This window comes from Phascolarctos cinereus, unplaced genomic scaffold (genome assembly GCF_003287225.1).
Source record: "Phascolarctos cinereus isolate Bilbo 61053 unplaced genomic scaffold, phaCin_HiC Scaffold_7;HRSCAF=346, whole genome shotgun sequence".
Classification (NCBI taxonomy): Eukaryota; Metazoa; Chordata; class Mammalia; order Diprotodontia; family Phascolarctidae; genus Phascolarctos; species Phascolarctos cinereus.
The window spans coordinates 12,513,726-12,657,904 of record NW_027556180.1 but is presented as its reverse complement, the minus strand read 5'-3'; the positions used below and the strand labels follow the sequence as shown (position 1 = coordinate 12,657,904).

At 41.9% G+C, this 144,179-nt stretch overlaps 3 protein-coding genes across 6 annotated transcripts; all 3 read right to left on the bottom strand.

Annotated features, from left to right (window-relative positions):
- Positions 1–30,949: 30,949 nt before the first annotated feature.
- Positions 30,950–59,044, bottom strand: LOC110210136 (arylacetamide deacetylase-like). Of its 2 annotated transcripts, none has more exons than XM_020988954.2 (5): positions 58,352–59,044; positions 49,815–50,022; positions 41,861–41,930; positions 39,957–40,128; positions 30,950–31,959 (listed from the first exon to the last, which is right to left on the bottom strand). In XM_020988954.2, the coding sequence occupies exons 1-5, from the start codon at positions 58,487–58,489 to the stop codon at positions 31,360–31,362; spliced, it is 1,188 nt and encodes a 395-aa protein (XP_020844613.1). In that variant the 5' UTR covers positions 58,490–59,044; the 3' UTR covers positions 30,950–31,359. The 2 variants fall into 2 exon arrangements, with proteins under 2 accessions (XP_020844613.1, XP_020844614.1); XM_020988955.2 differs by lacking the exon at positions 30,950–31,959 and adding an exon at positions 37,319–38,328 and having other exon boundaries at positions 58,352–58,649.
- A 21,354-nt stretch (positions 59,045–80,398) lies between these two features.
- KNG1 (kininogen 1) lies at positions 80,399–114,936 on the bottom strand. Of its 3 annotated transcripts, none has more exons than XM_020988952.2 (11): positions 114,887–114,936; positions 112,350–112,578; positions 104,972–105,082; positions 103,603–103,687; positions 94,656–94,828; positions 91,419–91,526; positions 89,686–89,764; positions 88,488–88,639; positions 86,870–86,974; positions 85,988–86,071; positions 80,399–82,318 (listed from the first exon to the last, which is right to left on the bottom strand). In XM_020988952.2, the coding sequence occupies exons 1-11, from the start codon at positions 114,901–114,903 to the stop codon at positions 81,554–81,556; spliced, it is 1,908 nt and encodes a 635-aa protein (XP_020844611.1). In that variant the 5' UTR covers positions 114,904–114,936; the 3' UTR covers positions 80,399–81,553. The 3 variants fall into 3 exon arrangements, with proteins under 3 accessions (XP_020844611.1, XP_020844609.2, XP_020844610.2); XM_020988950.2 differs by lacking the exon at positions 114,887–114,936 and adding an exon at positions 113,119–113,140; XM_020988951.2 differs by lacking the exon at positions 114,887–114,936 and adding an exon at positions 113,119–113,140 and having other exon boundaries at positions 103,603–103,684.
- A 10,490-nt stretch (positions 114,937–125,426) lies between these two features.
- On the bottom strand, positions 125,427–141,739 carry HRG (histidine rich glycoprotein). The gene is made up of 7 exons (XM_020988956.2): positions 141,444–141,739; positions 138,050–138,166; positions 136,144–136,243; positions 133,443–133,609; positions 132,115–132,261; positions 128,121–128,219; positions 125,427–126,189 (listed from the first exon to the last, which is right to left on the bottom strand). The coding sequence occupies exons 1-7, from the start codon at positions 141,633–141,635 to the stop codon at positions 125,515–125,517; spliced, it is 1,497 nt and encodes a 498-aa protein (XP_020844615.1). The 5' UTR covers positions 141,636–141,739; the 3' UTR covers positions 125,427–125,514.
- Positions 141,740–144,179: the final 2,440 nt, after the last annotated feature.

Below are 144,179 nucleotides of genomic sequence, written 5' to 3'. Positions count from 1 at the left end.
GTTCAGGGTCACACAACTAGTTAAGTGTTTCCATTACTTACTAATTATTCAGCAACTCTCGCATCATTCATACCATCTTGAAACTGCTGAGTCATTGATACTTTGCAGACTAATAAATTCTAGACAACAGGCCATATCTTCTTCCACTTCCCCCACTCCCCACCATGCATTTAACCATAACTTTCAAAATCATTGCTTGACTTGCTAAGTTCTTTTTGGGAGAGGCAACTAGGACTGCAACTGCCCTTTAAGTTATAGCCATAGGCAAGTCACAGAGGAGTGGGAAATTTCATACTCAATGAATAAGAGGTCTGTCTCTTCATGAATGCCATTTCTTGTTTAATCCTATCTGACTCTTAGAGAGCCCATTTAGGGTTTTCATGGCCAAGATACTAGATTGGCTTGCCATTTCCTTTTCTAACTCACTTTACAAATGAAGAAACTGAGGTAAACAGGGCTAAGTGACTTACCCAGGCTCATATAGCTAGTAAGTGCCTGAGGCCACATTTGAACTCAGGTCCTCCTGACTCCAGGCTCAGGGTTCTATACCCTGTGCCACCAGCTGCATTTATCCAAAAGTTCCCCTATTCAAAAATAAATGTAATATAAAAATAAAAGAAGCTTAATATAAGGGTGTCCTGGTAAATATTTAACAACCAGGTCTCCAAAAACCCATGCCCTTTTCAGTTAGTCTGCATCATTAACATTTTCTCCATCACTTTTTAAAGTCTAGTCAAGCCCTGACTGTGGCATCTGCCAATTTCTGAGGTTTAAATAGCCCACTATGAATTTTATAATCAGTTCTCAAAAGTTTGTGCGAGCTGGTCCTAGCACGCCTCTGGGTCAATGGCCCTTATTAAAGAAAATGATGAAGGGTTGGAACTAGGTCTTCATGGTCCCATAGGGACGAAAGTTCTATGAGCTTCTCTCCCCAAGTGAGAATCTTTTGCAGGTGTTTTTCAAATTTACTTTAGAACAATAATTTATTTTGTACTTGGGACACCTAAGGGGCACCATAGTGCACAGAGCACTGGCCCTGGAGTCAGGAAGACTCATCTTCCTGAGTTCAAATCTGGCTTCAGACACTTACTAGCTGTGTGACCCTGAACAAGTCATTCTACCCTGTTTGCCTCAGTTTCCTCATCTGTCAAATGAGCTGGAAGAGGAAATGGCAAACCTCTCTCAGTCAAGAAAACCCCAAATGGATTGTGAAGAGTCAGATACAACTGAAAAACAATAAGGTGCTGAGGAAGACACAGGTACACACACACACACATACGTATATGTATATGATGTATATGTGTGTATATATAATGTGTGTATAAGTATATACATGTGCATATATATATATATATATATATATATATATATATATATATATATATATAATTTTAAGGTTTGTAAAAATTTATTTAAAAAATTACATAATTACCCCAGTGGATCCTAACAACCACACATCAGGGGAGGTATTATTATGATCTCCAATTTATAAATGAGACACTGAGCCTGAGAAATATTTGGTGGCTCACACACTAAGTGTCTGAGACAGGATTTGAACTGAAGTCCTGCTGTCCCAGGGCCTGGTGCTGTGTCTACTCTACTACTCGGTCTTCCATTTTTATGCTTTGATGGATTCATAGTTTTGTTGGCATGAATCTTGATAACTAACATTTATTTATCGTGCTTTAATATTTGTATATCATTTTAAATATATAACATAGTATCCAGGATCTGAGCTTACATAGAGCAGGCCCAACAGTAGGGACAACCTCCCCCAAATACTCTGTCTTGGACTCAGTTTGTGCCTAACTAGAGTTGCTTCTAGAAACTATCCTTGCCTCCCTGTTTTCCTCCTCACCAGCCTTCATTGTATTTAAATTAAAAACCAACCCCCTGAAGACTTAACCTTTTCATTCCCACATCATACACCCTAGTCCTGACTGTCCTAATTGGTGGTGGCCTTAGTTGACCACCCACCACATCTAGGCTGCCATTTATGATTCATTTCATTCCCAACATGACCATCTTTTTTTTTTTGGCTAGGCAATGGGGTTAAGTGACTTGCCCAGGGTCACACAGCTAGTAAGTTTTATGTGTCTGAAGCTGGACTTGAACTCAGGTCCTCCTGAATCCAGGGCCTGTGCTCTATCCACTGTGCCACCTAGCTGCCCCATGACCATCTTCTTGACAGCTGCCATGCGGCTCTGTGTGTGTGCCCTCATTTGAACTCCCACTCCCTCCATATCTGGAACTATAATCAAATTAAGTCCATTATTATTTTGGGAAAAGGTGTGTCAATCTACTCCCGTATGGTCACACTCAACATCTTGGTAACTTTCCAAACCAAAATATCCTTCCCTGGTCATCGATTGCCTAGCTCTGATGCATATCAGGTCTTTGGGCCCAAGCAGATCATCTGCCTTGGAAGCAGCATGTGCATGATCTTGTCTCCAATGAGGCCAGTATCACCCAGGAAGTCCCTTTTCCTTGTAGTAGATTTAATACCTGAACTTTGAGATTGAGGCTTGCCAGAAAGGCCAGTACTGCCTTGGAACTCTTCCTCTCTCTCTAGAGCAGAACTTTTTCATCATGGTTGCATGTAGCCATCTGGTAAAGTCTATAGATCCTTCCTTAGAATGTTTTTAAATACATAAAATATATAGGGAGTACAAAGAAAACCAATTTTATTGAAACAGTTCTCAAAATATTTTTCTGATTTAAGTTTGTACCCTGCTTGACATCTCTAGAAAGACACCTGGCTGATTTGTGTACCCCAGGTTAAGAATTTCTACCCTAGAGGGTAGTACCGCAGAATTCTACATCTTGGGGATCCCCAGAGAGGCAATCTCAAGGCTAGTACCATCTATGAACTATTCTTTTCTGAATCCTACTTTGTGGCCACAAGTTCCCTTTTTCTGGGGCCCCATGGTTGAGAGCACAAGTAGCTATCAACTTCTCTGCCCCTTCTATTCTAGAAGTGAGAGTCCAGGGACTCAGGGTCCATGAGAAAGCCTCCTCTTGGACCTAGTGACTGAGAGAAGTATATGTGAGTCCCATGGGCCTCTGCTACAAGATAGCCATTGCTGGCTGTCCAAGCTCTGCTTCCCTGAACTCTGTTCTCTGAAAAGAGGGAAAGCACAAAGAGTCCAGCACATTTGTCTTGGCATGACAGGCATCATTATCCTCATTTTTCGGATGAGGAAACTGAAGTTTATAGAAATTAAATGATTTGTCCATCATCACATGGCCAAGAAGTATCAGAGTTGGGTTTTGGAACCAGGTATATGTATGGCACTCAAAGCCCAGCATGCTATCCACTATGCAATACTGTACTAGTCAAACTCTTAGCACAAGAGAAGACCAGAACCACAGAGATATTCAAATCCCACATGGCAAGATTCAGTGAACAAACATGCCTCATCTTGTGGCCAGCCCTGAAATCACAATCTGTACTTTAATAAAGCCAGCCAACAGAAGCTGCCTCTTTTCCTTAACAGAAACATAGCAGTTTTTGAGGGAATATCCACCCCTTTCTTTGCCTCTAAGCTAGAGTTCTATCAAACTCATTTACTGGCCATCTTTTCCCTCAGTCGTTTCTTTTCATCTAGTATGAAGGGAAGACTTTACTGTCATTCTTGAAAAGAACTTGGTCAGTTTCCAAAGTAAAACCTTTATTAAGCTTAGCTATTTCTCAGTTCTGAGAATGGTAGAGATTCTTATCATAGAAATCTAGATGTAACAAAGGCTTTGGTAATCATCATGTCCAATTGCTTCATTTTACAGATGTGGAAACAAGGGAACAGAGAGATAAATTAGTGAGCTAATCAGTTTCCATTGGTTCAGTTACCATTTTTATGCTGACTCCTAGATCTACATAAGTCTCCTAAGCTCTAGTCCATATCATCACCTACCTATAGGACAATTGGAAGAGGATGGATATAAGCATCTCAAACTTAATATGTTCAAAACATAACTCATTATTTTTGTCTTCCAAACTCTCCCCTCTTCCAAACTTCCCTATTACTATAAAAGGCACCATGAAACTTCTAGTTACCTAGGTCCACAATTTCACTTTCATTTCCCTTGCATATCCAATCAGTCACCAAATCATGTTTGTGTTCTATTACCATAATGTGTCTCACACACATCTCCTCTCCCCTAACACAGTCACCACCCTAGTTCAGGTCCTCATCACCTCTTACAAGGATCATCACAATAGCTTCCTATTGGTTGTCCCTTGTCTCAAGCTTCTGCCTACTCCAATCCATTCTCCAAATAGCAGCCCAAGTGATTTTCCTAAGACATACATAGGACCATGTCATTCTTGCCACCCTGATCAATGTACTCCAGGGGCTTTCTATTGACTCTAGAATCACATAGAAATTTCTGTTTGGCTTTTAAATCTCTTCACAATCTAGCCCCTTCCTATATTTCCAGTCTTCTTACACATTACTCCCATCTCACACCTATGATCCAGCCATGTTTTGCTACTCACTAATCTTCACACAAAATATTCCATGTCTCATCTCCATTCTTTTTGTTACATTTGATGTAACAATGGCTCAGCATGATCAGTTTATTAGTTAGGCCTTTAGAGAGGCCTGTTGCCCCAATTTTCTGGTTACTTATCAAAAACCAACAAATTGGATCTACGGCCTCTCACAATGACCAAAATTCTGAATGAGGGCTGACAGGGTATTTTAAACTTAAGGGTGTCTTCCTTCTTATTGGCATGACAATACATCATTTGGACCTCCCTTGTGAAGGCAAGACAATCCCAACTGGTAAACATTTTAATGAGGGGGTAAGTTGAGTCACCTCAGCTCTTCTCCATTGCTTCCTCAAGTACTCTACAAGGGATAGGATTAGTCTGCTGATATGGGTATAGTTTACAATGGCTTTGATTGAATCAACCTGAATTTGAGTTAAATGGGTGGTAGGTGATGTTACATGGGTGGGCAATGGAGGTGATTATAAGACAGAAGATTTACCTTTAAGTATGTTTCTGAAGTTACAAGGGTAAAGAGTTTAGACTCACAAGGCATGGAGAGTATTAAACTATGCCAACTTGACTATGTCTTTAAAATAGAATTGATATCAATTTTCAATTTTATACTTTGTATTGAATGTTCAATCAATCAATACACATCTATTAAGTGCCTACTATTTGCCAGGTACTGGACTGAGTACTAGGGATACAAAAGAAGCAAAAGACAGTCCCCACCCTCAAGGAACTTAGATCTAATGGCTGTTCCCCATGCCTAGAATGCACTCCCTCTCACCTCTATCTGGAAAGCTTTCTTTCCAGATTCATCTCCTGTCATTGTCAGCATAAAGCCTTTCCTGACCCTCTCAGCTATTACTACACCCATTCCCCAGACTAGTTTAATTTCATTCAGCATACATCGGTACTCATTCATACTGTTCCCTCAATTAGAAGGCAAACTCCCTAAGAGAAGATAGTTCTGAGGATTGCTTCCTTTTTGCCTCTATATCCCCAGTGCCTAGCACAGCTATTAGCACACGTCAAGTACTTAACAAATACTTGGTATTGTTGCTGTCCAAGGTCACAGAAATACCAGAGGTAGGCTTTGAACCCAGGTCCTCCCCCTCCAGAGCTAATGCTCTTAACAGGCCTCTTTTCTGCTAGTTTAAACACCGAGTAGCACTTAGACTTGGTGTGAACCTCCATTTTCCTTAGCTCACATTGTGCAGTATGACATCAAAGCAGTATTAACAAGCATTTAATGATGATGATGATGACAATGAGCATTTGATAGAACTTTAAGGTCTGTACAGCATTTTACATGTTTATTTTCTTGGATCCTCACCACAACTCTGTGGGTAGGCATGCATATTGCCCCCATAAACAGTCCTTTTTTAGGCATATGTTTGTATGTTTGACATTTGAACATCATGGCCAGCTTATTATACTCTCTGCAGTAGGGTTTGAATGCTTGGCAGTTCAGCTCAAGAAAAGACTTCAGCACTTTATCTTGCTAGGTAATCTTCAGAACCTTCCTAAGACAATTCAGATGGAAGTAATTCAATTCAATTTCCTGGTATGGCACCGATTGAAGGTCAGGTTTCACAGGCATACAGCAATGAGGTTGCACAATGGCTAGGCAAGTATTCACATGGAAGCCAGAAGAAGTGACTGATGCAAGGACACTCTCAAAGTCTCTCTGAAGAACTTTGGAATCAATTGTGAGACGCTGTGGGAGACACTGGCAAAGGACAGCCTAGCATGGCATGTCCACATCAAAAAAGGGACCAGGCTGTATGAGCAAAGCAGAATTGCAATAGCTCAAAAGGAATGTGAGATGCATAAATTTAAAGACATCTTCATTCCTAACATTCGTAGGGCTATTTGTGCCTGAGCTGTGGTAGAGCCTTGTGCGCTTGTGTTACCCTGATCAGTCACGGTCACTGTACATTGGCCCCAACATCGTGATGTCATTAAGTTCTCTTAAATTAGGCCAATCCACTAATTATTGCCCACATTTTACATTTGAGGAAACTGAGGGTGAGAGAGGTACAATGACTTGCCTAGGGTCATTCAGCCAGCATGTATCTAAGGCATCATTCAGACTCATCTTCTTGACTCAGTACTGTGCTACCTAGACACCTACTAGGAAGCTCTATTTCTAAGACCTAATAAACTATGAAAACCCTTCAACACAAAGAATACTAGATTGATTCAACAATTCCCTCCCATGAAAAAAGAATTATTCAATCAAACTTGAGCAGTCAGAAAAATACTGCTTGATTAGCTATGAAAATCCCCACTGCAGGTATCATGCAAGCATCAGGTCATTGCCCAAGAATACACTTAACTTGTTGTTATATGTCCTTCATTCTCAAAGAGGACCATGACATGAGGAGGTTGACGTCATGACTTAAACTTACAGCAAATACCAAATTGTTACATGACTCAGAGGAAACCATCTGGATTTATAATAAGATAGGAATGGGTCCCTAAGTCTACAGTTATATATAGCTGAAGGAAGATTTCCCAAGCAAAGCTCAAGACAATGGCAATGGAATTTTTATGGGGTGTGGTGGAAAGCCCCACTCACCATGATATGGGGCTGACCGTTGGTTCTCAAAAATGGCTAGATCTGCAAAGAGTAAACTCTGAAAAGTCTACCAGGCTGGAAAAAACTTTGAACATGGGCCCGATGACAAGTGCTTTGCAATCTGAGGACCAGCTTGGCTAAATTCTATGAGGCCACAACAAGAGGGATCACTGGGCCCCAGGACCTCTCAAACAATACCCTGTAATGAGTATTGGCTCTGGAGTGACAGTGCCTAGGCTCAAATCCCATCTCAGCTGCTTACTACCTTTGTGATCTTGGGCAAGTCATTTATTTTCTCTCTGCCTCAGTTTCCCTGATAGCTCACATTACTGGCCTCATAGACATGTGCTGAGGAAAGTTCTCTGTCAATTCTAAAGTATAATACCACATCAATAAAAGCAGCATCTGTAAAAGTAGACTATATTAATAAACAGCCATCCAGATCACTGTTCTCCTCAAGCAAGAAAAATGGCCTTAAACATAGCAGCTGGCCAACAGACATTTGAAATATTTGCTCATTCAACAAAGCCCTGTGATGGTTGTGACTGTGTGTGTCCATAGAGGCAATTTTTCAGCTATTACATGTAGTCTATACCAGTTTCATCGCAAGTAGTTTCCAGCATGTCAAGCACCAATTGAAAACTAAAGAAAAATCTTCATTTATCTCAGCTGTAGCCCAGCACCAGTAACTAAGGACAGCAAAGATGAAGGTACCATGTTGTTACATGGGGAGAGCAAATGCATGACTACCACGTGTTGTGCATAGAGAACTAGGAACGTGAAGAGGTGAACTGTGCAATTTAAGATGACAAAATAAAAAGGACTAGACTTGGAATCTTGGACCCTGTCCCTAGATCTTTGGGTTCAGAGAGGTGAACTTTCACCTAATCTGACTGGGACCACATCGTGTCTTCACCATGCATGTCCCTCCCCCTCCCCCAACTCCAGTATTCTTTTTATGTTCTGTCTTCCTCCATTGAATTTTAAACTCCCTGAGGGCAGTGACTGTTCACTCATATTTGTGCTCCTAGAGCTCAGTATAGTGCCTGGCACACATTAAATGCTTAGTAAATGTGTTATCTATCATCTGTCTTTTTATCATCTCTGTATGCATGTCTCTGTCTCTGTCTTTCTGTCTCTTTCTCTCTGTCTCTATCTCTGTCTGTCTCTCTGTCTCTGTCTGTCTGTCTGTCTCTCTCTCTCACTCAAATTGTTCGTACCTCGTTACTCAGTGTGATCACGGTTGAAGTATACATCCCAAGGATGGTCAAGAACACAGAGTTCCCAGGTGATGGATTCAGCAGAACATTTCTAGAGCACTACTAGAAGGGCTGAGTACTGAGGAAGGGTATGGAAAGGCGGAGCAGATGGTGCTCCCCCTCAAGGAGGCAAGACATTTGTTGTTGTTCAGTTGTTTTTGCCCTGTCTGACTCTTCACGGCCCATTTGGGGTTTTCTGGGCAAAGATCCTGGAGCAGTTCGCCATTTTCTTCTCCAGCTCATTTTACAGATGAGGAAATTGAGGCAAAAAGGATGCAGTGCCTTGCCCAAGGTCACACAGCTAGTAAGTGTCTGAGAAAGATGAGTCTTCCTGACTCCAGGGTTGGCATTCTATCCACTGGACCCCTTAGCCACCCCAAGAAAAATCAGTCAGCCTAAAAATATTTATTAAATTCTTAAGTCCCAATCATTGAGCTAAGCTCTGGGAAGACAAAGAGGTAAAAACATGGTGTGAAAGTTTAATCGAGCAAGATTGGTAATGTCAGAGATGTCAAAAATTAATTGACACTAACTGGCATGCCATAATTAATTGACAAATGAGGAACAGGGAACATGCTAAGAGTCAAGACAAAGGAAAGAGCACTTCTCACTGAACAGTTTGAGAAGACATTCTGGAAGGGGCTTTCTGTAATTGAGAGTCTGCCATCTTCTTCTGACCTTCAAGGCATATGGAAACACATTTAATTTGGTATTAAGTCCAGAATTTAAAAAAAGAGTGAAAAATGTTGAAATTTTTAAAAAGGCTTCATGAATGGGGAGGAACTTTAGCAGAGTTCTGAAAGACAGAGAAAACCCAGATGAGGTAAAGAGGCATAAAGAAGTCATTAGAGATCAGAAGAAAAGTGCAAGCAGTGTTTGGGGAACCATGAAAAAAGACATAATTTGGAGGAGAGTATGTTGGAGAGTTTGTTTAGGGGCTATTGGAAGACGAGGTTGGAGAAGAAAATTAGGACCAGATCATGTAGAGTTCAAATGCCAGGGTAAAGACTCTGGATTTTTATCCTGTATAAAACCGAGCCATTAATTTTTTTTTCCCTGAAGGAATGACACCAATAGGGAAAGCAGAATTTTAAGAAAACAAGAGCTACTGAAGCATACAGAGGAAGAGCCTGGAGGAAATGAAGTCTGTTAGGAAGCCATTGCAATGAAGTGATAAAGGCCTAGACCAAGGTGGTGGTGGGGACAAAAGGAAGGGACAGGTCTGATAGAGACACTGGAAAAATAGACAAACATTTCTGAATGTGGGGAATGAAGGGCAGGGAAGAGTCAGAAATGTCCGTGTAATTCTAAACTTGAATGTCTGCTAGGTTTGTGATACCATGAATAGAAATAGGGAAATCAGAAGAAGGAACTGGTTTGAGAGGGAAAATGCCAAATGCAATTTTAGTCATGTTGAGTTTGAAGTCACAGTGAGGCAACAACCGGCCAGAGATTCCTTAGAAGAGGCACTCTGGTTCAAGAGGAAGGCCAGAGTGTGGGGAGCAATGGACACAGAGCAGTTAAAGAGCTGACCTCAGAGTTAGGGAGATCTGGGTCCAAGGTCCACCCCGACATGTACTGCTCTGTGAGCCAGGACAGGCCCTACTCAAGGCTCCAAGCTGCCCAAAAGCCACTGACCTGAATCAGTAGCAATAGCCAGAGTTCATCCTTGAGCGTTCACAGGTCAGCCCCTATTTTGCATAAAGGTGCAGTATAAACTTGTTCAAGCGAAAAGACTGATGAGGGAGGGAATGTAGAGAGAGCAAAGAAAAGAAATGCCAGTGTAAATGTGGGAAACCTGCATATTGGGGGGGGGGCAGTGAGGAAGCCACAAAAGAGAGAAAGATGTGGTGAGAAATGTGGAGGAGAACCAGGGATTGGTGATGTCATGAAACCAAGGAAGGTGAGGGTTTCAAGAAGGAGTTGGTGTTCAGCTCTTTGAAAAGCTACTGATGGAGGGTAGTGATAATATCACTGCTTCCTAACTACTGGGGCCAAGGGGAACATGAGACGTGAATGGCTATGTTGCTACTCAGTTCTCCAGGGGAAGGACTGCGATGGGCTCAGAGAGAGAATGAGGAAACAAGAAAAAGTCTTCCATCTTGGTTGAATTCAGGATGTACCTCTTTACAAAGCCCCACAGTGGAGGTAGGCACAGGGAGGGCACAATCAAAACTGCTGAAAGGATACTGCTCTTGAACCAGGGTGGTGGCAGTGTAGTGATATTAAAATTAGGAGAAAACAAAATGGAGGCAGATGATGGGCAGAGTCTAGTCTAAGGCCAATTCAATAAAGTCAACTCAAAACCATGTCAGTCACATGAAACCAGCCAGAATAAAGAGGATGGATTGAGGGAAGAGAGCAGCTTGTTACACCCAGGGCTCTCAACATATCAAGGTTATAGAATGAGATAGGCATATCAGCTGGCACAAATAGCCTGGAGCCCAAATGGCAAATTCTTAAGTAGACCACAGGGAGAGGATTCCTTTTTATCCAGGGAGCTAGTAACCTGATGATATGCCCCTTCCCCATCTCCCCCAGAGAAGTCTTGAGGATACTGGAAGGAGAATCCTACAAGGGCAGGGCTTCCTAAACCAGAGATAAGGGTTGGGGAAGTGGTTTCTAGAAGGTCTAAGTAAAAAAAAAAAAAGTTTTGCCAAACTGAATCAACTGATGAGATCGAGAACTGATATACTGTAGACTGACTTTAAGGGATGTTTTTTAATGGGGTCAGCCAGAGAGAAGGAAGCAAAACTAAGAATGCTCTAGACAGCTTCCTACCTTGCACATGGGAGACTCTAGACACCTTGTAAGTTCTCTCTATTCCCTCTACGTTTCTCTATAGTGTTTTGTGCTGAGCCCTTGAAAGAACCTAAGAAGAATGAGATGCATCTGTAAAGGAAAAGAGAAAGAGCCCTTTCGCTCTTCTGTGGCTGCACTGAAATTTAGGAGACTCAAAACTGTGAAGGGTGGTGGTGGCAGCTGGTACGTGGCTGGAGAGGGAGCAGTAGTTTAAACAATCCCAAGGTGTTGACACAAGAAAAAGTCCCGTTGCCAGTGCAGGCTGATGGGTGGCATTAATCAGTCCATAAGTGCCAGGGCTACAGATATCCAGAAGAGTAGGGGTTTTAGAAGATCTACGAGAGTAGATAACCTTCAAGGAAACAGCTTGGCAGTGTAACGAATACAGCACATGACCTGGAGTCAGGAAAACTTGGTTCAAATCTGACCTGAGACACTGACTAGCTGGGTGACCCTGGGCAAGTCACTCAGCCTCTGTCTGCCTCAGTTTCCTCAACTGTCAAATGGTGATAATAATGGCACCTTCCTCCTAGGTTATTGAGAAGATAAAAGTAAGATGATATCCATAATGTACTTTGCAAACCTCAAAGCACTGTATAAGAGATAGGTCTTATTATTTTTAGTTTCAGAAAAATGTTAGGGGTAGCAGATTATAAGTGATTAAGAAGATAGTACACAAAGAGTTAGTGGCTATAAATATTTACTGCCAAGGGCTTTGGGCAGATTAGATTTTGCTGTCATAAAGAGTTATGGAAAAGTGTTTTTCTGTGGAGCATTTTCTGCCTTCTGGCAAACAATGAAGATCCTCACCACTTGTTTGTGATCAATTATCCATGAATATTTTACTCTCTTTTCAGAATATCCTAAGCCTCCCCGCCTCCACTGAGTCTCGGAGCTTCACTTACTTCGTTGTGCGTTTGTTGGTTTTGGTCAGGATTTCAGTCACGTCTGACTCTTCGTGAGCCCATTTGAGGTTTCCTTGGCAGAGATGCTGGAGTGGTTTGCCATTTCTTTCTCTAGGACATTTTGAAGATGAGGAAACTGAGGGAAACAGGGTTGAGTGACTTGCCCAACATCACCCAGCTAGAAAGTGTCTGAGGCCAGATTTGACCTCAGAAAGATGAGCCTTCCTCACTCCAGGCCCAGGACTCTACCCACCGTGTCATTTAGCTGCCCCTTGCTTTGCATATTTTCCTTAATCTCCCAACTTGGTACACCTTCATTCATTTCCTAACTCGGTATCACCCTCAGTTGAATGTGTGTCTTCTCCAAAGATCATGAAGACTTCCGTCTTGCTGTAACTAAGTGGAGAAAGTCTTCCCTGCATTAAGACTCTGAGTCTGTAGCCTAATGTCTCTTCCCTTATGAATGTAAGAAATAGGGAATGTACTTGCTTAAGCTAGTATTAGGTTCCATCCTCAACAAATATAAAGGGAAAGTATTAATTGAGGCAGCCAACTGGCATAGTGGACGGAGTCAGGAAGACCTGAGTTCAAATCTTGCCTCAGACATGTTTGTTAGCTGTGTAATCCTGAGCAAATCACCTAAGTTCTATTTGCTTCTGTTTCCTCAATTATAAAATGGCAGTCACAATAGCACCCCCCTCCCAGGGTTGTTGTGAAGCTCAAATGTGATAATAATTGTCAAGCACTTAGCCCAATGCCTGGCACGTAGTAAGTGCAGAAATAATATAGGAGACTGTCAGCTACTATTGAGTACCGGCTGTGTGTAGACAGCCCCTGCCCTCAAGGACCTTACATTCCAATAGAGGGAAAACAGACTTACAGGAGAGTGGTGGCCAGAGAAGGGATTTGTTCTGGGGATTCCTATAGATTATGAGTGAAGCCACAAGGCCTCCAATTATCATGCCCTTTCCAGAAGTAAGAGTTGTATTGATCAGATTATAGTTGCCAGAAATGGATTGAGGAGTGTGAGGGACACACATGAAGACTCCGGTCTCCTGGTCCATGGCTGGATGGGTTAGGAGCATGGTCTGTGGTCTTCTAGATATAGAGGTTCAGATGAGTCTTTGCTCACTTGCTTATTCATTTGACAATCATTACCACTCAACTTAAGGATAAATTAACTCTGCTTGGGATGGGGGACAGGTGGAATATGTTCTCTGAAGGAGAGGAGAGGGAGTCAAAGGAACAGCAAATAGTAAGATGTTCTACAAGCCCTGGTTTCATGTGGCTGGATTGGATGTGAAGCATGGTATGGGGCCAGCCATACATAATGAGTCTTTAGCAGTATCTGCAGATAGAGATTTGTTCTGCTTGCTACCAGAAAGAATAACTAGGAGTAATGAGTGAAATACACAAAAAGGTAAGTTTAGGCTTGGTATAAGATAAGCCTCTTCCCAACGAGTGCTAGCCATAAGTGCAATGGGCTGCTTCAGCAGAAAATGGGCTGCCCTTTGGGAGAAGACTTCAAAAAAAATGCTAGATGGACTCTTTGTGGATAGATCACAGAGAAGGTCTTCCCAACCCAGGCTCTGTTCATAGCAGCAGCAGCCACCACTGATATATTGAAGCCCAAGAAGAACTGAACTGTCATTTACAAATGTCTTTTTAAAGAGGAAGTAATGATAACACCCTGAGTTGGTAGACCAGAATGTGCTCAGCCTCCATGCTATGAAGGTCATGCAGACTTAGAAGTCTCAGGGCTATACTAAGGGTCGGTTGCCATGGAGACTCTTCTGCTGGTCCCTTAACAAAGAGGGCATTGAGTACTTCTGGAATTACCTTCACCCACAGCCTTAAGATTGTACCCAGAAGCCGTTCTGAGACAAGCAGATCAAGGCCTGAAGGGCTGCAAGGTGAATGGCCTGGACCACTTACTCAGGGATACACTGACAGAGACACATATGAACTAAGGGATGCTGGCCCCTTCCCCCTTTTCTAACAAGGCTGAGGCTGGTGCTGGGTCAGCAATAGCATTTCAGTATAAAGGTGGACTTGGTCACAGATGGGGCAGCTAGGTGGTACAATGGATAGAATGTTGGGCCCAGAGTCAGTAGAACCTGAGTTCAAAACCAGCATCAGACACTTAATAGCTGTGTGACCTTGGGAAAGTCACTCAACCCTGCTTGCCTCAGTTTCCTCTCCTGTAAAATGAGCTGGAGAAGGAAATGGCAAACCACTCCAGTATCTCTGTCAAGAAAAACTCAAATGGGGTCACAAAGAGTCAGACATGACTGAGCAGCATTTGAATTTAGTCACAGATGAGGCCAATCTTGCCCCAAAAAAACTGTGTGAAAATTTATTCATATTGAATAAAATTTGGGGGGAAAAACCTAACACATAGAGAAGTTCTTATTCAGCTACTAGTTGAATCAGCTAGCCTCTGATGTTCCTTTTTTGCCAAAGAATTCAGTGATTTGCTGCTCTCCAGTATCATCAGGGGAGTGCTGGTAAATGTTTAACAACCGGCTCTCTGGAACAAAAACTACATGCATTATTAACATTTTCTCCATCACTTCATTAAGTCTAGACAATCAACAGAACAATAAATCAAGCCCTGATTTGTAGCATTTGCCCCCCCGTGAGGTGTGAATGCTTACTCTGAAAATTTAACCATTGGCTCTGGCGATCTGATTCTCATTGGCTCCAGCACACCTCAACCAAAAATAGTCACAAAGGGTGATCAGTATGCATCATTATGATAGGCAATCCATTGACAATACATAGGACCTTTGTATTTTCCTGTATGGTGAGTTACCAAAGCAAATAAAGATAAAGACAATAGTACAGGAAGGGATGGACATTTGTGAACATATCACATGCAGTCACGCCCAGTGGGAAGTGGCTTCTGTCTGAGCAAACACAGTTTAATTGGTTTGGGCCTCCCTACCTGGGCCCACAGTTTGAAACAAAATGAAAGAAGGCATTTTCCTGACACATAGGCAAGAAAGGCTGGGAAAGCAAAGACTGCCAAGGAAAGATAGCAGGGAGAAGAGGGGGTGAGCAGCATCTGGTCTCTGGTAACATTACCGAAAACATTTATTCCCTATAACTAGTCACAAACAGCTATTTATTTCACCATAATAACCAACACAAACATTTTTTTCTGGAAACGTTTTTCCATGATAACTAAGGCTCCCCAAAGAAATCTGTTTTGACAGGATTAAAAAGATGAGAATAAACTGGACTGAGTTGGGGGAGGGGAGTCTTGGAAGAGCCCCTCGTCCCACCCTTTCATTGTACAGATGAAGAACCTGGGGCCCAGAGAAGTTAACGGACTTCTCCTGGGTTAAAAAGTGAATAAGTTGTAGAACTGGGATGAAAATTTAACTCTCTAAATCGAAACCTTGGGTGCTTTTCCCTGTTTCCACCATATTGCCTCATCTTAATTCACCTTAGTGTTTCTTGTGAGAATGAATAGCGTGGATGGCTTCTGTCCTCTGCCAGATTGTGTATAATATTTATGTCACATATCCATTTGCGTATTACATTTATGTTATGCATATGTGTGTATATATGCGTTCCTTGTGAGGAAATTGTCCTTTTGCCCCAATTTTAAAGTGCTCAAATCTGCATCCCGTGAGTCAGAAGGTGAGCTCATATATTCCTTCATTCACACAGTCCTTCATTCATTCCATAAATATTTATTGAGTACCTATTATAGGTAAGACACTGTCTTAGGTACTGAGAAATGCCCGAAGATAACATAGTCACTCTCTAGGAATTTACAATCTGGCAGAGGACAGAAAATATCTATGCTATTCATTCTCAAAAGAAACACTAAGGTGAATTAGAATTATTGAAAAATGTGAAATGTTATGAAACTTTAGTGGAGGGAGAAATGATTCCAAATGGCGAAGATCAAGTGGGACTTCACCAAGAAAAGAACATTTGAATAGATCTTTGAAAAGCTTTCTTCACCCTGTGAAGATGAGGGAGAGAGTTTTCCAGGTCGAGTGAATGTTGTGACAAAGGCAAAAAAATGAAAGAGCAAAATGCATGTTCTCAGAACATTGGTCAAGTTAGTTTGGCTGGAAATGAAGGAATAGCGTAAAGTCATGCTGGAAAGATAGGTTGGTAGACCTTGCTTATAAAGCTAGGGAAACACGGATGGTATTTGAACAGGGGGAATGACTCAATCACCTCTTAGTATTAGGAAGATTAATCTGTCAGTAATGTGGGTTAGAATAAAGAAGAATTAGAAGGAAAAGATGATGGGAGACTTTTTAAAAAGTCGTAGGATGGATTGGTCAGGATGTTGGAGAGGAGGTGGGATTGAAACAAAGCATGACTGGGGCTTTCCTGAAATAGTATTCTAAGTGAGGCAATAACCTTGCTGAGGGACCATAATGAGGGTTCTTCAATACTCAGTTGATTACCTCTAGCAGTCTTGAAAAATCATTAGATTTCAGGAGATTCGGGTTCTCGTTCTGACATGAACTCACCATCAGGGGACAGTAATTCCACTGATGCCCGAAAGGAGAGGAATTTTAAAGAGGGTGACTCCATTTGAGTAGTGAAGACTCTCAGCTGGAAGAGATCATCTCATTTGTTAGAGTGTGAGCTCCTTGAGGACAGGAGCTGTCTTTTGCCACCTTTTGCAAGCCTAGCACTTAGCAAAGTGACTGGCTCATGGTAGGTGCTTAATAAATGGCTATTGATTGGTAGGTTAATCCAAATCATACGTGAACAAGAATTCCTTTTGCCGCATTTCCAATGAGTCCCCATCAAGAGACATCTGGCCAGGATAGCTGCCTAAAGAGGAGAAAGACCACCCAGCTCCCACATACCTACTCCAGCAAAATCCTGAATTTCCCACCAGATGAAAAACCAATGAGAAACTACAATGTGTAATTTTTCCCTCTAAATAACTAAACAGAAAGTCTTGCAGAAGTCCACTAGAAATAGAAAAGGGGCCCCCCACCAACAAAGATAGTACCAGCTTCTCTTGGTACAACCAGAAACAGGACATGTGTTGCCTACAGGCCACAAAACAAAAGGAGTGAAGGGTCCCAACTGAACAAGCCTCAGGGTGAAAACCTTGGAAGTGCCAAAGCAGAGAGAAAGCAAGCACCTGCAGCACTAATACCAGGGCAGTCCCAGGTTAGCTCCCTAACCATCTGTCCTGAGACACCATAGAAGACACTGATCCAGTACTCTGAACCTCCAGGGTCACCTAACACTGGAAAATGGAGATCAATGCAAGAATACTCCACCAATCACTCCATCCAAAAGTCCATGGGGGAAACAACCTCTCTCTAGCCTCAATTCAGGAGCTGAAGCACAAAAATTCGGTAAATCAAAGAAAACATAGGCTGGTATCCAACACATTATTGCCAATATAGAGGTCCCCTAAAAGGACATGTGAATAACTCTACAAACTAAAACCAGAAGTTTTGAAGAGGAAATGAGTTTTACACATGGATTACATGAACACCTATGAAAAATGAAGCAAGATTTTTTTTAAAAAATTGGGAAAGGGGGACTGGAGGAAAGAATTGGAAAGGGAAGAAGTAGCTGAGAATAAAAAGTGGTAAAACTTGTTCAAGAAATGGACTCTAAAAACTAAAATAGACCAACTAGAATAGAATAAATGACACCATTAGAGAGAAAGAATCATTAGAACAAATGAAAGGTTTGAAAAAAATCAACAAAAATGCAAGGTACCTGATAAGAAAATTGGTCAAGGAGAAATAATTTAAAAATCATTGGGCTCCTTAAAAACCTTGTTGTTGTTGTTTTAAAGGCTGGATATTACATTAAAAAAGACATAATTAAAAACTGCTCAGATTTATTAGAACCATAGGTCAAGATAAAGATAGAAAGAATCCACAAATAACTTCTTGAAGATCCCCAAAAGGAAGTCTCAGGAATGTTGTAGCCAAAATCCAGAGATTCTACATCAAAAGATAAATACTGTGATCCAGAGAAATGCAGGTCAAGTGCCAAGGCTCTATAGTCAGGCTCACACAAGACCTGGTCAATTCTGCTATAAATGAGAGATCGTGTAATACAATATTCCAGTAGGTTTTTTTTTTCAGCCAAAGACAAGGTTTATTAAAGATCTGCCATATTATCTAGACTCAAGGAATCTGAGCACCTGTGAGCTATTGGCTAGGTTGTAAAAATCTGAGCAGAGGCTAGATTTTAAGAATCTAAGCCAGAATACAATATTCCAAGAGGGAAAAGATAGATTTGCAACCAACTTACCCCAAAAGTCTGAGTATTACCCAACAAGAAGAGAGAGAGAGAGAGAGAGAGAGAGAGAGAGAGAGAGAGAGAGAGAGAGAGAGAGAGTGAGAGTGTGTGTGTGTGTGTGTGTAGGGGGATCAAAGTGGGGACAGAACATATATGTAATGGAATATAAGACTTTCAAGTATCTTTAATGACAATATCAGACATGAGTAGAAGCCATTAAATACAAACACAAGTCCAAAGAAACCTAGACAGGAAATGATGAAAGAGAACCCTTAGTATGAACTGATGCATGTTGGTGTAAGCAGAACCAGAAGAATAATTTACACCAGTAACAAAGTAAAACAACTTTGAGAGCCTTGCAAACTCTGAACATTGCAATAAACAGCCATGTCTCCAAAAGACCTTTGATTAAGGACTTTCCACCAAGAAATTATAATATATAGCTTTGAATACATTAAACTGAAAAGTATTTAAACAGACAAAATCAATGGCTTTAGCGTGAAAAAGGAAACAGCCAATAGAGTGGGAGAGGCAGTCTTTGTAGCAAATTTATCTGATAAAGATCCAATAGCTAAGATACATAAGAGGTTAATAAAAATATATAAGAAAAAAAGACTCATTCCCTAAAGACAAATGCCTAACGAAGATGAATAGACATTTTCCGAAAGAATAAGTGTTAGCTAGGCATGAAGTAAGAAGAGCATGATCCATGATGGTGATGGATGGATTTGGAATTCATTTCCCAATACTTTTTTTCAACTCATCTTAAGAAGGAATAGCCCACTCATTCCAGTAAACATAAAACTACATGAAGTCCACTTTTCTGACTTTCACAAATGATTCTTTTTCAGCCTCAGTATATCTAAGATAAAATAGAATATTTAGAAGGGAAGTATTCCCCAAGATCATAAGGAAATCCAAACAAATTAAGAATGCATTCTAAATACAGAAAATGTCTTCAGAATCTTAGTGTTTGGACAGGATGTTGGCAACCAGACATCTTGGTTACTTTATTTTCTGATAGACAGATGTTTATCTATGTTCGATATAAACTAAGAAACTGTTTCTTCTTGGTAAGGAAATTAAGGACAAAACCTGTGGTTTCAGTTAGACCACAAGACACCTGGGGCCTCTGGTTAAAAGGACTAGAGACATTTTACTTCCCTTCTTTCAGAAACCCAAACTGGATCATATGTTTTTATGTATGTAAAGCTTAATATAAGGAAAAACTATGGAGGTGTCCAAAAGGGGAAATAGTTGCCATGAGAGCTGGTTAGTTTCCTTTCACCAGACATATTCAAGTGAGGACTAAATGATCACATGTCAGGCTTGTTATTCATGTGTGGCCTAGACAAGATAACCATGGAAGTTCCTTACTACTATGTAATTCATTTTAAAATTATGAAACATGTTCTAAGTAATCAAACCATTGAGAATTTGGTCCATGGTTGTTTCCTCTAATTATTTTGGGGGGGGTCTAGAAGAGGATGGGTCTAGATGATTTCTAGGATCTCTTTAAACATTCTACATTTCTACAATTGGCATTCTACAGTTCCATGAATGGGGTAAAAACTAAGTGAGCAGGGATTGGAAAGCAGATAGTGCTATCTATGTGGGAAGGTGTTTAGCAAGGGCATGACAGCAGCTGCTCAAACTGAGACTGGGGGTGGGAGGTGTGGTCTTCTGGAATGCTGGAAGGGAAGGTCAACACTGAGCCGTGGTGCTGGAGGTACCAAGGAGAGCAAAGAGGAGATGACTCAGACCTCGCAACAGGACAAATCCTAGATCTCGGTTAGTAGGTCCATCAAGTTGGGGTCGGGACAAACAGTTAGTCTCTAGGAAGAGCCACCTTTATTCCTGTGCATGGGATACCTATGCTAATTCTTCCTTCTAGAAATGTTGCTGGGCTAATAAGTATTTCAAACAATAATTGTCAGAGACTAATAGTAATGACATAATATTTACACTGAGCTTTAATCTTTTAAAATATTGATGTGCCTTACCTCATTTGATCCTCACAACAATCACCTGAGGGTAGTATTATGCTCATTTTGCAAATGGGAAAACTGAGGCTCAGGGAGCTACTTGCCAGTGTCACACAGCTAGTAATGTCAGAGACAGGATTCAGACTCACGTCATCCTGCCACCAAGTTTAGCATTCTTTCCACTGCAGTATTCTCATGATCTCAAAGAAGAAAGGCATCATGGTTTGGTAGTGGATAGACGACCAGCCTTCAGATTAGAAGAACCGGGCTTCAAGCCCTGCTTCTGACACATGCCAACTGTGTGACCATGGGCATCCATTTAACCTCTACACATCTCAAGCAACTTCCTGCTGACTCTAAGTTATAAAGGGAATTTCCACAAAGGAGCTCCCCACTTCAGAGAAATTAGAAGTCTAAACCAAAATATCTCCATATCTTCTTGCATTTAGCAGAATCTTTTCTGTACCCTAGGAGAATAAGCTTCCCTTATTTTTATGGAAGCTCTAAATCTATGTTAATACATACGTATTTTCATGCAATGCATATGTATGTGTGTATGAGTTTTAATAACTTAAAACTACCTGAAGACTTTTGGTACTCGTATGTGGGTACACACATATACATCTACATGTATTGTATATATAGACAAACACACATAAAAAATTTATATGTGCATAAGCACAATTTAGAGCAAGAAGGGACCTTAAAGTTTCCAACTTCCTTATTGGAAAGATGAGAAAACTGTGTCCAAAAGAGGTGAGATACCAAGGTAAGTGACAGAGGCAAAATTCAAAACTTAATCTCATGACACTAAAACCAGCCCTCTTTCCACTGTACCATATGCCCTTTCTATTCTGTATATACATATCCATGAGGCCCATCGTCTTCCCTGATAGAATGTAAGCTTCTTGAGGGTAGGGATCATTTTTGTCTTTGCACACCCAGTATCTAGTACAATAACTGACAATTGTTTGAGATAGGCATGTCATATACATACAAAATGAATATATGCATGCATATATTGATGTGTATATTTCTAGATCTCATAGCACCTATTCAAACAATCACACCACATTCACTTTTCCTTTGGGGTTGCCATTTAAAAATTTCCTCATGGTTATGCTTCCCAGAGGGCAGCCACAGCACCATTGTAATTATAAAGAGACTTATAGGAAAGAATGCATTCTATAGCCTGATCTTTACAGATTTACATTTTACAGACTTTACACCGAGGTTATCAGTGTTATCAGAGTTAATCAGACATTATCGACTCCATTAGTGATTTCTTTGCTGGTGAGCCACATTTACTTGGAAACCTATTCATTTCCTGTGTCTGTGTTACTGACTGCCTGCCCACCATGCCCATGTTACACTGTCTCCCAACTTCACAAACCACCCTTGTTTCCCCCAGAAAGGTTCTGTGGCTCATTCCATGTGAGCTGTCAAGAAAAATGTCCTCCAGGCTACCTCTTTTCTTTCACATTATTATTTCAACTCAGTTTTAGAGGCCAGATGTTCTACAACCTCAGATGTTGCTGTGAGCTATTGGATTGTTTATAGGAGCTGGCCAGGCTCTGCACAATGTCTGAACACCCAATAAAGACTAAACAAAATCAGTCATTCCTTCATTTTGCAGTTAATCACTGTCCTCTGCTGGCAGCTCTGTGTAAGATTGTAGAAAATCATATACTCAGGTTGTTAGGACCAGAAGACACCCTAGAATGTCTCTTGTCAGCTTCCTCATTTTACGAATGTCATTGTTGTTCAGTTATGTCTGACTCTTTGTGATCTCATTTGGGGTTTTCTTGGCAAAGATACTAGAGTGGTTTGCCATTTCCTTCTCCAGTTCATTTGAAGATGAGGAAACTTAAGCAAATAAGATTAAGTGACTTGCCTAGGGTCACACATGTAGTAAGTGTCTTAGGCCAGATTTGAGCTCAAGTCCGCCTGACTGCAGCCCAGCATTCTCTCCTTCTACCATCTATCTGCCCCATTTTATGAATAAGAAAAACTAAGCCCAAGAGAGGCTCAAGGACTTGCCCAAGGTCACACAGCTAGTTAGGGGGCAGAGCCAACCCTAGAAGGTCAGTCCTTCTACTAGACCTGGCTGTCTCCCTTTTGGCTTTTCATGTACTTTGTGCACATTTTGGGTAGAGAGTTATTTGGATTTTTCTGAATTTTCCTTTTTCTTGTGAGAAGGAATCCAAAATGAATTCAATCAGAAAGGTGCCTAGAGATTCATCTCTATGGAATTGTGTGGAGCAAGTGAGTCCTATATCATCATGGATCACAGGGTCATAGATTTAGAGCTGGGAGGGACCTTGGAGAGCATTCTTCCAAATCCCTCATTTTACGCACGAGGAAATTAAAGTTAGGCAGGTAAAAGGGCTTGTAATCAGCAGCCCCATGCACAGGCACAAACCATTGAATTCTAATGAGAAAAGTCTGTTACCTCAGGGCACAAAAAAGACATTGTTGCAATAATCAAGACATAGATTGTAGCACGTGCATTTATATGCACCGACAACCACATGTTTTTTAGATAATACATACGTGCACGTACATGTGTATAATGTACATAATACACACAAGTCCCAATTAACACACTTACTCAAATGCACTTGCATGCACATAGATATACACATATGTCCCCCCATATACAGAGACAAGTACATTCTTGGATGAACCTATTACATAGTGATACACATTCACAACATTGCATCAAGGGGATTTAAAGAACTTTTCAAACCTTACCATACTATGTACCTATCTGGCATTAGTATGCGCTTGTCATATGGACATGTGCACAAGGTATGTGCACACATACATGAAGCAGTAGAGCAGCAGCCAGCCAAGCTTTGGTGAGGAATGCTAGGAAGCCCAGATGTAGGAGGAAGATTCTTGCAGTGGACATGCTCAGTACCTATTTGTTGTGACCCTTTAATCCTGATGGAGCCAGCCTTTGCTTTTAGCCAGCATTTCTAGCTCTGGAAGCCAGCAGCGGCTTTTTTCAAGGGAGGTCACAGGTTTCCTAGTGGTTCTCCATTAAGTAGCCATGATTTCCTTCGAGACTCAGCTGGAGTCCCACCTTCTGAAGGAAATCTGCCCCAGTCTCCCATGCTGCTGATGCCTTTCCCTCTCAGATTGCCTCCCAGCTACTCTGTCTATATCTTGTATATACCTAGGAGGAAGAGGAGAAAAGCCTTTCCATCATGCACATCTCCTGCCTTTGGGGAAAAGGAAGAAAACATCTTTCCATGGTTCCAGAGCTCTTGTCTCACATGGAAAGAGGAGGAAGTCCATTTCATCACACACAAGTTCTCTGCCTCTGGAATAAAAGAAGAAAACATCATTCTGCTGCCAAGTCTCTTACTTCCCTCGGAAGAAGGAAAAAGACCTTCTATCAAGTGTCCAAGTCTCCCACCTAGTATCTTGTCTTGGGGAAAGGAGAACAACACCATTTCTTCAGCTCCCGTCGATCTCCACTTCCCATCCGCATCTCTGCTTGGTTTGAACTGTGGAATACGATGCCCCTCCCAAGACAAGCAGATCTCTTGAAATGTCATCATCATGCTGTTCCCTCAGTCTTGGATACTCCACACTCTCCCCATCCCTCAGCCTCCTTTCCTCTATGATTGCAGGAACACTCAACTCCTCCCAAAGCTTTCCTTTAGAGAGGGCAAGATCTGGACCTTGTAGCTCACTGTCACTTTCTATCTGCAGCTTTGCTTGAAACTCCATGAAGGAAGATGCCACCCCCTCAGTAGAGTACCCCCTCATGTCCGCTTCCCCCCTTTCCATATGTATTTTCTATGTTGTCTCCCTCAAGAGATTATAAGTTTCTTGGGTACAGGGACTGTTTCTTTTTCTTTTTTGTATCCCCAATGCTTCATACAATGCCTAGTACATAGTAGGCGCTTAACAAATGTTTATATAGCTGAATTTAATTGAATTGTCCCCTCACCTGAAACACCTGAGGTCCTAAGGGGATTCTACGCTGAGGCCAAACCTCTATGAACAATGAAAACCTGCTGAATTCATTCCTTAATGAGGAATGACAAATCCCCCCTAAGTCATACCCTCCCCATCTCAATGATTCTGTAACCCTGGTTGTATCATTTAAACACCATTGTCTGTCCCTCAAGGCAGGATCCCTTATTCTCATTCCCTTGAATCCAACCCTTCCCCCAGTGTTCAGTTAAAAGCCATCCACCCTTTCCAATGGAATACCTGCTCAAACACATATGCTGCTGAACAAAGCTGGAGAAAATCACTAAACTATGCTGGCTGGGTCCACTATGAGTTTATGTTATATTACTTCAACTGAGCCCTCACCATGACAAGGTACTTCTTTTATACCTCCCTAGTTAACTCATTATCCTACCCTCCACAGCAGCTCTTCCAAACCTCCTATGGTTCCCTCTTGCCCTCTAGCAGAGAATCTTGCCTTTTATTTTCCTGCAAAAGCACTACTGCTTTGTTTCCTTGACTCAAGCTACTCTACTCCAGTCCATCCTCCACTTAGCTGTCAGCCATCTTCCAAAAGCAAAGATCTAACAGTGTCATTCTTTCCACATTCAGTAAAATTCAGTGGCTTCCTATCACCTCTAGGATCAAATATAAAGCATTCTCTTTGACTTTCAAAGTCCTTCACAATCTGACACACACCTACTGTTCCCATCTCCTCATACCTTACTCCTCCTTGTAACTTACTACTTCTACTTATATCTTACTTACTCCTTTTGATTCAGGAATATTGGGATTCTTACTGTTCCTTGAACAAGACACTCCATGTCCAGACCCTGGGTATTTTTATTGTCCATTCTCCATGCCCAGAATATTCTCCCTCTTCATCTCTGCCTCCTGAATTTCCTGACTTCCTTCAAGTCACAGCTAAAATGCTCTTTCTTCAAGAAGCTTTTCCTGATACTGATGGGGTGCTTGGGTGCTTGTGTTTGGGTGATTGTATTTGGACCCCAATTTCTCCCTAGCCTCAGAAACACTATCCCTGACAGTTTCTCCCCAGCCCAAGGATACTGTGCCTAGCAATTACTCATGAGTGGGGCCCAGCAAGACCCTTATCTCTCTCCTTGGTGCAGTAACAAACAGCACCTGAAGGAATTACTAGTTCGAACTGGCTTTGCACTGGGTCATAAAGACATTCTTACCCACTATCTATACTACAGCCCTACCTCATTGTTTGTGTCTTGGGCTCCTCATTAACTGTATTCTAGACTTAAGACATATGTATACTCCCTACATCTCTCTTGTCAAACAAGACATTGATCGGTGGCAGACTGGACAACTCTCAGTTACCCTGAACTCTAGTTAACTTAGTGATGTAGCAGGCCTAAAACCACACCTCCGTGTGGCCCCCCTTGTGGGCTTTTCCTAGTGAACTCTGAGTAAAATGCTTGTGCAGTAGGTACAACAAGTACACGTTCCTTTAGGAACTGACCACTCCTTAACCACTCCCTAATCCCACCCCGAATCACCTAGTTAGCATATTTGGCACGTGTTCTATTGTATTTTATTGTATATAAATTTTAACTGTACCACTTAAAGATTGCAGGATCCTTAAGAATCCTTGCCTGCTGCAAAGTGTAACAATAAACTTTTTTGCCAACTTGACTCAAAGAATGCTTCGAGTCTGTGAATTCATTCCAGATGACCCTGTTGTGTACTTCAGTCTTTGAGGGGTCACAACCTCTCAACCTCTTAGCCCTCATCAATACTGCTTAAGGCTAGAGCTGTCCTTCTGCTGATTTTCTCTAATGTCTTCTGTCTGTAGCTTATTTATACACAGTTGTTTGTGTGTTGTCTCTCCCATTAGACTGTGAGCTCTTTCTGCCTTTCTTTGTACCCCAAGTATCAAGGCAGGGCCTAACACATAGCAGATTATTAATAAATGCTTGTTACTGAAGGCATTTGTTAAGGTTCTATAACAGTCAATCAGTCAGTTGATTGCATATATCTAGATTGACTGATTGGCTGTGGTACCCACCTCACAAGGATGCTGGGAGAATCAAATAAGAAAATAGATAGTATGTACGATGTAAAGTGTAAAATGTAAAGTATTTTGAAAGCAATAAAATCCTACATAAATGTCAGCCATTGTTGGTACTGTAAGAAGACAGTGTGGTAGAGTAGGGAGAAAACCTTGGCTCTACAGTCAGGAACCTGAGTTCAAATCCTCCCTTTGAGGGACACTTTGTGACTTTCACAAATCATTTCACCTACTTGGTCCTCAGTTTCCTCATCTGTAAGGTGAGTGGATTATACCAGAGGGTATAACCTTCCTGATGTGCCTTCTAGCTCCCTAAAGTTTTAGGCTCCTGTGATCAAGGATTTCTGTCTCACCCGAGAAGCAACACCAGAGGGTGCTGTCCAACTTCTGAAAACCACACACAAGCTAGGAGCAAAGACCAAAAAGTTCTAGCTCAGGCAACCTCTCCTGATTCCCTAAACATGACCACAGTGTCAAAACCATCAAGATGTACAATTTATAGTCTAGCAACCTTAAATATAGATGAAGTGAGGAGTTTCCATAGCAGTGGAGCATAAGCCAGGTTTGGAGTGCTGTGGATGAAATTCTGAGAGACGGAGTTCCAGGTATGATAAATCAATTTATTAGTAAGGCTAGCAAATCACCATAAATTGAGGTCAGTGGTCTCTCTCAGCGACCAAACATTCCTATTGAGTGTCCCAGGCTCCCCTTAAATCCAGGTGTCTTCCTTCCAATGATACGTCATTTAGACCTCCCCTGACAAGTGAAAGGCAACCCTGATCGGTGAACACTTAATGAGTAAGTGGGCCAAGAGTTCTCAACCCTTTCTGATTACTCCATTGTTGGGGAGAGGAGAATAGCTGGGGAATATGGTCTGGTCATAGGATTCAAGCCACCTCTAGCAATCTGGGCTAGGAAAATCACCCAACTATGCATCTCCCTGACTTAGTTTCCCCCTTTGAAGATCAGGTTGCCCCAACTTTGATTAGAAAGCAAGGACACAAGGGTCACTTCTTGGTAGCAGAGATGAGTTTAAAGTTGGCTTCTGTTCTCAGGGATCAGAAGGGCCCAGCCCATGCCTTGGGAGGGTCTGGAAAATGATCACAGTCCTTAGCTAGTTCCTGGGAACAGTTTCTCTATTTAAGCTCTGCTGAAATGTGGGGGTTCCAATAGAAAAGAGAATGTTACATATTAATACTAATAATCATATGATACATCAATACAGTTAATTTTCCTCAGAAGGCACTGTGTAGGGGTTGTCTGGTACATGATTCTCATTAGATATTCAAGGTCACAAAACAAGAGCCAGCATTCAATCCAAGGTCCTCTGACTCTCATAGCATTCTGTGCCATCTCTGAATAAGGAGATGATTTATTATTAGGGCACCGGGGTTTGAATTCTGGATCTGTTGTTTATTATCTGTGTGACCCTGAACAAATTACTCCCAATTCTGGACCTTGGCTTCCACAACCAAGAGAAAATAATCTCCTTAAAGCCCTACCTGGCATATAGTAGGTGCTTCATAAATCCTTATCAATTGACTGATCTATAAATTGATGACATTGGACTAGAGCTCCCACAAGCACCATCCAAGTTTAAATTTCCCTGATCTCAAGATTACATCAAAGCAGGCAATTTCTAGGCTAATCATCATTGCCTCCTAACATTCCACTTTTTTCCAACTTCTGGATGACAAAAAGCAGCAGGTGCTGGCATTTTCTGAACCATTTGGAAAAAAAAATATTAAAGCATACTGTATTTTTTTCCTTTAGAGTAGAAAGGACAGCTGTGACTGAAGCAAGTCATGGAGATTCCTTTGAATCATATGTGCAAGTAGCATAGAGGCCACTTGGGGGCAGAGAGCAGGCCAATTATTGGGACCTTCCCAGAGCCTCCTTCAGCTGGTAGTTTCTATTCCAAGTAAATGTGACTGGCCTTTTAACCTTCCCTATTGCTGAGCTTAAATACTTTTCTTTCCACAACTGTGGCAAATTTTGTCATTTCTTTGCCCAACTATGGTGGTATCAACTTAATGCTGCATTTAAAGTTCAGTGGGGCATTCTGCTGTTTTAAATTTCCATCTCATTTCCATTCATAAAAGGTGGTTAATAGTTTAATTTTTTTGGATGCAAAAATTATAAGTTAATTAAAAATAAAACTTTTTAAAATAATCAACAGGCCTTAAAATCCCTTGAGCTAATAGCTTCATATCTCTGTGCCTCAGTTTCTTCATTTGTAAAATGAGGGTGTTGAAATAAATGACTTCTGAGGTCCCTCCCAGCTCAAACACTCTGGGATTTACCAGTTTATGATTTAGTCAGTAGATATCATAATCATCCCCTGGATTTTTAGGAGAATCATGCACAGAAACATTAGTCTCACTTTGCACAAAACTATGGAGAGAAAACAATGACATCTTCCACCCCTTTCAAGGGAAGACTTTATTGGTCATTAGCCAATTCTCTTCAGTTTTAAAATGATAACTATCTTGTAATAATAACCCAGATGAGATTGTGCACAGTGCTCTATTCAAGTATGGCACACGAGGGAGAGTCACTTTGTGTTGATATCGTCACTTCATTCTGTTGTCATCTTAGTATTTAGTATTTAGAGGAATCTTCAAGAGCTTCATTGCTAACAAGAGGGTTCCTTGATTTCATATAAATTAAATTAATCCATTTGTTGCTCTACACCAACTTTCAATCAATAATGGAAGTCACTGTCCAGGTTTCACAGGCATACATCAATGAGGTCAGCACAGTGGCTCTGTAGACCTTCAGTGTGGTATTCAGTCTGATACCTCATCTCTTCCACACTTTGCTTCAGAGTCTTCTAAACACTGAGCTTGCTTAAGCAATGCACATGTCAATCTCATTAAGAATGTGTACACCCTGGAGTTGGATTTGAACTCAGGACTTCCCAACTCCAGATCCAGCTCTCTATCTACTATGCCACCTAGCTTCAATGGTTAAACAAATGTTAGGAATATTGCCTGGCATACCATTAAGCACTTAATAAATGTTTATTAACTCATTATTGAAGACTATTGTTAATTTGGAGGAGATCAAATAGATGTTCCCATAGCTAATACTGCATTAATTTCTAGGAATCAGGCTTATATTGTGAAGTTCTTGTGATGTCAAAATATAGATGTTTACAATACTAATCTTTGTAATTGTACTTCATATTTTGCTATTATCAAGGTTCATTCTTCCAATGCTTCCAGTATTTGGCCATTGCTGTTGGGGGGGGGGGAGGTGTGATATGTGGAACATAAGGGTCTCCAAAGAATTAAAGTGAATATCCCACAGAAAGCCATGGAGAGGTTGGTGGTGGTCATGAGCAGGCTGCAGCATGACCACGATAAGGAATTTTGAAGAACAGGAGTAAAAGACGTCATTAGAGAAATGTATGCAAAGAAGGGCGCATGGCCCGGCCACTTGACAACGGTGAGGCATGACAACTAATGGTCCCATTGATCCATTTGTGGCCTCTGGATTTCAGGAGAAAACAAGGATGGCTTCCAGCAATGGGGTCAACCCCATGGCAAACTAGGGAGGGAGCACACCCAAGAGTTGGACAGGACTGGCAAACGTGTGGAATTTTTGACCTGCTTTGTTGGAGGCAACAAGCAGATCAATGAATTCCACTTCCTTTTAACATGACTTTGGCACTATACTAAGTTCTGGAAAGACAAATACAAAATAAAATAATCTTGGCCATTGGATAGCTTTTGTCTTATTGATAGAAACAACACATGCACATATACGTATAATAAAATATTTATATCTGTAGTCCTTTCTTGACTCTAACCTGGGCAGATTTTTGCTGAGGGACAGCCTTGGTAACCTCTGCTGCATACATGCAAAGGGAACATGACCCTTAACTGGTTAAGAGAATGCTGAGCCATGCACTATATGTGAAGAAGTGACTTCCACTTTGCTGGATTCAACTCAAAGGAGCACCTTGAGAGAGATGGCCAAGAGACAGGTGAGGCATGAATTTTGGAATAGCTAACAAAAGCCTTTAAAGCCAAAGACAAGTGGGAAACCAGCCTTCATCATGTCCCTTGACTTCTAGCACTTATAACACTAAAGAGTTAAGGCTCTCCTTGCAAACTCCCTTGTTGACTGTTCCTGCCTCCTCGACTGACAGGAGGTTCTATCCCACCCCTAGCTGAAGATTCCATTCATTCTTCTGCATTCTAATCTGAATTCTATTTATTTCTACAAATGGGTCTAGTTGCAATTTGCTATTGTAAATAATCTTTTGCATAACCAGTTTTTGGTGGGAAGGGAATAAGCTTGGTAGATATGAGATACCTTCAACCCTGCCCCTTGAGAGCCAGGATTATAGCCCTACATTAAAGATATTTGAAAGTTGCAGATAGATATCATTCTAGTCCAATAACATCTTGGAGACTAGAGAAGACATTTCTCCACCTCAGTGTCCCTGGTTCCTGCTTGCTTCTCACCCCAGCTTGGCTGTTGGCAATGCCATTCTAATTCTCCTCCTACTCTTTACCAAAGTGTCCACACCTCAGATTCTATCTAGTCATGTTAGAGAACTTATGTAGAGAAGAGGACAATGATTCCACTTTGGGACCTGTTGGGTTGGAGGTGCCGGTAATAATAAAAATCACCACTGCAACAATAATCACTGACACTCATACAATGTTTTAAGCTTGGCAGGATCTGTTTACATTTTCTTCTTTGGGCATCCAAGTTGTCATGTGCAGTAGGCAGTTGGGAGCATAGGCTGGGTGCTCAGGGCAGAGAGAGGAGCTTCACTGATCATCCTCTGGACCCCCATCTCACCTGGTTTGACTTCTCCTAAACACTTAGGACATTTGACTTGGTAATACGTCAATGCATGTTCTCTCCCCTTCACTTCAGCTTGTATTGCAGCTATTTGTGCATAAATCTTATGTCCAGGCAGTCAGAACCATGTCTTCGTTCAGTTACTAACCCCTACTCCCACCCCAGTCCATCCCTGCCAGCAGCCAATACTATGACTTGCACACACAAAGAACTGGCTCTTGGTGGAATGGAACAGCTGAATTACCACTAGAGATTCTCCTCTAGCCATTTCAGATACTTGTTAAGTTCTCTTTGGCCTGCTTTAAAACTCATACTGAATAACAGGATTCCATGGAACCCATCTTCCACATGTTCATGGACTACCTGGACCCCTGCAGCCCTAAGGCGGGAGACGTACATGAGCCCATCATCTCTTAAGACATCATACTGACAGGTGAGGATATGGGTCAAGGGTAAACCCTGTAACTTAGAATCATCAGCTAATAGGGGGGATGCTCTGACATCTAGAAATCCAGGGAACTTTTTTGCAAGGTCAGCGGGTCCATGCATTGGGCTGGTATAAAGATGTCCTTTTTGAAACCTCTCAGGAAGTAGGGTACTCCAGTTCACAAACTTGAAGAGATGGTTTGATTCCACAGGTGTATGTTGGTTAGCAAGCATGGCTTCCCTTAGCACCTTGTCTGAGGTGAAATACAGGCTCCAAAACAAAACCATGTCATATTTTAGCAGGATGGGCATATGTGCATTTTCTCGATATGATGGTAAATCCATATCAAGAGCCTGAAGAGCAGGATAAATTAAAGACTGAATCTTGACTTTTATCTTGACTTCTGGGTCATCTAGAAGCTGAAAAACAAAGAGACAATACCTTGCTTAATTAGAATTCATAGCAGACAGGACCTTAGTGGTCATTACACCCCTATCAATTAACAGAGACACTAAGACTCAGGAAGGAAAAGCAACTTGGTCATGATTATAATATTCCATCCCTTACCACCAAGCCTTGGCATGGATGGTCCCCAACATCCCATAAGGGATGTCTGCAAGACACTCTTCCTCACCTCTACTTCTTGGGAATTTTAGCTTCCTTCAAGATACTACTAGAGACCCTCCTCCCCAATAAGTATTTTCTCCTTCTTGCAATTCTTTTGAATCATTTTTCATACACTTTGTATTTGCCTATCTGTGTAGCTCTCATTTGTTTCTCTGAGTGTTAAATGCAAACTCTTTGAGGCCAGAGACTTTTAACATGTTTGTCTCTGTAGCCCCAGCAAGTCTAGTACAATGCCCTGCAAGAACTCAGTAAATGACTGTTGAATTGACGTGGAATGAAGTGAGTTACCTTTCTGGCAAGGTGGCCCAGCTGGCCCATGAACTATTCACTGCTCCATGATTGTAAGGCCCTATTTTGGAGACTATGTAAATTAATTTTATAATATCAAAATATGTTTTCAAAAGAAAAGATTCATGAAATCAAAGTTTATTTTAAGACAAACCACATCTAGTTAGAGGCATAAAGAATCTAGGGGACCAATGGAATAAATTAAAGCTTCAGGGCTTTGTTACACCTTTTGCTTTGCTTGGTAGGAAATGTGGCAGTCCTCAAGAATTAATTACTGGCTGTTGGAATGAAGGAATGAAAGAACGATACAGAAGTTATTAAGCACGTATTTGCTATGTGCCAAGCACTATGGTTTGTTGGGGGCATAGATACAGAAATAAAGACAGACAGTCCATTGGATCAGTTACCTTGGTAGAAATTATTTGTCAGTTTGTCCAACAAGGTCTCATTTCCAAGATATAAAAGGACCTTACAGGACTAAGAGACATCCTCCAATAAACAATTGGTCAAAGGATATAGACAGGGCGTTTCCAAAGGAAGAAAGCCAACATACAAATAACCATATAAAAATTTTGTTCCAAAACACTGATAGAGAAATGTGAATTAAATCATCCTGAGGTTCTACCTCACACCCTTCAGACTAACAAAGTTGACAAAGAAGGAACATGAGAAATGTTAACAAGACTGCATGGAAACAAGCCTGTTGATATCCTGCTGGTGTAGCTGTGGATTTGTCTTGCTACGGTGGAAAGCAATTTGGAACTATTCCCTAAAAATCAGGAGCTCTGTTTGCCCAGAGACATTACTGTTAGGCCTATATCCTAAGAAGATCAAAGTAACAGACCCATAAGTACAAAATTTTTAAATGGAAAAAATAAAATCTTTTTTAAAAGGCCAATCCTGAAGTCAAGAAGTTTACATTCTAATGGGGTAGGTGACACAGACAGACATATGGTGCATTTGGAGGGGTACATTTTATTTGGAAAGTGACAGTGAAAGCAGAGCCAAGATAATGGAGTAGAGTAAGCTCTGCTCCACAAACTTCTTCAAATAGGTCTAGAAAATGCACCAGCTTAAATCCTAATGGTGAAAACCAGAAAAAGTCACGATAAGTCCGCCAAAGGAGACAGGAAGAGAGGTCTGTTGACACTGAGGTGGGGTCAGCCCAGGATCATGCCTGGCTCTAAGCACTCCAGTGCCCAGGGAGAGGCTGTGTGCCAGGGCAAAAGGAGGTTCTGGATCCAGAGCAGACCACCCCCAGACCCATAACGGGGCCTTGCAACTAGGACAGATAGGAAGCTTTGTTGCCCACTACCCAGTCCCAGGGCAATGGAAGGCAGCCCAGATGTTCCCTCCAGAAGTGCTATAGAGGAACAGCTAGGTGGCACAGTGGATAGAGCACAGGCCCTGGATTCAGGAGGACCTGAGTTCAAATCCACACTTACTAGCTGTGTGACCTTGGGCAAGTCACTTAACCCCATTGCCTAGCCAAAACAAAACAAAACAAAACAAAGCAATAAATAAATAAATAAGCAGAAGTGATGTAGAGCAAAGCCTTGACATCAAGTCCAGTGTCAGGAGATAAGCTGAAAGGATGAACAAAGAAAGACCCCCACCATAAGGAGCTTGGAGCCAATGGTGGCAGGGACACTCAAGACACAAATGGAGAACAAAAGCCTCAGATGAAAATACAGCTAGAATTCCTAGAAGAGATGAAGCAAAAGTTTTGGGATTTTTTTATAATGGAATAAAATAGCTTGATGAAAATTGGAAAAGAAATGAGAGCTATGAAGACAATTGGGAGAGAAGTTAACAGCTTGGCACAAGAGATACAAAACCTTGCCCAAGGAACAAACTCCCTGAAAATTCAAATGGACCAAATAGAAGCCAATGAATTTTGAGGCAAAAAAAAGTCAAAAGGCAGAAATAAATAGAAGAAAACACAAGGTATCTCATAACAAGAATAACTGATGAAGGAGAAAAAAATTAAAGAATCATTAGACTATTTGAATGCCACAGCCAAAAATACAGCCTAGACATCATATTCCAAGAAATCTTAAAAAGAAAACTGTCCAGATATTTTAGAACCATAGGACAAAGTGGAAATTGAAAGAATCTACAGGTTATCTCCTGAAAGAAACCCCAAAATGAAAACTCCCAGCAATATCACAATCAAAAGCCGGAGTTTAGAGGTTAAAGAAAAAATACAGCAAGCTACCCAAAAGAAAGAATACAAGTGCTGAAGAGCCACAGTCAGGATCATACAAGATTTAACGACCACCGGTACAAAGGAGCAGAGAATTTGGAATATGTATATTCCAGAAGGCAAAGGTTATGGGCTTACAGCCAACAACAACTGACCTACAAAGCCGAGTGTGATGCTATCAGGGGTGGAGGAAATGGATCTTTAATGAGTGCATTTGTTCTAAGGAACTTCTAAGTGTTCCTAATGAGAACTGCAGAGAAACTTTGAAGTTCAAACACATGAAGAAAAACATAAAAAGATAGACATGAATGAATAATGAAGAGGGATTACATAAGGATCAACTGCTTACATTTACATATGGGGAAATGATACGTGTGCCCCTCTTTGATCCCTAGCATCATCAGAGTTAATAGAAGGAGTCCTATTAGATAAAGCCTAGGGGTGGTTCTGCTATGTCTTGATCACCTTAAGAAAAGAATAGAAAGAAGAAGAAAAGGAGGGTGGGATGGAGGAGGGAAAGGAAGGCTAGGGAAAATTATCTCATATGATGGGAAGCTAGATGGTGCAGTGAATAGAGTGCCAGGCCTGGAGTCAGGAAGACTCATCTTCCTGAGTTCAAATCTGGTCTCAGACATTTACTACCTATGTGACCCTGGGCAAGTCACTTAACCTTGTGTGCCTCAGTTTCCTCATCTGTAAAATTAGCTGGGGAAGGAAGTGGCAAACCACTCCAGTATCTTTGCCAAGAAAATGTTCAGTATTGGTGAACTGTGGTCTATGGGGTCACAAAGAGGCAGACAGGACTGCACAACAAGATGTAGAGAGCAATTAGTCCTAAGCAAAACAAAATCTAAGAACGTAAAAAAATATCTGTAGCTCTTTTAAAGAAGCAAAAGATAAGAACCTGAGAGGATGCCCATAAATTGGTAATGGATAAACAAGTTATGTCATATAAATACAATGGAATATTATCATGCTAAACTTATAGGCATAAAGATCAACTAAGATTTTGGTGATGAAGAATGAAACATACTATTTGCCTCCTGATAGAGTTGAAGGACTCAGAGTGCAGAATGAGACAATTTTTTTGGACGTGGCCAATGTGAAAATGACAGAAAGCATTAAAGATCAGGCTGAGGCAGTTTGTCCTGAAGGTACTAGGGAACCAATGAAGGATTTTGAGCAGAAGTGAGCCATTCAGAAGCAAATTCAGCATATAAGGAAAAGAGAGGACCAAAAAATTGATGTGCTTTTTCAGAATATAATTTTGTCAGCTCTATACAATTTTGTCAGCATGTGTTTGAGAGGGGGAGAAACTGAAAGGAGAGTAACCAATTAGGAGGCTGTGACAGTAGCTCAGGTGAGAAGTGATAAGTGCCTAAGCTATTGGGCGGTGGCTATGGGAGTGGAGAAAAGAGGACAAATGTGAGACATGCTGTGGGACATATGTGAGACAGTATTACTTGTGAGAGGTCAACATGGACAAAGCATCAGAGGTGACGCAGTTATAGAATGGGACAGTTTCAGAGAAGGAAGATAAGAGTTCAGCTTTGGACACACTGAAGTGTTGAGAGGACACGCAAGTTGAGATTTCCAGCAGGCAGCAGGGAAAAACATCTGGAATTCTAGAGAGAGATTAAGACTGGACTAAAGATTTTGGTGCCACTGGTGGAGTGGTGATACCAGATGAAGACAGGAAAAAGGAGAAGAGGGGAGGGAAGGGGAAGAGAGAGGAGGAGAGAAGAGGATGGGAGGGGAGAGCAAACTATTGAGGGTCAACCATGAGTATAGGAAGGGATGTCCTGGAAACCAGCTCAAACCTAAGAATTGTTCAACTTTAAGTGAGCATTTGCACTTTGGAAATTGGCAAACACTACAAATCAAGGTGTGATTTACTGTTTTGTTGATTGTCTAGGTCCAGATGGATGTTAATAATGCAGATTATACTTAGAGGAATGCCAGCTGTATTTTCAAAGATCTAGTTATTAAACATTTACCAGCATAATGCTGATTAGAAGGTAGCAAAATGGATGAAGAATTAACAAGGCAGACTGAGTGGTCAAAAAGTCAGGAGAATCAAAGTCCAATTATAACCAAAGGGCAATGTTTGCAACTTGATTAGCAAAGTTCTTCAATCTACAGGCCTAAGGCCTGGCTATGCAAACCTGTTTTGGAAAGTCTTGATAAGCTTACAACAGCCTGGTGAAAGTTATCTCCTCCCCTGAACAGGAAAATGTTGCCTCTTTGAAAAAGACAATGATGTCTTTATTCAAGTACATTGAAAAAATAAGATGGCAGCACCAGCAAGGATGTATTGGAGAAAGGAGGGCTGGAGGCAGAGAAATTAGCAGGGAAGGCATAGCAGCAGTCCAAATGGAAGTCAATGAAGGACTGGCCTAGAGTGGTGGTAGGGAAGTAAGGGAGGAGGAGCTGGGCGGGAGAGATGAGGAGGCAGAATCAGCAGAACTGGGCAACTGCTTGGATGGGGGAGGAAGGAGAAAGAAGAGCCAAACCTGACCGGCAAGTTTCAAAGCTGATGGGCATCCAGGGATGGTGGAAGGTTGTGCAGACTTACAGAAAAGAGAACAATGACTCCACTTTGGGACCTGTTGGGTTGGAGGTGCCGGTAATAATAAAAATCACCACTGCAACAATAATCACTGACACTCATACAATGTTTTAAGCTTGGCAGGATCTGTTTACATTTTCTTCTTTGGGCATCCAAGTTGTCATGTGCAGTAGGCAGTTGGGAGCATAGGCTGGGTGCTCAGGGCAGAGAGAGGAGCTTCACTGATCATCCTCTGGACCCCCATCTCACCTGGTTTGACTTCTCCTAAACACTTAGGACATTTGACTTGGTAATACGTCAATGCATGTTCTCTCCCCTTCACTTCAGCTTGTATTGCAGCTATTTGTGCATAAATCTTATGTCCAGGCAGTCAGAACCATGTCTTCGTTCAGTTACTAACCCCTACTCCCACCCCAGTCCATCCCTGCCAGCAGCCAATACTATGACTTGCACACACAAAGAACTGGCTCTTGGTGGAATGGAACAGCTGAATTACCACTAGAGATTCTCCTCTAGCCATTTCAGATACTTGTTAAGTTCTCTTTGGCCTGCTTTAAAACTCATACTGAATGACAGGATTCCATGGAACCCATCTTCCACATGTTCATGGACTACCTGGACCCCTGCAGCCCTAAGGCGGGAGACGTACATGAGCCCATCATCTCTTAAGACATCATACTGACAGGTGAGGATATGGGTCAAGGGTAAACCCTGTAACTTGGAATCATCAGCTAATAGGGAGGATGCTCTGACATCTAGAAATCCAGGGAACTTTTTTGCAAGGTCAGCGGGTCCATGCATTGGGCTGGTATAAAGATGTCCTTTTTGAAACCTCTCAGGAAGTAGGGTACTCCAGTTCACAAACTTGAAGAGATGGTTTGATTCCACAGGTGTATGTTGGTTAGCAAGCATGGCTTCCCTTAGCACCTTGTCTGAGGTGAAATACAGGCTCCAAAACAAAACCATGTCATATTTTAGCAGGATGGGTATATATGCATTTTCTCGATATGAGGGTAAATCCATATCAAGAGTCTGAAGAGCAGGATAAATTAAAGACTGAATCTTGACTTTAATCTTGACTTCTGGGTCATCTAGGAGCTAGGGAAAAAACTCACAATGTGTTAATTAGAATTCATAGCTTATTAGGTGGTAGGGCCCAGTGAGAACATCTAGTCTAACCCCATCATCAACAGATGGGAACATTAAGGTCCAAAGATGGAAAATGGCTTACTCGGTGTCTCAGCCTCTTGGTTTTCTCAGTAATATTTCTTCTTTCCTTTTTTGTCCTAATGTTATTCTCCTTTATAAGTAAAAAGAAACATAAAAGTGGCTGATTATCTTCTTGTCACACAGGACTGTAGGGAAGTGCCCATCTCTGACTTTGTCTCTATCTCTCTGTTCCTCTATCTCTGTCTGTCCATCCCTCTTTGTGTGTGGGTCTTCTTCTCCCACTAATCAGTTTAAGGTCACCTCAAGGACAATGTACTGGGCCAGCACAGACTCCTTGTGACAAGAGTAACTAACATAGGTTTTGCATCCAAGGCAAAGTAGGGCTGTCATGGAAAGAGATTATCTGAGCTGAGTTCACATAAGAATTCATCAAGTATTGTTACTGAGGGAGGCAAAGAACCCTGATATAGGAAACTGTGTGGATTACATACCTAGAATCCAATAAGAAGGATGAAGGAGGGCATCTCCATCCCTGAACATCTAGGAAACCAGTTCCTTGTAGACATTCAAGGGTATGCTAAGTTCATAAAATACTTCTTTACATTTCAACATTCCAAGCTTGACTCCATTTTTAAAAATTAATCCATAAATTCATAAATATAAAGCTAGAAAATAGATAAGATAGATGAGGAAACTGAGGCTTAGGATGTTAAAGTGATTCAGGAAGGTCACACAGGTAGTACACATCAGAGTTCAGTTTGAACCAAGGTCCTATGACTCCATAAAGTGGAGTCATCCACCATCACAATGTCTCCTGTGCTTGGGATCAATGATGGTTTTCCTCTCAATGCAGCCTCTGGATCCTCATTTTTCCATGAAGCAGAAGTACTGCTTCCTCCTTAGAATGCCCATTGCTTAAGATTTCTTTGTGTTTCCATTTTTCTCCATCGTGTCTGCTTGCCAACCACCTGACCTTGATTATGGCTCCCTCCCACCTCCTTAGAATATTTTTCTTTCTCAGTTCCTTCTTGCATATTCCCCTTCCTCATCATATGTGGAAACTCATCATTTTTAGGAAGGTGTGGAACAACACTTCTGTGGCTTTTCAACTTATTAAACAGAGAAATCAGCTTTCCTTTGACCACACTCATAGTGAGAACCTCTAGCAGAAAGACAAACGTAACACGGTCTTGGGAAGTGAGTGAGTTGGTTCCATCAGGTTTCGTACCTTTGGGGATGGAAGGGTTAGGGTTTGGGGTTTCAAACATCCTGAGGAATTCTTTTTATCATCCACCTGATTGTGTCACTGAACTAAAAGGTCATTCCTATTATGCTGCATGGGTAGAGCATTCTAAAGTCACTGCCCTCCGTGACATTGCCATATCCTTTTAGTAAGAAAAGAAGTCAATCTAACAGGAGGGGGGAAAATAGATTCATTCTACCTGATCATCCCTATAGCATTCTCAAGGTGAAATTATCCCACTTACATTTTCATTTTAAACATGATGTTGAAAAGAATATTAAGTTTAAAAACCGGAGAAATATTCATCTAATACCTTCTGAGTGGTGCCTGCAGCTAAATTCCCACCAGCACTGTCTCCAGCAACACAGATACGGGCAGGGTCCACACCGTACTCTTCAAGGACTTTCTTTCTCAAGAACCACCTTAAGGCATCATAGACATCTTCAAATTGAGTTGGAAAGTGATACTGGGGGGATAATCTGTAGCTTTTTGGAGAAAAACAAAATATTTATTGAATAATATGAGGAGTTCTAGATAAATACTAAAGGCATATGCTATGTGAGATTTCTTTTTTTTTTTTACTTAGAAGCAACATTATGTATATGTGGGTTTTTAATGGTTTTTTGAATCATTTGCATAAAGAAAAAGCTTTACTTCCATATTGTATATTGAAACATGGTCTTGAAAAGCTGAGTTTTTGTAGTCATTGCCCATAACACCTCAGAGTGTGGAACACGCAGGATCACGACTGATGATTATTTAACAAGTGGGATGGTGATGGTGCATTTGGCTTTGAAACCTGCCATGGTTTGTTTTCACACTTTTGGGGGTGTCCTTTTCATTGACCCATCTGTTTGTCCCGTTGACTTTATCTCTTCTCCCCCTCCCTCCACCCATTGTGCTAACACCACACTGAGTAGATGGCTAGTGTTTCACATATTTGATGATAAATTGAATGAGGGATGATGTTGGGTTGTGTATTAAGTCCAAATAATTACACCCTGCCATAGCCTTATCAAAGACTTCTAAAAAGCAGCAAGTCTACAGGATGAATATCTGGGTTCAAGCGCTATCTCTAACCCATACTGTTTGTGACCTTGGGCTACTTTGGTAGTTTCCTGACTGAAATGACAAGCCCTAGGGGGAAAAAACTGATTTGATCTTATTTAAATTTTTATAAAAGCTATAAATAAAATCATCTTTTCATCATATAAAGTCTCTCATGCACATGATTGTTCAGTTTTTGTTTTTTTGTTTTACCATTGAACACATTATGGAAAGCAAATAAATTCAATTATGTACCTACAGACATGAGACAATTAGAATACTTTGCAAGGACCTGTCCAATAAAAAAAGCAACAGTTGATTTAATTTTTAAAAGTTTGCCTTTATCATTTTTGGCTAATTTCATTTGCTTTAGTCATCATGAGAGCTACTTAAAACTTTTCAGTTATACAATCATTTTATTCATAGATCTCAGAGTCATTCCAGATCTCAGCTGGTTTCAGGTTGCCACTTCCTCATCCAGCAATCAGTTCCTGGATTGTGGACGAAGCATAATAACTGGAAGAGGCCTTAAAAGTGCCATCTAGTCCAATTTTCTCATTTTGTAATTGAGGAAGTGGAACCCCAGATAATAGAAGGGATTTGTCAGTCTGTACCTTGAGGACTCATTGAAATCATCTGCTAAATATTGAGAAGTCTCCTTCCAATTCATAGGTCTGTCAAGTCATAGTGAATAAAAGGGTTTTGGCTAATTCAAGGAATCATCTGCTCCCTACCCATACTCTTCCAGCTTCCCTACCTCCTCTTCCTTGCATGACAGCAGGTCTCATTCTTATTCCTCCTATACTCTGAGCCACCAGATGTTGAGTCAAATTGAATTAGATTGGATTAAAGAATTGACCACTTGGTGGCTCTTGGACCTTTAGCCTAATCTTTCTCAAGTTGGTTGATCTTTTCCCTGCTGGAACATCTGATAAGTGATTTGACCCGATCTGGCAGTCTAGTTCTTATCTGTGGCCATTAAGCGACTTACCCAAGGCAGGAGGCTCTACTTGGGTCTTCCTGACTCCAGCCCCCCCCACCCCAAGTCCCTCAATCCACACACCACACTGCTTGGAAGCAGTTGCGAGGTATTAAAAACAAAACATAACCATGGAAGGTGATGGACCCTTTGTCTTAACAGATCTGGCCTAAAACTTAAATCATTCTTACTTAGTTGATATGACCACAGCATCAAGTTTGTTCACCATTTGTCTTGCTAAATCATCATAGGTGATCCAACCTAAAATACAAGAAATCAAGTCAAGTCAATTAGAACTAACAAGGAAAAAAATGCTTGCTTCTCTCACAGAAATCCTATAGTTATTTCCTGATATTCACAGGTCACTCGAGTGAATTGCATGGGCTATCAGTATTGATCTGTCTAGAGAAAAAAATGAAATACGTCATTCAAATGGAACACACTTTCCCTAAACATGTACACATTTCCATAACACACAAGGCACATGGTTGTCTGAAATTTTAAAGATACAGGGTTGATGAAGGAGAATTGTTGAAGTTGGAACTGGGTTGCAAAGTGCTAAAGGAGGGCTAAAATGCAAGTGAAAATGGTCAGTCCCCTGTGATCTGGGAGAAGAAGAGACGGAGTACACTATTTTTTCTTCACAGACAAAATAATATTCCTTTGTTTCACAGGCCACCCTATGATGTGAAACCTCAGTGGAGAAGAACTGATGTTATTTTGGTTCAAGAAGAGGCTAAACTAATGTTGATTTTTCTCTCAGAGGTACCTGGGCATTTGAACAGGCGTCAAATCAATCTTTCCCTTCTAAGAAGCTTTAAAGATTTCTGAATAAAATCTTTCCCAAAAGTTAACATCATTCTGTTTCTGTTTTTGAAGACAATGACATATGCCTCTGAAACTTCTGCAGTTGTGATAGGAAATGACTTTGGAGGAAATAGAATCCCAGAATTCAAGTTGGATTGGGCCCCAGCAGCCATCTAGGCCAGCCCATCCCTGAATAGAACCCCAGCATAACATAGCCAACAAGTGGTCCTCCAGCCTCTGATTAAAGACCTTGGAAAGGGGGAAGCCAGCACCTCTCCAGGCAGCCCTTTCCATTTTCAGACTGCTCTGGTTGGTGAGAAATTTATTTCTGACAACAGAGCCACATTTTTCTCTTTGGGCTTTGCCTCACTGCTCCTAGTTCTGCCCCTTGAGGCTGAATGGAACAAGACTAATACAGCCTCCAGGGGTGATCCCATCAAATATCCGAAGTTAGCTGTCACATACCCCTCTGAAGGAAGAGGTAGGCTTTCCTGACTCAGGACCAACACTCTCACCACTGCACTACCCATCAACAACGTATTGTACCACCTGTTGGAGATGCTCAAGTACTAAAGAAGGTCTGCCATCTCCATGCTATCCCTTTCAAGGGATATCCCCTTCAACAATGCTATTTGCCACCCATCCAAGTGAGCTCATCCTGGAAAATGCTTCCCTAAGTCCTTCCATAAATTCATCACTAGGAGCCAGACAGTGCGCCAGAGGCATCTTGAGGACGGCAGCAGAACACAAGGGCTCTCCAGTAAGCTTTGCCCTTGCCATGGCACCAGCCCATCTTTTCTCATTCCACATTTCTTTGATGACATCCTTTATCCTAGGTTCTCTTCATAATCCCTACTTTGTGACTTATTATAGCCAGCTCCTACCCACCATGTGCCTTTCTGAGGGATATTCATTTTGAATTCTTCAGAGAAGGTAACTTCCATGACTCATACAACCCATTCACATGACACAAGCCATTCCTTTGCTTTGTTTTCTGAAAATTAGATATGTGGGTGCTTTAAAAATATAATGGGAAATTACAAAGATATAATGGGATAAAATAAAGATAGAATGCAGACCTAACTAGAGGCAGGATGGCCTAATAGCGCCTAGAGAATTACCCTCAGACTCAGGAAGACCTGAGTTCAAATACTCTCTCTGACACATACTGACTGTGTGACCGTGGGTAAGTTATTTAACCAAGTATCCCCAGGAAATTCTAAGACTTCACATTCACAGAACAGAGCAGGTACCAGTCTCTGTTGGTAGAGAAGGTTTCATCACTGGGTCTCCCCATACCAACACAATCATAGATCCACTGACTCAAATAGGGAGAGCCAATCAACTTTCAAGTTATAAGCTCCTTATTCTTTTTGTCTTTTTTTTCTCCCTATTATTTTTTCAAGTGGTATGATCATTCATATTTCTATAGTGACTTATAGTCTATACACCTTGCTTTATTCCTACAAGCTGGTGAGGTTAGTAAAGCAGATATTATTGTCCTTATTTTACAGATAGAAAGCTTGGGCTTGGAAACATTAAGCAGCTTGCTTGTAATAATACAGTTTCTAGTATCTGAACTGGGATTTGAACCCAAGTCTCCTGAATACAAGTATAGGCCTTCACCTTGGGATCTTAAACTCAGAGTTTGGAGGAGTATTACAGGTCTTTGAGCGCAATCCTCCCATTGTGCAGCGAGAAAAGGGAGGCCCAGAGAAGCAAAGATTTATGAAGGAATAGTATAGCATTGTTCAAATACCTGAAGAGCTATTGTTATGAGAGGGCAAAACCAAAAACAGTAAGTAAAAGTCTCAAAGAGGCCAAATTAGGCACAATGTCAAGAAAAAGTCATCCTCTTCATGACAGTTAACCCAGCCGAATGGGCTGCCCTGGAGGGGAGGGCTGTCCCTCCAAGGAGGTCTCCAAGCTGAGGCTGGACAACCACAGGTCAGAAATGCCCATGCAGGGATTCCATTCACTCAGAGGTTGGCCCAGATGGCCACTAGGGCCATTTCACCTCTCTGATTCTGTGGATCCTTGGGGAGAATCAGCAGAGGGGCCAGGTCTGAAAGGACCCCTCATGCTAAGGCCGCAAAACTAGGAATGATTCGCTGGGTGGTCCCAGGAGGCTTCGGGGGGCACTGCTACAAGATCTAAAATTTTGTCCCTCTCTTTTCTTCTGATAAAGCTTCCTTTTAACTTGCAGTCAGAATCCTTGCTAATGCAAGTTGGTGCCTGACAGTTGGGTTGCAACATGGGCCAGGTTTGTGGATGTGGACTTCAATGGAGACTGATGGGATGCACTGGAAACACAGCTGGGCTGCTTTGTGATGTCAGGCTTAGAGGGTTCTTCAGGCTGAGATCTCTGACTCTAAAACTGTATATCTGTAGAGTATAGAGAAAGAAGAGCAGAAGGTACACATGCTGTTGGTGTGTCCTTAGAGTGTACGCATGCCTTTGGTGTGTCCTTAGAGTGTACGCATGCAGTTGGCACGTCCTTAGAACGTACACACACTGTTGGCATGTCTTTAGAATGTACACACAGTGTTGATATGTCCTCAGAGTGTACACACACTGTTGGTGTGTCCTTAGAATGTACACATGGTGTTGGTATTTTGTTCTTTTTTAAAAGCACATTTAATATTTACTTTTTTACAATTACATGTAAAAAAATTTTTTTAATTCTTTTTTTCAGATTTTGAGTTCCAAATTCTCTTCTCCCCCCCACCCCATTGAGAAAGCAAGCAATTTAATATAGGTTATACATGTGTAGTCATACAAAAAAAATTTCCATGTAAGTCATTCTGTGAAAGAAAATACAGACAAAAAAAAAGAAAAAGAAAGAAAGTAAAGAAAAAGTATCTTTGATCTGTATTCAGGCCTACCACTTCTTTCTTTCTACCACCTTTCTCTGGAGATTGACAGCACTTTTCATCATAAGGCCTACAGAATTGTCTTGGATCACTATATTGCTGAAAACAGCTAAGTCATTCACAGTAGAGCCTCATCCAATATTGCTGTTACTCTGTACAATGTTCTCCTGGTTCTGCTCACTTCCCTTTGCATCAGTTCATGTAAATCATTCCATGTTTTTCTGAGAATACCCTGCTCATCATTCCTTACAGCACAATAGTATGCCATCACAATCATATACAACAACTTGTTCAGCCATTCCCCAACTGATGGGCATCAATTTCCAATTCTTTGCAACCACTGAAAGAGCTGCTTTAAATATTTTTGCACATCTAGATCCTTTTCCTTTTTGCTTTTTATCTCTTTGAGATATAGACCTAGTAGTGATAGCCCCTTGGGCATAGTTCCAAATTGCTCTCCAGAATGGTGGAATCAGAATACAACTTCACCAATAGTACATTAGTGTTTTAATTTTCCCACATCTCCTCCAGTATTTGTCATCTTTCTTGTCTGTCATAATAGTTAATCTGACAGGCGTGAAGTAGTAGCTCAGAGATGTTTTAATTTTCATTTCACTCATCAATAGTGACTTAGAGAATTTTATATGATTACTTTGTCTGAAAACTGCCTGTTCATATCCTTTGACCATTTATTAGTTGAGAAATAGCTCCTATTTCTATAAATTTGACTCAGTTTTCTGTATGTTTGGGAAATGAAGTCTTTATTAAGGAAACTCACTGTAAAATTTTTTTTCACAGTAATGATTACCAAATATATATTTCTCTCCATCCTATTTCCCCTGTTTATCCTATTCTCTCTCCCATTTTACCCTGTCCATTCTCAAAAGTATTTTGCTTCTGACTTTTACCTACCCCAAACTGCTCTACCTTCTATCAGCTCTCCCCTCTTCTCTATCCCCTTCCCTTCCTACTTTCCTGTATTGTAAGATAGATTTCTACACCCACTTGAATGCGTATGTTATTCCTTCTTTGAGCCAAGTCTGATGAGAGTAAGGTTCATGTGCTCCCCTCCATGCTTCCCCCATTTTCCCCTCCACTGTAAAATCTCTTTCAGGCCTCTTTTCTGTCAGATAATTTATCCCATCCTACTGCTATGTTTCCCTTTCTCCTAGTGCATTTTTCTTTCTCATCCCTTAATTTTTTTAGGTAAGCATATCATCACATTCAACTTACACCCAGCTTTTTGCCTATTCATCTTTCTTCTAATTGCCCTAATAATGAGAAAGGTTTTAGGAGTTATAAATACTATTTGCCCATGTAGGATATAAACAATTTAACATTATCTAATCCCTTTTGATTTTTCTTTTCTATTTACCTTTTTCTGCTTCTTTTGGATCTTGTATTTGAAAGTCAAATTTTCTATTCAGCTCTGCTCTTTTCATTGGGAATGCTTCAAAGTCCTCTATTTCATTGAATATCTCTTTTTCCCCTGAAAAATTATGTTCAGTTTTTCAGAGTAGGTGATTCTTGGTTGCAATCCAAGCTCTTTTGCCCTCCAGGAAGTCATACTTCAAGCCCTCTGATCCTTTAATATAGAAACTGCTAAATATTATGTTATCTTGATGGTGGCTCCACAATATTTGAATGGTTTCTTTTTGGCTTCTTGCATTATTTTCACCTTGATCTGGGGAGGCCTGGGATTTGGCTATAATATTCCTGGGGGTTTTCATTTTGGTTCTCTTTCAGGAGGTGATTGGTGGATTCATTCAATTTGTATTTTACCCTCTGGTTCTAGAATATCAGGGCAGTTTTTCTTGATAATTTCTTGAAAGATGATGCCTAGACTCTTTTTTTGATCATGACTTTTGATCATGACAATAATGCTTAAATTATCTCTCCTGGATCTATTTTCCAGATCAGTTGTTTTTCCAATGATATACTTCACATTTTCTTCTATTTTTTCATTCTTTTTTTATTGTTTCTTGATGTCTCATAAAGTCATTAGTTTCCATTTATCCAGTTCTAACTTTTAAGGAATTTATTTTCTTCAGTGAGCTTTTGTACTTCCTTTTCCATTTGGCCAATTCTACTTTTTAAGAAGTCCTCCTCTTCAGTGAATTTGTGTATGTCTTTTTTTCCATTTGGCCAGTTCTGCTTTTCAAGGCATTCTTCTCTTCATTAGATTTTTGTGCCTCTTTTACCATTTGGCCTATTCTGTTTTGTAAGGCGTTATTTTCTTCAGTATTTTTTGTGCCTCAACCAAGCTGTTGACTCTTTTTTCATTATTTTCTTGCATCACTCTCATTTTTCGTCCCAACTTTTCCTCTACCTCTCTTACTTAATTTTTAAAATCCTTCTTGAGCTCTTCCGAGGTCTGAGACTAATTCATATTTTTCTTTGAGGCCTTGGATGTAGGAATTTTGACTTTGTTGTCTTCCTCTCAGTGTGTATTTTGATCTTCCTTGTCACCATAGTGACTTTCTATGGTCAGAATTTTTTCTGTTGTTTGCTCATTTTCCAATCTATTTCTTGACTTTTAACTCTATGCTAAAGGAAGGCTGTGCTTCCCAAGTGCAGGGCAAACTGTCCCAATCTTCAGGTATTTTTGTACAACTGTTTTCAAAGGTAATTCTGGGGACCATAAGTTTTTGATTCTTCCTAGGTGGTATGATCTAGGGAGACATGTATTTACTACTCTTCTGTACCGTGGACTGGTTTGTGAGCTACCACAGGCACTCTTTTAACCCTAGAACCATGAACAGAGTCCCTGCTCCTCTGTGGTCACCAGTTCTGCTGTACTAGTGCTCCCCCTCATACTGGGACTGAGACCCAGAACTGCCACCCAGATCCAAGTATAAGCAATGTAACAGAGTCCTGCCCCTGGACCCTTGTAATCTCCTTCTGACTTGTTATCTGATGCCATTATCATCTGTGGACCGAGAGGTCTGGAAGCCACCACTACTTCCATGCCACTGATTCAGTTGCCCCCAAGGCCTGCTCCTGGTTTGAGGGCCAGCCTGCACTGGTGTGCCTGCCCTGGATTGCACTCCACTCTCATCTTGATGCAACAGAACTTTCCTGCCAGCCTTCTAAGTTGTTTTGGGATGAAAAATTGTTTCATTCCATCTTTTTTGTGTGTTCTGCAGCTCTAGAACTTGTTTCTTATTTAAAGGTATTTGGAGGGGCTAAAGAGAGAGCGTAGGTAAGTTTGTGCCTTTACTTCATCATCTTGGCACCCCTCCTACTGGTGTGTTCTTAGCACTGTTCAGGGAAAAGGGTTCCAATCACAGAATTCTAGGTCTGTAACTGGAAAGGTCCTCTGAGGCCATCATGTCCACTCCCCTCTTTTTTACAGATGAGGAAACTGAGGCTCATAAAAAGTAACTGCTCAGGGTCACAGAGGAAGTAAATGGCACAGCCAGACTTTGAACGAAGGTCTTCTGACTCCAATCTTTCCCTCCAGCACCAGGGGGGCCAGGTATCCCATAGGCACTCTTGTAACCCTAGAACCATGAACAGGGTCCCTGCTCCTCTGTGGACATTTTATAAAGGGAACAAGCCTTAGAGTCAGGAAGACCCAGTTTCACTCAATCTCCCAAGAGCCCCTAGGCCACTCTCTACTGTTACATGTTACAGAAGAGTTGGTGGTTTACATTTACATTTCCACAACAAGGATTGCCCACAGCGATGAATTCACAAATCCAGAAAAAACAGTTATCTTATCTATACATGTAAAGCAGAAGGGAGGGTACAGGGAGGAGAATAAGCATTTGTTGATATTTATTCTAACACCTACTGTGTGCCAGACAGTGTGCTGAATTCTTTACAAAAATTGTCTCATTTGATCCTCACAACAACCCTGGGAGGTAGTTGCTATTATCATCCCCATTTTACAGTTGAGGAAATGAAGGCAGATGGAGCTTAAGTGACTTGCCCAGGGTCACAGAGCAAGTAAGTGTCAGAGGGGGGATTCCTGACTCCAGGTCCAGTCCTCTATACACTGTGTTGCCAGCTACCTTTAAGGATCTAAAAGACCATCGTTTTATTCTAATTGTGTATTCACCAAAGAAACATAATCAGTGATTTGGTATATGCTCAGTGTACATGCCTGTTAGAAGCTAGTGTCCTCTGCAAATGACCAACACTGGTTATCTCTACCTTGTAAATTAATCAAATAGCATTCTGGTTAAACCCCATCAAAGCCTGGGAAGCTTTGAGTAACTAGTTGCATCCTGTCCGCCCCTCCTCCTTCCTCTCCTCAGCCCCTGTCCTCCCCTTCTTTCTTTTCTCCTCCCCTGTCCTCCTCTCTCCTCCTGGTCTCCCCTCCTCTTTCCTCTCATCTCCCCTCCGCTCAGTTTGGCTCTGTCCTATTACCTCTTAACTACAAAATACTCTGATTAATGTCAAAGATGGACTGAAATGTGTCAGCCTGTCCCAGATTCAGTTCCCTGAGAAAAGTACTTACGAGCATCTCCTGCGGTCCAGCCACCACCATGAATATAAAACACGGCTCTTCTCATTGTAGATGATTTTTGCTTTGGCTCAAAGACTCGAACTGGAACTTTATTGAACAGAGTATCTGTCACTGTGACATTTGCATCTGATGTCGGTGGTACTTGGAAGAAGTACCCAACTGCATAAGGTGGAAATCCCAGTATCTCCAAAATCCCTGACTGACATTCAAGAAACACAATGAAAAGTACAGTTGTGAATTCTGTTCACATACAAGAGTATGCCTCCCTATTACTACTGTACCCTAAAAGGCCACTGACAATAGCTACATTGTAGAACTTTCACGTATTCAGAGTGTTTTATATATGTTATTGCATCTGACCCTCACAATGATTCTGGGTGGTCAGTGCTATTATTACTCCTCATTTAATAGGCAAGAAGTTGGAGGCTCATTGAGGTTACATGACTTACCTGGCAGACACATAGCCATTAAGTCTCAAGGATGAGATCTAGACCCATGTCTTCCTGATGCCAAGGCCAGCAGTATATCCACAACCAAACACACTAGCAGGATTTTAGCTGAACAGCTGAATATGCCTTGGCAATCCCAGAAGGGTTACAGTTCTTTTATCTAAAGTATTTGCCAAACTAGAAGAAAAGACAGGCACGATGATGCCACAGCTGCTCAAGATAAGCAGCAACTAAGTGCATTAAATTTTTGACCGGAACAAAAAAGAAAGAAATAAGCCCAGCTGGGTCCTCTGATGCTTTCTGTTATGAGATTACTCCCTCCCCTCATCTATCTACTAGGTTTGTATCTTGTCTCTATCTAATTGTTTAGCTGAAGACCCCAACATTAAAATGGGGAAATCCTTGAGGATGGCCTTTTCTTGCATCCCCAGCACTTAGCACAGTACCTGGCACATAGTAGGTGCCTAGTAAATGAAATGTCATCGATGATTGATTACCTGATGTCAGCACTCTGGAATTGTATTAGCTGATGTCCTTTCTGTCTTGGTAGCTTCCAGGATTAACATGGCTCCTTGGGTTGTTACCCTCAGTTCTGTATCTGAGCTTAAATTAACTTTCGTATTTGTATGTGTGCATACACATGCATGTGCACACACACACACACACACACACACACACACACACACACACATCTCATCCCATGACAGAATTTCCACTGAGTTCCATAACCTACTTATGGTGTCAGTGAAGTTCCCATAGCCAGAATTCACCTTCCAAACATCCATCATCCTTTTCTCCAGCCTTTTAAGCTACTTCACTCTACAAGTCATCAGGCCTAACCTTGTTCCAGGGCCTTTTTCTCCTTTAACAGTAAATAAGTATGGAACACCTAAAGCAGATAACCTTTGCCTTGGCCTGGCCCTGGGTTCTGAATACTGGTCCTCTTGATGAGTCCAACCAAATGATCAAGGTTCCAATTCAATTTAACAAACAATTATTAAGCACTGTGTAAGAAACCATGCTAGCCACAGAAAATGCAAAGAATAAAATAAAATAATCTGCAAACTCAAGGGGCCTACATTCTACCAGTGGATAGTGTGTGTATGGAGATAAGTGAATGCAAAGGAATTTGAGGAGGGAGAACAATTGGGTTGGAAGGATTATGGATGGACATCTAGGAAGCTTTAAGGAAGAAATGGCACATAAGCAGAACCTTGGAAGGGTAAGAGTTTCAAAAGGCAAAGTCGAGGCAAGCAATCACTATAAGCATGAAGGATGGTATCTGCAAATGGCATGTCCCAGATGGAACGCCAAGTTCTAGGGGCATCTAGTGGTAATCCAGTTTGACTGGAATTGAGAGTGCCTAAAGGCAAGTCTTATGTAATAAGGCTGAAAAAGTCTGATGAAGTCAGACTGTGGATGACCTCAAAAAGCTAATTTGTATTTTATCTTAGAGAAACAAGGAAAACACCGAAAATTTTTGAGCAGAGGGCTGACATGACAAGGCCTAGGCTTTGAAAAGACTATTTCAACATCGATGAGGAAGGAGGAAAGAAGAGAGTCAAGCTAGGAGACCCCGACAACCATCTGGAGGTAAAAAAGACCTGAATTTGGGCCATGATTCCATGAGTAAAGAAAAGAAGGATTAATTTAAGAGACATCATTGAGATATAATCAACAATGGAGTGGCAATTGATAGGACACAGACTTAAGGGAGAAAAAAGAGCCAACAATGTCTCACGTGTTCAGAAGGAAAAACTGATGGGCTGCATTTTGAGAATGTTGTGTTTGGAGTACAAAATGAACATTGGTGATAGGCATCCAGGTGGAGAAGAGGAGTGGGGAAGGCAGTACAAAGCCAGGAGAGGGATTAGGGTGAGAAATATAAATTTGGGAGTCCTCTTCTGTCCTTACCTCTGGGGCCTCTTTCCAGATTTACGCCTTGGTTGACTCCCTAGATGGTATATTCCTAACTACTGTAACTACAGGTAGCCCAACATCTGGCTCAATTCCCTGATGTCCCGATCCTGGCTTGTTACTAATCTAGAAAGCCAGTATTGATCTTTGCTCTGTCTCCTTCTATTATCTGGGTTCCTGACCTCTGACCGTGCTTTCCATAAGCCTCTGCTTAGTGGCATGAATCCCCTACACACTACCTTCTTACCTGGTTTTGGACAACACACATCTACCAAAATCCATTTTGAAAGGGTGAAATAAAATGACAGAAATGGTTGATAGAATGATCATTAAAATTTCTAAAATTCAGTCTCAGCCCTTACCAAATCTCTCAATTTCATAATTTCATTTTCTTCTTGAAACCAAACTGCCAAATGGATTGATAGTTTTTTTCTTTTTTCTAAGTTCTTTTGTGTGTAACCTGTCGTTTACAGATAGAGATGATCTACAGGTGCCTCTGGGTTATGTCTGGCCCGAATGTGTATTGTTTATTGGCTTCTGATTAATTGAAATGAACTGAATTGTTTTCTCTGTCTTGGTCCTGATATACAAGTCTTACCATGTCACTCCTTCTCTCAAATCCTTTGGCATCTCCCTGTGAATCATATGAAAAAGTACAAAATCTTCAGCCTGGCATTTAAGGCCTTCCACGATTTTTCCAATCTTCCTAATTTCTATCCTTTTTCAGTCTACTCACCTTTACACAATCATGAAGGCTGGCTTGAGGGTTTGTCATTGAGTTTAGGAGGCAAAGGTGGCCTTTGTTCCCAAGAGAGCACACCAACATTTTGGATAAGTCAAGGAAAGCCAGGGGCTAGAAGCAGACTAGAAGGGCTGCAGCTATTATTCATGACATTATTCTGTTAATTTAATTGATTATGTTAATGATAACCCACATTTCAATATGCTGGAAAGGTTGCAAAGTAGTTTTCTTCTGATTATGGGACTATGGAAAGAATCTCTTACTATCTCCATTTTGTAGCATAAAAAAATAAGGCCCAGGAACTTGTGGGTGGTCCCACGTGGGGGACCATTGCTGTGTGTGGGCAACTAAGTGGCAGATTTGCAATTCAGGGCCAGCTCTGACTATGAATCTAGCACTTTTCCCATAAAACTACACTAACATCATTTTTTTTTTCAAATGATGCCATTGATAGTTGCCCATGAGTCCTAGGTAATCAAGGAACAGTCATGTCTTTGCACATGTGACTCCTCAGCTAAATGCCTTAAAAAAGTCATCTGTATGCAAAAAAAAAAGCTTTTGACAAAATCCAATACCAGTTTCTGTTCGAAATACTAGAAAGCATAGCAATATATAAAATTGATCTTTCCTTGTTATGGTAAATATATCTATTGAAAGTGAAGAGCCTACATTTCATGGAAAGGGCAAAAATGAACAGCCTTTCCGTTAAGGTCAGGAAGAAAGCAAGCATATTCATCACCATCATTATCACTTAACATAGTGTGCGAAGTTGCAGCTTTACAGCAATAGCACAAGAAAAAAATCAAGAGAATACACATAGCTATAGAGGAAGGAAAATCATCTTTTGTAGATGACGTGATGTACTTAAAGAAGTCTCAAGAGTTAAGTAAAAAATAATTGAAAGAATAAACTTGGCAAAGTTGCAGGAAGTCAGATTATTCCACATGAATCATTAGCATCCCAGTATAGCATTAGAAGGAAGAGAGAGAAAAAGAAATTCCACTTAGAGTAAATACAGATAGAAAAAGTATTTAGAAGTATATCAGAAAGACACAGAGAAACTATTTGAATATAACTATAAAACACTCCACAGAAATAAAGTCAGACCTAAATAGTTGGAGAAATATTAATTTTGCATATTTGGGCCATACCAATATAATAAAAATGATAATGCTATTTAAATTAATTTACTAGTTCAATATCATAATAAGCAAACTACCAAAGAATTACTTTATAGAGCTAAAATAATATATTTATATTTATAGAGCTAAAAATAATAATAAAATTCATCTGGAGGACCAGGATATTAAGGAAAATAATGAGAATAAAGTGGAAAGGAAGAAGGCTAGAGCTCAAACTATACTACAAAGTAGAAATCACCAGAATGATTTGGTACTGGTTAAAAAAAAGAGAGATGGGTCGATCAGTGGAACAGATTAGGTATTCAACATAGAGAAGCAAATGAATCTGGTTGCTTTATATTGGAAAACCCCAAAAAGCCTAGCTGCTGGGGTGAGAACTCACTATTCAACAGAAATTACTAGGAGCAAATCAAACATCCTGATCATGGAAGGAAGATTAAAAGAAAAGAGTTAGATGGTTAGAGAGTGCCCATCTATTGGGGAATGGCTGAACAAATGGTAGCATATGAATGGAATGGAATATTCTTCAAGCAATGATGAAAGCGCTGGTTTCAAGGAAACCTGGGAAGACCTGTATGGACTGGTGCAAAGTGAAGTGAGCAGAACCAGGAGAATAGTGTATACAAAGACGATGCCTCTGTAAGGAACAACAGCTTAGAGAGACTTACGAACTTGGATTCCAGAAGACCATGGTTCAAGTATGCTGCACATCTGCTAAGAGAAAAAGCAGATGGAGCCCTGATGCAGAATAAGAAAAACATTTAGAGCAATGCCCACTGGAGGAATTGGTTTTGCTTGACTATTGCCACTTGATTTTTTTTTTTAATTAGGGTCTTTTGGGAAGGAGAGAGGAGCTAGGGAGAGCCAGATATTTAAAAAGAAAAGCAAGAGGTACATAACAAATATTTACAGTTTTATGTACGGTCCTTCGTGTCTAGTCTACTTTGGTAAATCGAAATTTCATTTTATTTGATGTTCTTTGGAATATTTTTTAAACAGAAAGGGAAAAAAATCCATCCATATTCAATTTCTCTTCTTCTTGTCCTCTTCCTCTCTTCTAAGCCCTCTGCAAATTGGCTTCTACCTTCATCATTCAAATGAAATTGCCCTTTCCAAACTTAGCAATGATCTCTAAGCTGCCAAACCCTCCTGGCCTTTTCTCAGTGCTCATCCTTCTTGATGTCCCTTCAGTACCTGACACTGTTATCACCAGTTCCTGGATACTGTCTCCTGGAGAGTTTTCATGAACAATTCTCTTCTGGTTGTACATCTCCCTGTACAATCTTCCTCAGTCTCCTTCGCTGGTTCTTCGTCCCTGTCATAACTGTTAATTCTTGGTTTCTTTTGAGGTCCTCTCCTCTTCCCTCTCAGGATATTGCCTCACTTGATGATCGTATCAGTCCCAATGGACTTAATGATTATTTCTGGACAGATAATTCCCAGATTTCTATCTCCAGTCCTAGTTTCTCAACTGAGTTGCAGTCGCTTGTCACCAATCACCTTTTAGATATTTCAAACTCAGTATCCCATAAACATCTCAAACACAACTTGTTCAAAACAGAACACATTGTCCCCACCTCGAACCCAAAACAAAAACTACCTTCTTCTGAACTTCCACATTACTGAGCAATCATCTTGCCAGTCACTTAGGGCTTGCAATTTCCATGGCATCCTCAATTCCTCATTCTCATTCAACCTACTTATATAATCCATTGCCAAGTCTTGCTATTTTACCCTCAAAACCTCTTTAGCATACATCTCCTTCTCTTCCCTGCCTCCAGTCTCTCATGTATCCAATCTACCTCCTATTGTTGCCAAATTTTCATAAATTAAGTAAACATCCCAATGACGTAATTTTCTGAGCATGTCCTTTCCCCTGTTCAACAAACTTCAGCTACCCCCTGTTACTATGGGATCAAATATAAAGGCCTTTGGCATGTACAACTCTTCACAACCTGACCTCTGCCTCCTTTTCAGTCTTTACAGCCCTTCACACAATCTGTAATCCAGCTTGGTTGATCTTCTCCTTGTTCTTTTCCTACAAAACTCTGTCTACCATATTTATGCCTTTGCACAGGCTTGTCCCCATTTCCAGAATGTCCTCTTTTATCTCCTCTGCTTCTCTGAGTCCCTGGATGGCTTGAAGATGTAGCCCAAATGCCACCTTCTTTAGGAGGCCCTCTCCATTCTCCCTTCCCTATCCCTCCATAGAGGAGGCTAGAGTCTTCCCCTTGGACTTATCTTCCTTTGACTATCTTCTATCTTCTATGAACATAGTTGTTTGCATGTTGCCTCCTCTTTTTGATTATACGCTTCATAAGGGCATGGACTGTTATTGCCTTTCTTTGCTAATGAGTAGTATTGAGTCTCAAACCTATTAAGCAGTCAATAATTCCTTGTTGGGTAACTGCCTGTGATCCAAGGTCATTGCTTAGTGTGAAGTGGGTGGGGCATAGCCCTGCTCAGTTTCACTAAATCCAGCATCTGATAAGGAGTGTCAACTGTTGTTGTACAGTCGTTTTGGCCATGTCTGATTCTCCATTATTCCATTTAGGGTTTTATTGGCAAAGATACTGAAATGGTTTGCCATTTCCTTCTCTAGTTCATTTTACAGATAAAGAAACTGAGGGGAACAGGGTGAAGTGGCTTGCCCAGGGTCACCCAGCTAGTTAGTGTCTGAGACCAGATTTGAGTTCAGGTCTTTTTTAATCCAGGCCCCACACTCTACCCTCTGAGCCACTCAACTGTCTCCATATCAACTTTAGGTGATACCTAAGACCAGAAAAAGGCATCTGCTATCAAGTATAATCTACTCCACCAACATTTCCACACCCCAACAAGCTAGTGCTCAATGCCTATTACGGCAGGACAAGTTTCTAGGCATAAGAGATCTAAAGACAAAAATTAATGGGTTCTTGCCCTTAAGGAACTAAAAAGTTTGATCAGGAGGAAACAATGTATGCAAATCAAAGTATGAAAATGTGAACAAGGGAGTTTGAGGAGGGAAAGAGCACAAGTGATGAAGGGGATCATGAAAGTCTTCCTCTGATGGTTAAGTGATGGGCAGACAGATAAAGTAGATGTTTAGAGAGAGAAAGGGACAGATAGACAGGAAGAAAAATAGACAGACTGGCAGGCAGACAGGACAGACAGAAGAACAGACTGAGCATTTATTAATTGCTTGCTGTATACCAGACCCTGTGCTAAACACCGGGGATATATTGCAAGCAATGAAGACAATTCCTGCCCTCAAGGAGCTTACCATTTTAAAGAGTAAAGAAAACATATAAAAGGTGACTGGAGAAGGGAAGACTATAAAGAAGAGAGAAGGCATGTTGGGCACCACTGCTGGAGCTGGTAGCCAGGAAGAGAGGTAGAGGCTTGGTTCTGGACAAGATAAGAAAACCATTCGTAATTATATAACTACACAGGAGTTCCCAAAGTGGGCGATATCACCCCCTGCAAGGTGCTGGAACAATGGAGAGGGCAGTAGTATCCTCAGGTGCAACTGGGGGGCATTGAACAAAAGCAAGTGGGCAATAATAATAAAGGAGATACAGAAATAAAGGGGGTAAAATAAAGGGGCAGAAGGAAAGAAGAGAATTTTGAAAAACCGTGAACAGTTTGTCCATGTTTTATCTCTTGTGTATAGCAGAGTTAAAGTCATAGTAATTACATTATTTTCCAAATAAACACACAAAATGCAAGTTATAAGTGACCAGTTGTCAAGTCCGACAGATCTGAAGAAGCAAGTGTTGGCAGGTGAGCATGTGGCGCAGTGTCGGGAAGAACAGAGTGTAATGGGCAGGAATGTGTGCATGTAATGAATGACCTGTAACGATACTATATGGTTACATGATGAAATACTGTGTCATCAAAATTTCAATGCAGGGAAAATCCCCCACAAATTTACAATAAATTATTAAATTTAATACGTGCCATTTTAAAATATATATTATATATACATATATTTTTTAAATGATGAACATTTTAAAAAAAGAACCATTAAAGGATTAAAGATTTCCGGGGGAGCGCTGAGTCCTTTTTTTTTTAAGGGGGTCATAGGCCAAATGAGTTTGGGAGCCTCTGCACTAAATTGTCTATCTTGGATAGGAATCTCAAGTGTGATCGTTCTGAAATATTCTACTTAAAAAGCAAAAAAGGAAATATTTTAACACTGGCAAACATAAGAGCCCCAGGTCCCTGGGAAGTGTTTCCAGCTTCCTTCCTGGCAGCATCTCACTCTAACACCCAGAGTCAATCAAATTCTCCACTTACCAGGGACGCCCCACACCTAATGACAGCCCAGGTAATCATCAGTTTCCATGGTTGTTCGATATTATCTGGGAGAGGAGTGTACACGAAGTAGGAAAGAAGGGCGCAAGAAATCAGCAGGCACAGAGATTTCTTTCCCATGTTGGTGCTGCTGGTGCCGGTGCTGGTGCTGCTGCTCTTCCTCTTCCTCCTCCTCCTTCCTGGCAGTTCCCCTGTCCAGCAGCCAAGGCTACTAGGCTGAGTCCCCGCCCAGACGGAGGGTTATTTGAGTTGCCCACGGGCACAGTCCAAGCAAGGCCGGCTGTGAGATTAACAAAAAGAGGAGAGAATAGTCCCAGACTCCCAGCGGAGAATTCACCCACTGAAAGCCCAACAGGCAAGTGGGCCCTGAGAAGACTGCACCCCCTGCCTCACTCTGTACCACGCAGCCCTCCCCCGGTTCTTTTGGGGTCAGTTTGGACCGGAGCACGGCTAGAGCCAGTGCACCACCAGGCACTCTCTGAGAACCTGCAGTGGTGCAGAGGGTTGCAGGGATGCCAGTAGAGGGAATAAGTGGGAGGTCCGGCCAGAGCCCCCAAAGGGTTTCAGATAAAGTGAGGAGGGGGCTGTGAGAGAGTTCTACAATCTCGGAGTTGGAAGGGGGCTTGGAGAGGCTGGTGGTGCAATCTGGATCTGACCAGAAATCTCCTCTAGAATGTTCCTGAAAGCAGCCTAAAGACCTTTGCTCCCGGGGAGTGGCTGCCTGTCTGGGAGGGGGAGGAGTAGCCCATTACCCCATTAACAGCAGAAAATGTTAGGAAACCTTTTCCAGGATCAAGCTGCAATCTGCTTATCTGACCTGCCTACCACAGTAACAGCAAAAGCAGGATTAGCTAACATTTACATAATGCTTTAAGATTTGCAAAGTGTTTGATGTATATTACTTCATTTGCTGCTCGCAACAAGGGGGGGGGGGCAGGGATAGGTGATATCTGTCCTCATTTTAAGACAGAGTTAAGTAATTTGCCTAGGATCACCCAGCTAGGAAGGGTCTAAGGTCAGATTTGAACTCAGGTCTTCCCGACTCCGGGTATATGTCCTGTAAAAATCATGATAATAATAGCTGACATTTATGAAGTATTATGTGACTTGTAAAATGTACTATTTGCACTACCTTCTTTGATCCTCATGAAAACACACTGAAGTTGGTGTTATAGGTAACATTTTTCCAGTTGAGATGAGATTCTGAGAAGTTAAATTTACTTAAGTCAAGTAAGAGGAGGAGGTGGCGGGTGGGATTCAAACCCCAGGTCTTTCCAGACTCCAAGATGCTTGTTCATTCCTCTATAAAAGGCAGCCTTTGCAGACTATGCCTTCCTCAATCTCGCCTCAGATCTTATGTTTCAAAATGTCAGTGTATCTGCTATCTCAGCAATTCGGCATTGGTTTATGCTACAATCTATTCCAGGTTTATCATTCTCTGTGACCTTGAGATCTAAGCTTTGTTCATCTCATTGGGTGACTGACGTGGACTCTTGGGTCATGAGATTAATGGACAGGGAAGCCAGGCTGTTCAAGGGGACATTCATGCGTACCATAGTCTGCAAGCTTAAGGGCTAGATTGGCAATGGAGAAGGCTACCGTGATCCAGGTACTGAAAGCCTGAGAAGAGAGAGGGGCCAAGGGTGATAGAGATGGCCACAGTGGATCTCAAGGGACAGAAGACCATAGAGTGTGGGGGTCACAGACAGGGATCTGTAAATATCAGTGGGGAGCAAGGGCAAGCCAACAGCCCTTTGTGGCCCCTGTGTGGGGAAGGAGCAATCCACACTGGAGAGGGCAGCCAGGGATAAGCACTGGAGGGACAAAAGTGATACAAACAAAATGTTGCTTGAGCTCCAAGCAAGAAACCTGTGACAGGTGATTTATTGGATCCCTGTTTTATTCCAATCAGCATTAATCAATTTGATATGATTCCATAGGGGTAGTAACTATAAATTCTGATAGTAAGCCTCAGAGCTGTGAGCTACAGATTGTAAGTTCACTGGCTCAATCATAGGAAGCTAACCAGAGGGCCTCCAACATTGTTTTTCCTTGTTATGGTGGCCAAGCCCAGAGTGACACAGATGACTCAATTGCGTGAAGTCCCTTCCATCTCTTGTTATCCCTGTATTGCCCAAAATAAGGGGATGACCATGAACCTGGAACCAATGAGTTACCTTGGTTGCCAGACTGTGGTCTGCCCTTCTACCAGCTCATCGGCCCATGCAGATGTTTTGATATCCACTTATCAGCCTAACCCCATGAATCTGTATTTTGGCTCGGTAGACCTTTTGAAAGGTCAGGATAGGTCTGTTACGGTCTGCTCACTAGCCCATTTGTCAGCCAGTGAGATTCTGTATTTTGTGCAGACCCTCAAAGAAGGCCAAGGGCAAGGTCTGTCAACCAAGGAGATTCTGTAGTTTTGGTCTGCTTCACCTGTATTGGCCAGGTATCAAGAACTATAAAACTGAGGCTCTGGAGGAAGTGGTCTTCCCAGATCATGAGGAAGATCTGAGCTGTGCTTCATTAGAATGGATTCTTTAATAAAGTGCCATTTGTCTCAGAGCTCTGCCTCAGTGGTTTTTCTTGCAGATTGGGCAATTATAATTCCCACAAATCTTAACTGTGGGGAATCTGGGAGGGCTTAGAGGTAGAGGTGACTTTAACCTGGGTCTTTAGGATAGGGGTCTGTCAGGAATTTCAACAAATAGAGATGGGAGAGATGGAGTCTTGCAAGGCTAAGAAATAGCAGGAGAGGTTGAGTTGAATTTGAGGAAAAGTAAGCAGTACAGTTTGTCTGGAACCTACAAAGGGGATTCGGATAAGGCTGGAAACATAATAATTTTCAGAAGGAGGCCTTGAGGGGGGGTGGAGCCAAGATGGCAGAGTGAAGCAGTGACTTGCTTGAGCTCTCCCCCAAACCCCACCAAATACTCATAAAAAATGGCTCTAAACAAATTCTGAAGCAGCAGAACCCACAAAAAGACAGAGTGAAACAAATTTCCAGCCCAAGACAACCTGGATGATCGATCAGAAAGGTGTGTCGGGCCAGGCTGGGAGCGCAGCCCAGTATGGTGTGGGTGCAGGCCACAGCAAACCTGGAGCAGGCCTCAGAGGACTGAATCGCGGGCAGCTGTGGAGGTTTCCAGACTCCTCAATCACAATGCCAAAGACAACTTAGAAGGTCAGTGGGAAAAGTCTGTTGTCTGAGAAGGCGGGGTTTCAGCTCCATTCCCCAAGAGCTGGCCCGGGGGGGGGACAGCTGCTTCCCGAGCTTCCGGACCACAGACTGAGGGGGAATCCAGTGGCTTGATCACAGAGGGACTGCAGGGATCTCTTTGCCAGTGCTGAGGCAGGAATCTCTTGCTTTGCCCGTGTTGGATCTGGGTCACAGTTCTGGGGGCAGTGCTGGGGTGAGGAGGACGCTGGCATGGTGGAGCTTGTAGTGGCTGTGGAGAGGAACCCCTCCTACAGCAGGACAGAAAGGAATACTTGTGGTCACAGGCCAGGAAAGGAGTAAACACCCCCTTATCATACCACCTTGGAAGAACTGAAAATTTACAGGTCCCTACAAGTATCTCTGAAAACAGCTACAAACCCCTGAAGCTTGGGACAGTACACTCTCCACATTGGAAGCAGACTCTTACCTTAACAAAGAGTTTAAAACTCAAGTAATTGGCTGGGATCATGAGCAAGCAGCGCAAAAAGAGTCAGACTATATTATCTTACTTTGGTGAAAAAGAAGATCAAAATATACAACCAGAAGAAACAACAAAGTCAAAGCTCCTACATCCAAAGCCTCCAAGAAAAATATGAATCAGTCCCAGGCCTTGGAAGAGCTCAAAAGGGATTTTGAGAAGCAAGTAAGGGAAGTAGAGGAAAAACTGGGAAGAGAAATGAGAGTGATGCAAGAAAATCATGAAAAACAAGTCAACAGCTTGCTAAAGAAGACCCAAAATATACTGAAGAAAATAACACCTTAAAAAACAGCCTAACCCAAATGGCAAAAGAGGTCCAAAAAGCCAATGAGGAGAAAAATGCCCTAAAAAGAAAAATTGGCCAAATGGAAAAGGAAGTCCAAAAGATTACTGAAGAAAATACTTCCTTAAAAATTAGAATAGAGCAATTGGAATTTAGTGACTTTATGAGAAAACAAAACACTGTAAAACAAATCCAAAAGAATGAAAAATTAGAAAACAATGTGAAATATCTCATTGGAAAAACAACTGACCTGGAAAATAGATCCAGGAGAGAGAATTTAAAAATTATTGGACTATCTGAAAGCCATGATCAAAAAAAGAGCCTAGACATCATCTTTCAAGAAATTATCAAGGAAAACTGCCCTGATATAGTAGAACCAGAGGGCAAAATAGAAATTGAAAGAATCCACAGATCTCCTCCTGAAAGAGATCCCCAAAGGAAAACTCCTAGGAATATTGTAGCCAAATTCCAGAGTTCCCAGGTCAAGGAGAAAATATTACAAGCTGCCAGAAGGAAACAATTCAAGTACTGTGGAAACACAATCAGGATAACACAAGATTTAGCAGCTTCTACATTAAAGGACGCAGGGCATGGAATATAATATTCCAGAGGGCAAAGGAGATAGGATTACAACCAAGAATCACCTACCCAGCAAAACTGAGTATAATCCTTCAGGGGAAAAAATGGTCATTCAGTGAAATAGAGGACTTTCAAGCATTCTGATGAAAAGACCAGAGCTAAACAGAAAATTTGACTTTCAAATACAGGACTCAGTGGAACATGAAGAGGTAAACAGGAAAGAGAAATCATAAGAGACTTATTAAGATTGAACTGTTTACATTCCTGCATGGAAAGATGATATTTGTAACTCATGAGAACTTTGTCAGTATTAGGGTAGTTGAAGGAAAAAAAATTGTATGTATGTATATTAGATAGATAGATGAGGGCACAGGGTGAGTTGAAGATTAAGGGGTCATATCTGGAGAATAAAATTAAGGGATGAGAGAGGATACTCGGAGAAGAAAGGGAGAGGTAGAATGGGGTAAATTATCTCACAAAAAAAAAAAAGAAAAGTCTCTCACAGTGGAGGGAAACAGGGGAAGGTGAGAGGGAATGAGGGAATCTTATTCTCATAGGATTTGGCTTAAGGAGAGAATAACATACACATTCAATTGGGTATGGAAATCTGTCTTACCCTACAGGAAAATAGGGGGAGAAGGGGACAAGAGAGCAGGGGGGTGATAGAGAGGAGGGCAGATTGGGAAAGAGGGTAATCAGAAGCAAATACTTCTGAGGAGGGACAGGGTCAAAAGAAAGAATAGAATAAATGGGAGGGCAGGATAGGATTAAGGGAAATAGAGTTAGTTTTTCACAACATGTCTCTATGGAAGTGTTTTGCATAACTGCACATGTACAACCTATATTGAGTTGCTTGCCTTTTCAAAGAGGGTGGGTAGGGAGGGAGGAAGGGAGAAAATTTGGAACTCAAAGTTTTAAAAACACATGTTTTTAAAAAAATGTTTTCACATGCAACTGGGAAATAAGAAATACAGGAAATGGGGTACAGAAGTCTATCCTGCTCTACAGGAAAATAGAAGGGGAAGGGGATAAGAGAAGGGAGGGGGGAGAGATAGAAGAGAAGGCAGACCAGGGGAAGGGGTATTCAGAATGCATGCCATCTTGGGGTGGGGGTAGGGGTGAGAAATTTGGAACTCAAAAACTTGTGGAAGTGAATATTGAAAACTAAAAATAAATAAATTTATATTTAAAAAAATTTGCAGAGGTAAAAAAAAAAAAAGAAGGCGGCCTTGAATGTCAGGCTCAGGACTTGAAGTTTGATTATTAGGCAACATGAAGCTTTTCAAGGTTTCTGAGCCAGAGAATGAACTAAGGCATTGGAAGCCTTGCTCTGTCAGCTGTAGAGAATGGATTGAAAGAAAGATCAGAAAAGGGCAGTAAAGTTAGAGCGTTGTAATAGTCCTGGAGAGAAAATAAGCATTTATGTAACACCTACTCTGCACCAGTCATTGGGCTAAGAACTCCTTACAAGTACTTTGTCTAACCCACAACAATCCCGGGAAGGAGGTACTATGATTACCCCCATTTTACAGTTGAGGAAACTGAGGCATACAGAGGTTTCAAAGTAACTTGCCCAGGGTCACACAGCTAGTACATATCTGAGGCTGGATTAGAACTCAGATCTTCTTGAGTCCAAACCCAGAGCCACCATCCGCTTGTATTAAGGGCTTGAATTAGAGCAGGGTTCTTAACCTGGGCTCCAAAGACCCTCCTCCTCCCCACTCCACCCCCTACTCCTGGGCTTCTATGGGCAGATTTCAGGATCTCCACGGACTTGGACTGGATAAATAAGTGAATTGCTGTGTTTCATTGTAATTAATATCCTTTGTCATCCCATGTGTTTTATGCGTTTCAAACAAGATTCTCACAAAGGGCCATAGGTTTCCCCAGATTGCCTAATAAAGGAGTTTACCAATAAAGTGAAAAATTCTTGAGCTAGAGACAAGTGGTATAGCAGTCAGAATATTGGATTGTGACTTTGAAAACCTGGGTTCAAATCTGCCACTTACTAGGTATGAAACCTTACATAGGACACTTAACTCCAATAAAGTTTCACTGTGGGGAGTAACTGGTGGCTTGATGGATAGAATTCTATACCTGGAGCCCAGAAGTCCTGCTTACTAGCTGGGTGACACTGAGCAAGTCACTTAACCTCTGCTTGCCTCAGTTTCCCCAACTGTAAAAGGGGAGATAACAATCATACCTCCCTATCTGGATTGTTGTGAGGATCAACTTTGTACAGCGCGTGGCTGTCGTTCAGTCATTTCAGTCCTGTCTGACTCTGTGACCCCGTTTGGGGTTTTCTTGGCAAAGACACTGGAGTGGTTGGCCATTTCCTTCTCCGGCTCACTTGACAGATGAGAAAACTCGTTATATGCATGCAGAAATAACACATACATGTGAACACGGCTCCAGACAGAAGAAAGCCCCTAGCAAAACAGAAAGCAGATGAAACAAGGCCAAGTCCTCTGCCTGTGTGCTTCAAAGGGAATTCTCTGCCTACAGCTTTGGTTACATAGACCAGAGGAAAGGCACCCTGTGCCTTCCTCTTTGTTGGTGAAGGGTGAGAATAAGGGAGGAAATGACAAAGGGAAATGAAAGTTAAGGCTTGAGAAGAAGTCTGGAGAAATGGTCACAGTAATTCAGGCCTCCTTACTTGGGAAAGCTCATAACCTCCTGAACAGTGACCAAGTGACCATTGGCTCTTCTAATGGGGCCGGGCAACTCTCACAGAGACTTCCATTCAGAGACTGAAAGCCCAGCTTCTGGGGAAGACAAGCACAGCCATTGCTGGAATGGAGCCAGGCAGCTGCTGGGCCTGCCCCTCCCACAGGCCAAATATGACCTTTGCCCCAGGACACAGGACAGCTCATGGAGAGCTGGCTTGGGGCGACCTCAGAGCCCCCATAGAATAAAGGCAAGTCAAAGTGAATTGATTAAAAGCCTACCATGAGCAGGCACTGTATGAAGGAAACAAAAAAGGCAGGGATCAGTCCTGGCCTCAAGGAGCATGCATTCTAATGGGAGTCCATGTGCAGGCAACTATGTGGTTACAGTGCTTTGTGGATAGGAGCTTCTGTTATCATGGAGCTTTAGACTTTGACCTCATTTATCTGGATTTTCCTTGTTGACTCAATGAAAGGATTAAATTAGATGATTTCTGAAGCTCCTCCCAATTTTCATTCTTAGGGGATGACATGGGGACAAGAAAGACTAAGGGAAGGAGTCAGTCAGTTAGTAGGCATTTATTGAGCACCAATGGTGTACCAAGTACCATGTTAAGCACTGGGAGTAGAAAGAAAGACCCACCACCACCTAAAGGCAGCCCTTCTCTCAAGAAGCTCAGTCTAACAAAGGAGACAACTAGTTCATACAAGGTATAGAAAAATAAGTTGGAAATAATCAATGTAGGGATGGTGCTAGACTTAAGGACTGGGAATGGGAAAGGCTTCCTGGGGTAGATGAGATTTCAGCTGGGACTTCAAGGAAGGCAGAAAGTGGTGATGGGGAGGGAGGGCATTCCAGGCCTGGGGACTGCCAGGGAAAAATGCTCAAGGATTCAGGTTGAGAAAAGGCCACTGGATTTGACAATTAAGTGCTCACTGGTGACCTTGGAGAGAACAGTTTCAGTTGGACTACAAAGGTCGGATCTACCCACACCTGCCGTAGATTCTTCTCTGAAGTACAGCACTGAATCACCCACTGTGTACTGGCTATTTCCCAGGAGTTGACTCATAGGCATCTCAAACCCAACATATACAAAACACATTCCATTCTACCTCTAATGAAGTCAGTATCACCCTTGTAATCAAGTTTACAACCTTGGAGCCATCTTTGACTATTTACTCTTCTTCACCCCCAGTATCTAATCAATTCCAAATCTCGTGATTCTAGCTCCTTTACATCTCTCCCATCCATACTCTTCTTTCCACTCATGAGGCCACATCCTAGGTCATGCCCACATCACCTCCCAGCCAAAATATTTCAATAGTCTCTTCATTGGTGTCCCTGCTTCCAGTTTCTCCACTCTCCAAGCTATACTGACTACACTTACCAAAGTGATATCTATTCCTAAAGCACAAGTCTGATCGTATCAGTCTCTCATCCCAGCTCACAAAGCTCTAGCAGTCGTTTATCACCTTCAGATCAAACACAAAATATAGTTTGCCCTTGGCTTTCCACAATCTGGCCCTGCCAATCTGTCCGGGATTGTCTCACATTACTCACCTTAAATCACTCTTTGGTCCAGTCAAAGTGGCCTATTGGCTGCCTCTCACACACAATATTGCCTGTGCCTTTATACTAGCCGTCCTCCCAGATCCCTGGAACTCACATCTTCCTCAGTCACTAAACATTTATTAAGCACCTACTATGTCTCAGGCATTATGCAAAGTACTAGGGATACAAAAAGAGGCAAAAGACAGTCTCTATCCTGAAAAAGTTTACAATCTAATGGGAGAGACAATAGACAAACAAATATAGACAACATGAGCTACATACAGAATTAACAGGAAATAAATTTTAAAGGGAAGGCACTAAAATTAAGGGTCGGGAAAAGCTTCCTCTAGAAGATGGGATTTTAGTTGGAACTTGAAGGTAACAAAGCAAGCCAGGAGGTAGAGATGAGGAGGGAAGAATTCCAGGCATGAGAGACAGAGAAAATGCCAAGAGTTGAGAGATGGAGTGACTTGTTCATAGAACAACGTGGAAGCCAGGTCCCTGGATCAAAGAGTGCCTGTCAAGGAGTAAGATGTGAGAAGACTGGAAAGGTGGAGGGGAGCTGGGTTATGAAGGTCTTTGAACGCCAAGCACAGCACTTTGTCTTTGATCCTAGAGGCAACAGGGAGCCACTGGAGATTATGGGGGGAGCGTTTAAGGAGAATCACTTTAGTGATTAAGTGGAGGATGGACTGGAGTGGGGAGAAACTCGGGATAGGCAGATCCACCAGCAGCTATTGCAATGATCCAGGTGTGCGGTGAGGAGGGCCTGCACTAGAATGGAGAGCAGCGTCAGAGGAGAGAAAGGGGTGCATTTGAAAGATGCTGAAGAGGTGAAATCTATTGGCTTGGCAACAGTGTGGATGGTGGGGTAGGAGATGAGAGCTAGTGAGGAATCTGGGATGACTTCTAGGCTGTGAGCCTGGGGCCTGGGAGAAGAGTGTTGCTCTCCAGAGTAACAGGGAAGGTAGGGGGAGGGGAAAGGTTTATGGGGGAGGATAATGAGTTCCATTTGGGGCATTTTGAGTTTAAGACGACTACTGGACATCCAGTTAAGGTGTTTCCAAGGCAGTTGAAGATGCAAGATTGGAGGTCGGCAGAGAGTTGAGGGGCAGAACAGGTAGCGTTGAGCATCATCAGCAGAGAGATGGTTATTGAATTCTTGGAAGACAGTGAGATGATCACCAAGTGAAGTAGAATAGAGGGAGAAGAGAAGATGGCCCAGGCCAGAACCCTAAGGGACATCTATAGATGGAGGGCAGATCATGGGTGAGATCCAGAGAAGAAGGGAGACACTTAGCTTTGGACTGTGTAAAGAGGGAACCAGATGGTCAGAGACCGATATAAAACAGATGTTGAGGGAACTCTCAGATGAGGTTAGTGGTCTGTTCCTAGAGAGGCTGATGTTTGCACTTAAATTAATAAAGACTGGTTGCCATACTGAAAGCATCAGTCTAATTGATGTTTCCATAACACTAGGTAGCATACATAATGGCAAATGGCATTTAAGTGCGCATTGAGTATTACATCTCCAGCCTTTGGATTTTTAAGGGGAAATATGGTGCATAATCTCAAAACATACTTTGTTTCAATGGCTGGCCGAGAAAGCATGTTACATGCTGCCCCTCACTCTGAACTTCTGAAGCACCACTGCTTCAGATGTATATCCCTGCTGCCCCAAAAGTGAGACAGAAAAGATTCATCCTGTGAAAGCATATTTCAGATCTTTTGAAAATTGAATTGAATTGAATTGAAAATATTCAGTAATAAATAGTTCTTCAGTGTAAAGCCTTTCCCAGACCTTCTCCCCTTTTCTTAGACCTACCCTCTTTTTCTCAGGAAGGTGCATAAATGCCCTGGAAATGTGTCATAAGTAGTAACTGAATTTAGAACCAGAAATGTAGAGAATCCTGGGAAGACGTAGGAATTGATGGAAAAGGAAGTAAGCAGAACCAAGAAAACAATGTATGGGATGACAATGAAAATGGAAACAACAGCCACCAAATAACCAACACTGAATGCTGTGAAATTAGAATGACCAAGCTTGGCCCCAAAGAAAGGATATTGACTCTCCTCCCTCCATCCTTTTTTTCTGAATGGAAGAGGATGCATGTAGAACATTGCACATAATGTCAGCCTTTCTCCCTGTTGCTCTTGCTGAATTTTTTCTTTTCTTTTTTATTCTTTTATTATAGGGGATAGCCTTCTGGTAAAGTAGAGGGATAAATTGAGAAAAATAATATGTAAAAACAAAAGATGTCAATAAAATTTTGTTTAAATGAAATCTCCATGTTTTTCTGAATCAACAAGGAGTATATTTTTGCTATAACAGCAGAAAATATGTTTTTAAATATATAACTAACCGGAGTAACCACAGAAATGTGGGGAGCAGGGCAATCATTGGTCTACACTATTGTCTAAGAAATATCTCTGCCACCTAGGGGTAGCATCTCCAAATTGCAATATCTGCAAGATGCTGACTTAAGAGAAACACCCTCCCACTCAACCCTCCACCCCCCTTAGCTCTATAGAGCCAGGTGCTTTTATTTTTTTAATCCCAACCACCTCTACCCCCATGCCCCCAAAGTCTGAATCTTTTATTCAACTATATGACTGTGACAATATGATCGTCTGCATAATGTCATCTAGATATCCATTTGTGAAATATGTTTTATGAGGGATTCTTTTTCAGTTAGAGGAGATGACCACTGAAGTCCCTTCCAATTCTTAAATTCTATGATTTTGTGATATCATTTAATCTTCTCAACAAGCTTATGATATAACAGCAACAGGCATTATTACCCCAGATGAGGAAACAGAACCCTCCAAGAAATGGTAAGAAGCAGTCACATCCTGCTTTTATTAATTTTCCATAGTTTAGAGCCAATAAACTTGACTGGAGAGGTTTTGCAAGGAGTTATTTGACTTGTACACAATAGTTTTTCATCTCTAGTCATTTTAATTTGGTTCTGAGTTTAATCTTTCTCTAGCCTGTTATTGTAGAAATTAATGGAATAGAATATCCGTTCGTGCTTAACAGCTAAGTGTGAGACAAACATTATATTTGAGTCATTTTATGAACAAAGCATAAGTTATATAAGTGAGGACTATGTTTTTATGACCTTAGTGAAATGGCTAACCAAATCAATATGATATCCTAGAATACACGGAATTCCAAGAGAGACCTGAGGCATTGGAACTTTGCTCCTAAAGCTTTGGGGGAATTGTTGAAATTGGTTTGTGTTTCTGTTGTTGGTTTTTTGTTTTGCTTTGATCAGGGAGAAAATGTGGTGCTCATAAATGTGTAGTAGGAAGATAAATTCTGCACTGATCTATGGATGATACTGTAGTCAGCATCATTGACTTGAGGGTACAGAGAGTAGCTGGGAAGCTGCTCAAATAAGTAGCAATCCTGGTGTGGAGGAAGGGCCTGACTTTAGAGATGTGTCAAAGGAGGAATTACCTGATTGGACGTTAGGGGTGAAAGAGAAAAGAGATTCTGGTTAAAGTAGGGAGAGAAGGGAACAAGCATTTAACACGTAAGCACATATTATACAGCAAGTATTGTGCCACGAGCTTAATAAACACTTCATTTGATTCTCACAACAACCCTGGGAGCTAGGTGCTATGATTATCCCCATTTTACAGTTGCATAAACCATAGCAAACACAGGTTAAGTGACTTGCCCAGGGTTACACAGCTAGTGAATCTCTGAGCCTGGATGGATTTTCTTGACTCCAGATCCATTGTTCTATCACTACACTGACTAGGTGTCTTTGGGCCATGGCTGAGGAGCTCTTAGCTATGCACAAAGAGCAGGTTGGTTTGATTCCTGAAAGAAAAGGGAAAGGGGTTCATTCTCAGGTTTTCTACAAAAAAAAAAAGTCTCTATCCCTGGCCTTTTTTTAATGGAACATTTATTCTTTTCCAGTCAGTCTTGAGGTACAAAGCAATTGTGGTAAATAATAATAACATTTTAAGAAGGAATTAATGAGCTGGTGAGCGTTCAGAAGAGTGTGACTAGGATGTTGTACATGTGTGTGTACACACAAACACACACACACACACACACACGGATTTGTTGAAGAAATTGGAGATGTTTAACCAAAAGAAAAGATTAAGAGGATGAATGTCACTAGCCAGCCCTATGGCTCTACTCACCATTCCTGGGATGTCCTAAATCAAACATTATTCAGTGTCTACCATTCTTCTATATGTGTTCTCTCACCTATTAAAATTTAAGCTCCTTGAAGGCAGGAACATTGTTTTTTTTGCTTTTGTATCCCCAGAATTCACTTAATTCTTAGAAAAGCCTGCTTAATACTTTTTCAGTCATCAGTTCCTTTAGCCATTTATTCTTTCAATGACCATCTTCAAGTATTCAAAGTGCTATTACTAGGAAGGGCAGGGAGTCAATTTGCTCTGCTCAGCAGAATTATAAACAATGGTTGGATGTTTCAGAGGCTCTTGCTCACTAGATATTTTTAAGTCTGACCATCTCTTGGCAGATAGAGATTTTTCTGGCTTGAACCAGCACAGCTCAACACCCTGGGATTGAGACAAAGGCAAGAGCTGACTCACGTCCTAGGGAAGACCCTCTTCAAAAGAGTTCAGAAATGAGCCTGGCAATGACTGACCGTCTTTTATCAAAGGACCAGGGAAAGACAAGTTTGTGGAGGCTCACTGCTAGAAGTGCTTCCGTGAGGCGATGGCTTTTGTTGTCACTGTTGCTGTTTTGATATGTTTTGGTTTTGCCAAAGCAACTCAGAAAAAAGTCCTACTCTTGTGCACCAGTGCTATGACCAGTACTGGCGAAGGAGGTACCTGTATGGATGAATACCTATTCAACATTTGGACATTTGAAACAAAGGTTAAACCCACAACTCCACAGCAACTAGTTGAAAAGTGAACATTTTCATCAGATACCTATATTTTCCAAAGGCAAGTAAATGTGCTGATTTCCTCTGTTTACACCAATCAGTCTTAGGATTACATCTCAAGATCTGGAGGGAATCTCATACCATCTGTCCAGCCTCATTTTATGGATGTGAAACATATAGCCGAGGAAGGGTAAGTTACTTGTATGTAGTCACAAGTTTCTGAAGGGGGGTTTGTACCCAGGTTTTTTAACCGTAGAAAAAATATTCTGCCCCACTGCACCTGGCTGATTACATGTATCAAGGAGAAAGTTTTTGGAAGTGCCCAAGGGCTTTAAAAATAATTTTATTGTGTGTTTATCAAAATGAGTCAAATAATTATATATTTCAAATAAGATTTAAGGCCCTCCCCCTTCTCTCCTCGTAGGCAACATGTTAAGGAAATGTGGCTTTCGTCAGGGCGGGGCCTCTGTTCATAGATGCGGTTTAGGGAATTCTACGCAGGTAGACTGCCGCCTTCCTGTAGTTCAGAAAAGGCTCGGAGGCGGCATCACAGGCAATTCTCCCTGACCTGGGATGAGGATCAATGAGTGTGCGGGAAGTGTCATCAGCCTAGTTAACTGTAGCCCTGATGTTCCTTATGCTGCTCCTGCTCATGGTCACCTTTTTCTGTGGAGAAACCCGCTGGGCAGTGCGTCACCTACCACACGGTCTTGATCATCTGGATCCAATATGAGTACTTCCTGAGATTCTCTCCTCTTGCAGAGGGCTATTGCATTGTTCGTTTTGTTGTTTCTGTTTTTGTTTTAGTTTTTCTCTTCTACACCCAGCTTCTTGAACATGGGACATCTAGATTGACCAATAACATACCTACAGTTATATAAATCATGAAAAGTCCTCTAGAAGACCTTAAATACCTTCCACCAAGGGGTGGAATGGAATGTGGTAGAGCGGTATCCCAACCCCCGCTACCACCATTACCCCCATGCAAGTTACACCAGTTTTTCCTTAAAAGCTTTTGAGACTTTCATTGAAACTCAGAGAGCTCAGGGGACTAAAGACTCAGATTGGTGTTCCTCATCAAGTAAGTAAAAAGCAGCACTGAAGAGCTCTCTGATGTTTGGCTGGTGAAAAATTATGGGAAAGGAAATTTTGTTCAGCCTGATCTATTGAAGATATCTTCATTGCCTCCCTTTGTGGAATACCCTTCTACTATGACTGAGCAAATCTCTTCTTGCTAACTGTTGAATGATCTATAAGTGTCTCATTTTGTTCTAACATCAAACCTAAATTACCAGGGGACTAGCATAAGTCAGGCTCAGTCCAGGATAATTAGCATTGTCTTGAAGGACTTGAACATAATTGAGCTTGTTGACATGGAGGAGGACCTGTGCAGAGCTGGTCTTCATGCTTCTGATAGTGTTTTGGTCGTGGTTGCTGTGAGGCACCCCACTTGCACTCATGATAGATTAAAGAGTAATCTGCCTATGGCCATCAAGCAAAAAGAGACAGATGTGAGTATGGTCTGTGTCCTTAAGAATGGGACTTTGAGGTATAAATCTGCATACCCTCTGATGGAGCAATAGCACTACTAGGTCTGTATTCCAAAGAGATCATTAAAAAGGGGAAAGGACCCATATGTGCAAAAATATTTATAGCAGCTCTTTTTGTAGTGGCAAAGAATTGGAAATTGAGGGGATGCCCATCAATTAAGGAATGGCTGAACAAGTTGTGGGATATGAATGTAATGGAATGTTATTGTTCTATAAGAAATGATGAGCAGGCGGATTTCAGAAAAACCTGGAAAGACTTATACGGTCTGATGCTGAGTGAAGTGAGCAGAACCAGGAGAACATTGTACACAGTAACAGCAACATTGTTGATGCCTTACTTTGATATACTTAGCTCTTCTCAGTAATGTAATGATCTAAGACAACTCCAAAAGATTCGTGGTGGAAAATGCTATCCACATCCAGAGAAAAACTACGGAGTCTGAATGCAAATCAAAGGATACTATTTGCTCTTCTTTTCCTCTTTCTCATGGTTTTTCCCTTTTGCTCTGATTCTTCTTTCACAACATGACTGATGTGGAAATATGTTTAATATGATTGTATGTGTATAACCTATATCAGATTGCATGCCGTCTTGGGGAGAGGGGTGGGGGAGTAAAGGGGAAAAAAATTGGAACTCAAAATCTTATAAAAGTAAATGTTGAAGACAAAAAAAAAAGAAGAATTAGTCCTTGAAAATAATGACAGTCAGCCATGCTTTAGTCCCCCTGCCTTTGTTAATAATTTAAGCCTCCTCCCATTTCCACTAGGAATCTCTTCAGAGCTCATTTTGCCTTCGAAACAACATGGAAAGATCAAATTTGGGGGAATTTGAAAAGAGATCTCTCCCTCTCATGAGGACAAATTCAGAAGAACTGGTGCTCAGTCCTTACCAGGACCAGATTCCTTTCTTTGCATTGACAATGGTTATCAGTTCCCAGTTGCCCTAGGGGAGGTTTAGTAAAAGGAAGGTCTTATTGGCTTTGAGGAAAGAAGCCATATTTGTGTAAACTATTTGGTTCGGAATGGATTTTTGGACAGGATGATTCAAAATTACCAACCATGGAAGACATGAAGGAACCCACAGTGAGAGAGTACAAAACAAGGCACATCCCTGACATTTTAGGATTATTTAATAACTGTAATAAAGATACTGAGTTATGTCTGTATTTTTATTTGGAATTTGAGAGATAATCCATAATTTTGCTATATGGATTTTGTTGTAACCCTTTGTTGCGAGCAAATAGGGGAGACACTTGAAAGGACAATGCTAAATTTTTCTCAGGAGCACAGACATTTCTGGAATCAGGGATATGAACCAGTGTGCCAATGGTATCTTATTTAATTAGCCAAGGGCAGGTAAGGGTGCTACATCAATTTATAAATGTCTCCACTCACCCCAGAACTGTGACCTGTGAACTATATTTCTCTTTCTCTGCTTCTAGTGAAGGGTGTCTAAAGTGCACAGAAGTCAAGTTTCAGAAGCATGTCACCAACCCCTAGAAACCCCAGAACCTTCTTACAAAAGGGAACTAGAGTATATATGGAAACTTGGAGGAGTCTCTAGCTTTATCGGGTTCTTGTCTTTATGTCTCTTCCCCAGCATGGCCAGGCAGAGGGCAGAGGGCAGTGGTGGGGAATGAAGGAGGACAGCATCTGCTCAGGCCCAAGTACAGTGTCAGGCCTGCCAGAGGCCACACTACTTCCCCCACAATCATAGTCAGCAGCACTCTGTCCTGGCATGAGGCAGAGGAGTTCTGGTATGGGGGTGAGGGTTGCAGTTGACCCTGGAAGAGCTGGCAGCTGGCAGAGACTCAGGGCCCAGCAACAGTGGCCAAAGGGCATCAGGGGCAGATGTGGTCCCTAGCAGTGGCCAACAGTGGTGGACAGTGGGCAGAGATGAGGGCCTCAGTGGCAGCTGACAGAGGATCAGCTCCAGGCAACAGTGATCTCATGGCAAAAGAGCAGGCACTGGCCTGTTCACAATAGGCCATTGCTCACTGATTGCCTCTTCATTTGGTTTCTGCTACTATACCCAGTGACCATCACACAGCTCCTCTCTAGGGAAGGCTTTAAGGACAAGTTGCTGGGAAGGGGTTTGCTTTTTGGCCACAACAGGAAAGTGAGAGTGTCTAACTAGCAGTCCCAGAAGAAGACAAGAAGTCCCTCAGAGGCCCCTTGTGGAGCAAAGATCTTGCATTTCATCCTGCTCCCATAGATCTCCTGAGGAGGAAGAGATACTGTGTCATGATCCAGGGAACATGAAGGATGTGGTGATACGGAGGAGATTTCCCTGACTTATGAGGAAGATCAGTATCAGTGACTAAGCAAGAAAGGGCATCGCTTCCGTGAAGCCCTGCAGTTCCTGGTATTTCTCCAGCTTATGTCCAAGTGTTTATATTGCAAGACCACCAGGAACTGCGAAGATTCAGCACCAACCTCACACAGACCTGATTGTTTACACCCAGGATTTAGACCTGGATTTACACTGTTTAGATCTGGAACTCTCCCAGATCCAGTCACTCCTTCAAGGAACTGTTACATTGTGTGTTTGGTTTAAGTTTGCTTTTTTTTCTTCCATGTTTCTGTTTTAGCTTTTCTTTTCCTCTTTCAGTGCTACCTGTGTCAGGATTTTTTTGAATGTCTGAGGTCAATGTTGACAACAATGGACCTTAGATCAGCAGTTATGTAATGGAAGATCCTCTGGGTACCTTAAGGACCTCACCCCTAGGGGTCTTAGAAGAATCCTAACTCTTGTCCTCCATGCAAGGTAGGTTAGTTTTCCCTTAAAAGTTACTGAAACTCTCCCTGAGACTTGATTAACCCAGAGGACTAAAGGCTTCAGCTGTTCCTGGTATAAGACAGCCATATTAGGAGCTCCCTGATGCTTGGATGGTGGAAAACAAAGGGCTACTTAGGCCAAGGAGCTTTCCTCAACTGAATCAACTCAATGCATATCCTTGTTGACTATCCTGCTATGGCTAAGAAAATCCTTTTGTTAATGGCAGAATGACTTTAAAGTGTCTTGTCTTGTTCTCATGTTGAATCAAAACTTCCAGGGCCTGGCCTGAGTCAAGCTCAGCCAGAACAGCTGAGGTGGTCAGACCTGTGCCTTAGGAAGATGTTTTTGGCAACTATATGAAGGATGGGTTGTAGAGGGGAAGAAGGCAGAAAGCAAGCAGACTGATTGGGGGGAAGGGGGGGGTCGCAATAATCCAGTGGAAAGACCATGAGAGCCTGAGTCAGGGTCTTGCTCATGTGAATGAAAAGACAAGGATGGAATTGAAAGATGTGGAAGTAGAGCAGACAAGATTCGGCAACCAAATGAATATGGCGGGTGCTGGTGAATGATGAGTCAGGAATGGTTTGCGGGGATAACATGGAAACCCTCAGCAGAAATAAGGGAGATTGGAGGAAGAGCCAGTTTAAAGGGGAAGATGATGAGATCAGCCTTGAAGTACTGTGTTTGAGATCATTGAAAGCTCATGGTCCATTCATCTCTACCCACTGTAGGAGCTGGTCCAAGATCTGGCTACTTTCATGACTCAAATAGCTCTTTGGAGATACGTGAAGGGTTTAGGTGTCACACGTCGTTAGCCTATAGACTGCAAGTTGTCTGTGTTCATGCAGAGGTGAATAGAACACTGAGGTATTACACACATGAGAAGTCTCTTTACCACAGAGAATAATTTTCCACAAGAAAAACAATGTCTGCTCCATCTGTTTCTGCTCACATTAGAAACTGTGGGCCCCCCACCTTCCTGTCTCCCCAAGAGGAATTGGCAAGAGTTCCTCTGTCAGGCCCCAGTAAAAGAGCTGGTTGGTGCCAATGGCCTCATGAACATTCCTCAGGGGATTAATGCCTATGCTCATTTTAGAAAGCTTACCCCACCTTCTTTTCTTCATAATCGCCTGCAATTTCCCAGCAAGTTATAGTCAGGGTATTTCTGCTGTCATATTCTATATGCTCACAGGCGGATAAGACACAGTCATTTACTTCAGGGAATGAGTGATCACAACTAATTGCATAGCCTGTATCCCAGACCCTGCCCCATTCCATCCCAAACTCGGAATTTAAATGTGCTGAATTCATTCTTGGAAGCTTCTCATAGAACTCTCTCTCTGATTAATTCTGTATTTGGTTAATTTGGTTAATTAAGAGTTTCTCCTGAGGACTTCCAATTCTTGTTTGTTTTGCCCCACCCCTACCCCACCCCAGTTCTACCCCGGAAATATCAAGGTATAGCTTGTGTCTAGTTTTCTATGTACATGAGTCAAAGGGTGCTCGGCTCTCTTACACTTGCATTCAGGCTAACAATCAAACTAACAATCTTTCTTGTATACAAGACAGCCTTTTCACACACCCCAAATACCTCTTCAAAAAATTCACAAGAGGTACACAGGAGTTCATAAATGTCCAAGACATCCTTCCTTCCCTTCAAGGGGAAAGTTACTGGTATGGTCGGCCATTGCCTTCTCCAGCTCATTTTACAGATGAGGACACTGAAACAAACAGGGTGAAGTGACTTGCCCAGGGTCACACAGCTAGCAAGTGTCCGAAGCCAGATTTGAAGTTAGGAAGATGAGTCTTCCTGACTCCAGGCCTGGCACTCTCTCTGTGCCCTAGCTGTGCCTAGGTGGCACTACAAATTATACAATCACAAATTTTATATACATATATATACATAATATTATATATATATTATATGATATAATATAAAATTTGAGAATTGGAAGGGAAGTCTGAGTCTTTAAGGGGACTGTCTTGGACCCTGTCAAAGGGAGGGATTTCACCAGAATTTCAAGGGCTTGTCCTGTTGGTGATCTCAATTCTATTTCTTCTGTGAGGGGAAAAACTGTGAGACTTTACTCCTTTTCTTTATCTCTTTACGTCCTTCTGGTCATTCCATTGTGCTTCCTGAATTTTTCTGTGAAGGAAAATAAAGCTACCTACTGTCTGCTATACATTTGTTTCCTTGAGTGTGCTTATGGGAGCTGGATTCCCTATCACCTACATCTGGGCAAATTCAATCATGAGTCTATTTGGAGATTCTTGAGAACAAGCTATGGATGAGGACCTAGGAACCAAAGAAAGATTAATTTTGGAGAGGAGCATGCACAATCCAGAAGATTTCAGGAAGGAAACAGATCAAAATTAAACAGGAGGAGAAGGTGTGGGGGGATTATGACCCATGCCAATGGCAGGAGCACCTATATCAATGAGACCAATTGAAGTATCAAAGGAAATTTGATTCTGAAAATGTCACTATTTCCCTCAAAAGTAATACTTTATTTATCCATTTAAAGTAATTATGCTTCCACTTTTTATTCCAATGAATAACTTGCAATCAAATAATATGAATGAGGGTACTGAGATACTAGTTAGAGAATCAAACCCTGGCTTTGCTATTTACAACCTGGGGTAAGTCTTTGGAAGCTTCTGCACTTGGGGACACCTTGAGGAGGCAGAACCTTGCACGTCTATAAAGAGGGAAGCAAGTGAGAAGAAGTCAGCCCAGAGGGAGTGCTACATTTCAACACACACACACACACACACACACACACACACTCACACTCAGACTATGCAATTCGTTGTGAACATTTATTCCCTGAAGTAAATGACTGTGTCTTATCTGCCTGTAAGCATATAGAACATGACAGCAGAAACACCCTGACTATAACTTGCTGGGAAATTGCAGGTGATTATGAAGAAAAGAAGGTAGGGTAAGCTTTCCAAAGGTTGGAAGATCTGTGATTCCCCATTCCCATTGTCTTTCTGGCAAAACCAGTGGCAGCAAATGATGGTAATATCTGCATTTGGAGCTGAGATAAAACCAGAAACACCCAGGAAAAGCAGCTTCAGAATTCTCCCAGGGCACTGACTTTTACTGCCTAGATGAGAGCTACAACTAAGGGGCTCTTTTGTGAGGACCAAGAAAGAAGAGGACTTCTAATAGCCCAGAACTACGAACTTACCTTTTTGCCACATGAACTCCTTAAGGCTGAGCCCACCTCCTCAGTGACATTGTGTACACAAGGAAAGAGTGTGCTTCTCATTTAGGAGGTGGGGGCCGGGAAGGAGGAGGCAGAGATTTCTATAACTGCCCTTGCTATGTCTGCTTGTTGAATACTGCCACTTAATAATTAATTAAGTTTGGTTGTTTGATAATCCAGTGGGACCACACGAGATGAGAGCTTGTAAGTGGCAATAACTGAAGTTATTCCTAGAACTCTGAGGGAAATAGGAGTGTCAGCCACACTCTGAGGCCCCAACTGCCAGCGTAGGGGGGATCTGAGATAGTACAGTCAGAGGAGAGGTTACAAGTATTATATTTTATCATTGATCATGGTATGTCATTCACTAAGTGTCCCCCACTAAGGTCTAAATCTATCGTCCTCCATTTCCGACTTTTCTTCTTTCTTCTATGGTTAGAAACATTATTATAGTGAAGGACTGACAGACACAGAGAAGATTCTTTTGTTTCCTGAGGATCCCAATTGTAACAACAAATAATAAAACCCTCCCATTCTTCACTTGCTACTAGATTTGGATCTTTAGGTCCTGGTAAAACTTTAAGTATACTACCATATGCTCATTTACTCACTCTCATTTTCCTCATTCATTTACTCACACTCATAAAAAGTCTCCTGTCTCCAGGAAGGTTTCTGGTCTTCATGAAGGGGAGTGAAGACATACATCCCTCAGCTGGACAGGGTCTGTTAATAAAAGGCATTTGGGTCTCAGCTGAGTCTGAACATTCTGAAATTTGCTAGAAAACAAGGCAAATGGTGTTGGGAGAAGATCACAGTGGATTAACCAGAGGTCAGATGATCAAGATTTAACTTTATTTCACTCCTGCAGAGTAGTGAGTTGCTGTTCTTTTCAATAATGTGTATGTCACTTGTATTCTCCTCTGGCTGCTGATGTAGGGTGTTTGAGCACCATAAACCTTTCCACTGAGTTCTGTGTCAAGAGACTTCCATCCTCAATTAGTACATCTGCTATTAACCTTTTCTTTGGGTGTTGGTTCTGATATAGACAAGGCCTTAAGTGTTCCCGTAAGAACAGCAAAATGTGGTTAACTGATTGCTTTATTCCCAATTAGGCATAGCACGAGTTATTTCCCAGGTGACCAAGTAGGATTTTTCCCCTGCTCTAATGAAGCAAAGTAAAGATAAGGAACCAGAGTAGAGACAGGGTAGAGATAGAGTAGAATAGGACCTGGGTTACTTAATGCAGCCAATCATGGGAACTTCACCAAACAACCACAGGTTAGTCCCATTTTTCTACCACTTCTCTCTGCAAAGTAGAGCAAGAAAGTGGTGAAGTTTTAAGAGTCAGCCACAGGATAGCTAGAGTGCCTTGAGACAGCAACAAAATAGAAACAAATTGTTCCACTGGCAAAAGCTAAGGATGGTTCATGGGGTAGACCCAAAGAAAAGATCCAAAGGCGTCCCTCTTGACCTTCTGCTCTTTGGCCCTGCCTTTCCATCAAACATTGCGCTAGTCTCTTTCCAATCATAAAAAGATTTCTTTGATAATCATACTTCTATCAATCAATCAATAAGCATTAATTAAGCATCAATTAATTATATGACGGGCACATCTTTAGTTCCTATTTAGTTTCTGTTTTTTGACACTCATGCACAGATGAAGATTAGTTTGAATAGATAATTAAAGATAATAATTATCCTTCCAAGCAACAAATATCCTTCCCCCCTGATATCTGTTCTTAGGAACTCCAGTGGAAAATGGCCTCAAAACAAATCCACTTTCTCCATCTTCTGCTTTGCTGAGGGAACTTGCTTGTCCAAAGAAATGAGGATAGATTTGCTCTTTGCAAAACAACTTTTCATTAGTTCGTTGAGACTTCCAGTGTCCACGCTGAGTCTCAACCCTTGTTCTAGGCTATTCTGACATTTCTGGTATGTGGTCCATTGTATTTGGGCAGTAGGATGGTGAAGAGCCAGAAGGAGAATCATTTCTTCCCAAATTCAAGAGCATCAGAGAGGTCAAAGTCCATATATTGGCTCTCTTCCTTGACTGGGTCCATCACATCAATCGGTTTCCATGGGCGTCCAGGGCATTTGGGGGCAGGTGGTTCTGGAAAATCAGGCACCAAAGTAAACAAGGAGCTTTTTGGCTGGATAGGGATGTCTGGGATCCAGTCATCATCTGTGTACTCTTCCTCCCCTGCCGTCTCCTTTGTCTTCTCGTCGGTTTTAGGCTCAGATGGAGGATTGGTTGGGTTAAGATCAAGGAGATCTAAATCTTGAAAATCAGAAGGAGTAATAGTGACCTCTTGCAATGCTGAGCTAAGGAGGGGTGGTGGGCCTTGTGTCTCCTCTTGTGTCTTGGAAGGAGAATTCTCTTTAGCTGGGCTGTCCAGATACCTGTCTGTCCAACTCCCAGGGCTTTTCTTGCCTTTTTTCTCATGTTTCCTATGGCCTTCACCATGTTTGTGTTTGTGCCTGTGGCCATGTCCTTGACTGTGAGCATGCTCATGTTTATGGCCAAGGCCAAGACCACGGTGATCTTTGTGCCCATGGCCAGAGTTATGTTCCTTTTGGTGCCCGGGACCAAAGCTACGAGTAAGCCCTTGTTCTTTTCCTGGGCCTTGCGCTTCCTCCTGATCTGTCATGTCAGAAGTCTGGGGCTCACTTGGAGCCTCTGCTCCTTCCATTTCTGGGATCACTGCAGCTGCTCGAAAAGGGGAAAAACCTGGAGGCCTTTTCATAAGCATCTAAAGAGAAGCGTGGACAGACACATTTCAACAATGACCACAATATCCCTACACAGGAGAAGGGCACAGGCTTGGCCAGGCTCATTCATCTCACTAAGCCAGAGTTTGCCTAGTTTTGGATACTTTAGTAAGGGTATGGGGGAAAGGGAAACTAAGAGGTTATCTTTCCCCTCTGTGTTGGCTATCAGATTGATTTGTACAATGAATGGATTGTGAAGTGGTGTGGCATAATGGATAGGTAACTAGGCTTGGAGTCAGGGAGACCTGGGTTCAATTCCCACCTCAGAAATTCACTAACTGTGTCACTCTGGGTAAATCATGCAACTTCTCTGAGCCTCAGTCCCCAATTTATATAATGAAGGTAATACTAGCACCTACTTCACAGGGTCAATCAAATGAAATAATATACAAAAAGTGCTTTGCAAACCTTAACAAAAGAAATAATGCCAATAAGGTAGTCAGCAAATTTTAAGGGACTATGTAAATGTGAGCTATGAGGATGATGACAATAGTGGTCGTAGATGTCAATAAGACCAGATTAAATTTTTGGATCAATATTTCCACTACCAGAGATCCCAGAGAGATCCAAGAAAGAGAAGAAGGACCAATAGATACCAAAATATTGATAACAGTTCTTTTCATGATGGCAAAGAACTAATGGGAGAACTATGGGAGTGCCCATCAATGGGGGAATGGTTGAACAAATATGGCATGTGACTGTAATAGAACACTATGGTGAGGTGGCCAAGGAGATGATTTTAGAGTCCTGTATGACGTGATGCATGGGGAAGTGAGCAGGACCAGGAAAACCTTTTATACAAAACTAACAATATTGTAAAGACAAACAACTCTGCCAGACTCAAGAACTGATGAATGCAACGATGAACCACAATGTTATCTCAAGAACGCTACCTGCCTTCTGACAGAGAGGTGGGTGATGGATTCAAGATGCAGAACAGCTTTGTACAAACAGTTTTGGACATGGCCAATGTGGGAATTTGTTTCACTTAATTATGTGTATTTGTTACGAGGGGTTTTTTTTCCCAATGGAGGTAGGTGAGAGGGAAAGAAAATTAATGCACATTAAAAAAAACAATAAAATTTAATTTAAAAGAGAATACTAGATAAAATGTGTTTTTTTTTTTATCTATGAAGGGAGGACTCCAAAATTCTGATTATAATGGTTTGCATTTATATGGCACTCTAAGGTTTACAAAGCAATCCCTGTGAGGTAGGTTTTTACAAATAAGGAAAGTGAGGCCCAGAGAGGGAGTAAAGTGACTTATTCATGGTCATGCTACATCTCTACTCTACCTGAGGCACCCACAAGGGAAGATGTATCTGAGACCTTGTCTGTATCCCAAATAATCCTACCTCCATGATCTTGAATTCTGAAATTTCCCAGTCTGATCACAATCTCCTGCCCTGATGTCCTCTCAGCATCCCACTCATCCTAAATATTCTCTCTGTCCTCACCACAACCTGCCACCCCATTTTCCAAATCTGCTACTTCGGTTCAGGCCTCACTGTTGTCCCATCACAGTCTTGACCTTATAGTTAATGAATCCAATGAGACACTATACTCCACCCTTGAAACCCTTGTCCCTTCAATCATTCAAGCCCTGTCAATACTTAACTCTGGGAGATCATCACTGTCTACCTTTTGTGCTCCTACTCTTAGGATGCTTGAGTAATATTATCTAACCTCAGCTGGGGCCTCGTTGCTACACAGTAATTTTTATTAGTCTCTAATTGACTGTCTCACTCCATACATTGGCTCTTCCAAAGCGCCTCTCTCCTTAGGTTCTCCATTGGCAATCCCATTACCCTCTATCTTATGGAACTACTTGTCTTCCAATTTGCTGAGAAAATCAAAAGCATATATCATGAACTAGCTCATCTCCTTTACTCTCCCCCTCAAACCCCAGGCTCATTTTTTCTCCATTTGCTCCAGGATACAGTGGCCTTTCCCCTTGCAAGTTCTAAACCTTCTGCTTGTTACCTTTTCCCCCTCCCCTTTAGGAATTTGACCCATCAATTGTTCCTTCCCTCTTATCTTTGATCTCTAACTACAAGATCTCTCAAAATTTGCCAGTGACCTCTTAATTGCTAAATATCATGGTCTTTTCTCATTCCTCATCTGCCTTGTTCTCTTTCAGGATACTTCCCATTTTCTTTTTTTTTTTTTACTGGTTTTCATCATCTGTTCCTGCTCCTTAAGTACAAGCACACCCCAGTCTCAGTGCTGAGCCCTCTTCTTCTGCATTAACTCTCTGTTGGTGACCTCATCGACACCCATGTCCAGTGATTGTCTCGATCTATCTGGCACTGATCTCTCTCTTCCCCTAGGCTTGCCTCCTCCACTGCCTACAGTATCTCCACCTGCATCTGTTGGTGGCAACTCAAACCAAGTATGTCCAAAATAGAATGAACCTGACCCTTTTCTTACTTCTGTGAGGGCACCAGTAGCCTCCCACTAAGCCAGGTTAAAAATCTGGGAATCATCCTTATCTCCTGATAATCAGGCTCTGGTGCTCTCTCTTACCCCTCAACCTCAAACTTTAATCAGTTTCCAAGTGCTCAAATACTCATCCACTTAACTCATTCCTAGGGCCACCCTCTTCATTCAAGCCCTCATCACCTCTCACCTAGACTATTGTAATAGTTCTCTAATTGGTCTCATGGAGCATAGAGTTACAGCTGACAAGGATCCTAGAGGTCACTGAGTCCATCCCTTTCATTACAGGTAAGGAAACTGAAGCACAGAGATTTGGACTCAGGGTCACACAACTAAGGGTCTGAGGCAAGATTTGAACTAAGCTCTTCCTGATTCCAAGCCCAGCACTCTAACCACTGAGTCATCCAACTGTCTCTCCACCTCCAGCCTCTTTCCTCCATCCTCCATCTAACTGGCATCCACCATATACTCAAATAATCTTCCTAAGATACAGGTCTGACTTGCTGTATTTGTAAAATCAGCACCTGGAAACCAGTAGATCAAAATAGATACTTCCTTGATTAATTTATGTCACTCCATAGCTCAAAGACCTTCAGGGCCTTATAATTACCTTGAGGGTAAATAAAAATTCTCTACATAGTATTGAATTGCGCCAAAAGTATCAACAGGTTTTATGGAATGAAAGAGAGAGAGAGAGAGAGAGAGAGAGAGAGAGAGAGAGAGAGAGAGAGAGAGGATAGATAGATAGATAGATAGATAGATAGATAGATAGATAGATAGATAGATGATAGATAGAGATACAGAGACATATCTAGAGGTATAAATATAGAGATATCTGGAGAGGGGATAATCTTGTTGGACTGGGATACAGGACAAGTTCAATGACAAAAACATAATTTCTTCAGAAATACATATTTGCACACATGCAGTTCATAGATGCACATTTGGACACAGACAGACCACAAATCATTGGGGAGTCTGGAGAAGAAGTGACTTGCTTAATAAGGAGTATGTGTGCTTATCTGTGTGTGCATGTTTTGGGGTGTGGACCAGTACAGGGTGACTGAGTTGATCTCTTTCCTAATAACCCCTTGGAAGCATCCAAGCTCAGGTTTTTCTTCACTTGGATCAGAAAGTCACTCTCCCTGGTTTCATGAGACATCCCTGTCCACATCAGCACATGAACCAGCCAGAGAAAGGCAGGACTCTACCTCTGTTGGATGCTCACAGCGAACTGTAGGATTAAATGTACCCTCGTCCTCCACAGAGACATTCGCTATGCATTTCAAACCATCCTGTCCAGAAAAACAAAAGTGAAATGAGCCACCCGTAGGCTAGCCCCGAGCTGCTTCAGCATTCTTCACGTCCAGAGCAGAACCCTTTGGACACACTCTGCTGTGTGCTCTTAGCCTCTTACTTCTCACTTATGCATGCAAATAAGTGAAAGGGACTGCAGAGACCATGGAGGCTGACCCCTTCATTCACAGATGAGGATACTAGGGCCCATGGAGATAAATCAATGTGCCCAAGGTCATAGAGAATCAGCAGTAGAGCAGAACCAGATCTTGGTTCTTTCTAGACTTCTTTGATGCCCCAGCTTTTGGGCTTCTCTGTCCCACCCCTTCACAAATTCTCAGCTATCTACTTCTCTCTGTCCATGTATCTCCTCCCGCCTTGAAGGCGGGGATGGATTTTTTTTGTTCTTGGTCTCTGAATTCTCAGTACCAAGTACCTGGTGCTATTGATTGGATTGGATTGGATTTCCATCACATCACTAATTTTCACTGTAACACTGGACAAGAAAAAAGCTTGAACCCATTTTCTTATAATGTACTAAGGTCAAGACCAGTGTGCTCAGAACCTTTCATGTGTCCTGGACACTTTTGTCAGCTTGGTGAAGCCTGTTGACTCCTCTGAATTATGTCTTTACATGCATAAAATAAAATGCAGATTACATGAAATAGTATTATTAAAATAGTTTGAAAACAAGTTTACAGACCCTAGCCTAAGAACTTCTGGCCCTGAGTGAGGACCCTTGGATCATGGACTCTGGCCTCCCTCAGATCATAAATAATTGACCCCTAGTGACTTACCCCAGATTCCTTAAATGCACAGTCTTCAGAATACTTGTCTTTCTCTTTAGAGCATTCAGTTTCTTTGATGAGAAATTCAATGATATATTTGGGTCCAGGTCCTGCCTGCAAAGTCAACAGGAAGCGGTTCATGTCTCTGCTTTCATCCTGAGCATCTTACTTCTAGCATTTCTAAGGCAATATGCTAAGTAGAAAATTATCCAAAGGGTTTGGGCAAGGGGGGGATATTACATATATGTGCGTGTGTATGTATGCATATATAAGCATATAGAGATACACATATATGTATGTATATAGTTAGAAAATGTTATACACATGTATATATATGTATGTGTATTATGTGTATGTGTGTGTATATATATATACACACACATATATATGTATATATGTATGTATGTGTATGTATGTATATGTATATATGAAGCAGCTCAGTGGCCCAGTGAATAGACCACCGAACCTGGATTTGCACTGAGTTAAAATCCAACGTCAAACACTTCCAAGACCCTGCACAAGTCAATTAACCTCTGTCTGCCTCTGCTTTCTCATCTGTAAGATGGGGGTAATGATAGCATCTGCTTCCCAGGGCTGTTGTGAGGATCCAATGAGATAATATTTTGACGCTCTTGGCAAACCTTAAACACTGTGTCAACACTAGCTATTATTAATCATTATCAATCTGTGATGTGCAGACCTCATGTGTGGGTGAACTTCTAACACAGCCCTATGACCAGAGGGACAGGGAGAAGATGCTAGGGGTGAAATTCTCATGTCTGAAAAGCGTCTTCAGGTGACTAGGGAGAGGAGAATCTGCCTTCATTTGGTTGAGGACTTCATATTTGTAGGAGGAAAGTGATGTCAGTGTTGCACTAAATCACTTAGAAGAATGACTGGCATGTCCATCATTGCCGCCTCCATGGTGCAGGATGCCGGGCTTCTCTCAAAGCCCTGCCCAACTGCCCTGAACCCCACAAGGCCTTTTCTGATTCCCCCAGTGCCAATGGGCACTGTTGCTGCCCATCCCCTGGAACTCTAGGACTTATTTTGTATTCCCTCCTCTGTGGTACGCCCCATCCCTGGTAAAATGTAGAAGTTCCCTGAGGGCAGGGACCCTGACCTGCCACCTTTCTTTGTTTCTCAGAGCCTGGTGCCTTTCATGGCATAGGCACTTAATGAATGTTTGTGGAGTTGGCTTGAAGTAAGCTTCCCATGCTCACTTGGGAGTGCAGCTTGGGAGCAGGGGAGGTGGTGTCATCCTGAAATTCTTAGGAATGCTAACACCTACTCCCTTCAACCCAGAACAGACATGGATAACCACAGACAGGAGTTGATCCTTGGAAACTAGATTTAGACCGGGAAGGAAGATCAACTGGTCTAACCTTCTCATGTTGCAGTTGAGGGAAGCAAGAAGAGTCAAAGGAGAGAAATGACTTTTACTGGTCCCCCATAAATGTAAAGGAACCCCTGAATGCCCGTGGCAAAACCAGGGCCAGCAAAAGGCATCTCTTTGAATCCAGTAGAATCAAATCAAAGCTTTAGGATCTAAATCATGATGAAATCCAGAAGTGATGGCTAACTACCACCCACAGGCCTGCTGATGTCAAAAGATGCATTCACAAACCGGGGATTCTGCTTTCTCAATGGTTTCCATCTTGAAATAGAAGTTATTTTTATTCTCAGAGTTGATTTTTTCCAGGGAATGTCTCAAAGGCTCTTTCAGCTCTGGGCTATAGACAGACATCTTCTGGGTCACAGAAGATGCTGAGTCACTCCCTGGAAGGCAAGAGTTCAGTTTAGAATATGAGACTTCTGATTAGTACAAACATTTGATGAGCAGAGGGAATTTGCCCCCTGCTGAAACCCAATGGAGTAGAGTGCAACTTCCTGGTTAGTAGACTTGTCAAGTAGGTAAAGTTTGTCTGGGAGAGGGCCTCCCACCAGCTCTGGCTTCACTTTCCTTCCACCTGCCCCTCAGTGTACTTAAACCCTACTCCCTCCATCTCTTTTTTTATCCCCAGTACTATGCTTGGCACATAGTAAGGGCTTTAAGATGCCACCTGGTCAGGGATATTGTGGAGGGATGCTCTCGCTTGAGCCCTGCATGGTTGGACTAGACATCTCTGAGCTCTCCCCCCACTCTGAGACACTGTAAGTCTGAGATTGTAAATAAATACTTGTTAATTTGATCTTTCCATATCTCATAGTGAATTGTTTTGTTGACCCGCCCAGGTGCATCGGATTTTAAAGGAGTATCTGGTGGAAAGACCCAACAATTAAGCTAAACGAATAAATCTCTAATGGTAAATTGCAAGTACTCAGGCAACTAGGAACTTTAAGCCATGAAACTAAAGATGGAAGGGAGAAAGCTCAGAGGCTATCCAGTCCAACCCTCATTTTGCAGATGGAGAAATTGAAGAGATTCATCCAAGATTTCCTACCACAGAGGTAATAAATGACAAAGGTGGAATTTGAATCCAGATTCTCTGCCTCCAAATCCAGTGTTTTTCCCTCTGCTCTGCTGAGGGGAAGGTGTTGCTGCTCAACAGCCCCTTGCTCACACAGGATTTTGGCTGGTCTGTGGACCCAGGAGGCTCTGGGGCTTGCTTTGGACTATGTTGGGGAGAATGTGGGCTCATAGGCTGCCCTAGAGTGATAGGTGAGCTATTGGTTAGCATCCGGGGCTTTGCTCTTCCTCCATTTCAGAAGTCCCATATGTTATTGTCTCTGCGAGGTGCCTTTTTCATCTCATGGCCTCCTCCTCTTATAAAAGACATAAGGGACAAAGCCTTATGGTGACTATCAAGAGGGCTGTCACTTACCTGGGTTACAAGCCTGGGAGACAATACTGATTTTCATTTGGGGATCTACATAGGTGAAATCGCTGCAGACACTTATCTCCTGGAAGGAAAGGAGGAAAGAGAAAGCTCAACAGAGAGTCCAGGGATGAATCCAAGCAAACTTGTCGCTAGAGTAAATTATCCTTGAGTCTCTCTAGTGTTGAGAAAAAGCTGTAGGCTCCACTCCAGGATAAAGAAAGATGAAGCAAAGTAATAGAGAACCACCCAATCTGGGAGAGTGGTCAAAAATCCGTGGACTTGGACCTAGAAGTGACCTCAGAGAACATCTAGTCCAACCCCCTTATATTACAGAGGAGGAAACAGAGGCTCAACAGGTCATTGATTTAGAACCAGAAGAGACCATTGAGATCATCCAGGCCAACTCTTTCATGTTACAAGTGAGAAAACAAATGCCCAAAGTGGCTAGTTAGGTGACTTGACTGAGTTCTTTCAGCTAATAAATAGAAGAAATCAGGATTTGAACCCATGTTCCACTACTTCCAGGTCCTTCTTTCTGTTCACTGCACTGCTAATGAACCATAAACCCCAGGTCTCTTTTATAGATCCTGGGACTAGAAGAAAGCTTGAAAGCTCATACTGCATCTGAATGATTCAAGATGAGTTCTAGTTTATACTCTTCAACCTCAGGGATGCTTAAAAGACTCCAGAGGAAGGGAGGGAGAGAGGGAATAAGAGAGAGAGACAGAGAGGCAGGAAGAGAAGAGTGAGAAGAGACAGAGAAGGAGAAGAGAAAGACAGAGACAGAGAGGAGAGGAGAAAGAGGGAGAGAAGAGAGAGAGAGAGAGAGAGAGAGAGAGAGAGAGAGAGAGAGAGAGAGAGAGAGAAAGAGAGAGAAGAGAGTGAGACAAGAGAGACAGAAAGAGAAGGGAGGGAAAGAGAGACAGAGACAGAGTAAGAGACAGAGAGATGAGAAGAGAAGAAAGTGAAGAAAAGAAAAGAGGAGAGAAGATAGGGAGGGAAAGGAAAGGAAAGGAGGAGAGAAGAGAGAGAGAGATGAAGACAAAGACAGAGACAGACAAAGAAATAGAGATAAGGAGAAAAAAAGAGAGAGAGAGGAGGGTCCCCATGACACAAAGCTCATGCATTGTGATTCTCATTTACTGGAGCTAGAAACTGCCTCACAGAAGAATGCATGCTGGGGCTGTACTCCAAGATTCACCTTTGGAACTAGAATTTCAGAAAGATACAAGCACTGCCTCAAATAAACACTATCTTCTTCCCTCTCTCCCTTAGTCCTTTCTCCCTTCCCTCCTTTCTTCCTCTTTCACTTCCTCTGTCTCTCCCTCTCCTCCCTTCCTTCTGGGTAGATCCACTCTGCTCCTCTGGCTCCCAGGTTCTTCTCTCAAAGCCCTCAAGCTTTGGTAGAACTCATGAGACTCCAGTTCTCTGTCCTGAAAGGTTCCCCAGACCACACTTTGAGAACTGCTTATCTAGAGAAAAGTGATCCAAGTTGGTACGCCCAACTATCCACTTTGAGTTATAATAAAGATAAGATTATCTGTTTGTGCTATTGGCTCCTGGCCACCAGGGTAATGGTAGCACTCAGGGGAGTGATATACGGCACCCAACTGGACAATTCCCAATCCTATAACTCATTGAGTTGAAGAGTTGAGTTTGAAGGATGCGGATGGTGCATTTTGTCTTGCAGTGACCCAGAAGATTCTTTTGGAAATGTCCATGTTAGCATCACTTACCCCTTGAGGCGTAGGCTTGCATTTGTCACTTAATTGTCCATCCTCCTTCTTTGAGCAGTCAGTTTGCACGATTGAATATTGGATCTTATAATTCCACCCATTGACTACCTACAATAAGAGGAATTTGAAAGGAAATTGTATTATTTGGCAGAGTTCCATAATGAAGGAGCCTTGAATCTCGTGTGCGTTTAAGCTGAATTTTGTTACTGAATTTCTATCCAATCCAATCTGATAGACTAATTATTCAGATTTCTACAAAACTTTTTGGTTTGCAAAACAATGACCCTGGGTGGGAGGTGCTGTCAGTTATCATTCCCATTTTATGGTTGAGGAAACAGAGGCACAGAGAGGTAAACCATATGCCCATGGACACACAATCAGGATTTGAACCCAGGCCTCCAGAGATTCAAGCCAATGCTCCTTCCCCTACCCTCTTTTTTTCTGGACTAGACCTCTGACTTCATTGGTATAGGGAGTAAGGAAAGCTCCTACACAGTACAGATAGGCACTTACTCTGTAACTTAGAGACTTGGACAGCTGCCTATAGCACTTGGAGGGTTAAGTGACTCACCCAGGATCACACATCCAGCAAGAGTGAGTCAGGACTTGAATCCATGTCTTCCTGACTCCATGGTTGATGCTGTCTCTCTCAAATGCATAGTACTGGTGATGTGCCAGGAGATACAAAAAGCAATATCGCCATCCCCACCCTCAGAGACTTACACTTCAGTCAGTGGGACAAAGCCCATGCACTAATCATAGAAATACAAAATACAGCATGATAAGAGATTCTAAAAGTATGTGATAGGGGAGGGGGGAAGGAGGACAGAGAATCGGGAAAAGCAAGGAATGCCTTTTCATCCTATTCTTGGGGAAATCAATCAACAAATATTTTACTAGGTGTCTACTAGGAGCCAGACACTGAGCAAGGTACCGAGGATACCAGTGGGTAAGTAGCAACTCACCAACACCCCTGAAGTGTTTTTTTTAAGACATGAAAGGGAAATGCAGTGATCCATGCATCTATGACATGGAGACATCCTACAAGACCTTTAAAAGGCAGCTAGGTGGCTCAATGAATAGAAATCAGGAAGACCTGAATTCAAATTTTGCCTAAGATACTTAGCAGCTGTGTGACCCTGGCCAAGTCACTTGGAATCTCTCCGCCTCCCTTTCCTCATATGCCCCGAGTCGGGGTAGTTATAGTACCTAACATCCCAGGGTCACTGTGAGGACCAAAGGAGACAACGTAGAGAAAATGCTTTGCAAATCAGAAATGTATATATTATTAAAATACTAAATTTGCATATTATTAAAACATTAAATTTGTATAATGTTAATTTTGTGTGTGTGTGTGTGTATACATGTATATACACATAGATACAAATCCTATTGATATCTACACACTGCTGTCCCGTCCCTTCAGTGGCACAGCTCCTCCCTCTTCTCCAGGATTATCTTGTCCACGTCCTTCCATGGAGAATGCACCCAACCCAGTGGAGACTTCTTACCCTTCCCTTGGGATCGGGTCACACTTGGGGATGCTTGTCTATTGCCTCTGGCTCTCCCTTGACCATGACTGCCCCACCTCCTGTTCCAGTCACACCTTTTCCCAGTGTTATCTGTGATAGCAAGTCTTCCTTGGCATAATGCTGCAGCGGAATGATGTTCATCAGGCAGCTCTCTTACGGGGTCTTTGCTGGTCCCTGCCAATCACTAGTGCTTGCTCCTCTGAAGTTACCTCAGATCTGCTGTGGAGGTGTTTTACTTATTCTTACATACGTTGTCTTGCCTGTTAGATTGTAAGATCCTTGAGGGTAGGGACTTTTGTTTTTCTAGTCCTTAGCAGCTGGCACAGAGTAGGCAAGGAAAAGGCCTGAAACAGAGACTTCATTGCTATCAGAAATCTCTCAGGTAAAGAAACTTGGCTTTGTGTTTTCATTTACACTTAGATCAATCTCTTGTTAACCTCTGACTTCTTTGTGATTAAAAAAAAATTGAGGGTACCAGAACTATCTGCATAGAGGATCAACAGAGGATTTTACAGTGCCTGTTAAAAACAAGCAATGAGAGAAGTTGAAGAACAGACCTTTTCCTGGAACTCCCTCAGTTCTTGAAAAGGTCAGTCCACCTGCTGGGTGGCATCAGCCTGGGTTTCTGCTCCAAGATGCCTACAGGCACAGGATCTTATTCCATCTTCCCCTTCTTTGCCATAGCTTGATCTTACTTTCCCTTTCTCTTTCCACTGGTTGCCCCTGGACTGGCTGTTATTTCTGGCTGCCGTTGTCCCTACACCTTCCTTTCTGCCCTGCCCTCCAAATCTCTCTTGACTCAGAATCTTGCTCTCTTAGTTTTACACTGGACTTATATGTTATAGAAGATCCATGGGGAGTGCCTAAGTTACCTCAGTTAGTCCTAACATTCTTCCTGTCAATAGTCCTTCGAGTTTATCCCCCTTTCACATTCAATCTAAAGTTTTTGATTGATTGATTGATGGAAACTTGTTCATTAAGGTATCTATAATGTAATATAATATAATATAAGGTACCTTATAGCTCACTTTAAGTTGGAGTGAGGTGAGGTGATTGACTCAATCAACATCCTACTGTTACACCCATCCAGGTATAGGTTCTTAAAGAACATAAATGTAGATGTGTGAACCCTGGCAGATCAGCCTCCTCTCTGCACCTTACAGAGTTGCCTGATTCACTGAGAAGTTAAGTGTCTTACACAGTCAGTTTGAGTCATGGGACAAGACTAAAACCCAATTGTTCTAGTGCCAATCCTGGCTGTATATCCACTATGTTCTGCTACCCCTCTATGTAAGTATGCAGATTACACATCACAATATGTAGATATATATATTGTATATTATATATATATGTGTGTGTGTGTATATATATATATATACCTATACATACACATGTATATTACCTATACATTTTATGTATAGACATACATTTTGTCTAGAGTATATATCAATTATTAAATTAATATAATACAGATACATATTCATGTGTGCGTATATATACATATGTATGTTGTGTGCATATAAATATTCACACGTATGTATAAAATAGGTATATGCTTTCTTATAAAATATTATTATTAATCTATTACCCACCTATCATTTATTTTAATGAAATGTTTTATTTATTAGTTGATTACTTATTAGTAAAATGTTTTACTACAGTATGTGTATAAAACTGTATGAAGAGAAGTAAATGACATCCAAACCTGTCTCGAGGCATTCATAACTTCTTTAAGGGCAAAGAGGTATTCATGCTTGGATTTTTCATTAAAAGATTGAAGGCCATGTTTCAAAATCTCTTCCAAATCTGAATGGTTGGTTGATATGGGATTGAAACATCCAAGGCATGGGCTATGAACTGCCACCACAACATCATGAGCTTTATTGAAAGAGGAGAAAAACACAAGAGACTTAACCTCAGCAAAGTCAGTAAGAAACCATTGTCAGCTTCTGGCTTGCAGACACATGGCCAGAGGTATAATTACCAGTCAGGAGTCAGTTAACAAAGGGAAGCTAAGAGGGTGGAGTACCAGGAAGATACTGAAGATACTACAACACAACTTCTCCACAAAAATCTAGTTAATGTATCAAACCAAGTTCCAACTGGGAAACAAAAAATAGAAAAATCACAGCCCAGGTCAGTTTAGAGGGATAGAAAAGTCTGTGGACACTGGGGTTGGGATCCAACCAGGAATATGGCACCTAGAGCATCCTAGTGCTTAGGGAAGGAAAGAGAAAGGAGACTGTAAGGACTAGGGCAAAAGGAACTGGGGCAGAAAGAAGTCTCAGAGACTCCCCAAACTAGTGCAGGATGAGGGAACAGATAGATGCCAATTGGCAGATATGTCATTCTCTACCCAAGTCTGACTATCCTATCACAGATCCTAGGAAGACTGAATAGAGGATCTTTCCTAGTGGTGATAGAGAGGAGTAGTGGCAGGCCCTGAGCTATGTACAGAGCAAGGAGTCCATTTAAAAGCAAATAGTAGCTGTTTGGCTCTGATCCAGGAGCACAGTACAGCCTAAGTTCTAGCCTCCAGAAGAGTCTGGAGTCTGTAAAGGAATAATCAGGTCAAAAATCCCAGACCAAAGGAGACTCCTCATTTCTGTCCCTCTGAACTTGCTGAGTTTCCTGGTTGATGGTAGTGACTGAATCTATCAGCAGTCAACTGGAACTACTGGAACTTCCATCCAGGAACAAGCTCGCACACATGTTGCTTAGACCTAAATCTGGTCCTGAAACTTGCAGATTAAGGGCAATTTTAAAAAATGCTATTCTGTGAACACAAAGACTGCAGGCTCCCAGTCTGAGTCATCTGTAAGATCTTGAAATAACACAACACTTAATAGCCCCAAGAAAGCAGAAGGACCCACAAAGGGAAAAAAAAACTCAGCTCATTCATTGCCCCCCAGAAGTGCACAGACCCTGGCCCCAAAATAAAGCTTATAGTCAGAAAGGGTGTTGGAATAATAAGCAAAATAAAAAAGAGAGAATCCCACCATAAAGAGCTTTTATGGTGAAAGGGAATCAAAAAAAGAATGATTTCAAAATGTATACAAGCAAAGCTTCAAAGAAGAACATAGCTTGGACACCAATCCAACCAGAATTCCTGGAAGAGATAAGACAAGAGTTTTTTAAAAGAGCTAAAAGTTATTTTAAAACAAAATGACAGTACTAGAGGTGAAAATGGGGAAATAAATGAAACCTATGGAAGAAAAATATGGGAAAACAATTAATAGTTTGGAACAAGAGATACAAAATCTGAACAATGAAAAAAACTCCCTGATAATTAGAATTAATCAAATAGAAGCTAATGACTCCAAGAGGTACAAAGAAATACTAAAAGTTTAAAAAACTGAAAATATAGCAGAAAAGGTAAAGTATCTCATAGCAAAAACAAGTTGAACTGAAAAACAAATTGAGAAGAGATAATTTAAGAATCATAGACTACCTCAAAGACATAAACAAAAAAAGACATTTCAAGAAATCATAAAAGAAAACTGCCCAGATATCTTAGAACCAGAGATCAAATTAGAAATTGAGTATTAACTAACATCAACAAGAAGAAGAGGGCTGTATGGAGCTGAGAGTGATGGAGTAGTAAAAAGTAGTGGGAGATGCTTAAACTTCACTCTCATCTTAACTGGCAAAAGAAGAGAAGAACACACACAAACACACACATACAGAGAGAGAGAGAGAAAGAGAGGCAGAGAGAGAGAGAGTTGGGTACAGAAATATGTTTCACCCAATAGGGAAACAGGAAGGAAAAGGGTTAAGGGAAAGTGGGGAATTGGAGAGAAGGTAAATTAAGGGAGGGATTAATTATTAGCAGAAGAAATTCTGAAAGAGATAGGAAATAAGAAGGAAAAATATAAGAGAATAGGATGGAGGGAAAAACACAATTAAAGATCTTAGTTGTAAGTGTGAATGGCATCAACTGACTCATAAAATGGAAAAGGATAGCAGAATAAATTAAAAACCAGAACCATGTTGTTTACAAAAAACACATTTGCAATAGAAAGACTACACATAAAGTTAAAGAAGAATCTGGAGCAGAATCTTTTATGCTTCACTTCAAGTTAAAAAAAAAAAGCAGACTAGTAATCATTATTTCAGGCCAAGTAATAGCAAAAAACAGACCTAATTAAAAGAGATAAACAGGGAAACAGCATTTTGCTGAAAGGCATCCTAGATAATGGATTAATATCAATAATAAAAATACATGCACCAAATGGCACAGCACCTAAATTCTTAAATAACAAATTAAATGAGTTATAGGAAGAAATGGAGAGCAAAACTATAACAACGTGAGACCTCAATTTGCCCTTCTCAAAGCTAGATAAATCTAACCAAAATCAGACAAAAAAAAAATTAAGCACATGAATAGAATTTCAGAGAAGTTAGATATAATAAACCTCTGGAAATATTGAATACAAATAGAAAGAGTATGATTATTTCTCAGTTGTGCATGGCACCTTCACAAAAATTGTCCATATATTAGTACATAAAAACTTTACAAACAAATGCAGAAAAGCAAAAATATTATTTTCACTTCTGATGGGCCATGATATAATAAAATTATATTTGATATAGCACCTTTGAAGCCAAAATTAAAAACTAATTAGAGATTAATAACAATCCTAAAGATTGGGTGGGTCAAAAAACCTATAGAAACAATCAATAATTTCATTAAAGATGATGCTAATGAGATAATATACCACAATTACAAGGTGCAGCAAAAACAATACTTAGGGGAAACATGTTTTTTCTTTAAACACTTTCATTAATGAAAGACAGAAATAGATGAATAAATTGGTCATGCAACTAAATAAAAACTTAAAATTGAATGATTTTTTTAAAAACCCAATTGAATGCAAAAAATAGAAATCCTGAAAATCAAAGAAGAGGTTAACAAAACTGAAAGAAAAAAACTGAATAATAAAAAAAAAAACTAGAAGCTGGGTTGTTTGTTTTTTTCAGTCAAAGACAAGGTTTATTAGAATATCCATCATATTGGGCAGACTCTTAAGAAGTCTGAACACTAGTAAGCTGTTGGCTAGATTATAAGAATCTGACCAGTGGCTAGATTATAAGAATCCCAGCAGTGGCTAGATTTTAGGAATCCCAGCCTTGGCTAGATTATAAGAATCTAAGCCATGGCTAGATTATAAGAATCTAAGTTACGTCTTAATGGAGACAAGATGGACTTTATATTCAGCAAGGCAGTGGGAGGGATCTTGGAGTGGATCTGAATGGGAGTGGCCAGTAAGCTGGGATGATCAGAACTCCTGGGACCTGGACAATGGAGCGTAGCTAGGATTAAGTGTGGGAAATGGCCAGGGGACATAGGGAGGTAAGACAAAAGAGGGAAGATTGGGTATAGCTACAATGAAAGGCCAGTTGATGGGAGTATAGCCTCAGGGTAACGCCAAGAGATTTGGCCATGTGGGAAAGTCCAGGGTTTTTCCTTTCTGGGGTCTAGATCCCAACCCCATCATTCCCCCTCAAATAAATGGGACCCAAATTCTTTTGGAGTAAGGGGCAAAGGTCTAGGCTTCTGAAACTGCTTCCTTCTGGCAAGGGACATAGAGCTGTCCCTGCTCAAGGGGATCCCAAAGAGGAGGTTGACTGGAACAGAGCACAGGCTGCATCCAGGGAATGATAAGAGGACATTGGCTGGTACTCCCAACTGTAGGTTAATGGCCCATAGTCTGGAAGACATAAATCTGACAGAAAAAAACTGCAGGGCCCAGATATAAAGCAGGGACTAGATTTAGGGCCCAACTTTGAGAGGATAAAACATCCTTAGCTCTGTTAGGATTCAGATAATTCGGTTTTCCAACCATGCAGTCTCAGATCCACCTCATAGCCAGAGTCAGGAATAGCCAGGTGGGTAACATTCCCTTTCAAGGGAATGTAATGGGGAAACTGAGCCAGGAGGATCCCATCTTAGACTGAGGCTAAAATTGTCCTCTCAACTTTTCCCAATGCTGACTTCCCACCAGTATCACCTTCTCTCAGTAGCTTGTGGCATTTCTCTCAGATGGTGGATTATTGATTATCGATGAATTATGAACTATCAGACAACTTAAAATCCTATAAGCTTTTACCTCAAACAGCAAGTTTTATTAATCACAACTTAGGAAAAACTTTTCCAGGATTTACATCTCAAACTTAAATTTGTCCTGGTGTAAAAAGCCAATCGTTAGAGATTTCTATACACTTGCAAATTCTCAGCAAGCCATACATAACCCAAACAAGCTTTTTGGCTAGTTTACACATTAAAACAATAGCCAACAATAGCTAAATTATTTTATATCAGTAACCAAATTATGAAAAGTTGCTTGACATAACTGATACAGAAAGTTCACCAATTTGAAACTTGAAACAAACACATTACCAATCAAGTGACTTTAGTTTTGTTAAATGCGGTTCCAAATAACTTTACACAGAGAATCAACATCTCATCATTAACAGTTAAAACTACAAATTTAAAAAAGCATGCTTACCCAAGTTCAGAGGCCAGCTTCTTTACCTTGAACAGGATGTGCCGAACCTGGATGCTTCCAGGAAAAGGTTGCCCCAGAGCCCAAGGCCATGGCCAGTGGGGCCCATGCTGTAGCTGCTGCCCCTCCCCCCTCCTTCCTTTCCCGGGTAGGGGAGGGAGAAATCAAAGGTGAGGGGTAAAGGGTGAAACTCTCTTCTCCTATGAGAGGGGTTAACAGATACCCTCTTGACTCAAGGGAAGGGAGTGACCAGGTTGTACAGGTGTTTCAAAACCCCTTAATGATCAACCATAAAACCTCCAGAATCTGCCAAGATATTTTTAGCTGTTCTAATTTTCCCTGTAACCTCCATGAAGGAGGATTCAGAGATGCAGAGGGAAAGGAGTAAGTAAGCCTCAGGAAACCAAAAAGCAACTGTAGTTTTCCCCAATTCCCTGGCATACACTTCTGGATAGGGCATCCATCTGCAGAAGGTGTACCCAGGTCCATAGCCTTGAACTGACCCAGTGGACCTAGAGCCTGAGAGCATCAGGCCGAGTGCAAGACAGCCTTGTAACTGTCTGCCAGAAAAGCACCTCCAAGCCTTGGTGCTTGAAGAGCGACCCCAACTACAGAGCAAGAAAAGAGGGGAGGGGGGAGACTTACATACCTTCCAGTCTTGTCTGGAGAAGAGCTTGGGGTTTGGCAATTTCCCCATACCAAAATGATGCAATTTAGGGGTTATGGGACCCCAAAATCACAACACATGAGTCCTGTCTAAAAGAATTCAACCCAACCCTTCTTTTGGCTGAAGATAAGGTTTATTAGAATATCCATCATATTGGGCAGACTCTTAAGGAGTCTGAACACTAGTGAGCTATTGGCTAGATTATAAGAATCCCAGCAGTAGCTAGATTATAAGAATCCCAGCAGTAGCTAGATTTTAGGAACCCCAGCCATGGCTAGATTATAAGAATCTAAGCCGTGGCTAGATTTTAAGAATCTAAGCTAGAAGTTGTTTTACTGGGGGAAGAAATAAAGCTCAACAAGTGAATAAGCTATTAGTTAACTTTGTTTTTTAAAAAGTTAAAAAAAAACCCAAATTACCAGTATCAAAAATAAAAAGGTAAATTTGTAACCAAATAAGAATAAAGAAAAATTATTAGGAACGATTTTGCTTAGTTATATGTCAATAAAACAGACATTATAAGTGAAATTGATGAATATTTTTTAAATATATGAAATTTTCAGGTTAACAGAACAGAAAATAAAAGACTTAAATAACCTTATTTTATAAAAAGAGATTGAATAAATCATAAATGAACTCCCAAAGAAAACACAAAGAACCAAATGGATAGGCAAGAGAACTCTATCAAACGATTAAAGAACAATTAATTCCAATACTACTATTTGAAAAAAAATAGGAAAAGAAAAGGTCTTGTCAAATTTTTCCTATGACAGAAATATAGTCTTAATACTTAAGCTAGGAGGAGTCAAGCCAGAGAAAGAAAACTCTATACCAATTTCCCCAATGAATATTTTCTCAAAAATTAAAGATTATACAATATGACCAGAACAGGTTTATCTTGGAAATGCAGAGCTGATTCATTATTTGGAAAACTATAAATTTCACTGACCATAGTAACAATAGAAACAAGAAAAATCATACAATTATATCACTAAATAAGGAAAAACTTTTGACAAGTTAAATATCCATTTCTGTTTAAAGAGAAAAAAAAACACTAGAAAGCAAAGGAATAAATGGAGCTTGTCTTAAACTGATAAGTAGTACCTATCTAAAACTAAGAGTGAGCCTTATCTGTAATGGGAATAAACTAGAAGCTTTTCTGATAAGATCAAAGGTGAAGTAAGGGTGGCCCATTATCACCATTACTGTTCAATATAGTTCTAGAAATTCTAGCTATACCAATAAGACAAGAAAAAGAAAGAATAAGCATAGACAAAATCATCACTTTTGCAAAGGATGCTGTGGCTTACTGAGAGAACCCTAGAGAGTCAACTGAAAAACTGGTGGAAAAAATTAAACATTTTATCAAAGTTGCAGCATTTCTCTATATTATCAACAAAACCCAGCAGGAAGAGACAGAAAGAGAAATACCCTTTAAAATAATTGCAGACAGTATAAAATACTTGGGACTCTACTGCCAAGACACACTAAGGAACTATCTGAATACAATTACAAAATACTCTTCACACAAATAAATACAGATCTAAAAAAGTGGAGAGATGTTAATTGTTCATGAGTAGACCAAGCCAACATGATGAAAATGACAATACTACCTAAATTAATTTATTTATTCAGTGCCATATGAATTGAACTACCAAGGAATTCCTTTCTAGAACTAGAAAAAATTATGACAAAATTCATTCAGTGGGGGAAAAAAAGTTCAAGAATAAGCAATTAATGAAAAAAAAAAAGTTTGAAGGAAGGGCAACTACCTCCCAGATTTTGAACTAAACTACAAAGCTGTAATTATTTTTTTAAAAATGCACTGGCTCCATTTTCACTCATTTCTCCAGTTCACTGGGCAAAAAGGGGGAGGAGAGCTATTCTTTGCTCCCCATTGCCACTTCCAGATTCTTTTTCTACCTCTATCATTCAGTAATCTCTCCTCCTTTGAGGTCTACTCAGTTCATATCTAGCACCCAATTCAAATTTGGTAGCTGTTGTCCACTGATCTCCAGGATATGCTACCCTTCTTATCTCAATAAGTTCAATGAGTTCAATGCTTGGCTCACAATATTTCCCTTACCCTAATTCCTGACCTAACACTAGGTAACTTTAACACACATATTAATAACCCCTCAAACACTCCAACATCATAGTATGTGACTCATTCCACATGACCTAGTAATCGACCCTGCTTTGGCCACACACAGAGATAGTTATACCCTTGATCTTGTCATTACCCACAAATGTACTACTTGCATGCTTAGGAACTCTGAAATTGCCTTATTTGATCACAATCTACTATTATCCCACCTCTTTCTTTGTCTTGCAGCTACAAATTCTGTTTTTCATCCACACTGTGACCCCCAAGTCCTCAACCCCTCAATTCTCTCCCAAGCCATCATTGCTGCTCTAGCTACACTCACTTCCTTTGCTCATCTTTGCCCTTTGTTGAACCAGCTGAACTCTATGTTGCCTTCTTTTATTGAGTCTTTTGCTTCCTCATCGTATTGTCAATCTTGCCCTGCCAAGCCTCAGTCTTGGCTTGCCCCCACCATCTATTGTCTCCACTCCTACACATGTGCTACTCAGTGAAGCTGGAGAAAATCACCAAACTGCTGAATTTGCTTTCCTGGTTCTGCTTGCTTCACTTTGTTCAAGCAGGTCTTCCCAGATGTTTTTTAAACATCGCCTTTATCATTTCTTATAGCACAATAGTATTCCATCACAAACATAAACCACAACTTGTTCAGTCATTCCCCAATGGGTGGGCATCCCCTTAATTTCCAATTCATTGCCACCACAAAAAGAGCTGTGATAAGTATTTTTGTACATGTGGATCACTTTCCTCTTTCAACTGTATCACTAGGTTAAGGTATGCACAGTTTAATGGCTTTGGGGACATAGCTTTAAATTACTTTCCACAATGGTCGAGCTACTTCCTAGCTCCACCAAGAATGCATTTGTGTACTTATCTTCCCACATCCCCTTCAGCATTTGTCATTTTCCTTTTTTGTTATCTTAGCCACTCTAATGGGTGTGAAGTAGTCCTTCAGAGTTGTTTTAATTTGCTTTTCTCTAATCACTAGTGATTTAGAGTATTTTTCATATCTCTATTAATAGCTTAGATTTATTCCTCTGAAACGGCCTATTCATACCTTTTTGACCATTTATCAATTGGGGGGATGGCTCTTATTCTTTTAAATTTGTATCAGTTTCCTAAACATTTTAGAAATAAGATCTTTATCAGAGAAATTTATTGCAAAGATTTTTTCCAAGTTTCCCACTTTCCTTCTAATTTTAGCTGCATTGGTTTTGTTTGTGTACATTTAAAAAAAAAGTCATTCCTTCCTGACTCCAGGCCCGGCACTCTATCCACTGTGTCACCTCATTGCCTCAATGCACTCCACTAATGCAGAGGGATATAAAGAAGAGTGATATTGGCCCTGTGTGGAACAGTTGGACTAATCACATACCTGGAATGATGTGGCAATTCTGTTCAATGACTTTGAATTCTTTTCCATTCTGACTCTTCACTATGGCTGTGCATTCTCCCTGCTTCTAAACACAAAGAAGGGACCATGAATCTTCAGCCACAGATTTAGAAACCCACTTCATTAAGAAGAATCTTTTGGCCATGGATTGAGGGAGGGAGTACCATACTCATATTTGGACTTAAGGAAGATAACTGCCAGCAATGTATTGGATGGACTGGAGTGGTGGGAGACTTGAGGCAGGGAGGCCAATTAAGAAGTAATCATTTAGGCCAGAAATAAGGAAGCTCTGAATGAAGGGGGCAATTGAGTGAGCAGAGATAAGGGATCAGATGGAAAAGATGTTGAGGAGTGAGAAACAAGGTCTGGCAACAGGGGACAATGAGGAGTCAAGGATAATGCCAAAGTTATGAAGCTTGGAGACTTGATGTCTTAGAAATAAGGAAGGCTTTAAGGAAGAGTTGATGAGTTTGATTTTGGGACATGTTAAGTTTGAGGTGTCTCTGGGAAAACCAGTTTGAAGTATCCAATAGACAATCAGTGATGCAGGATTGTGGCTCAGAGGAGAGACTCAAGCTGGAAATATAAATCTGGGAGTCATCTGTATACAGATGGTAATTGAATTAAGTCAAAGATATGGCAGTAAGTTTCATAATGGGGCCTTGAACCTGGATCCTCACTCCAGAGCCAGGGCTTATCCTGCTCTATCATGAGGAGGTATTGAATGAAAGCTACTATAAATGATAAACTTCTGAGCTTTATTCTTCCAAGCTCTGGAAGTATTTCCCCTTAACCAGGATATGGGCTACCTTAGGACTCCACCTGTTAGACTCTCCTCTTGCTTCTCCATTCAATCTTAGTGGCTTAGTAATTTAGGGTTCTTGTAGGTTATGCCAATGGAACTCAACCTCGGCAAGGCCTACTAAGAAGACAGTAGACCAGGAAGAAATCTAGTTCCAAAGTCTTACTTTTTAGCTTTTCTCTGAGCTCTGCAGATATCCCCAGCAAAGGAAAGAAGCTGGCGCCCTCATCAGGCCTTTAGGCAGCAGCCACCGATTTCCTGGTCTCTAAGCTCAATCTCCTGCCTTCCTCATTGTTGTAACATTGACTCCTTCACCACTTCCCCTTCATCCTTGCCTAAAGCTATGGTATAAAACAAAAGCCATCATATTCATTTGATCTCAGAGAAAAAACTCCATTTAACTTTGAAAATAGACCACCAGAATACTTTTTAAGTCTTTCCTCCTTCTGTTGGATCCTGAAAGGCCAAGCAGAAGGATTTTTTTTTCCTTTCTCCTACCAAAGTGTAAATTGCAAAGGGAAAAGAAGCATAGAGAGTAAAACACTTTACCCATTCTGCAGAATCTTTGTAGCTACATTCTTTCCAGTTTTTGCCTGTCTCGATCATGCAGTTGCTTTCTCGGATTTCATAGGTTATAGTGAAGGTGCGCTCACTGGAATCCTACAGGAAATGGCAAAAGGACTTTGTGTTGGGGTAGAACAAAAGGCCAAAGCTGGGAGAGCCCCCAACCCCAGGGCTTCATTAGGAAGGTCTCACCGCACATCTGCTGCAAGTTTGGTTGGATCGTCTTGGCTGGTCTTAGATTCATAGAACATGAAAACTCCATCCCAATCCCTTAATCCACTACCCTCCTCAGTTCCTTGTATTAGCTGTCCCCACATTGTTTCCCCTCAGCAGAATATAAGGTCCCAGAGGGCAGGGACCATTTCATTTCTGGCTCTGGATCTCCAGCACCTTGCGCAGTCCCTGGCCCAAAGCAACCACCTAATAAAAGCTGGTTGAATCAAATTAGAAAGCAGATAATTCAACCATCTCATTTAGTAGCTGGAGAAATTGAGGTACAGAAAATGGAAGGGATTATTTGAGCAAGGTCTAGAATTCCAGTACCCATCACTCACAGCACAGCAGTCATCTCATTGCATCACACTGACTCATTTGTACTCCCTGTACCACCACCTGATGAATCCTGCCCCTGTAATTAATTCCCTTGATCACATTTGATTTAAAAGTCTCATGCTATTATTTGGCTTAACTATGAATATTTGTTACAAGGGTTTTGTTTTTGTTTTTCTTTTTTCTCCCAATGGTGATGGAGGTGGGAAGGAAAGAAATGAAATATTTGCCAATTAGAAAAATGAAATATTTTTTAATTTTAAAAAATAAATCAATGATTGATAAATAAAGTGGGACCTTGGATTCTCTCCATGTCTCAGTCATTTGGGTGACTGTGAAGATGTACTCTCTGATGAAGCATTCTTAGTGTGTGTTGGAGGGTGAGGGAAGACATTCTAAAAATGGCTTTTAAAATATCTTTTTAAGAAGCTGTTTGAAGTGATGAGAAGACCTTGGACAGGGAATCAGAGCACCAGGATTCCAACCTTCACGCTGTCCCTTTTTAGTTCAATGACCTTCAGAAACAATGTTCCCCTCTCTCAGGCATCAGTTTCATCTCTCAATGATGGGGTGACTCTAGATGTCTCTAAGTCCTCTTTCAGCTCTACATTCTGTGACTCTGTAACTCTAGAGTAACTGTCCCATGCTCTGGCTGCATGACATGGGACAAGTCACTGGTTCTCTCCATTTGCCAACATCAATAAAGCATCATTTTGGTTCCATCCATTATCACACAATTTGTGAAACAAAGGCTAGCCAAGGATTTACTTATAGATGCAATGGCAATGGACTGGCAACTAAAATCTGGTAGAACCACCTGAGGCATGCTTATTAAAAAAAAAGGTGGTGCCAAAACAATAATTTAGATAGTTTTTTTTTAAATAAAACTGACTCTTGCTTTTGATGTCCAGGGTATATAACCTCCAGGAGTTTGATTAGTCTTGAAAAGCTCACAGCAGCTCATAGTTATTTCTCCTCTGGCATCATGTTCATGTTTGTCCAAGAAAACTACATGGAATTGGCATGACTAAGTTGTGCTCTTTTTCTTTTTATGAAATTAGTTCAGAAGCCTCTTCTGTTTTTCCATTCAATTAAGTAACATTATCTAACACAATGGACACAAGGTCAGAAAGTATGTTTATACCAAAAAATTTAATTTATTCAACAACAAAACAATTGAAACTGAGTGTTGATAAATTTGAATGATCAAGCTTGGCCCCAAGAAAGAGACGTGAAAGGCATCCAAATTGATTCTCTAGGACAATACAATCTCAGCAAGGCCAAGGATTGTTGGTTTTTTATTTGAATCCCCAGTACTTGGGCAATGCTTTACACACAAGAGTTTCTTAACAGTTTTTTTGTTGTTTTGTTTGTAATTGAGTTGACCCAGAGTCAAAGGAACTAGATTCAAATCTTGCCTCTGTGACTTTGGGGAAGTCACCTCCTGTCTTTGGGTCACAGTTTCATCATGCATCACATGGAAGTCAGTTTGAAATAGATGCCCTCTAAGATTCCTTCCAGCTTTTATCTAGACATTCTATAAAATATGCAAGTACATATTAGGATAAAGAAACATGGATCTTTGCACAAGAAGCCTTCTTACATTTTGCAAGGAAAGTGTTATTCCTTCGGTGACTAAATAATCTAATCCTAAAAATGGTCGAAGAATAAATCATAGAAACAATTAATGATTTCATTAATGAGAATGACAACAATGAGACAATATCCCAAAATTTGTGAGATGCAGCCAAAGAAGTACTTAGGGAAAAATTTATATCTCTAAATATGTACATCAATAAAAGAGAGAAAGAGCAGATCAACGAATTGGGCATGCAATTAAGAAACAAGAAAAAGAACAAATTAAAAATTACCAATTAAACACCAAAGTGGAAATACTTGGGAATCTACCTGCCAAGACAAACCCAGAGATTATATGGACAAAATTATAAAACACTTCACAGAAATAACAACAAATCTAAGTAATTGTAGAAATATTAATTGCTCATAGGTAGGCTGAACAAATATAATAAAAATGACAATTCTACCCAAGTTAGTTTACTTATTCAGGACCATACCAATCAAACTATGAAAGGATTATTTTATAGAACTAAAAAAAGAATAGTAACAGAATTCATCTGGAAGAACAAAAAGTCAAGACTATCAAGTGAGTCACTGAAAACAAAATGTGAAGGAAGGTAGCCTAGCTGTTTCAGATTTTGGTCTATATTATAAAGTGAAGATCAGGAAAACAATCTGGTGCTGGCTAAGAAATAGAGTGGTGTATCAGTGGAATATATCAGGTACGCAAGGCACAGTAGTAAATCATCATAATATTCTAGTGTTTGAAAAACCCAAAGACCCAAGCTTTGGAGGTAAGAATTTACCATTTGACAAAAATTGCTGGGAAAACTGGAAAGCAGTTCGGCAGAAATTAGGCATAGATCAACATCTCACACCAAATACAAAATAAGGTCAAAATGGATAAATGATTTGTACATAAAGGGTGATATCATAAGTAAATTAGGGGAGCATGGAAAAAAAACATACCTGTCAGATCTATGGATAAAGGAAGAATTTATGACCAAACAATAGGTAGAAAGGATTACACAAAGTAAGATAGACAAATTTGATTACATGAAATAAATAGACTTTTTCACAAACAACACTAATCCAGCCAAATTTTAAAGCAAAATGGTAAACTGGGAGAAAAAAAAATTTATAGCAAGTTTCTCTAAGGCCTCATTTCTCAAATAGATAGAGAACTGAGTCAAATTTATAGAAAATAAGAGCCATTCCTCAGTTGATAAATTGTCAAATGGTATGAACAGGCAGTTTTCAGAAGAAGAAATAAAAGTTATCAATAGTGACATGAAAAAATGCTATAAATCACTATTGATTATAGAAATGCAAATTAAAACTACTCTGAGGCACCACATGACACCTGTCAGATTGGCTAACATGACAGAAAAGGAAAATGAGAACTCCACCAACAGTGCATCAGTGTCCCAATTTTCCTACATTCTCTCCAACATTTATCATGTTCTTTTTCTGTTGTGCCAATATGATAGGTGTGAGGTGGTGCCTCAGAGTTATTTTAATTTGCATTTCTCTAATCAGTAGTGATTTAGAACATTTTCTTCATATGACTATATATAACTTTGATTTCTTTTTCTGAAAACTGCCTGTTCATATCCTTTGATCATTTATCAATTGGAGAGTGCCTTGTGTCCTTATAAATCTGACTCCGTTCTCTGTATGTTTGAGAAATGAGGCCTTTATCAGAAACACTGGTGGTAAAGATTGTTCCCCAGCTTCCTGCCTCCCTTCTAATCTCGGTTGCACTAGTTTTGTTTGTGCAAAACCCTTTTAATTTAATATAGTCAAAATCATTCATTTTACATTTCATAATGCTCTCTATCTCTTGTTTGGTTTTGAATTCTTTCCTTCTCTATAGCTCTGACAGGTAAACTATTCTTTGCGCTCCTAACTTGCTTATAGTAGCACTCTTTATATCACATTCTGTGCCCATTTTGAGCTTATCTTAGTATACAGCATAAGATGTTCTCCTTTCTGCCACACTCTTTTCCAGTTTTCCCAGCAATTTTTGTCAGACAGTGAGTTCTTATCCCAGAAGCTGGGGTCTTTGGGTTCATTAAACACTAGGTTTCTCTGGTCATTGATTACTGTGTTTTGTGTACCTAATCTACTCCACTGATCCACCACTCAATTTCTTAGCCAGTACCAGAGAGTTCTAATGATTACCACTTTATAATATAATTTGAGATCTGAGATGGCTAGGCCACCTTCCTTTGCATTTTTTTTTCATTAATTCCCTTGATATTCTTGAACTTTTATTTTTTCCAGATGAATTTTGTTATTTTTTTCTAGCTCTATAAAATATTTTGGTTGTTTGACTGTTAGGGCACTGAATAAGTATTTTAATTTGACTGGAATTGTCATTACTATTATATTGACTCAGCCTACCCTGAGCAACTGATATTTTTCCAATTGTTTAGATCCTACTCTATTTGTGTAAAAAGTGTTTTGCAGTTGTGTTCATATAGTTCCTGGGTTTGTCTTGGCAGGTAGACTCCCAGATATTTTTTATTGTCTACCATTATTTTAAATGGAATTTCTTTAACTCTTGCTGCTGGACTTTGTTGGTAATATATATAAAAGTTGATGATTTATGTGGATTTGTCTTACATCTTGCAACTTTTGCTGAAGTTGTTAATTATTTCAAGCAGTTTTTTTTAATTTATTCTCTAGGATTCTCTAAGTATATCATCATACCATCTGCAAAGAGCGATAGCTATGTTTCCATATTGCCTAGTCTAATTCCTTCAATTTCTTTTTCCTGTCTTATTGCCAAAGCTAACATCCTAGTACAATATTGAATAATACTGGTGATAATGAGCATCCTTGTTTCACCCCTGATCCTACTGGGAAGGGCTTCTAGCTTATCCTCATTATAGATAATGCTTGTTGATGGTTTTTGATAGGTACTATTATTTTTTAAGGAAAGCTCCCTTTATTCCTATGCTATTTAGTGTTTTTAATAGGAATGGGTGCTGTATTTTGTCAAAAATCTTCCTGCACTTAATGAGATAATCATATGAGATTTCTGTTGGGGTTTTTTTATTTATATTATCAATTATGCTGATGGTTTTCTTAATCTTGAACCAGCCCTACATTCTTTTTGCTAGCATTTTATTTAAATTTTTGCAACAATATTCATTAAGGATGTTGCTTTATAGTTTTCTTTCCCTGTTTTAGCTCTTCCTGGATTAGATATTAGCGCCAAACCAAAGAGATGTTTTCATTGTTTTGCTTTTTATTTATTTGCTTTTAGTTTTCAACATTCACCTTCATAAGATTTTGAGTTCCAAATTTTCTCCCTCCCTCCCTCCCTTCTCCCTCCCCAAGACATCATGCAATGATATAGGCTACACATGTACATTCATGTTAAACATATTTCCACCTTAGTCATGTTGTGAAAAGAATAAATAAGAACGAAAGGGAAAAACCATGACAAAGAAAAAAAAGAGAAAATTGTATGCTTTGATCTGGATTCAGATTTCATAGTTCTTTCTCTGGATGTGGATAGCATTTTCCATCACAAGTCAAAGAGATTTTTTTAAAGGAAAAGGGAAAGTATCCATAAAGAGAAAATATTTATAGCAGCTCTTTTTGTGGTGGAAAAGAATTGGAAATCAAGGAGATATCCATCAATTGCAGAATGGCTGAACAAGTTGTGGTATATGATTGTGATGGAATACTATTGTGCTATAATGATAAGCAGGCAGATTTCAGAAAAACTTGGGCAGGAATGTGTGCAAAGTGAAGTGAACAAAACTAGGAGAGTATTGTACACAGTAACTGCAATACCGTAATGATGATCAACTGTAAAAGACTTAGCTACTCTGATCAAGACAATGATTAAAGATAATTCCAAAGGCCCTATAATAAAAAAAAAATGCTGTCTAGCTCCAGAGAAAGAACTGGTGAATTCTGAAAACAGATTGAAACATGCTTTTTTAACCTTCATTTATTTTTCTTGTTTTATTTTGTTTGTGTTTTCTTTTGCAACATGGTTAATATGGAAATATATTTTCCGTGACCACATGTATAATCAACATCAAATTGCTTGCCCACTTAAGGAGAGGGGAGGGGTAGGAGGGAGGGAGAGAATCTGGAACTCAAAATTTTCAAAATGATTGTTAAAAATTTTACATGTAATTGGGAAATATTGAATGAAATAAATAAAAAATAAATATTTTTAAAAGTATAGCTACCATATGATGTCTACAGTATGGTAATCCAATCCAGTCTGATCCAATCCAATCTAATAAGCATTTATGAAATGACTACTATATATGAGGCTATGTTCTGGGTATTCAAAGACAAAATGGAAAGTTGTCTCTGACTTCGAGGAGTTTACACACTCCTAGGAAGGTGTATTGAATAAACAGATAACCTATACATAATCATGGGGCTGGGGGGTGGGTGTTAGGACTAACAACTAGGGGGACCCAGAAAAGCTTCCTATAGGAGGTGGCAGATGGGCTAAGCCTGAAAGTAAGCTTGGGGTTCTGATAGGCAGGGGTGAGGCTGAGCACTCCAGAAATTCCAGGAGAAACAGCCTGTACAAAGTCACGGAAGTAGGATGATATGCCAAGTTCAGATAAACAGCCAAGTAGGACAGTCTGGCTGGACCACTGAGGGTAGAAAAAGGAATAATATACAATGTACTTGGAAAGGTAGACTGGAACTAGGTTGTGAAGAGGCTTTCATGCCAGTCAGAAGAGTTTCTATTTCATCTTAGAGGCAACAGGAAGCTAGTAAAACTCTTTTAGGCGGGAAGTGCCAGGATTAGAATTTTGGTAGCAGGGTAGAGGACACACAGGAGAGGAAAGAAGAGGAAAGTCAGGATTCCAAGTAGGTAGCTTTGACAACAGTCTGTCAAAGAGCTGATATGGGACTGCAGTCAGCTGGTAGCCATGTGAGTGGAAAGAGAGGGATGGACTCGATGCATGATGGCGGCAGAATCAAGACCTGGCAACGGCTTACCCATGTGGGGGGAGCTGAAAATAACGGCCAGCTTCTACCCTTGGGTGCACGGAGGGATGGTGATGCCCACAACAAAAAGGAGAGGAGTGGGTCTCGAGGCCATGGGTACCTTTGAGGAGCTCTGAGGCACGAGGCATGGAGGTGCCCCAGAGGGGCGGTAACTGAGCCCCCGGGCATTGGCTTACCGGCGCAGGACAATCAGCGAGCAGAGCCCAGGATGTGGCCGCAAAGGTCACTCACTCACCGTCAGCGAGGCTGTAATTATTCGGTACAGGACAAACTGGGGGCCCGATGACTTTTGGTTGTTGTATTTCGTCAGCGCTACATCCACAGCTTGGAAGACATCATTGTCATCGCAGGCAACATCCTTCACCTGAGACACCACCTGGACATTCAGCTGGATGGCCACAAGCAGGAGGATCGCAGCTAGCTCCATTCTGAGCTGCCTACCACCTCTCTGGCTGCCGAGGGAGCTGTCACCAGGGTTGCAGAGACTGATTATAAATCCTCTCCACCCCGGTCTTCTTCCTCCTCCCTTTCTCTCTCTGTCTTTCTCTACCTCTCCCTCTTCCTCTGGTCTTTTCTGGGTTTTTTTTAATCACCACAAAAGAGTAGCCTCATTGCTCCGCTCAGTTGCCATGGCTAGATTCCTGGTGCTACACAATTTTCGGTATTCAGAGAGCACGAACACCCCCATCCACTCCCTGCCAGCTCCACCCCCCACCCCCAGCTTAGCCAAACAGTTTATGTTGAAATCATTGCAACACAGAGGTTGTTGTCCTCCCTCAGGGACGGGCTCTGCTAACTCCCCGCTAAGTTGGGGCCTCTTCCCAGAAAGCCTCTTGGAAACACATTCTGGTAGCTTTGGGAATGTTTTGGTTCAGTGACCCAGGAGGTCACCGACTTGGGAGAGAAGAAAAGAAAGCAGTCTCAGAGGAGGGCCCTCCTCAGGGAGTAGCCCCAGCTCAGCCACACTTGCCACTGGGGCGTAGTGGAGCTGCCCATAAACTGACCATCTGGAGGACTTCTGCCTGCAGACTACACCTAGGGCAGCATTGAGGAGCATCGCCATAAGAACGGAGACAGGAAGGCAGAGATGTCCATTCCTCCTGCTGCTGCTGCCCCGCCACACTGAAGGCCCTGTGGGGGGAAGCCATCCTGGAGCATTTGGGCATCTAGGGCAAACAACAAAACATCCCCTTTGGTTTGGGGAAGGATGCAGCAGACACCTCCCAGAGTCATGAAAGAGAGATTCCAGGAGGACCTGAGAGAGGTCCCCCTCACCCTCTTCCAGGGTCATGTGACCATTTCTGATTTCAACTGACTTGCTTAGAGTGTTGAACTTGGAGTCCGCAGGACTTAGCTTTGAATCCTGCCTTAGAACAAGTGCTTCTCTCTGCCAATAACAGCAGCTACTTCATAGCATTATTGTGAGGACCAAATAAGGTGACTTGTGGTGAATTGTGCAAACCTTAAAAAACTGTAAGTGTTAGGGATTAGCTTTCCCCCTCATATTTGACATCCAATAAGTCTTTGTACTTTCAGTGGTGGAAAATCAGCCCTATCAATGAACAGATAGATACTTCTGGGGGAAGGAATGCAAAGAGAGACTGAAGTCACACCCTCTTCCCTAATCTCATGTTAAAGCTGGAGGGGGCCTTAGGGCTCACCCAGTACATGTCCTCCAGAGGAAGTGATTTCTCAAAAGGTCACACGGGAAGGTTCGTTGGACTCTTACTGAAACTGAGGCTGACCTGGGACAGAGTTCAGTAGATCCCAAATCTCACGGAATGGGCCTTAGAGGCCAACTGGCCTAGCCCCATCCTTTTCTAGAGGCCCAAGATGAGTGTCCTAATTGGAACCAAGACTCAGGCCTCTTGACTTCCAGCCAACTTGGACAGCTATAGATGGATCCCCCTTGCAGAGTGGCAACCTCTGATGGCATGACTCACGATCCTTGTTCAGCAGGGATGAAGTTTCCAGGCCTTCCAGGTGCTACCTGCCTCCCAGCTTGCCCCCTGCCCCATCCCCCACCCCCACACCCCAACTAGCTTGGGAGGGCCAAACACCCTGGAAAATAAAGGTCTCCAAGATGGAGGAGGTGGCAGCATGGCCTCTTAGGCATAGCCCTCATGCAGGAACTGCTGCTGTAGCTCTGTCCCCTCCCTTGTCCACCCCTGAGCTGCCTCCTCACCTCTAGCATCTTCCCCTGCCTGGGAACCACACTTTCAGCCTGGATTTCTTTCCTAACCCCTTGGGTCTGGGCCCAGAAAAGTTTGATAAGGTGGAGAATACAACCTGGAGGGAAGACCAGTGTCCCCAGGATTGCAGACACAAAGTTAAGGCCTTTATTAAGGTACAAGTGCTGTCTTCTCTCTCCCTCCTCTTTCCACAGGCCCATTGTGGGGAGCCCCTGCCCCTTAATCTCAGGCTGCCACTGGGCCCAGGGTTACTGCATCCCCCTGGGGTGTCCTCCTCTCCCCTAAAAGCCAGGTGGGCTGTGACATGGCCCCTACAGGGACACCAGATGGATGCACTGAAGAAGCCAGCTCGCTGGCTGCTCACTGAGGCAGGGCTGACCTTCCTTCCCTGCCCCAGCCCAAAACAGACTAGCCTTGAAAACTCCCATGAGATAAGACAACAGTGGGATCCTTCCCAGCCTCCATTCTTCCCATTTGGTCACTAGCTCGGCTTGGCTACAGAAGCAGCCACAGTTCACTACTTCTTCTACTCCTAGCCAACCACCAGGCCCATCTACTCACCATCAGGCCTAGCCCTTACCTTCTGCCATTGGTCATTTGTGATAGACTTTTACTAAGGTCTGGGAAATAGGGAGATGGTGTGCTTAGTTTGGGGAAGAGAGGAGCTATACCAATTTAATGGATTAGCTATTAACTAAACTCCTTCCCCTAAAGTCTCCATTTGTTTGCTGAAAGGGCTATTAATCCACCACCTGCACCACCACCACCCTGCACTAATCAGGCTTCTTAAACTCCAAGTACAGGAAGAAAATCTGAACCACCACCAACAAAAACCCATTAACAGTTAATAGCTAACCCATTGAATTGCTGCATCTCCTGAGACTGGAAAAGGGAAGGAAGTACAATCTTAAGAGTCATTTGTAGGCCAGGGTGCTTATTTTCTCTTTTTATACTTTTGGACAGCAAGAGATATTTACTCCAACAGAGTGGAATGAGCACTGACCTGGAGTCAGGGGAGACCTGGGTTCAGATGCTGCTTCTGAGACTAGCTAGGTGACCATGAGTAAAACTCACTAAATCCCTCCAAGCCTTGGTTTCATCATCTATAAAAGAATTATAATGCTCTATCTATTTCTCTTTCTTTCTCTTTCTTTCTTTCTACTTTTCTATCTACTTTTCTTTCTTTCTTTCTTTCTTTCTTTTTCTTTCTTTCTTTCTTTCTTTCTTTCTTCTCCTTCCTTCCTCTTCCTTCCTTCCTTCCTTCCTTCTTTCTTTCTTTCTTTCCTTCCTCTCTTCTTTTTCTTCTTTCTTTCTTTCTTTCTTTCTTTCTTTCTTTCTTTCTTTCTTTCTTTCTTTCTTTCTTTCTTTCTTTCTTTCTTTCTTTCTTCATTCCTTCCTTTCTTCCTTCCTTCCTTCCTTTCTTTCTTTCTTTCATCTATCTATCTGTCTCTTCTACAGATGTCCCAAACTGGAAACGCTGCCTTGGAGGTTGGGTTCCTCCTCATTGGCACTCTCCAGAAGAGGTTGAATGACTACTCATCAGGAATATTTTAGACAAGATTCCTCAGTTGTCTCATCTGAAAATTGGGGATGATGTGCTCATAGCCCATACCTCCCAGGGTCATTGTAAGAATTAAATGAGTTAATGTGGGGAGAGTGCTTTATAAACCTTAAAACATTCTATACATGCTCATTATTCTTATTTTTGTTGCTCAGGCATAGGCTGGACTATCTGGCCCCTAGGGGCCTTTCCTTTCTATCTATGAGGTTCTGAGATTCTATAACATCACAAACTCTTCAGGGCTATGCTGCAAGTGGGATTGGTCAGTGGTCCTTGAAAGGTCATGGAGAATTGGGGAGGAGAGACCTGACTAGAGAGAGTGGTAAACATTGCACCAACTTTAGACAAAGGGGAGAAACTGGTGTCTACAAACTCTGGGACCATGAGTTTGATGTTTATTCTTGACAAAATTCTGGAACATATTGTAAGGAATGAAATAAACATGTAACTAGGGACTGACCAATTTCGGACCAGTCCTGGAAGCATGAACACAGGGATGTTTGGTGAACCTGCAAGTATTCTCTGTTTCTGTCTTCTTACTGAATGGTGAAGAAATGGACATTAGATGGACTGTGGAAATGGAACTGGTGGGAGTCAAGATGGTGGAGTGAGAAGCACTATAGCCTAACTACCCACTATCTCTTCTCTATAACTACCTAGAAAATGCATGAGACCAATTCCATTTAGGAAAGCCAAGAAAAAGTCATAATGAGTCATTTTTCCAGCTCTGTGTGACTAAGGGAGAGAAAGAGTTATGTGGACATTGGCCAGGAACATACATGGTGTGGATCATTCCACCATCCAGGGACTGAAAATGGGCTAAGACAGAGCACTGAAGCAGGAAACGCCCCAGCAGAAAGATTCAGGGTGATGATTATCTCTGAAATAGTGTTGGGTTATAGAAGTAGGTACTATCTGGAAGCTCTGATTCCTGGTAAATCTACATTAGAATAGTCAGGGCAGGAGACCAAAGGGGGGGGGGGGTGTCAGCAGTTCAATGTCTGAACCTGCAAAGTCTTCCAGCAGGCTAATTGACTGGCTCCAGCAGCAATCTACAGAAATTTAAAACCAAAGACAAGATGACAGATCCAAGCCTGGGTCAGGAATTGGCAGAGTTCAGACCAGGAGGACAGTGAACATACCAGCCCATTTGGGGATCTCTGAAAGCTTTCAGGCCCCCAGCCTAAGCTGTAAAAAGACAGAAGCCCAGATCAGACATCCTTCCCAGAATTATGCAGAGCGTAGCACTAACATAAAGCCCAAAGTCAAGAAGTGAGGCTAGACCAAAAAAAAAAAAAAGAGTGCCACCATTAAGAGCTAATGTGGTGCCATGGAAGTTCAAAACACAAACCTAGAAGAAGAGAATAACTCAAAAATAACTACAAAGAAGAGTATCCTAAAAGAGATAAAGAAAGGGCTAAAATATTATTTTTTAAAAAATTTAAAATGGTGGAGGAAAAATGGAAAAAGAAGCAAGAGCTAAGGAAGAAAGACATGAAAAAAGAATTAACAGCTTGGGAAAAGAGGTACAATGGGTTAATGAAGAAAATAACTCCTTGAAAATTAGAATTGGAGGGCAGCTGGGTGGTGCAGTGGATAGAGCACTGGCCCTGGATTCAGGAGGACCTGAGTTCAAATCCAGCCTCAGACACATAACACTTACTAGCTGTGTGACTCTAGGCAAGTCACTTAACTCTCATTACCCCCCAAAAAAAAATTAGAATTGGCCAAATGGAAGCTAATAACTTCATGAAAAAAAATTTTTAATTGTAAAACAAGTCAAAAGTGAGAAATATAGAGGAAAATGTGAAATCTCCCATAGAAAACACCTGGAAAACAGATTGAGGAGAAATAAGCCTAGGTATCATATTTCAAGAAGTTATAAAAGAAAACTTCCCAGATCTCTTAGAACCAGAGAGCCAAACAAAAATTGAAAGAATGCACCAGTCACCAGCTGTAAGAAACCCCAAAATGGAAAATCCCAGGAATATTTTAACTAAAATCCAGAGTTCCTAGGTCAAGTTAAAAATACGGCAAGCAATCAGAAAGAAAGAATTCAAGTACCAAGGAGCCACAACCATGAACTTGCAAAGGAAAAAGCAAAGATTAAGCAGCCACCCTTTTGAAGAAGTGGAGGACTTAGAATATAATATTTCAGAAGGCAAAGAATCTAGAATTGCAATAAAAATCAACCTATCCGGCAAAGCTCAGTGTAATCCTATAGGAAAAAAATAGATCTTTAATGAAATAGAGGACTTCTAAGAATTATTGATAAAAAAAAAAAGCCGGAGCTGAGCAGAAAATTTGTCATTCAGACACATGACTCAAGAGAAACATAAAAAAGGTAGGCAAATATAAGTGAGAAATAAAGGTCTAAATGATATTGTTTACATTCTTATGTAGAGAGATGGTACATGGAACCCATCAGAACTTTATCATCACCAGGGATCATAAAAGGACTCTAATTAGCCAGAGGACTTATTTGAGTGATGTCAAAAGGAGAATGGAAATGATGAGAAAGAGGAATGAAAAGGAGAGGGAGGAAGGTGGAGGAGAATAGAGGCAATTATCTTATGTAAATGAGGTATGCTAAGAAGAATTTATACAAAAAAGGAGATGGAGCAGTGAGAGGGGGTAGTGGGAGACACTTGAACCTCACTCTCATCTGAACTGTTAAAAGAGGGAAGAATGTGTGCACATGTGCGCGCGCGCACACACACACACACACACACACACACACACACATTCACATATACATGAGTTAGGCACAGAAATACGTCTTAGCCAACAGGGAAATGGGAGGGAAAGGGATTAAGGAAAAAGGTATGAGATAAGAGGGAGGGTAGATTAAAGGAGTCAATAGTCAAAAGCAAAAAAAAAAAAGCCTCCTTGAAGAGGGGGCTGGAAAAAAAACGAGAAGGAAAAATATAAGAGAATAGGGTAGAAGGAAATACACAATTAACAATCATTACCATTAATATGAATGGATGAACTCATTCATAAAATGGAAGAGGTTAATGGAATGGTTTAGAACCAAAATTCAACAATATATTGTTTGCAAAACACACACACACACACACACACACACACACACACACACACACACACTTGAGACAGAAAAGTATACACTGAGTTAAAATAAGGGGCTAGAGAAGGATCTAATTATGCTTCAGCTGAAGTGTAAAAAAAAAGATAGAGGCAGTGATCATCTCAAGTAAAAACAAAATAGATGTAATTATAAGAGATAAAAAACAGGGAAACTGCTAGAAGGTGCTATAGACAATGAATTAATATCAATACTAAACACATATGTTCCAAATGCAAAACATATACATTCTTAAGGGAAAATTTATGAGTTATATAAGGAAATAGACGATAAAACTATAATAGTGGGGGACCTCAATTTACCCCTCTCAGACCTAGATAAACCTAGGTCTTCTTTTGCTTAGATTTATCTAACCAAAAAGAAAAACACAAAACAAAACAAAAAAGAACAAAAAGGATCTAAATACTTTTTTTCCTTTCTTTTTTTGCTTTTTTCCTTTCTTTGATTTGTCTCTTTTCTTTCCTTTCTTCCTTCAATGTTTCTTTCTCTCCTCCCTTCAATGTTTCAACTTTCTGTCTTCCTTCCTTCCTTCTTTCTTTCTTTTTTCTTTTTTTCCCTGTTCCTATCCCCAGCTCCTGCCTATCATCTTCCCTTTGTAAAAAAAAAAGAAAGAAAGAAAAAGGCTCAGAATTAATATCCATAGTTATATTTGTCAGAGCTACCAAACTGAACTTCCTGAAATGTACAACTGACCATATCACTCCCCCATTCGATAAATTCCACTGGCTCCCAATTACCCCCAGGAATAAACATAAAATCCTTTGTTTGACTTTTGAAGTCCTTCATAACTTGGTCCTTTCCTACCTTGCCAAACTTCTCATACCTTGCTTTCCTCCATGTACTCTGTGATGCAATGACATTGACTTCTTTGTGTTCCTTGATCAAGACTCTTCATGTCCAGATTCTTGCCATTTTCACTGGCTGTTCCCAATGCCTGTAATGCTCTCTCTTCTCATCTCTGCCTCCTATGTTCCCTGGATTCCTTCAAATCTCAGCTAAAGTACACCTTCTGCAAGCAGCCTTTCCAGTTCTTCTTAATCTTAGTACCTTCCCTCTGAGATTACCCTCAATTTTTCAAATATGCGTATATACATATATGTATATACACATATATATTGTTTAGACTAGTTGTTTACATGTCCTCTCCCCATCAAATTTTAAGATCCTTGAGGACAGAGACTATTTTTTACATTTTTTTACCCAGTGTTTAGCAAAGTACATGGCATGGAGTGGGTACATAATAAATGCTTATTTTCTTACTAACTAGTCAATCAAAATGGTTTCCTACATTAGCCGTGTCCAAAACTATATTTTATTCCACTTTTTTGAGTACATCACTTCTGTGCCAGGAGGTGGGTAGCTTGCGCCATGATAAATTTTCTGATCATGAACCATGATGATGAGTCATAGTTGGTCATTGCCTAAATCAGAGTTCATAAGTTTTTGAAAGTTTTGTTTTTATAATGTTGTCATTGTATAAATTGCTCTCTTTATTCTCACTTCATTTGTATCATCAATTCATACAAGTATTACCATATTTCTTTGAAATCTTTCCTTTTGTCATTCTTAAATAGAGTAATAATATTGCATTACGTTGATGTATCAGAACTGTTCAGCCACTCTTCAATTAGTGGGCGCCTCTTGGTTCCAAGTTGGCATCAGTTACTAGAAAGGCTTACTCTTCACCTCATTGTCATCCACAAGGGTTCCATTCTATGATCCAGCAGCCTGAAGTCCCTCTATCTGACCGTAAGCTCCTGCCCTTCTGTCTTTCCCTGTGCCTCCCCTTCCTGAGCGCATTCTCCATCATCGCAGGCTCACGTCATGGCCGCCCTGCTCACTTGCCAATTCCATCGTCATTCGTGCTCTAATCTCACTTTCTTCTTTTCAAAATCTTATTACTGCACCTAGTCACCAAGTTCAGACTAGGAAGTGCTCTCTGTCTCTCTGTGTCTCTGTCTCTGTCTCCCCCCACTCCATCCCTTCTCTCCCCTCCCCTCTCTCCCTCCCTCTCTCTCCCACTCTCTTTCCTCTCTCTTTTTTGTTTGTTTGTTTGTTGGGTTTTTTTAGGCAATTGGGGTTAAGTGACTTGCCCAGAGTCACACACTAGTATGTGTCAAGTGTTTGGTCTGAGGCTGGATTCGAAGTCAGGTCCTCCTGACTTCAGGGCTGGGGCTCTATCCACTGCTGCCCCCTCCTCTTTTTTTCTCTCTCTGTCTCTCTCCCACCTTTCTCATCTTACCAAAAATCATCTTTCTAATATACAATACATATTATACCCCACTCAAGTACCCTTTGGTGCCTTCCTGTTGCCTCTAGGAAAAGCTACCAGCTGAGCAGCCTGAGCATGCAGTCCTTCCACAATGTGGTTCCTACTGACCTTTTTTAGCCCATGTTTCCAATAACATTCCTCACACTCCCTCTTCTACCCAAACTGACTTTTCACTGAACCCAACATTGCAGCTCCAGCCAGGGATAAGCCGTCCCCTCGACCTGGAATTCATTCCTTCTTCAGTGTTACTTTTCAAGCTCTTAATCTTCAAAGCTTGTCTGAGATGCTCTTTCTTATTATGAGTTCCCTCCAGTTATTAGGGCTCTTTCCTTCCTCAAATTACCTTGTCTTTATTTGTCTTGTATTCTCCCAATAAAATACAAACTTCTTCAGAGCAGGAGCCATTTTGTTTCTGCCTTTTGTCCCTCCAGCCTTCCACATAAGGTTAGGAACCCAACCTTTCACTGGTATAGGGGACTCTCGGATAAGCAAAGTCCCTCCACCAATGCAGGTGACACTGTTGGGTTCTGATAGGGTTAGACAGTTGGGATTGGCACCTTCTCCACAACCTTCTTCTTAAGAAATTGCGTAGATCACTAAGAGGTTAAGTGACTTCTTCATAGCTGCGTAGCTATTGTCAGAAGCAAGACGTGAATCCAGGTCTTCCTGATTTCAAAGTCATCTCTCCCTATGCAGAATGCCACAGCTGCCTTGTCCATGGTAGGGACTTGATAAAGAACAGAACAGAACTCATGATGGCTGCTCCAATCCAGAAGTAAGCTCCTGGGATGGCTCAGGGACAAACTAGTTCCCAGGATGAGGAAGCTGCTAACAAGCTAAATAGATTTCCCAGCTCCAAGCCAGAAGAGGCTGAGGGCCCACATGTATATTCACAGGTAGCTAGGACTAGCAAGCCACCTTATCATTCATTCCATACGTGGCAGCTAGCGGCACAGTGGATAGAGCACTAGCCCTGGAGTCAGGAGCACCTGAGTTCAAATCCAGCCTCAGACACTTGACACTTACTAACCATGTGACCCTGGGCAAATCACTTAACCCTTAGTTTTTCTCATCTGTAAAATGAACTGAAGAAGGAAATAGCAAACCACTAGTATCTCTGCCAAGAAAACCCCAAATGGGATCACTAAGAGTTGGACATAACTGAAACAAATTAACAAGTAATTCTACACATGACTAAAGCAGCTACTCTGCAAATTAGTTAAGGCTGAAAATGAACTCCCTCTCCCTCCTACTGCCTTTTCCTTATTCTCAAAGACCAGGAAAGTTTTGTTTTCTACCCTATTCTACCCAGAAGATGGCAGAACAGTCCTATCATCCTGGAAGTCACAGGGTCTTAGGGTTTACAACTGTAAAGTATTCTGGAATTAACCCAGCACAATCCTTTCTTAAATTCACAGGTATGGAGCTGGAAGAGAGGTCTTAGAGGACATCTAGTTTAACCCTTTCAGTTTACAGATAAAGAAACTGAGGCCCAGGAAGGTGACAGACCTTGCTCTGAAGCTGTCGAGCTGGGATGGACTCCTAGCTCTTCTCCACACCAAACCTGGCATTTTTTCACTGCATCCTTGGAACCAGTATGTGATCCCCCATCCATTCAGTCACCAGCTCTCACATCTCTGGTCACATCTTTCCACTCCACCCTCTCCTTGCCACACCCACTGCCACCCTTTCAGATCAAACCTTCCATCCTCTTCACCTGGACCATTGCAATGGTTTTCTCGTCTCTCACTTTACTTCTCTCCAATTAATTCTCTGCATTGGTGCTGAATGAATCATAGAATCATGGATCATAGACTCAAGGGCCAAAGCTGGATAAGAATGTCAATTTTACAGATGAGTAAACTGACTTGCAAAAAACATTTGAGGTTTTCTTGGCAAAGACACTAAAGTGGTTTGCCATTTCCTTCTCCAGCTCATTTTACAGATAAGGAAATTGAGGCTAGATTTGAGCTCAGGTTCCTGACTCCAAGTCTGGCACTGTATGACCTAGCTATCTTAGGAAGACAAGTTCAAATCCAGCCTTAAATGTTCAAATCCAGTCTCAGATACTTATTAGCTATATAACTCTGGACAAACCACTTACCCTCTGCCTCAGTTTCCTGGACTGTAAAATGGGGATAATAACTGCACCAACCTCTCATGGTTGTTTTGAGAATCAAACTCATTTACTATTTGTAAAGCATTTAGCATAATGCCTGGCATACAGTAGGTGCTATATAAATGTTAGCTATTATTATTAGATCTATGATCCTACTATCAATAAGGCCCATCCACTTCAAGATTAATGATCCTATGAAAGTCCCAGGTACTCCACCCTAGTTATGTCTCTGTTCATTGCCCTGTTGTACATTTCTACCTGAATGTCCTAGTATCACCTCTACCTTAGCTGATCCAAGACAAGATTTATCCTCTTCACCCCTAAACCCATTCATCTTCTTAACTTCTGTATTATTGTTAATAGTACCACCATACTCCATGGTGCTTTGGATTATAACCTGAACTACCTTGGATTCCTCCCTCTCCCTCACTGTCCACACTGATGGTCCTTAAATCCTACCATTTCCTTCTCCACCATCTCTCTTACTTCTACCCAGTTTCCTTCTTGTTGCCATCACTTTAATGTGGTGAGATTCCCCGAACTTGTCTCCTTGTCTCTGGATTCTTTGCCCTCCAAGCCACCTAATCAACTGAAATTAGATCCATCTAGGTAACATATGCATTTAGAATATCACTTCTTTGCTCAAAAACCTTCATTGGCTCCCCATTGCTATTTGCTTGGGTTGGGCTGGTTGGTGTTAGTAATGTATCTAGAGGGGCAGCTAGGTGGCGCAGTAGTTAGAGCTCTGGCCTTGGAGTCAGGAGGACCGAGTTCAAATCTAGCCTCAGACATTTGACACTTACTAGCTGTGTGACCTGGGGCAAGTCACTTAACCCCAATTGCCTCACCAAAAAGCAAAAAAAAAAAAAGTGATGTACCTAGAAAAGTGCAATCAATTCACGTTCAGAGGGCGTAGTGTAGCATCCCAACTCTGTTAACTCACTACCTGTGTGAGACCTGGGGCAGGACACTTTAAACTCTGAGCCTCAGGAAATGAGGAGACTGGCCTGGCTCCTATGATCTCATGAGTCTAGGGTATTATCAAACCTGAGCAGAGGTCCAGAGATTAGGCAAGTGTTGGCAATGGAACCTCAGATACCTAACCAAGGTCATAGGCTTTGGAGCTCTGGAAAGGACCTCATCTAATTCATCCACTTTACAAATAAGGAAAATGAGTGGGTATGATGAAAAAAGTATTGACTCCTAAGTCAGAGGATCTGACTTCAAATCCCTCCTCTGACATTTACTACTTATGCGGCCTTGGGAAAGTCACAAAATTCCTCAGGTCTTCATTTTGAGAGAAATGATTATTAAATAACCAACTGTTAATATTGGGAAGATCCAGTAGCTTTTTTTTTTCTTTTCTCATTTGGTAACTGAGTCAAAACTTAGTTCTCTGAAAGGCTGGGCAGATGATGAGATGAAATCTTGGAATTGTTGACCCCACTCAGCTAAGAGAACCTTACAAAGAATTTAATCTAAGGTGATTTCTAGCCCTGTGTTCTACTCAGCCAGGTCTGAGGAGAGGTAGATCCTCTGTCGAAATTGATCAGGGCTAGGGGTGGTCTGGGAGCAAGAGTGATCAAAGTCACATCTCCCAGACCCCCATTAGAATAGGATTACCTCTCATTATAGTATTTATTCTCATTAATTGTCAACCAATCAGAGTTGCCATTCTCAGGAATACCCATTCTTCCAAGGGCATATAAGCATTGAGTGGGTTCCATAAGAGGTTTTTACCATTTGAGAGATCCATCGACCCCTTTTATTAATTGCATGCTATTAATTTACCCAGAAACTGTATCTCTCTAAATTTTTATATATCACAGCTTCTTCAGTTATAAAATGAGGTGATTGGACATGGCCACTGCACACATGGTCTGTTCCAGCTATAGTTCTTTGATCCTAAATAATTTACCCAAGGTCACTTAGCTAGTAAATGTCAGAGCTGGTATTTCTGTAAATCCTTCCACCACCAAGTCTAGGGCTCCTTCCAGGATAGCCCTTGGACAGTCTGTCTCCTTTTCACATCACTGAGAATATCAAAAAGGAAATCACAATATTAGAATTTTACAATGATTCTCTTTTATTTCTGACTCAGCACACCTGACTCTTTTGGTTTTTTCCCTTGTGAAAATCAGCTGATCATTTTAAATCTTATGTTCCAAAAATGGCAAAAGTTGTGGAGATTCAAACTTGAGGCTCCCTGGACAGGACTCTGAAGATGTCTGTGGGAAGGGCTGAATTTCTGGTTTTGGAGGGTGTTGTTTTTCTGGGCATGGACCTTGACCAGGAATACTGATTTCAGGCAAAGGAAGGACTTCACCATTCTTTAGTGGAGGAAGTCTGTGAACATCTTGTTCTGTATGCCCAGGTGGAGGCCCATGCCCACATGGACCGTGGCCGTGGGGACCATGGCGATGATGACCATGACGACCATGACCATGAGGACCATGACCATGACGACCATGACCTTGAGAACCATACTTATGTGGACCAGGACCAAGAGGACATGGCTTGTGAGGATCAGACCTATGGTGGTCAGCATGGGCAAAGGAGGGATGAGTTCCTTCAGGATGATGGAGATCTGGTTCATCTCTGACAGGAGAATTATCAGAACTCTTCTGTGGCCCTGCCTTAGGCTCTTTCTCTTCCAAAGAAGGAGGGTGGGTAGGAGGTGGCCCTCTGTGCTCATGTGAATGATCAGGGTGAGGAGGTTTTCGGCTTCCGTGACCCACATGTCCATGTGATGGAGGTGGGCCTCTAGGAGGATGGTGCCCATGCCCACCAAAACGGTGGTGTCGTCCACTGCTGAAATTGGGGTCCTGGAAGGAAAAGGACATAGGAATGGTCCTTTCAACTCTATTCCATTCCCTTTAATTCAATAAGCATTTCACACACTCACAGGACCTCAGTGGCCATGCAGTCCAATTATACATGAAAGAAGAGTGAGAGAAACTACCAGGAATCAGGAGAGGCCTCACGTAGGAGACCACTCCCCCTTCACCTTGAAGAATGGGTGGAGGTAAGGAGAGAGAGCATTCCAGGTATGGGGGACAGGAGGTCAATGGGGACTGCCAAGACCAGCTAGTGGGCTGATTTGGTTGGAACAGAGTGTGTGAAGAGAGGAGGCTCAGTTCCATAATCCAAAAAGAGAAGCTAGGCACCGTAAGCTCTAGTCTATTCCTCAGTTCCCATCAGGACTCAGAACCCTTAAGACTCCATGAGGTGGAAGTCAGGAGGTCACAAAGACAGAGGAGCCTCGTCCCCTTACCCTGAACATGTTTCAGTGCCACTCCCAGGCCAAGGGCATTCTCTAGGCAGCTGCCCCTCACATACTTCTGGTGTCGGCCAGGGCAGGAGTACTTTTTTAAGGACTACGAGCACCAGTTCAAAAATAAAAAATACCAATTTGCATCTCATTTTTGTCTTTTTTTACACAAATTTACATATTGAGTTTGAGATTCCCACTATGGAGCAAAAAATAAAATAGATTAGTGCAAGCCCAGCCTTTTAGAAACGATACACGAGAAACATCAATGCTTACGTCTCCCCACGTATGTTCTCCCTGAAAGACAGGGCTGTTCTTGCTCTTTCCCCATATTTCCAGGGCTCACTATGGTGCCTGGCACACAGTAAGTGATGAATAAGTGCTGTGTAATTGTGACGCTCCTGAAATAGTGGAGCCCTTGGGTGAAGGATCCGCTAGATGCAGATCTAGGTCGAGAGCTGGAAGAGCCCTTCTGTGGGACCTCATCCAATCACGCCTTCCCCAGAGACCGAGCCAGAGGCCCAGAGGGGAGCGGCAGGCCCAAGCTCCACGTTCATTAGAGAGCTATTGGGGTCACTATGATCCTATTAAAATGGCGAAGTAAGAATGAAAGCCCTGGCTCCTTCAAGAAACAGAGGCAAAGGGCGGCCTAGACTAGGAGAACTCAGTGGATGCCTCTCCATCCGGGAAGGCGGACAATAAAGTGACAGATGTTGTAGGAACGTGCGGAAAGAAGAAAGCTACTTCCTCGAGCTCCCTCACACAGACATCTCCCAGAGCCGCATCTCCAGCCCTGACCTCTCTCCGAACTCCAGGCCAACCTTCCCACATGGATGGCAGCTGAAGGGGCCTCAGGCTCCACCACCCCATTATCCTTCACCCTTTCTGGTGATGGCCCCACCATCCATGCTCTGTCCTCTGCATCTCACATCACAACAGTCACTACATCTTGTCTGTTCCACCAGAGGCGGTGGAACGGACCCCAGAGATGGTGTCAGAGGATCTGGTGGGGAATCCTTGCTCTGCCACCTACTGAACGCTTAATGTCTCTGGGCCTCCATTCCTTCATCTTCAAAATAAGGGGGTGGGCACTCTAGCAACGCCTGAGGCTCCTTCTGTCTCCAGACCTATGATCATAGGACACACACACACCCCTTCGTGACTATCCCCATACCACCATTGGCCTCTCAGTAGGTCTTGACATCTCCCCTCTCTCCTTTGTCCAATCTGTCATTCAGAACTGTTGCTAAATTAATTCTTGTTATGTGTAGTTCTGGTCATGTCCCTTCCCTGCTCACTAATCTTCATTGGCTCCCTATTACCTCCTGAGTGAAGTTCTAACACCTTTATCTGGCCCTCAAGGTGCTCCACCACCCCATCTTTCCAGTAATGGACACAGATGGAGACTGAGGTCTGAGAAGTACATTAAAATCCTCCTGGCATGATGCTGTCTTGGACAAAGACAGTTTAAGGCAAGGCACATACCTCCTTGAAAATTTCACAGTTTACATGCAGATCATCTGGTTTGTTCAAGTCCGAATTCTTCACATCGTACACAAGAGCTGCCCAGCAAAATCCAAAGACCTGCAAACAAGAGAGAAGCCTGTGACTTTGGGGGGGAGTCCTGGGGAGGTGTCTGCTGGCAGGAGACTGTGGATGGATGTGTGTGTGTGTGAATGCAAGCATCTGCGAGAGTCTGAGAGTATCTGCTGGCAGGAGACTCTGTGTGTGTGTGTGTGTGTGTGAGTGTGTGTGTGCGCGCGCGTGTGAATGCAAGCAACTGCGAGAGTCTGAGAGTGTCTGCTGGCAGGAGACTCTGTGTGTGTGTGTGTGTGTGTGTGTGTGTGAGAGAGAGAGAGAGAGAGAGAGAGAGAGAGAGAGAGAGAGAGAGAGAGAGAATGCAAGCATCTGTGAGAGTCTGAGAGTGTCTGCTGGCAAGAGACTCTGTGTGTGTGCATGAGTGTGTGTGTGAATGCAAGCATCTGTGAGAGTCTGAGAGTGTCTGCTGGCAGGAGACTCTGTGTCTGTGTGTGTGTGATCTGCAAGAGTCTGAGAGTGTCTGCTGGCAGGAGACTCTGTGTCTGTGTGTGTGTGTGTGTGCGTGAGTGTGTGTGTGTGAATGCAAGCATCTGTGAGAGTCTGAGAGTGTCTGCTGGCAGGAGACTCTGTGTGTGTGTGTGCGTGAGTGTGTGTGTGAATGCAAGCATCTGAGAGTCTGAGAGTGTCTGCTGGCAGGAGACTCTGTGTGTGTGTGTATGTGCACACGTGTGTGTGAATGCAAACAACTGTGAGAGTCTGAGAGTGTCTGCTGGCAGGAGACTCTGTGTCTGTGTGTGTGTGTGTGTGTGCGTGAGTGTGTGTGTGCGTGAGTGTGTGTGTGAATGCAAGCATCTGTGAGAGTCTGAGAGTGTCTGCTGGCAGGAGACTCTGTGTGTGTGTGTGTGTGCGTGAGTGTGTGTGTGAATGCAAGCATCTGCGAGAGTCTGAGAGTGTCTGCTGGCAGGAGACTCTGTGTGTGTGTATGTGCACACGTGTGTGTGAATGCAAACAACTGTGAGAGTCTGAGAGTGTCTGCTGGCAGGAGACTCTGTGTTGTGTGTGTGTGTGTGTGAATGCAAGCATCTGTGAGAGTTTGAGAGTGTTCAGGAGTGTATTGTGAGAGTGTGAGTGAATGTGTGTGGATGAGTTTGGGGGAGTGAGGGTGTTTGAGTGTGTGTGAGTATTTTGAATATGTGAGTGTATGTGAGACTATGTGTGTGAGTGTGTGTGTGTGAGAGTGTATACATGAGTGTGTGAGTATATGTGAGTATGTGAATGTGTGTGAGTATATATGAGTGTGTGAATGTGTGTGAGTATATGTGAGTGTGTGAATGTGTGTGAGTGGGTATGAGAGGGTGTATACATGGCAATCTGACCCTTGTCCAATGACCTGGGAAGATGATCACAGCCTAGAAACACAAGGTAATCTCATTGGCAGTGGGATGTGTGAGCTGCATGACCCTTGGTAGGTCAGATTGCTTCTTTGTCCCTCAGTGTCCTATAAAGTGAAGGGAGTCAAATCAGTGGCTTCCAAGGTCTCTTCCTGTCCTAAATGGGTGGTCCTTGGTATTGGTAAGAACACTGACTAGGTGGTGAGGTGGCTGGGGATGGAAGGCAGGGGATGGAAGGCAGGGGAGGTCAGGCCTCCATCCCCGCCTGCCTTTAGCCTCCTGGGTGACCTTGATCTGAGCACTGCTCTGAGTGAGCACCAACATTTCCTCATCTGTAAAATAAAGAGGGACTAAGCAGGTGAAGCCGCTGTCCAGCTCTTTGACCTTAAGTTCAATGTAACAAGCAGAGGAAATGTTTACTTTGTGTCAGGCACTGGAGACACAAAGATTAAAAATGAAACAACTCCTGCCTTCAGGGAGCTTCCATTCTTTTTGGAGATAACATATGTGTATGATATATATATACATACACAGTCAAACACGAAAATGTAACAAGTTCCGCCCTTAAGGAGCTTCCGTTCTATATGGAAGGGTCTGGGGAAGAAGCATCTGTAGAGAAGTGAGGGCAGTTACAGAAAATGAAGCAAAGGGAGGGTCAGTATGCTGACGATGGCGAGGCTGAGGGGAGCCAGCCACCAGCCTGGGAAAAGTGGAGCTTTGAACATGTTCTATTCCTGTCTTTCAATAAGCATTTGGCCTGGCTCCATGGCTAGTACACAACTTAATCCATTCTTTTTGTTTCCAGAAGTTCTCAAGCCAGAATAGCAGCCCCAGGGAGTCCAGCCAGCCAGGAGCTGGGGAAGCCTGGGGTGGTGGTGGGGGGGGAGTCAGCGTGGGATTCTGAGGGGTGCAAGAATGAGTCTGGTCAGGGCTTCCTGGCTCCTCTGAGAAATCAGCAGCAACCCATCATTACACTAGGCACTGAGCTTAGGCATAGTGAGGGCTGTCCCTTCCTCTCTACCCTCACCCCCATGTTGTCTTCCAATTAGAATGGAAGCTCTTCCAGGGCAGGGACTTTCTTTTGCTTTTCTTTGTAGCACCAGTGTTTTGCTCAGTGCCTGGTATATAGTAGGTGCTTAATTAATGCTTACTGCCTGCCTGACCAAAAAAAGACTCAATGACCCCTCCCACAACTCAGCTTTCCCACATGGAAAATTTGAACCATGCTGGCACCAGCCAGGGTAAAGAGGCAATGGGGAACTTGGCTGCTCCCTCTGGCTGGCTGTAGCCCATGGAGGAAGGCCTACAAAGAGGCTCCTTTTCCTTCAATGTTTGAAACACTACATGGCTTGTTTCTCCAGAGAACTGATTCCTGACTGTCTCTGAATAGACAGCATGCCACAAGTACAGCTCAGGAGAGGAGGAAGCAAAGAGTTGCTGTCTTTCCCTCTCTTGACCTGCCTGGAGACTTTCAGAGCCTCGTTGTGGCAAGGGATCACAGGTATTACTCAGTCCAACTTGTTCCCAAATATAAGTCACCTGTGCAACATCTCGGGAAAGGGACGTCCAGATTCTGCCTGCAAACCTTTAGTGAGAGCCAACCCATCCCCCCAGGAAGTCTGCTTCTGCACTTGTGGACAGCTCCCAGTAACGGGAAGTAGTCCTCTTTCTGGGGCCAAGCAGAAAGGGTTGATTTCTCTTCTCCATGACCCATCTTCTCAAGGACCCATCATAGGTTTCTAGATCCAGAGCTCTAAGGGACCTCAAAGGCCATCTAATTCAACCCCCTCATTTTACAGGCAAGGAGACTGAGACCTAGAAAGCTGTGACTCCCAAGATCATAACAGTACTAAGCAGCAGAGGTGGGATTTGAACCCAAGCCCCCTGACTCCTGAACCTTTCATAGCTATCACAGGTGCTTCTAAGCCCTCTCTCACCAGGGCTGCATGTTACCAGAAAGGGGTCAGTGGTCTTGAGTCAGTGCTTTCTCTGCTCCTGCTTGACCTTCTCTGGCCTCTGGCCCCCAAGGAAACCAGAATTCCCTGAGCAAAGAGTACAGAGGCCTTGGGCCCACGGGGAACTGACTTGGGAGTCAGCTGACCAGTATTTCTGGCTGCTCGCCTCAAAGCCTGAAACTGAGAACCAGAACTTCGGGGAACAAATTTGCAAAACTACAGAGTGCTCTAGAAACAAGACGTGGAGACGTCCAAGAAAACAAGAAAAACTTCCCAGACCAAGGAGGCAGAATCAGCTGCAGTCACAGGGTCTTCACTGATGGCAACAGGGATCAGCTATACCAAAATATGTGTGTAATGTTATTTTATATCTGTGTATATATGTAAACACACATACAGATGTTGTTTTCAGGTCTGCATAGTACTTTACATATATTACTTCCTTTGAAGCTCACAACAGCCCCAAGAGGTAAGTGTGATTATCATCATCTCCATTTTATAGATGAGGAAACTGAGGCAAACAGCAGGTAAGTGACTTGCCCAGGCTCACACAGGTCATGAGAGTCGGAAGCAGGATTCTCCTCATCCACTTACCGGACAGCTTCTGAAAAAGTGAGGAGGCGGAGGCCGGCCTTCTGGCCCAGAGAAGTGGTGAGGCGGTGGTGGAGGCGGAGGTGGGGCTTCTTCAGAGTGGTTCCTTATGCTAAAATCCAAGTACAAAGTGGTACTTTCTCCTCCCCTCTGAAGCAGAGAGATCACATGAGCTCCAGGAAAGCAAATCGGGGTAGCTTAATGACCCATTCTTCAATTCCATATCCAGTACCCACACATTACAAATACCCCCATGTCTCCTCGGAATGTGGGGCCACATCACCCCCTGGCTCTGTCCTCTTCCCTTTCTAGGACCCCCTCCTCTTCCTTGGTTTTTTTGAATTGAAATATTTACCAATAAGGCAGTTCCTTCATGTGAACTGCCCACCCCCTCTGAATGTGCCACCCCTCCTCCTACAGATAAATAAATGCTTCTTTACTGACCTAATGACCGCAAACGGCCCCAATTTAGAGACACATTCCTGAGAGATCACCCATGGCTGGTTTGGGACCTCAATGGCCATTCAGCCTTCCCATCCCTAACCAAGAATCCCTTCTCCAGTATCTCCAACAAGCAGTCATCTGTCTTCACTTGAAGTCTTTAAGTGAGGGAGAGCCCATCCCGTTTTCAGCCATTTAAGTGATTAAGAAGCCTTTGCTGTCATTCCAGCCCCAACTAATTGCTGCTGGACATGGCAGTAGGTCAGTTTCTTAGAAACAGCTTTCATATATCTCCTGAGCTTTCTCTTCTCCAAACTAAACATCCCTAGCTCTTTCAACCCGTCTTTGTCCTGGATTTCCTCACCTTTGCTCAGACATGCCTCAGTTTCCTGAGATGTGGGACCCCGTTGTTCCAGATGTGACCAGGGCAGAGTACAGAGGGAGCAGTAGCACCTCCCTTGTCTCTGAATGTATCCTAAAGTTACTTTAATGGGGGAGGGGAGGTACATAACACTGAACATTTACCTTGAGTTTGTGATCCACTAGAATCCCATGTCTATTCTACAGAATTTTTAGTTTTGATCTCTCCCTGCCCCCTTCCCATCATCTTGTACTTTTGAAGTTGATTTTTTAATCCAAATTTCTCACATGTAACTCTATTAAATTTCATCTTATTATATCTGCCCCCATCTTTCTATCCCCTGTAATGATCTTTTGGGATTCTGACTGTTATGTAGCATTTTAGATTTTTTTTCTCCCAGCTTTGTGGGATCTGTATTCTCCTAGCAGGCCACACTCACATAGAGGATATCACACCTACTGATTTTGCACCCTGCCCCTTGGTCCCTCTCAACACCAGAGCTTTATTTAAAGGCTTATTGCAGACTCACCTCCTCCAGAGCTCTCTCAACCTTCAACAGCTGGAAAGAGGAGACACTGGCATTAGCCTCCTGGTACCGCTTGAGGGCTTTCTCTGCCTGCTCCTTATATTGTTCTGGATTTTCAAAGTAGTCAATAATCACAGTCTCAGATGTGGGGTTGGTTAGTGCAGAAGAAACTGTGAAAATAAGATGAAACCCAATCATGTAAATGGAAAGAATAATCACCAAAAGAGAAATGGAATAAAATAACCAAGCTAGGTCCTGAAAAAAAAAAAAACACAATGTATGAGAAACACCTCCCTCTCTTCTTGGCAGCGGGGGGGGGGGGGGGGGGGGGGGGGGGGGGGGGGGGCTATGGAGGTGGAGAACAGCATATACTGGCAGGCAGATCCATATGTTTGTTAGTTTCACTTATCTGCTTTTCTTTTTTCTCAGTCTTTATTTTTTGTAATTAGAGGTGGCTCTCTAGGTGGAGGAGAGGGATGGGGCTGTAGGAAAATGCATATTAGTGATATAAAAACAATAGAGATCATTTTCAGATTCTCCTCTAAATAGGATAGCTGTAGTGAAATGTGTGTGCCTCTCCCATGACACCCTGAAGGCAAGCAAGTGCCCTCAACAGCGGTAAGATAGTTTAGAAGAGGAGAAAGTTTGGGGGGGAAGCCAATGAGTTCTATTTTGGACATATTGCCCCTGAGATACCTATGGGACATCCAACTTGAAATGTCCAAAAGGCAGATCATAAATGCTCAACTAGGGACAGCTGATTAGGACTGAATCTATAGATCTGGGGAATCATCTGCATACATATGATCATTAAACTTGTACAAGCTAATGATTTTACCAACTAAGATAGTATAGAGGGAGGGGGAAAAAAGGGCCTAGAACAGAGACTTGGGGGACACCTAAAGTTTGCAGGCATGATGTGGAAGAAGATTCAGGAAAGACACTGAGGAGTGGTCAGAGAGATAGGAGGAGAACCAAGAGAGCACAGTATCATGAACACCTAGAAGACAGTGTCCAAGAGGTGAGTGTCAAAGACTGCAGAGAGGTCAAGAAGGGGAAGGACAGAGAAAAGGTCATTGGTTTGACAAGTAAGAGATCATGGGAAACTTTAGAGAGATCAACTTCAGTTGAATCATGGGACCCAAAGCCAAATTGCAGGAGGTTTAGAAGAGAGGGAGAGGAGAAAAGAAGTCAGTGAGTATAGTTAGCTTTCCCAAGGAGTTTAGTGGAGAGGGGGAGCAGAGGCATAGGATGACAACCAGTAGGAATGATTTGATCAAGTCAGGGTCTAAAGATGAGGCAGGTATGGGCATGTTCATAGGCATCAGGAAAGTAGCCAGTAGATTAAAAGAGGAAGCATTTATTAAGTGCCTACTGTATGCCAAGAACTGTGTTGAATGTTTTGTAAATATCTTATTTGATCCTCACAACCACCCTGGGAGATCAGTACCATTATCATATCCATTTTACAGTTGAGAAAACTGAGGCAGATAGAGATTAAGTGACCTGTACAAGGTCACATAACTAGTAAACGCCTGAGAGTAGATTTGAACTCAAGATTTTAAGATTAGAGTAGAGAGTAAGGATGATGTCAGTGGAGGGGGGGAAGGCAATACCTCCAGCAGGAGGAGATGAGAAAGATGGGACCAAGGGTAATATTTAATAAATGGGTAGGTGTGATAGTCAGTGGTGAGAAGGGACTAAGCCTTGCCCGGAACAGTGCCTGCAAAGCCCATCTCAAATAGAAAGAGAGAGCTCCTCCTCCTCGTGACCTGGTGATGCCATGGGATCATTACCTCCAGGAAGAACTTACCTTTGTGATTTACAGATAACCACAAGGAAACTGAACAGTGAGTTCAGAAGCATCGTGTTGGTATAAAAAGGACAATACTCATATCTGCTTATACAATGTATGTGTTGGCTATAATGGCTTTTCCTGGACTTGTGATGGGAAGAAAGTGACCATGAGCCTGGTTGTGCTTGACCAGAGGAGAAAGTGAAGAGGGGGGAGAGGGAGTGTCTTACAACAGAGAGGCAATGTGGCATGGTGGATAGAGCACTGAGCTTGGAAACAGGAAGTCCTGAGTTTGAATCCTGTCTGTGGTCTATACTGGCTCTCTGACTGTCATGGAATCTCTGTGGGCCTCATTTCCTCTTCTTGGAAGTGAAGAGGGGCAGCTAGGTGGTCCAGTAGATACAGCATCAGCCCTGGAGTCAGGAGGACCTGAGTTCAAATCTGTCCTCAGACACATAACACTCACTAGCTGTGTGACTCCAGACAAGTCACTTAAAGCCAGTTGCCTCACAAAAAAAAAAAAATGAGTAGACTGGACTTTGATGTCCTTTTTAGCCTTAAATCTATTGTCTTTAATGCAAATAATTATCCATCCAATTTTTGTAAACTGAATCCCGCTTTAAATCTTAGGGAAGAGTTTCTGATTTGAAGAAATCCAGCAGTAGGTTTAGGGTTGGTTTTTATCTTTTTAGTGAAGGTGCTTGTGTGTGTTGGGGGGGGCGGGGTTGGGGGAGGGGGCGGTGTCTAGGCATTCATTCACCTTTTCCTCCATGTGAGTTTTTCTTTGTGGGAGAGTTGCATCCCCCACCCCTGCCCCCCCCTCCATCCAGGGAGTGGAGATAAGAGGGAAGCCTGAGTTCACATCGAATCCCACCCACCCCTTGCATGCCAGGCAGCCCTAGCACATACCAGAGCTTGTGGTACAGTTGAACTCAATCACCTTATCATGCTCCGGGTAATAGGTGGTGTTTGGGTGGCTGATGGCCACCACTTTGCATTTCCCGATGACCTGCAAGAAGGAAAAAATCGGGGCAGCTAGGTGGCACAGTGGATAGAGTATCGGCCCTGAAATCGGGAGTACCTGAGTTCAAATCTGGCCTCAAACCAAAACACTTGACACTTTCTAGCTGGGCAAGTCATTTGACCCCAACTGCCAAAAACAAAAAGAAGGAAAACATCGCTCTTCATTTCCTTGGATGTCCTGCCTTCTTCAGAATCAGGGCAAAGATAGGGTGCTTCCCGTGACCCTGGGAAGGGTCCTCATTAAGACTTTCTTCTCTACCTTCCTTAGCTGTGTGACCCTGGATTCAGTCTCAGTTTCCTCATCTGCAAAATGGGGAAAGTAACAGCCCCAGGTTGCTGTGAGGCTCAAATGAGGTAAAACATATAAAACACACGACAGCTAAACTTCCCCTGAGGTCAGAACGGATCTCCTAAGGTTATTACAAGTCTGAATGGATTCTTGAGGGCTATTGGAAAGGGAGGGAACAAGGATTTATCTATTAAGCCCCTAAAATGTGCATAGCATTGTACAAATGTAATCTCCTTCCATCTTCACAAGAATCCTGAAGGTAGATGTTGTCATTATTATCCCTGGACACTGAGGCAAACAGAGGTTAATTGCCTCAGTCAAGGTCACTCAGCTAGTAAGTGTCTGAGGATGGATTTGAATTCAGAACTTCCTGTCTCTAGACCCAGCCGCCTTCCTGACTGAGCCACTCAGCTGCCTCCGGACAGGGGGTGTGCTGGAACCTGCTTGAACTGGATGTTGACACCTGATTGTTAAATTTTCAGCGTGAGTATTTACACCTCAAAGAATCCCTACAAATCAGGGCTTAATTTATTGCATCATTGATTATCTAGACTTAAGAAAATGATGCAGAAAATGCCAACAATTCAGTCTAAATTTCAAAGTGTGCCCTGTGTACATTTGCGGGTAGGGTGGATAACTGGTTATTAAACATTTACTGGGACATCATCGGCTATAAAGAACCACTCAGAAGATATAAGTTGAAGTCCCAAACATTTTCAAAAAGAAGCTCAACTTTCAGCCTGAACACAACTGTTTTTCTTTCTGAAAATAAAATTTCAAATTTAAAGGAATGAACTTGTCTTGATGGGTGGATGTAGCAAGGGGTATGCTGATAAATATTTAACAGCTAGGTCTCCAAAAAATTGTACTCACTACACACTTCTCAGTTTAACCTACATTATTGCTGTTTTCTCCATCATTTTTTAAAGTCTAAACAATCAACAAAGCATTCAATACCTGATTTGTAGCATCTGCCAATTTCCAGTGTAAATGCCTTCCCTGGATATTTAACAATGGGCTTTCCCAATCTGGGAGCTGGCTCCAGGACACTCTTGGGCGCAACCTTGAGAAGAGGAGCACGGTCCTCCCTTATGAATCTGGGGCTGAGATCCTTATATGATGGACTTCCCACGTGTCAGAGGGCAGTCTTGGCAGGAAGACTTGCGGACCATGAGGTGCTTGGGACAAGATGGGCAGTCTCAGAAATGCTTAGGCCAGTGGAATTCTAGGCTGTGGCTGAAATGGAGGGACCTACAACCGCCACTGCCTTCTCCCTCTTCCTTCCAGGAGCCTGGCATGGTCCGAAGGTGGAAGGTCTAGGGGCTAATTGCCCCATGTTGAATGGAAGGACTTCCCTCCAACCCATGGGGAGATAAAGAAGGACCAGAGAAATCATCAGGGCTTTTCTTTCTGTTGCTCTTGTACATTATTAGGCAAAACAGACTGCCAGGGAATATCTGAGTGCCCTCAAAAGGTGAGAAAGTATCGAGCTTGTCTACTTACAGTGTCAGTGGGCCGTTTGCCACCTTTTGGTTGGCAATTCTCCACGGGTGTCCTAGACAGGACAGAGCAGTCTGATTCTTTCACATCCAGGACCAAATAGTGGATAACTGCAGATTCCTGAGGAAAGAGAAGAAAATGCACCTTTTAACAAATTCAATTGGATCCAGTCCCATAAGCATTTATTAAGTGCCTACTATGTGCTAGGCAGTAGACAAAGCACTGAGGATAAAAAGACAAGAGACCTCAGAGGATAGTCCTTGCCCTCAGGGAGCTTATATTCTATCAGAGGAGACAATTAATCAAGAAATAAGCATTTATCAAGCACTCACTGTATATTGTATGCCAAACTGTATACTGTAAGCTAGGTACTAGGGAAACAAAGACAAAAATCAAGCAGTCCCTGTCTTCAAGAAGCTTGTGTTCTATTAGGGGACACAGTCAATCAATGAGCACTTATTAAGCCCTTAATGTATACCAAGCAATATTCAAGCCACTGGGGATCTACAGACAAATTAAATAATCCCTGTCCTCAGAGAGTTTATACTCTCCTGAAAAACCACTGGTATGCATATAGAGCTTTAAAAGGTTTTATTTCATTTTTAATTTATGGAATACAATAAACATTTCCATAAATAACATGGTATAATAAAAAAATGATTGCACGTGAAACTGCAAATCTATTAGATACAACTTGCTACATACAGCCCGTACAAATTACAGAGACCCTCCCTGCAAATAGCCTTGGGAGACGGCTGGTAAAAGGAGGCTTGTAGCCATTTTACTATGGTTTTTGTTGTGTCTTGTTTTGTTTTGTTTCTGTAGTCTATATTTTTTTTTCTTGCTGAAAAATATTTTATTTTTATATTAATTTATTTGGATTTATCAATCACTTCCATAAGCTTTTGAGCTTTAAATTTTTCTCCCCTAAAGGTTTTTTTTTTCTTTTGCTTTTTGGTGAGGCAATCAGGGTTAAGCGACTTGCTCAGTCACATAGCTTAGTAAGTGTCAAGTGTCTGAGGCCGGATTTGAACTGAGGTCCTCCGACTCCAAGGCTGAAGCCCTATCCACTATGCCACCTAGCTGCCCTCATTTTACTGTTAAAGAAATTGAGGCTCACTTTGTGACAGTGGGAGAAAACTCATGTCTGTTACCCAGTTTCTTACTCCTGGGGGCCACGTGCCTGCTCAGATTCACTCCTTTGTGGTCCTTTGTGCCAGAGCCTTAGAAAAGTTTCTGTCACGGGGTTCTGAACCATGTTTGTGACAGGTACCCTTTGGGAGTCTGATGGAACCCTTTTCAGGATGAAGCTTGGTGCCCACATTCATAATTAAAGATAATATTCTGTTTCAGTTAGAAGTTAGTAAAAATATAGATGTCATTTCTCCCCCCCAAGTTCACAGGCCCCCTGAAAGCTTCAGGGCTTCTGAGGGCCCCAGGCTAAGCACTCCTCCTCCAGAATAAAGGAGGAACTGCATAAGACACATTGAGGGAGTCAGTGGCTTCACATGGGTTTTTCCTCCATCACACTTTCCCAGACTGAAGCAGGGCCTGCCTGGACCTGAACTTGGGCCACCCCCAGGCCTCTACCCAAACCTCTGGTTGATCAAAGCAGCATGGTAGAGGGAAGGAATTCCTCCCCCTTTTAGTCATGGGCCTCTTCAGCAGCCTGGTGAACCCCTTCCTTCTTAAAATTGAGATCTTAAATGCACAAAATAAAAATATTAGGATTACAAAAGAAACAAAAGATTAATGAAAATAAACACGTCATCCATTCAAATTCACAGACTCCCAGATGTATCTATGGATACCTTGGTGGTGAAGGGTGAGGTGGGGTCCTGTCACCCTAGATTAAGAACCCCTGGTATCATGGAAAGAGAACTAGATTTAGAAGGAGAAAGACCTTTAGATTTAGCTACATTTTTGACACTTACTGTCTATTTGATTCTGACAAATAATTTAACCTCTCTGAACCTCTATTTCCTCATCTGGAAAATCAGGATCACAATACCATTAGCTCCTACCCTATAGGGATAATTATTATAAGCCTCAAGTGAAATAATGTCTACAAAGCAAACCTTAAAATACTATGTAAATATTAACTATTTTGCTAGTATAAATGCTGACCTGCAATAAACATTGATTGACTAATAGTTAAAATAACATTGATAACAATGATTTGAAGACAAAAAAGTTACTAAATCATTCCTACCCTTTGATCAAGCTGACCCATCAGAGCACATACAGATAGGTCAAGGCAGAAGAAAGGCCACGCACTTAACCAAATGTTTACAGCTGCACTTTTTGTGGTAGCAAAGAACAGGAAACAATCAATTAGGCACAATGAATATAAAGGAATATTTTTGCACCATTAAGAAAAAACAAACATGAGGAATTCAGAGAAACAAGGAAAGAATTCTCTGGGCCTCAGTTTCCTCACCTGTAAAATGAAGGGGTTGAGGTAAAAGACAACTGAGGTACCTTCTAGTTTGAGAGCTATAAGCCCCTCACTTGTAGTAAGTGTTGGAAGGCCAAGAAAGCCAAGCCAACAGAATCAGACAGGCATGATTACAATGACCTCCACCCAAATAATGGGAGAAAGCAGCACGAGCCAGGTCTGAAGAGTGCCAGGGGCAATGGCACTACCAAGATATTCTTTGGGGGCCGCTAGGTGGAGCAATGGATAGAGCACCGGCCCTGGAGTAAGGAGGACCTGAGTTCAAATCCGACTTCAGACACTGACTAGCTAGCTGTGTGACCCTAGGCAAGTCATATAACCCCCATTGCCTCCAAAAAAATTTTTAAAAAGAAAAAGATATTCTTTGTTTTCCATTACAACCTCTCTGGGTGACTCAGTTTCCTCACCCACGAGTCCCCTGTATCCATGAGGCCACAGATTCAGTCTTTGTGCCTCTTTACTAAAGTAAATACAATTGCCTTCCCTAAAGTAACTGAATCATTAAAGAAGCAGCATTGCCCAATAGTCAGAACCATTCTTCCGCCACAAACACACACACACACACACACACACACACACACGCATACCCATACACACATGTACACACACATACACACATATACACGCTACACACATACACACACCCATACACACATATACGTGCTACACACATACACATATGCATACATACATATATACACATATACATATACACATACCCATACACACACACCCATACACACATATACATGCTACACACATACACATGTGCATACATACATATATACACATATACATATACACATACCCATACACACATATACACACACACACACACACACACACACACACACCACACACACACACACACCCCACCCTCCAGGGTATATAGCTGAGAAGAGCTCAGTTCCCAGCTTTGTCTCTAGCACCGTTCCTCACCTCCTCGGGTGCATCAGTGTGGGCATCAGCAACGCGTAACAGCTGGAACTGGTAGCCGTCCCTTCGCTTTTCATTGATCTGATTCAGGATTTCCCCAGCCTTGAGCCCAACCGCCTCACAATCTGCAGGGCTCACTGAGGATGAAAGCTCTGCTGAGGCCAGGAGAAGCAGCAGGACTGTCAGAGCCCACATGGTGGCAAAGCATGGAAACCCACCACACGGGCGGGAGATGTCGGGCAGAATTTAGGGGACAGTCTCTTAGAATAAAAACAAGCCCTGTGGCTCGTGGATTCCTATGAAAGGGGCACTTATGTACAGTTCAGTTGTGTAATCTGGAATGTCACCTTGACCCCTGGTTAAGATAGGGGAGATCCAGTAAATGATTAGTTAATATTGGAAACAAAAGTGGAGACTCATCAGTGCGGGGGTGTCTGGCGGAATTTAGGGGACAATCTCTTTGAATTAAAAAACAAATCCAGTGGATCCCTACAGAAGGGGAACTTTTAGTACATTTCAGTTATGTAATCTTGGCTATCACCTTGACCCCTGGTTAAGACTGGGGAGAGCCAGTAAATGATTAGTTAATATTGGAGGCAAAAGTGGAGAGTCATTGTCAGCATCGGGGTGAAATTATGCCTCGGCTTCAATTTAGACACTCCTAGCAGACAGCATTAGAGATGGAGTCTTAAAAAAGCAAAACAAAAAACATTAACCACAAAGTGGATCTGTTCGCTGATGGGGTCTCCTGTAGGATAAGCACAAGAGTATAGGCACAGCAGCGCTTCTCAGATTGTATCTGCTCACGGCATGATCATTGAAATTGGCATTGCTGTACAGAGTCGGGGGGCTCACGCGTGCACCACTACCCTTTCACATGAACAGTTTGTTGTTTTTATTGAGCCTCTTGTGACTACTTGGTCTAATGTACATTTATGTTTGTGCGCGTGTGCAATGGCTAAGTTTTATTTATGAATATTGTACTTACTGCACATGGTGAGGTAGTAAAATATTAAGTGAAATTGTTTAGATTTTTTTAATCTGAAATAAAATAACATCCCAAATTTCATGGCGCACTGGAGACCTGGGGCCAGACTTTGAGAGTCACTGGCATAGAGGGTTGAGCAGAGGGTCTGATCGATCTGATGAATGTACAAAGGTATGAGATTTGGACAGATCCAAGAGTCAGGAGGCACTTAGAACCTGCTTTATCTCAAACCTGGGACAGTCATGCCCTTTCCTGTGCCTGTGATAGGGAAAAGTGTAAGAGCTTGAGGAGACGGTCCTGAATTAGGAGGGAGAAGGAGGTAAGAGCTCACAGAGGAGTCTGATCCCGTTCATTTCAGCCCCCAATCACAGAGGTCTCACCATGTGCTGGGAATAAGGGGCGAAGACAAGATGAAGAGCAGTCTTTACCTTCAGAGGGCTTAAATTTGGTTGGCATTGCCACACCCACACTGAAATAAATACAGCATTATTTGAGCAATATAATAACAGCTAAGGAAAATTCAAAGGGTAACGCGTACCACAGAGAGGTGGGCCTGGAGTCAGGGAGACCTCAGTTCAAATCCAGCCTGAGACACTCACTAGCTGTGTGATCCTGGGCAAGACACTTAAGCTCTGTTGCCTAAATTTCCTCAACTATAAAATGGGGATAATAACACCACCTACCTAGCCTTGTGGTGGTCAAATGAGATATCTGTAAAGGGCTTAACACAGTGTCTGTAGGTGCTACAGAAATGCTTATTGTCTTTCTCCATTCCCTCCCCCACTACTGGGGTTGGCCCGTGAGCTAAATGTTGAAGGAAGCTAAGGATTCTAAGTGATAGAGGTGAAGGAGAGGGCATTGCAGGCATGAGGCACAGCCTCTGAAAAGATCCAGAGAGAGCAGATGGGCAACAGCAAAGAGGGCAGTTTGGCTAGAATGTCACTTGAAACTGGAAAGTTACTGGAGTCAGATGGTGAAGGGCTTTAGATGCCAAGCTAAACAGTTGGCACTTGTTGTAGGCACATTCAATGAGCTGTCTTACGGTATAGAACTAGGCTTCCCACCCAAGGACAATTCTTGTTGTTCTAAGAAAAGTTATTTGAGCAGGCTTAAGATGAGAATGCAAACACAGCCTCCTCCTTCTCCTCCTCTTCTTCCTCCTCCTTCTTCTCCTCCTCCTCCTGGCAGTAAGACACAAAGGCCAGCCATCCCTGATGTGCTGCTTAATGCTTTTTTCTTATATTTTACAGGAGACTCAAAAATAGCCACTGTTGTTTCTGAGGCAAGAAGAAGAAAGGTGCCTTCAGACGCTGATGGAGGGGCTGCCCTTGGGCTGGGGGAAGTACCTGTTTCTCAGGTGCTGAGCTCAGTGTTTGCTGTGCTGCTGAAGCACCAGAACCCTAAAGAGATAATTAAAATTAATTCAAATAATTTAAAGCTTCTGTAGACTTGAAAGATATCAAATAAACCCACACCAATCATCAGCATTTCTACATAATGCCAACAAACCCAGCCAGAAAAGAAATGTGCCATTTAAAATCACTACTGAAGGTATAAAACACTTGGAAGTCTACCTGCCCAGATCCCCACAAGAACTATATAAATATAACTACAAACCACTGCTTAGAGAAATACAGGCCTAAGTAATGGGGAAAATATTAACTGCTCATGAGTGGAATGAGTCAGTTTAATAAAAATGTCAGTATTACTTCAATACCATACTAATCAAACTACCAACAAATTACTTTATA

What these genes read in the sequence shown, in the direction of transcription:
- LOC110210136 (XM_020988954.2), bottom strand. Translation starts at nt 58,489, where the DNA reads ATGGGAAAGAAATCTCTGTGCCTGCTGATTTCTTGCGCCCTTCTTTCC. An exon ending in GCTGTGGTCATATCAACTAA is followed by an intron (nt 40,129 to 41,860) that starts GTAAGAATGATT and finishes TTCTCCAAAAAG; the next exon opens with CTACAGATTATCCCCCCAGT. An exon ending in CTGCAGGCACCACTCAGAAG is followed by an intron (nt 31,960 to 39,956) that starts GTATTAGATGAA and finishes TTTGTTTTTCAG; the next exon opens with CTTCTAGATGACCCAGAAGT.
- KNG1 (XM_020988952.2), bottom strand. An exon ending in TTATGAATGCCTCGAGACAG is followed by an intron (nt 91,527 to 94,655) that starts GTTTGGATGTCA and finishes CTCTTATTGTAG; the next exon opens with GTAGTCAATGGGTGGAATTA. An exon ending in GTGCATTTAAGGAATCTGGG is followed by an intron (nt 86,072 to 86,869) that starts GTAAGTCACTAG and finishes TTTTCTGGACAG; the next exon opens with GATGGTTTGAAATGCATAGC.
- HRG (XM_020988956.2), bottom strand. Translation starts at nt 141,635, where the DNA reads ATGTGGGCTCTGACAGTCCTGCTGCTTCTCCTGGCCTCAGCAGAGCTT. An exon ending in ACACTGATGCACCCGAGGAG is followed by an intron (nt 138,167 to 141,443) that starts GTGAGGAACGGT and finishes CTCTTTCCTCAG; the next exon opens with GAATCTGCAGTTATCCACTA. An exon ending in CAACTGTACCACAAGCTCTG is followed by an intron (nt 133,610 to 136,143) that starts GTATGTGCTAGG and finishes TTATTTTCACAG; the next exon opens with TTTCTTCTGCACTAACCAAC.